Raw genomic sequence first — 121,896 nt, forward strand, 5'->3', positions numbered from 1 at the left:
GACTCAGACTTCATTCTCTCCGTCTTTTAAGACTCTGGCTTCCGAAGACACAGTGGCCTCACCTGAAGACATATTCTGCCTTCAAAATCAATTTTGCAGAAAAGAGAGGGTACATGGAAAGTCCTTCTCCAGTTATCTGGCCCGTAGAAGCCACCCTGCCCTGAAGGACATCAGCACAGCTGATGGGCAGCAGATCTCAGGCTTGTCTGGGAGCTCACTTCATTCCCGCTCTGCTGTTTGATGGGAGGTCCAAGACCATAACTCAGTGATACACATCTTGGGTTTGGATACCTCTGGCTTCCTCCCTCGAAGGCAACCAGCTCATCATTTTCTCACTCCACAATCGTATACTGAGACCCAGTGGGAGCCATTTACTACGTGAAGAGGGGAAAAAATCCCAGTTATTATTTATGGAGTGCCTCTGATGGGCACAAAGCTTTATCCACATTGTCTCAGTTCATCGCCGTGACAGCCCTGGGGAGCACAGCACTCTATTCTTTTTGTAATAACGATCTGTGCTGCTTGAGCAGCTGGACCGCTTTTCAGTGCGTTGCAATAATTCTGCTTCCATCCTCCATGCCCTTGATGTTCCTTTGCCCTCAGAAAAGGCTATTAAAGGAAACCGAATGGCTAGAGCTGGGCAGAGGGGACAGGATGCTCCTATCTGAGACAGTCCAGTCTCCAGCTCTCGGTTCCACCAACTCTGGCTCCAGAGGCAGCCATTCCCAATGACGACCGGAAGTCAGCGTCAATGACGGCTCCAGGGGAAGAAGGAAAGGGAAAACAGAGGTGGGGAGGGGTCCGCAAGGCTCCCCTGAATCCAGTGTCTCCATCAGAACTGAAGAGACCACCTGGCCCCTTAGATGTCCCCTGCAGGGGCAGGGATGCCCAGGCCAGGACACTGTTTCTGGGGACTCCTCCCATCGATGACTGTCCCGGCTACACCAGCTGTTTGGCTGTGTTTACGCTGTCACCCAGCCAAAGCAACTTGGTGACACGCCCAAACTCCAACTCAGCAAACACACCAGGTCTGTAGCCGGCGCCAAAACTTTCAAATGTAATTTGAACCAAACAGCCAGTCAGTTTAAAAGTGCTCCAAGCAGAGAACCAATGAAAACTTGAAAACAAAGAAGACTGAAAAGAAAAGGTAAATGTATGTATTTTTTTGTTCATTCATTCATTATTTAAACTTTGCCTTTTTCTGGAGAGGATCCTTAAGATCTCAAGAGACAAATTATATGTATTTTTTAAAACAGGATTACATGTGTTCTACAAATTCCAATGATATCACAAAAATTCAACTTAGGTTGATGTCCAAAATGTAACGTGTTTTTGCACATGTGGGCACAATTGCCCACCTGTGCCTATCACTGCTCAGCACAGTGTGAAATGCATGCATTTCTCTTTCTCTTTTGTTCCCGACCATATTAAGATGTCACAACCCCATTTTTGCCACCTGAATCATGCATTCATTCTTTCAAAATCACTTGCTGAAATCCAACTACGTGCTACCTGCTGAACCCATTGTTTCAGACACAGTGGCCAAAAGGCCACCTACAGTCTCTGCACACACAAGGCTTACATTTAAGACAGTTGGAGCCCAGCAGTGTGTGCTCCATGCGGAAACTGGGGTGTTCACATCCACAGACCCTCAGAGCTGGAAAGGCACTGAGAGGTCATCTCAACGAGAGTTTTCCACCGGGCAGCCTTCTACCTACCAACCTCACGGGTTTTGCCATGATGCCAATACTGCTTTGATCTATTTCTCTAAATGCTCTCGTCTACGTCAACCCTTTTATTCTAAGGGGAAAACTCCACATCACTGCCATAAATGGAAAACCCAGATTCTTTGTCGTTAACAAAAAATAAGAAAATAAGTAAAAGGTAGCCATAAAAACAAATAAGAGGAAAACAACACAGTACGATTAAACTCTCATCCAGATAGTTCTGTGCAGTCCAAGGAAGACTCTAAGCCCGAAGTCTGCTCTCAGTTTGTAAAAAAAAAAAAACAAAATCAGGAGGTGTTGAAAGGTGTTAAAAACATATGAACACTCCTGAGACATTCTCCTTTCCCTAATCAGAAAGATGAAAGGATTAGATTAGGCAGAGGTTTCTACTATGTGACTTAATGGTTTATAATGTTGTGATAATTAGTCACAGTGTTTAGGGAATCGTGATCTAATTCAGGTTTCTCATTTTCCAAAGGAAGGTGGGGCCAGAGACAGGTGGCAACTTGACCAAGGGCAAACAGCAACTGAGTGGTAGAGTGGATACCCAACCCCAAGTCCCTGTCTTCTGTCCAGACCAGCATGCTCCACCACAAGGGGCAGCAGACCACCAAACCAACATTAAACAAATCCCTCTGTTTGCAATTCGTGACCAGAGACCAGGCTTGATCCACCTTACTTTGCGACTGGAAGAAACCAGAGTTCATTCATCTAAAATTAGCAAAACTGGAAAGTTTTCTTTTTTTTCTTTTTTTCTGTTTTGTGCCTGCCCTCATTTTCCATGTGTTCTGGAGGTCCTTGTAGTAGAAATATCCACTAAGATCCCAAGTAAAACCTAGAAAGTGTGTCGAGACTTCTGAACATCCCAGTGTTCACACAGTGTCCCTAGTTAACCTGCTTTGAAAAAGAATTAAATGGGGAGAGAATAGTCAGCCCCACCCCCTATGGACTCTTTGTCTTGTACAACCCTCCACAGCCCATCCTGTCCTCAGGCCCTCACCACATGTCGACTATAACATTTTAAATCAGGCCTAGGAGATAAAGGGAGAAAAAAATCCTCTCTGCCCCACCAAGAAGGCCACCTACAATTTGCCCGCCCTCGGTCCACCTCCAAGAACAGCTTTCGGCAACAGTCCCCGGGAAATAATTGGACATCGCAGTACACAGAAGCCATCAGCCTCTCAAGGAGGGTGCATTCCAGCATCCTTGCTCATGTGGCTTCTCTGGGAAGGTGAACAGGGCTTCAAAGTTCCTCTTGCGGGGCAGGAGGGATGGAAAGGGAGAAATGACGGTTCATGAAATCTGGCCACTTTTTCCTCTTTCCTTTGAAGCAGGTGTAGAAACATGTTAAGCCTGCTTGGGTGAACTGAAATCCATGTTTTATGGTGACAGCTCTTAAGCTCAGCTTTTTCCTGCCTTCCCTGAGGGCAGGACTCCTGCTTCACCGCTCCCCCGCCCCTGCCCAGGACAGGCTGGAGCCATCTATAGTGTCAGAGTAGCATAACCCTGGGGCCTCGGGGCTGGTGCCGTGAGAGCACCCAAAAGCAAAGAGAAGTGACCCTCGTTCCTAATGTGGAAAGAGCTGGACTTCCTACGATGCAGCTGGCGTTTCCTGAAATAGAACAGGATTTGAGCAAACGGTTTTCACTAGGCGGGCAGGAAAAGCTGAGTGTGGATCCATGTTTCATTAGCGGTGACTCAGACTCTCGCTCCTGGGCACGCACTCATCCTGCTTGGGTCTGACATTTTTCCAGTTGTCGGGCTCAGCCGTTGGATTCCCTCTTTGCCAATGCTCAACGTCCTGCCAGGGCATTTGATTTCCTGGGGAGGCCACGCCTCTGTCCTTATTCTTACGTCATTTATACTCCGCACTCAGTTCCGGTCTCTCTTTCGAAATTGATTAGGTCTTGATCAGCCACTAGTGTTCATTTCCAGAACCCCTCCCGTCTGGCTCTGCCTGCCTCTGGGAGAGACAGTGATTTATGTTTATCTCAACCAGAAGCGGGACTTCTTCTGGAACCGTTTTTTCAAATTTGGGGCCTATGCCCAGTGACTACCGGAATTAATTGGAGAAAAGTGGATTGAGGGTGCCGATTCAGCAAAGATGACCTCAGGCATGCTGCACCACCTAGAATCCATACCAGACTCTCCATCCCCGTCTCTAATGACACCTCATTCAGGCAACATTTAATGAGTCCTGACTGCGAACCAGATGCTGTGCTGGGGCTCCAGGCTTGGGAGGGCTCAGTCCTCGGTGCCACAGTTGCACTCCAGCATGGAAAAGACTTCACAGAGTTCTTATCAAAGCAAGCCAGGGGTGACAGAGAGAGGCCGCAGGATCTGGCAACCCCTGCTTCTCCAGTTCAGGTCACAGGGCTCTTGTCCTCACTCAGCATTGGCATCCCTGTCCCTCCTTCTGTGCCTCTGTCCTTCTCTTGCCTTGCCTGGAATGATCTTTCCCCATCTCTTCACTTGGCCAGCTCCTTACCATCAATCAGCTTCGATTATACACCCTCCTCAAAGCCCTATCACATTACATTTTACCCCCGGGTGCGTTTTTCACCATCTGACATGACCTTGTTTATTGAACTGTACACTGCATATTGTCTGTTTTCCCCCAAATAAAATGCATTCTCCACCAGAGCATGAACTATAGCCTCAATGTCTAGAACAGACTTGGCAATGTTGGGTCACACACAAAGTAAATGTTGGGTCACTGAATGAGTAAGTGTTCCACGCAGAGAAATCTGGAAAGGCTTTGGGAGGATGTGACTTTGGGAGGTCGCCAGGCAAATAGTTATGCAGGTGAACAGTTCCCACAGAGCTGGGATTTGAACCCCGGTATCTGCCAAGCCCATGCCTGACCTTCCATGAAAGGATGGGTAAGACAGGGTGTTCCAGAGTCTTTGGTCTTCCCATTTTCAAGCATATCATCCACTCGGTTCTCTGTGGAGAATGTTGGCTTTTGCCACCCGCATTCTGAGGTCTTCCCTGAGGATGCCATGCCTGGCCATGGCCTTGAGTGAGTCACCGCACTCCAGTGTAACCCCATTGGGTCTCATGCTGCTGAAGACCTGATCTCTATCTTCAAACATGTCTCAAGGAAGCAGGAGAATAAGCCAAGTTTGAAAAAGGTGCTGTAAGGTTGGTGCTAAGGAGTTTCTATGAAAAACACATGCCTGACCTATCATGGCTGCTCAGCCCCACCAGCAGCATCACAGGACTGTGGGGGTAAAGTCCCAGGTCCTTGTCAGTATCCACCGTCTGCTCATCTTCAAGTGTCAGCTCAGCAGCCACATCAGCCTTCTGTTTTATGTCAGGTCTCCCTCTGTTAGGTGCTCACAGGGACATGTGTCTCTCCTTCACAGCTCATCACAGCTCGCTAGAATGTGAGCTCCACAAGGGCAAGGACCTGTCTGTTTTTCTCCATATCAAAGTCTCATGTTCTAGCACGATCTGCACGCCCTGACTGCTCAGCAAGTATCGGCTGAACTAATGAACTCGGCATCGGAAGGCAGATACCGCACGGGTGTGAGTGGGTGAATTATTTCTCTCTCATTTTCTTCTTACGGAATGGATTATATCAGTTCTCTGTCCTTTTCAAAGCACTGAAATAAGACGAAGTGCTTTGTAAGTCACTGAGGGCCCTATCGACCATTTTTATTAAGGCTCTACTGACAGAGCACGTCCCCAGGATTTGGAACACTTCCAGAAATGTCAAGATCGAAAGCAGGAGCCCAGCCACTTGTGAATGGAGCCATGACCTTGTCTCAGAGGTGGCCTCCTTGTTGAAACAGAGGTGGCCACGGAGACATGCTTGAAGCCAGCCAGGAATCAGGGCGTCTCTTCAAGATGCCATGTCCGGAACAAGACAGATCTCTGTGATTCAACTAAGGGCTTGGTTGTTGGAACAGACAAGCTGTGAGCATGTGGGTCAAAAGGGAGAAAAGAGAATAAAGAATATGTGGTCCGTGTATCTCCCATCTAGGCAGGGGAAGGGGAGGTCCTGATAGGCAACCGGCTCCAAGGACACAAATATCTCAAGTGGGAAGGGGAACTTGACCTACTTCCCTGGGAAAGGTACCCGACCAGCTCCAACCATCTTCAATTCTTGCTAACGTTTTTCAGCCTTAACTTCATCTTCTAGCTGAGCCAAACCCAGTCTTCTAGTAACCTGGGGGAGAGGACCCCCAGTTTTAGACTCAGATAACCCAGACTCAAATCCCAGGAAACAAAAGCACTGCCAAATATTGAAGTCTTGCTGTGTGTCAAGCCCTGAGCTAAACACATGGCTCTTTCATATACTCTTGCCAGAGACCCTCTTAAAGCAATAGTTTTACAGATCATTTTAATCAGCCTCATTTTACAGATGAGAAAAGCAAGCCTGGCTCCCTGTTCGAGGTCACGCAGCTTCATTTTAAGCTCTGCGAGGGTGTCTCCCAATCCACATCATGCGAACAAACATCTCACAATAGGACAGGGTCTTGAAAATCAAGTGGACTCACGCAAGGGTCCTGCAAGGTTCCAGGCCCCTTGGGCTTAAAGCAAACACAGCCCCTTCAAGCTGGTTGGGAATGCAGAAGTTGGGGTCCCCTTCCAGACCTATGGAGTCAGAATGTGCGTCTTAAGATTCCAGGTGATATGTCTACACTTTAGAGTTTGGGGAAGCACTAATGTATAAGGTCACTAGCCACCGCTCTGAAGTGTTGAGCTCCTAGTAGCTCCTCTCAGCGTGGTTAGTGAGAGGCTATTCCTCCATGCTGAGATGACTTCTAGGTCAGTCCTTCTCGATCCTGAGAGCTAAACACAAATCAAATGGGGATGTGGATTCTGAGTCCAACCATCTGGGGTGGACCCCAGAGTCTGTGTTTCTCGCATGCTCTCAGGTGAGACAGCAGGGCTCAGGGACCACACTCCCAAGAACACGGAACCTGACAAATCAAACATCTGAATCAGCCAAGCAGAAAGCCACACGTTGCCAGGTCCTGTCCATCCCCCCAAACCCTTCTTCCTTCTCCCCAACTCATTTCCACAACACTAGCCTTTTCTTGTTTCTCACACACACCAAGCCTTTTCCTGCCTCAGGGTCTTGGCACCTGCTCTCCCCTTTACCTGGAATGCCCTTCCTCCAGCTCTTTCCCCTGGCTGGCTGCTTCTCCTCATTCATACCTCACCTCAAATTTCACCTCCTCAGCAAGGCCATCCCTGACTGACCTGTCTAACCTGGTATACACACTCCACCCCAAAACTATCTATCATACTTTTTTTTCTTAGCCCTTATCAACAGAAAATATTTTCTTTTTTTAATTTGCTTTTTTCCCCCTGAATCTCCTATCAAAAAGGAAATTTTATGAAAGCTGGGACATTGTTGACAACCCCCAGCCAAAAATAGGTACTTGATACATGGCTCTGGAATGAATAGATGAATGATCTAACACACCCCAAGGACCGCATAATTTGCCCCTGTGGCTGCAACAGGAAAAGGAGAGATTAAGCCCTGTGTGAGGCCAGAAGAACAATCACATCCTCCTGGATGAAGAGGTACATGGAGTAATCAGGGCAGCCTTCCTGTAGGAGGTGGTATTTAACTTCACCTTGAAGCATGGGAAGAACTTTTTCGGGTGATGAGAAGTGGAGCGATCTCCCCAGGCAGAAAGAACAACTGGGCAGAGGCTGACCGAGTGGGAGGCCTTAGGGAACACAACACAGAGCTGCGGGTGGAGACTCAGTCCCTGCCCTGTCCCTGCCCAGCCCAGGGCTTCAGGCAGAGGCAGCCCTCACTGTAGGTGTGACAGAGTCTGGCAGGGCTCCCACAGCTGAATAGCTGAGGTCACCACCTCCCAAGCCGGTCTAGCCACACCCTTGGCCAAGATGACTCCGCGCAGCTCTCAAAGCAAGACAAAGTTTTAGTAGAGGGCAGGTGGGTCTGAGGGTCAGACTTCACCCCCTACTGCCCTCTCCTCCTTTCTACACCCCGTGGGTACCCAGAGGCCTGCCTGGCTCCGAGAGTCAGAGTTAGAGAGTTGTGATTATTGCACAAACCTCCGTGGTAATCTGTTTCAGGTCCAAGTTCTGGTTTATCCCTAAACTCGGTACGAGAAGGAGCCACAGTTTTATTGATCAGCCTCATCCATGGTTCTAGCCCCAGAGCCACGGGCAGGGAGCCTGGCCCATGAAAGCTCCTCAACAAGACTCGTTCTTCATTCACCACAACTGATCAAGGTCCTACAGGAAGCCAAGTGTTGCAGGGTACATCAAGGCCACAGGAGTGACAGGTGGCAGCGAAGGTCTCTACGCTCCCAGAGGCGGGATTTTATTTGAAAGTAATGTATCCTAGAGACTGGATCCAGCCAGTCTCACTATGTGATCTGGGTGAGGGCCTTAAATTTCGGGGCAGCCTACAAAGTAGAAAGGAATAGACTAGATCACCTGGTTCAGAGTTTTAAACTGAATTTCGAGGGTTCTAAGAGTCTGTGGTGATTCTTGGCTCAGTAAAACCATGATGTGTTTCTCTTAAGGAAGATTTAATTAGCCTAAGTTTTTTTTTTTTTTCCTTCCTTTTTTATTGTCTTCTGTTTGGGGTTCCATTTAAAAGTTCATGTGTGAAGGATAAAGATGGTGGGAAGACACTGCCCTTGGCCACGGTGTGGGCCAGAGTGGAAGAAGGCAGAAACTAGACCTGCCTCTGAGTTGGGGACAGAAGAAGCTGGCCAAGCTATAGGCAGTGGAAGGCCCCTCTGGGAAAGAGAAGCCATGTCTGAGGAAGGACAGTCCGGGCGCTAGCCAGAGAGAGGGGGCAGCCTAATGGAGATCCAGCAAAATGAGGCAGAGATAGGCACTCTCAGGGTCCCAGACACACAGAACTGTCTGCCTGGGAGCTGGCGGTGGCCAGCAAATTTTCCGGCATTTCTGAGAGACAAGACTTAGACCAGAACTGAAGTCCAAGGTGGAGATCTGGCTGGTTTCTGAAAAGGGAACCACGACCCACACAAAAGCTGAAGTCAAACTGCAGCTGACTTTTCAAGCTCCGTGTCCAGAAGTCTTCGAGTCTCCCGAGGAGGCTTGTCCATGGTCACGTGGGCAGCAAGGGTGGCCTCAGAAACACAGGCCTCATTACCAGATTCTCTGTGCAATGCTCTTTGCACCTCCTAATCCATATGTGGCAAAGTGAACCAGATTCCTAATCCAGATAGGATTTTCTAAACCTACAAGAAGAGACAATGCATTGTTTCTGGAGTGCTTGGTGAAAGGGAGGAAACAATTTTTTTTTCTTGTTTCTCACTCGTGATCTCTGGAATTAGCACCAGCCCACTTGGAGGGACCAGAATGGCGTTTTCTTTCGCTCACTCAGTGCCCCCGGGGCAGCCTTGATGGCAATCTGAAAGTTCTGTTTACGTAACACCAAAGCAACAGGTCAGTTCAGGCCAAAACTAATAAATAAAAAAATTACTATTATTAACAGTAGGCTTGTGAGAGCATGAGAGCACTTTGCTCACTTTACATACTGACCATTTTGCTCCTAATGATATCCGGGGAGGGGGGCACGTGGTTCTGCCCCCACCTCCACTCCCTCTACCACGTCCCGGTGTTCTTCTTCGGAGCACTTGACTTTCTCCTGGATGGCAGTCTTGTTGCTCATCCATTCTGTTATTGTCTTCACTACTAGAGTATAAGCTCCACAAGACAGGGAACGTGTCTTATTTGGGATTTTATCTCCAGGATCTAAAACCGGATAGTTGCTCCGGAAACAGCTATCAGATGACTGACAAGCAGATCTGTACATCCTGGGTAATGACAATGATGTCTTTTGAGTGGGGGGGCGGGGAAGCTGCAAACAACTGAGAGCCCTATCACCAGGGTGATAATAGAAATTTATCTCAGAAATGGGATTCGGAAGAAATGGGAAATGGGCATTCAGTGATTGCTTATATTTCTGTAGTATGAATTGAGAAGCAGTGAGGTAACATCTCACCATGATCAAATATACAAAGATAGGGGCTCCTGGATGGCTCAGTCATTAATCTGCCTCTGGCTCAGGTCATGATCCCAAGGTCCTGGGGTCTAGCCTTGTATCCGGCTCCCTGCTCAGCAGGAAGCCTGCTTCTCCCTCTCCTATTCCCACTGCTTGTGTTCCCTCTCACTGTCTCTCTCTGTAAATAAATAAATAAAATCTTTAAAAAAAAATATATATATATATATATACAAAGATACAACATTTGGTAACAAATTGTTACCTGAAGAAAGAGGCAGAACTATTATGGAGGGCAAGTTCAATCACATCCACGAAAACAGCAAATGGATGTACCCTTAGGATTTTGCTATTTTGTTTTGGGAGAAATTATCTTACAAGTGCAATCACAGACAGGTGAAATGACATGTTTATAAAGTTATTTGTAGCAGCATTGTTGAGAATAGCAAAATGTTGAATGTCATCAAAATTGCCGCCATTACAAGACCAGTTTCATAAACTATGACCCCCATCTCACGATGGAAAACTTTGCAGCTGTAAAATTGAATGAGGTTGTGCTTCAGATACTCATATGGAAAGTTTTCTAAGATAAGCACCTGAGTGGAAAAAGCAAAATACAAAGGAGAGCATATAGTGTGCTATAACATTTTTTTTTTAAATAGGGAGTAAGTATGTCATGGGATGGTTCACATATGTACAAAATATTCCTGGAAGAATACACAAGAAACAATAAAATGCATTGCCTGTGGGTAAGGGAAACGGAGGCAGGGAGGGAGAGAAGTTTATATGCCTACCATTCCCTATTAATTTTTGATTTGGGAACCATGACAATGCATTATCTGTTCATATAAGTTGCCAAAAGATATTTTTTAGATAAAAATGAGCTCTTTCCACATGTGTGGACCCTATGAAAGATCATTTCAGGAGGAAGGAGCAGCAGAAGTGTTGTGTCTGAAAAAAGAACTGTGCCAGGAAAAGATGTTGGTCCTAGGTCAACCTGACACTCACATTGATATCGACATTGATGCTGATGTGAGCTTTAGGGAAGTCACTCCTTCCCAGGACCTCAGTACCCCCATTTGTAGGATAATGAGAGTAGACTAGGGGAATTTTTTCTTTTCATATTTTTTTTAAAGAGGTTTTATTTATACATTTGAGAGAGAAAGAGTGGGTGAGAGAGAGCACAAGTTGCGGAGGGGCTAGGGATTGACAAGGGGAGAGGGAGCAACAGTCTCCCCACTGAACAGGGAGCCCATGTCCCAGGACCCTGAGATCATGACCTGAGCTGAAGGCAGATGCTTAACTGACTAAGCCTAGGTGCCACTCAGGTGACCCTGCTAGGGGACTTTTTAAAGGTCTCTGACTGTTCTGATGTTCTGACATCTAATCTATGATGACACTTAATTTGAATTAAACCACATGTTCTGTAAAATAGATCCTGTTAAGGCATTGTGAACTCTGCATTTTATTTTACTCTGCTTCATTTGTTTCCTTTTTTTTTTAAATTGCCACTCACCTATTTAGTAAGGGCTTCTTTTGAAAAACACTCACCTTGTCTCTGCTGAAGGTCACCTGGGCCATGAAGTTGACTATGGCCCAGGATTTGGTGGAGAAAACACACAGATCCCGAGTGTATGATGACCCCAAAAAGAGAGAGACAGCAAGGAGCACCAAGAAACAAATTCCCTAGGATGGGAGCAGCAACTTAAGTGCATGCTAAACACCTGGCCTCCGTTTTCCCAGGGGATGTTCCAAGAAACCAAACTCAGCTCCATTCTTCCCACTTCCGCATACCTGGGGGCTGACCTGTTCTGAGTCATCAGATCTGAGATGAGGTCAGACACATGGGTTTCATCTCTCCGAAGTGAACCTTTCCACTTCCAGTAACAACATCCTAGTTTTCTACTGGGGAGGTTTCCCGCCCACCCCCACTGTCCCCAGGCCACGTATTCCATCCTTGGATCTGGGTGTCCCAGGCTGGCTCGACTCCAGAATCCTCCTTCCCTGCCACAGTGATCGTCAGACCCGGAGCTCTTGTGCAAAGCACTGGGAACAAGATGCTCTCTTTGCTGTTGCATTCAAACCTGGGGGAGGGGAAGTGCAAAGTGGAGCTACCGATCACCACGCTCACACTGCATGAAGTCAGGGGATGGAGGGAAGCAGAGACAAGAGATGGTGACATCATGGATACCGTTAACCTGTTCCTGGAACTGACTTGGTTTTTAAGTCATGTAAATCTGTTCCGTCATTCCTTCTCCCTCCCCTCCCTTCCTTCCTTCCTTCCTTCCTTCCTTCCTTCCTTCCTTCCTTCCTTTGTAATTCTATAGGTTTCACTTTCAGTCTCTTGCAGTTAGAAGAACCTGCAGACCAATGCCATCTCCAGCAGCCTGAGAGTGATGTCATGAAGGACAATATTGAGAAGAACTTCTTGAGGCTCCCAACTCATGAGGAAGGAATGCCAGGAGACAGAAAAGAAGATGTGTAACATGGTGCATCCCTTCAATGAAGATGAAACCCCTGACTCAGTCCTCTGCCTCACTCTGGACTGGGCAGTGTTTCATATTTTTCCAAGGCGTGGTCCTTCAGGTGGGGATACGGGAAAGCACTCGTCAGTATGCACCCCAGAGTGATGTACATCCACATTTGCTTAGGGGTTTCGCGGGCGTTCTTGCCTTCACAGAACTGTGCTTGGTCCCATAAGTAAATCAGTTTCTAGGAGCTGTCCTCACAGAATTTATACTGTGAAGAGAAAATCTGCCTCAGCCGCATGCTTTGTGCGCCACTCACGTCCCTGACCTCAAAAAATTTGCCAACTATATCTGGTTAGAATGAGTGACAGTGCTCAAAACATAATGGATTATAGAAGTCACATTCTATAAGTTTACAAAACAGAGGATAAGATGTGAGTCCTAGGGACCACGGCAATAAAGATTCCTGGCTGATTATGCCTAACCTAGTATTCATGGTTCCTCCAACTTGGGCAAACTGATCTTATAATTCAGATTCTTTCTGACAGAAATTTTATTAATTCTGAGCCCATCTGACATCCTCAGGAAATAGACATGATGTAAAAATGGCATGCCTTGCTGACATTAACGATTGACTAGTAATTCAAAACTTTTTAAAATCAAAACGCACACAAGTATATGTTATTACATTTTTGCTCACACTCTCTCTCCCTAAAAGGAAAAAAAAAATAAAATTAAAAAAAAAAAAACACAAAAACCCAGTCCCATCACTTCAAACAATTCCCTGGGTTCCCTGATCATACACTCCTCCCCCAACTCCCAAAGTCTGGTACGCATCATATATCTGTCTTCCAAACTGTCACATCAATGGAATCATACAGTAGACAGCCTTATGCACCTGACTTCCTTCAATTACCATAATTAGCTGGAGGTTCATCCAAGTTATTGCCTGTGTTGGCAAGTCATCCCTTTTTATTACTGAGCAGTATCCCATTGCCATGATACACCACACTTTATCCATTCTAGTTGAAGGACATCGGGGCCTCCTGTTTGGGATAACGATGAATAAAGTCACCATAAACATTTGTGTACAGGTTTTTGTGTACAAAATTTTTCATTTCTCTCCTACAAATACTTAGGAGTGAAACTGTTGGGTCATTTGGTAACTGTATATTTATTTATAAGAAACCAGCCAAGCTGGGTGATGAGCATTAGGGAGGGCACATGCTGTGATGAGCGCTGGGTGTTATACATAACAATGAGTAGTTGAACACTACGTCAAAAACTAATGATGTATTATATGTTGGCTAATTGAATTTAAATTAAAAAAAAAAAAAGAAAGAAACTGGCAAAGCATTTTCCAAAGCAACTGTTCCATTTTACCTTCCCGGCAGCAATGTGCGCACCTTCATTTTCCAGTGGGTGAATCTCGTTTTATGTTTTGCTACATTGTCACAATGGCTTCAAGGCTTACAGAACTTCCTGGCTGCCTTAGCAGCAAAGCAGCCTATAGATATCACTCAATTACTCCATCGTATCTGTGGCATCCTAGTTCTACAATGTTGTTTTTTATTTTTTTTAGAAGACACAAAAGTAGAACTTTGGGTTTGGAAGGGTATCAAATGTCACTGGTTTAACATTTTTGGGTAGGGCTGAGTGGGGGGGAGGGGTTCCCGCTTTATTGAGGTATAATTGACCAATTAAAATTCTATATATTTAATGTGTACAAGGTGATGGTTTGACATATGTATGCATTGTGTAATGTTTACCACAATTAAGTTAATTAATATACCATCGCCTCCAACATAATTAACTTTTTTTTTTTTGGTAACCGCAATTAAAATATAGTCTCTTAGCAAATTTCAAGTATACAATGTAGTACTGACAGTACAGTAACGAAGCTGTGCATTAGATCTTCTGAACTTACAGATCCTGAAAATCTGGAACTTTCCACCCGTTTGGCCAATGTTTGCCCACTCGCCACACTTTTACGCTGCTAACCACCATTCTCTTTGCTTCTAAGAGTTCAAGTTCTTCTAGATTCCACATGGACGTGGCATCATGCAGTACTTGGGTTTTTTGTGTGTTTGGCTTATTTTACTTGACCTGATGTCCTCCAGGTTTGTCCACGTTGTTGTAAATGGCAGGTGTCTTTATGTTTGCTGCAACATTATTCACATCAGCTAAGATATGGAAACAGCGGGAATGTCTGCCAACACGGGAGTGGATAAAGAAAATGTGACATATATATAATTGGATACACACATATACTCGACCTTAAAAAAGAAGGAAATACTGTGAGCTGAGTAGGGTTATTTTGATCTGATCATAATCAACTGTCACTCAGTAAGACCCTGTCCCACAGACTCTATGTTCACTGCCCATGTGAAACCAGGCACATTGCTTTGTGCTTTAAACCTTAGGCTCTTCAGCATTCTTGTGAGGATCAAGAGAAAAATATGTAGGAAAGAGGTCTGGAATCAGAAAGTAATTAAGCATCCAATATTAGAAAAACCAGTCCTTGCTAGTGAGTCTAGCTCTCTATGGGAAAACTTACCAAGCCCAAATGTCCTTAAAACCTAAAGTACAGACTACATGATTTTTAAATATTAGAATTAAAAGAACGTTTGACATTGTCCACTAAGTCATAGCTGTTAATGACAGTCTTAGAGAGGAAGCAGAGGCTGTGCAAGGCCAAAGTCACACCAAGTCACCATTGCAAGGCTAGCTAGAGAATCTAAACTTCTGTTCCTATGACATGGTTCTCATTATTCTGCACAATCTTCTTCTAAAGGCTGGTCTGACCAGCACTCACTCAGAGGCAGTTTTTAGGCCAGTCTCCACCATGATGAAATTACCACCCAACTTAAAATAACCCCCAGCCACTCCCTATCACAGCTCCCTGTGCACCTGCATGGCCCTCATTCCCACCTTCACTTATTTGTTCTACTGTCTTCGCCTATCAGATTGGAAGTTAAGCTCTGCCAGGTTAGGCACCTCTAATAGCTGTACTGCCTGGTACATAATAGGTCCTCAATAAATATGTCTTTAGTGATGATTAGGAATATTGACTTCAATCAAGTTATTCATTTGATTAAATGAGTTTGGCTCCATAACGTATATCTTCTTTGACAACATTTTGAAGCCATTTGTTTGGGTGCCCTGTGGGTGTTACTGACCAAACCAAAGCATAGGAACTGCTCAGCCAGCCAGGTGTGAGGGACCCAAATTGCATTCCCATGCCGTAATCACCTAGTCCTGCTCCATCTTGCTCCTTTGAGGGACACGTTGTCTAAACAGCATCAAGTGTTAACTTGTTAAATCAGTTACACCCAAAAGGATTGAGATTATTTAACAATGCAATAAGATGAGGTCATATCAAGAACTCTGAGGAGAGGCAGAGTTTCCAAAGAGCCCCATTCCATGCCAGGGAACTATTGTTTAGGAAATGATTTTTGGAAAACGAAGAATTAACTCAGTCAACTAATCTCCTTCATGGGAATTCATTGTTCTTAATTCTCTAACTTGAACTTCTTTATTTTAGATCCATTCCATAACTGTTTTATGAGTCTCCTTTTTTTTTAGAGTAGGCTCCAAGTTGGGCGTGGAGGGCTCAAATTCACAACCCTGAGATCAAGATCTGGGCTGAGATCAAGAGTCAGATACTTAACCAACGGGAGCCACCTAGGTGCTCCAGTCTCAATTTTTAGGAAAAAAAAATAATATGTGAAGGAAATGCTTCTAAATTTAATTTAAGCTTTAGCCATTGTAACCCATCAGTGTGGAGAAGAAACCCCAAATCGCCAACCATCTTTGTTCTGAACAAAGGTCAGTACCATTTGCCATCACTGAGTCTATGCTCCAGGAAGTCAAGGGCTTGATAGACCTTGTTCATGGGTCTATTTCCAGAGCCTGGACAGTGCTAGGCTCATGGGAGAAATCTATAACTATTGGCTGAGTGCATAAATAAAGTTGGGGTTATTTACTCACATTGAAACCCTCCCATGGCTTCTTCAGGGAGAGAACAGACTGGGCCTCCAGCCCCCAGACCTGTCCCAGAGGAGACCTGTGCGGCCTTTACATCAATGATCTCAGGCATATTCCATGGGTGCACCAGTGTGCAGCTGGGCTTTCAGCTCAGGCTAACTTACGGTCCTTTTCTGAGAGCCTCACTACATACAAGCCCTGAAATAACTAAGTGCCAGGAACCACTACAGAAACAAAGGGAGACCTTACAGGGAGGGAGCTAGAGTGACTCAGTGAGGATCATCAGATTAAGACTCATAAGAACACAGTTCTGGTCACTCCCGCATCACTTAACTAGTGTGCGAAGCTCGCCATGTCACGTCCTGACTGGAGACTTCGTTCAAAAACTGAGGGGGTTCTTTAAACCTTAGGTTTTCTCGCCCCAAAATCTCCACTCTGTGGCCTAGAGTAAGTTGATATACCCTGCACCCAAAGCTGAGCCCATCTACATTTCTGCTACTCCTCCAGAGGCCCATGAGAAAAATCTGAGAATTCTGTTGCACCAGCCTTTGGGGAGAGAGTCATGCCTGCCCACTTGGGGACAGAGAAGATACCTGGACTACTACACTTTCTGCAGCTCTTTGGGACAAGGCTGGTTTCTTTTGGCCTCACTAGGTAATAAACACTTGTGCATGCATGCTAGGAGCTGCATGATGGAAGGTTCAAGATAACCAGCAGAACTTTAAGAAAAACAGGCAGTGAAGCATCTTTACTCCTTTTCCATGGAAACAAAAATAATTTTCAAAAATACTACCTAGATAACAGTGCTATCTGATCTCAAAAAGCCTTTTGATATCTAGTCTTCAAAGGTGACCCCAAGGAACCACCCGTCCCAGGTCTCATGCCCTCCCACATCAAATCGGGGCCGGGCCTATACAACCAGCAGAAGGCAGCAGCAGTGACACTGTAGGACTTCTGAACCTAGATCATAAGACGTCTTGCAGCTCCCATTTTAGTCTCTTGGAATGTCAGTTCTTGGAATGCTCACTCTTGGATCCCAGTCACATGCTGCAAAAAGCTCAAGCTAAATGGAGAGGCCATGTCTCAGCACTGCAGTTGACCATGGCCCCAGCTGGGCTCCCAGTAAACAGCTAGTATCGACCGCCAGCCCCCCAAGGGAGCCACCTTGGAGGTCTGGCCCTTTTTGGTCTTTGGATGACCCAGCCCCAGCCACCATCTGAGAGAGACCCAAGTGAGAACTGCCCAGATAAGTCCAGCTAACCCACCAGACAAAGCGAGATAGTAAGGTATTGTGGTGTTTTGGAGTGGCTTGCTATAAATAACTGGAACACTGCCTCAAATCCCTTCACAAGTTTCTGGGACCCTGAGCTGCCCTCACAAGTCACTCACACGCACGATCTAAGACTCTGCCCTTTCTTAGCAGAGGTTCACAAACAGCTGATTTTGTTGTAAATGCCTCAAATTAAATTTTGAAGTTAGGGTTTCTTTCCTATTAAATTTGAAAAGGTTTGCACTAGATATGGAACAATGAAGTTAAATTTTAAAAAATATAACGTAAGACCAACTTTATAAACTTGGCTACAATGCATGTCTGTGACTATGGCTCTATAGCTCTTATAATTGTGTTTTTCCAAATTATCATGATTTCAAATAATCTTGTTCATAATTCACAGGAATTTTCTGGAAGTTAGAGTTCTGCATCCAATCTGCCTCTCACACCAAAGAATCGTACAGAAATCCTAGGTCAGCTCAAGTATTTCCTTTTATAGTTCAAAGAATATAAGCCCTATAACTCTAATTTCCCAGGTTTGACACTTTGCTTTCTTCTTTGGATTTGGGGTGCTGATTTATCTGGTCTAGTTGGGCCCTAGTGGGCCCAAGGAGGAGGGAAGTAAAAAGAACCCCCAACTGCACATTACGATAAACACATTAAACAATGCGCTGGGTCATGGAAGACCTTGGAGGTCAAGGTTATTTTGTAACTTACTTTCTTCATGATTCTCTGGGTTCCCTTTGGAATTATTGAATGCCCTTTATGAGTCTTTTTTTCCCCAGATAAATATATAGGCTTAAACAGAGCCATAAGGTAATATCTCCTATATTCCAGGAACCACACTAAGTGCTTTAGATATACTTATTACCCCACTTTACAGTTGGAAGAATCATGGCTGGGGACAGGGATATAATTTAACACTTCACGGATACTAGGTACCCTGAGCTGGGATCTGAACCTAGGTCCTCCTCTTAAGCAGAACAAAACATATTTGAAATCCCACACATCCAGAAATCAATCCTGAGTTATGGAATCTCTGGGAAGGAGCCATAGCTTGGCCAACAGAACTGTGCAACCTTGGGAATCACCCCAAGGGAAGCACTTAAATCTGAGTTTGGGAGATTGCAAAGTGTTAACGTTTTCCAACTGCTTATTTATATTAGAACTACCGTTGGCACAATTCTCTATTGCCCAGGGTGTCCTAGTGGTTTCTCTGACCGATAAGTGGTTGTGCCATCTTTCAAGTACACAGATGCTGGGCATTACCGATTCAGGGGGCTTTGGACAGGGGCACGATAGTCACAGAGACCCACAAGATTCAACCCTCTGGAACTCAGAAGCAGCTGGAATGGGCTACAGCAGAAGAGCTAAGTAGCAAGCAGAATACTTAGAACTATCACTAGGAAATGACCCATGACCACTGGGGAAAGAATAGGATAAAAAACAGAAAAGAATTCGTTCTTGGAGCGGGTGTGTGGGTACACATGTGTGCATGTGTGCGTGTGTATATGTGTGTGTGTGTCTGTGTCTGTTTCTGTGTGTCTGTGTGTGTGTGCCTGTGTCTGTGTGTGTGTTGGGTGGGGTGGGGGCTGCTTTCTTCCCTGAGTCATTGCAAGCTGTCTCCCTTCAAGCCAGTTTGCTCTGCTTTCTCTCATAGACAGACCAGGTGGGGGAATCAGACAGCCTGACAGCCTTGAAGTGAGAGTTGATACAGGAACAGGGAGTGGGTGGGTTGCTCTGTTTGTTTTTTTGTTTTTTGTTTTTTGTTTTTTCTGACTTATTCCTGTGTCTAGCCACATCTGCAGTTCATCTTTCCTTCTGGAACATCGGCCATTTAAAATGTACTCACATGAAGATACTCAACAGTCCTTCTTTGGCAATGCAAGTGTGTGACTCTCAGAGCCTCAGTTTCCTTGTCTGTAAATGTTCATACACCCCCTCACAAGTGGGGTGGCCTTTGTCAACACAGACACACACACACGTCATTCTACAGGGTCGATAATCCACAGTTCCCTCAAAAGCAAAGTCAACCCCATCTTTATGGGATCATCTTGTATGTCCCAGTGCCTTGGTTGAATCCAGAAATTTCTCAAGCAGCTTTCTACCTCGGTTTTTGCCTTGAGTCAGAGAATAAGGTGATTGGGTCAGAAGGGTTTCCCCTCGAGGCTCCAGTCCTTTCAGGAGTGGCGACGTTAAGCAGCCCCCAGATATGGCAGTTGGGTGGTTTAAATGCCTATTCTGGAAGGGGCGGCCAGTTATGGAAGCCAAGGTCATCGAAGCCTTGTAATTAGAATTAGTGTGACTAATTTCCATGGAATGAGAGGCTCCTACAAATTGCTTTTGCAGAAGTCATACCCACTGGTGTTCAACTGCCCTGAATCATCCTGTGCTCACTCTCAGAAACAGCTGGTAATTGGAAAAGTCTATACATACAGCAGATAATCACATGGGACTTGGTCTGAGGCATAGGCCTCCTCTTGCACTGAGAAGTGGTATGCTGATGACGTCATGTTAGTTGCCAAATTTTTCCGGTCTCTAAGGGGAGTGTCAGAGAGCAACCTTGAACTGACATTGGCGAGTACGGTGAGGCTCCTCCCTTTTCTGATCCTTCCTAAAATGAAAGAGTTGAATTTGATGGTTTCCTAAGCCCCACAGGCTTTGGCAGTTCACCACTTGTATGACATAAAATTCTTTGAGGATTTGTTCATATAAGAGGTGATAAGAGGTGATTTAATCAAACATCTAGCTGGCTCACACAAAAGCCCCTTGAAGTTGATACTCTAATAGTCGTATTTTACAGATGCAGAAATTAAGGTCCAGAATGGTTAAGTGTCTTGCCTGATATCATGCCCAGAATGGGGATTTTAACGTGAACCTTATAATCCTAGGGTCTAAGCTCTCGACCATTTATAGAATTAATAAAAATACTAATGAACCAGCCATGCATACAAAGTATTCCAGATACTTCTTTTCTGGATTTCTCCATTTTTATCTATAAACAGTGTGTGTGTCACCTCTGAGGAATCACCTGGCTGATGCGGATATATTCCTTACCTTGGTCCTGGCATGTCAACCCTGGACAGGTCCTAGCAGATCACCTGGGCCGGGTGTTCCTAACTCATCCTCCTGAAGCATGCGCTAAAGGGTCCTGGGGCTCTCTGAAGATATGTACAAAATGTGAGTGTGTGTGTACAGTTCTGAGGCAGATCTCATAGATTTCCTTAGATTTTTCCAAAGGGTCTATGAGCTTTTAGGACCAATCCATCCTTTGGCAGTTGGTAAAACTGAGACCTCGAGAGGAAACTGGACTTGCCTGAGGACCAGAGCAAAGAGTAACAGAGCTGGGTTCAGACCCCGGAGCACCTAACCTGGAGCTCAGTATCACACTGACCTCACTCTATTCCCTCTGAACACCCAAACCCTGCCAGAGTCTAGCTGCCTTGGTAGGGATCCCGTGTGCCGCTCACAGGCTTTGGGGATCGTTGGAAAGTCACTGTGCTTCATGTATATCTTTGAGTTTAGCCTTGGGCCTCTGCATCTTACTGTTGCTCCTAAGTTCTTGTTGTTGATATTTACTCGCTGATCCACCTGTCCGCTCTGGATGAAAACGTAGGTGATGGCACGTCCCTAAGACATGATCAGTCAGACTGTGCCTGGTTGCATCCCTGCATAGAAGCTAAAGGCATCTGGGCTTTTGTGCTCCGGTGTTTTGCTTGAAGCAATCAATAAGACAGGCAACAGTTAAACCACACAAAGTAACATGTATTGAAGACTAAACACTGGTGAAAGACTCAAATCGTCCTGACACAGTTCAGACCAACTGAATGTGAACTAGGGAAATGGGACTCACCAGAGTAAAACCACAATGCAAAATTCACTTGGGCAGAAGCTAAAACGTGGTACAATTAAATCTGATACAGATACATCACACTCAGTAAGTTAAGATGTTCTTAGAAAAACTCACATGCAATAGAATTAATCTCTATAAAATGATTTTGATCAGAGAAAAGGGAAAATGGCAAGAAGTAGAAATGGTTTCACTGCACTATATTGAACATCGATTTGAAATTAAAATGGCTTAATGAGAGCTAATTAAGAACGTTCTTGACAAAAATTCAGCCCTGGGGTGCCTGGGTGGCTTAGTGGGTTAAAGCCTTTGCCTTTGGCTCAGGTTATGATTTCAGGGTCCTAGGATTGAGCCCCATATTGGGCTCTCTGCTCAGCAGGGAGCCTGCTTCCTCCTCTCTCTCTCTGCCTGTCTCTCTGCCTACTGGTGATTTCTGTCTGTAAATAAATAAATAAAATCTTAAAAAAATATATTGGGCCTTTAAATGATGGTAGTTACGAGTATGGAATCAAAGCAACCTCAGTGCCAAATCACAGAGGCCACAATGTCTGCCATGTTAGGGGCACCTGGGTGGTTCAGTCAGTTAAGCGTCCAAATCTTGATTTTGGCACAAGTCATAATGTCAGTCAGGGTTGTGAGATGGAACCCGTGTCAGTCTCTGTCTGGGGTGTGGAGTGGGCTTAAGATTCTCTCTCTCTCTCTCTCTCTCCCTCTCCCTCTGCCAACCACCTCTTGCTCTCTCTCTCTCTAAAAAAAACCAAAAAATTAAAATTAAAGTGTCTACAACATTAAACTAAGGGCTCAAATGGAAACTCCAAGGTAAGGAGGACAAAGCTTCTCATAGCTGTGTTTGGTAAGTAAGGAGGCAGTCACCTGTAGGCGAGGCTTTGAGGAGGGGCAAACTGAGCTAATCACTGCCTTTGCAGAGCTCGCTTGAAGAGCCAAGCATCTGGCATGGACTACATTCTTCTCACACATGCTTTAACCCTACAAGGTAAAGGACAAAGTGAAACACCAAAGAATATATGCTATGAGTGAGTGAGTGAAGGACGTTCCAAGCCCTTCTGGAGGGTTCCTGGAGAATTTACTTTACTTTCTGACCAAGAGGGGTCTCTTCCTTCTTTGCATTTTGGAAGGCCCCATCAGTTTACTTGTCCCGTGTCATCTCCAATACTAGGCACTGGCTCATCCACCAGACCGCTGGCCCACTCACTCTCATGACCTCATCTTCTTTGGTGGAGCTGGGGTCAGTGGTGGGCTAGAGCTGGCTTGAACCTACTCCCAAGAGCCAGTTGTTAGATTTCAGGAATTTTGTGAGCTGGTTGTTAAACATAGTCACTATTTACAGCTAAATTACACAAAGAATACAAACTTACAATTTCATGTACCACATTAAAAAGAGCTCATAAATACTCAGTATTCCTCACTTCCTAGTTAGCTTAGTAGTCTCTGCTGTTAGATGTGCTCTGGAATTTGCTCACACCCATCATCTCTGTGGTACAAATCCTATATGGCCATGTGCACATCTTCCCCAGGCTAGACTCAGCGACATCACATTAGTAGCTTGAAATCAGCCAAGGTGGGAGTATTTACACCACAGAAATTTGCAAATCCTAAAAATTGGGACTTAACTGATGGCTTCATTGATTGTCTAGATTTAAGAAAGTGATGCTAATAATGCAGATTATACTTAAAATGGTCGCTTCTGTAGCCATTCCATTTGATGAGCACACACAAAAAAATTGAGGCATTATTCTTTCAAATTCAAATACAACACTATATGTTTATTAAAAATTTTAAAAATTATAAAAAGTAATAAATTCAAATACCAAAAAGTCACTCACGCTATTGACAAGTGATTTCAGACCTCCTTTATCTTATTTCTAAAGGAAATACCAGTTAACATTCATACCACAACTATGCTTGTTATCTGATTGCAACCATAGCTGACTCTACGTACAAGAGTTCCAAGTAAATCAATGAATGCATTCATTGTCTGAGAATCGATTGGCTATATGAAAATTTACAATGAAAATACTCATATTTATTATTATTTGTAAATTGTTGTTGTACATCCTTTAGAAAAGGAAATTTTATGATAAACTTGAGTATGCATAAATACACACACATATTCTTTTTCAGAGAATCAGCTGTTAGACACTTACCTCTGATTTCCCTCAGGAGCCCCTCCAGCTCTTCCCACAAGACCACCAGAATCTGTTGTGGCCACCAGGCCTTTAAGCCAAGTGAGGTCATGGTGGGCCCAAGGAACTACCTGGAAGCTTCAGGCCAAAGAAAAGGAAGGCCAGTGTTTACAGTGAGGTCTGGCTTCAGAATGGCCTTTGTCTACCCAGGGACTTTATTTATTTTCCAACCAGCCTAATCCCTTTGACCCCAGCTTGAAGTCAAAGGACAGGAAAGAAAGGTTCTTTTCTTTGGGGTGGGGATTGGCCACATGGCTTGGCGGGGAGAGAACTTCGGGATGCTGTGAAGGTCTGGCCCAGGACCTCCCAGAGCCCTGGAATGACAGCTCATATTAGAACTGGAAAGAGAATGACCTTGCTTCTTCCCGGAGGCCCCATGTCGTACAGAGGCTCTGCAGGAAGCCCATACTTACTCACTCACATACATCTCTAATTCAAGTCTGCTGATGTCCTACCAAGGGCATATTTCTTTATTTCATCATGTTATCTAGGTATAATCTATACCACAAATAATGTCCATGGTCCATTTATTTATTCATTCAATCATTGGTCTAATCAATCAATACTGAGCACCTTCGATGGATCAGGCGCAGTTCTCATACTGTGGCTGCATCAGTGACCCAGAAGATCTCTGACCTCAGGTATATGAGGTCAAGGGGACAATATGGGCATTAAACTGGTTTGCATCCCACTGGATGCAAACTATAAGTTCCACAGTCTCCAAGTTGAATTCGTGATCTTCACCCAAACCCATACTCTTCTGAAATGTCTATCAGTAGAACAACAGCCATCATAGCCACCACATACATGACACAGGCCCAGCAATAGTCTAAGCACTTCACATACATTAACTGATTTAACCCTCACAAGAACCCCCATGGGATAAGTACTATTAGTACCCTCACTTTACCAATGAAGAGAGTGAGGCACCAAGACCTAAAAATTTGTCTGAAGCCACACATTTGATAAGCTATAGAGTTGTGCATTGGTACCACCATCATCCTGGGAAGAATGTGTAGGTGAACAAGATCAATCTAGCTGAAGTCCCAGGAAATTCAGCAAAAGTCTAACTTCAGTTTTGGCAATAACAATATGGGCAAGGCTTAGACTCCTTTCCTGACTTTGCTACTTTCTACCTATAGGACTTTGAGTAAAATTTCATATCTTACTTAACCTCTCTGAACTTGTTTTCTTTTATGTACTGTATGAACAGCTATCACATGCAATTACTTCTTGGGTGGGGAGAGACCATTAGGAGGAGTCCATGATACAGTGGGAGCACACATTTAGCGCAGTATCTGGAGTGAGTGTTCAAATCTCAGCTGTGAAGACAAGAGTGTTGGAGAAGTTCATAAGAGGACCCTGGTCACCCAGGAGCCCCCAGGTTCCAATGGGTCATGGACTGTGATTACCTTGCTTACTGGAGTATAAAGCCTACTACATGAGAGGTGTTGAACATTGGTTGGTTGGATGATTGGGTGATTGGTTAGTGGTTAGCTGGTTGGACGGAGGGAGAGAGAGTAAAGCATGGTTTGCTGTCTGTCCCACAGGAGCTATCCTATGACCCTCCCTCCTAAAGCTTTTCACATGTGTATCCAGTCTCCTCCAAGCAGACTAATAATGGATATTCCAAATCTGGGACTGGGCTTTTTGTCATTCATCTCACCATAACCCCAAATTCTGATTTCCCAAGGAAGGAGCCTGGGGGTTCTGAAACATTATTCTACGAATTTAGGCCAGAAAATACCTTAAGGATGTCACCTCTCACCTGGCACTCTTTACTCCATAAGCCTTCAGCACTGAAACACCTGTGGCCACAGGTGATGGCATAACGTTTATATAAACCAATGGTCCTGCCCCCCGGGTTTCCTGGTCACTGCTCCTCCTTAAGACAAAGAAAAACCAGCACATGCTCACAAAAGAAATACTTCTCTGGGAGATCCTAAGTTCTAAACAAGAAAATGTGAAGCCAAAATTACATAGTTATTAAAAGCACTGATGTTCAGGTCAGAATATGTCTGCAGGTATCTTAATGACTTTGAGCCTTGATTCCTTCACCTGAAAAGTGGAGACAACAACACCTTCTCTGTGAAGCCATTTGGGGGAAGAGGTCCTATACTGTAGGTGAAATGCTTAGCACAAGGCCCACCACAGAACAGGTGCTCAGTAACAGATTAAGACTATCCCCGGTCATGACTGCTACCTCCTTCAAAATTGGGAAGACACCAGCTCGTATTTTGCAACTCATCCTAAACAAATGAAAATTATGCTGACTATTCTCAATAAACACCAACTAAGCATCTGCTCTGAATGTAAGCAGCCCTATCACCCAAGTCCTGAGTCACCTGAATCTACCTGCAATAAACAGGTAGATTATTGTTTTAATAATCTCTCCCTCTCGTAAGTGATAAGAAGTGTCCCAATCTGAATCCAAATTCTCATTCATTCATTTTTCTATGAACCCATTCACCAAACCTTTACTGAGATGCTACAATGTGTCAACACTGGGCACAACTCTGAAACCACAGAGCTGAATGACCCAGACCAGGTCCCTACTCTCATGGAGCTTCCAACGAGGTGTGGTTATTTTTTTAAAGCCACATAGACACTATAATGATAAACTGTGGTAAGTTCTCTGAAGGAAAAGCACAGGGATCCTTGAATGCTTGCAAAAGAGAGTACTTAATCTAAGAATACTAGAAGAAAGAAAGAGACACAGACTTTCCCTAACTGGAAAGAAGAGTAAGGAAAGCCATATGACTTGAAAGAGTGTCAGGATTTTGGTCTACATAATCCCTTAGAACTTTAAAACAATCCAAAGTGCAAATCCTTCAGGTCATCTGTCTGTTTGGCTCTCTTTCCCTTCACCACCAGAGTGTCCAAGCTACGTGTTCTAGGACAGACAAAAGTCCATTTTGTTTGTTTCATGAATAAGTGGCTGTTTGGTCCCCAGGATTACCAAGCAGCTGTTACTTAGCCTGTCCCACGGCAGGTCCCCCGGGAGGAAAGCAGATGTAGCAGGTGTCACTGCCGTCTGGTATGATGGGCAGAGAAGTGAGGGGCATTCCTGTGAGCATCTCTATAAAGCAAATGTCTGATCTATCTCCAGATGAACAAACAGCAAAAGTCCTTAATTTACAAGAAAGTTCAGAAACAAAGATTTCACCTTTGCACACAGTAGTTGGCCCAGGCAGGAACGGTAAAGTAGTTGAGAGTCACCCGCATCGTGTTTATTAATATGATACTCAAGATCTGAAAGGTTAGAATCGAAGGCAGAAGAGATCGCCTATTTTAAAAAATTCTTTCCATAGATAAATAATTTATAATCAGTGAAATTTCATAATCCCAAATAAAATAGAAGTTTAAGAGCATAGATAAACATTTCTAAATACTTTCAGTCCGTGAAAAACTGTTTCTAGCACTCTCTATCCATAAGAATTCAAGCATCTCCACTCGAGCGTGGCTTTCCCCAGCGTGTTTGTTTCACGAGATGGGTCTGGAGGTTGATGGTATTCCCAAGAGCTCCTTCATGATATCAAAAGTAGGCGATCCTCGATGGAACTGGAGGGTATTATGTTAAGTGAAATAAGTCAGAGAAAGAGAAATGCCATATGGTTTCACTCAATCTGTGGAATTTAGAAAACAAAACAGATGAACACAGGGGAAAGGAAGGAAAAATAAAATAAGATAAAAACAGAGAGGGAGACAGACCATAAGAGTCTCTTAACTAAAGGAAACAAATTGAGGGTTCCTGGAGGGGAGGTGGGTGGGGAAAAATAGGTAACTGGGTGATGGGGACTAAGGAGTGATATCATGAGCACTGGGTGTTGTATGCAACTGACGAATCACTAAATTCTACCCCTAAAACTAGTAATACACTATATGTTAACTAAATTGAATTTAAATAAATTTTTTTTAAAAACACATGTCTATATCTCATTTCTGCCACTCAAGCTGCTGGTACCATGATGAGTGAAGCCCTCAAGGCTCCACCTGGCAGCCTCCGTTGCTCGGGTGTCCACACGCATTCAATGCTGGCTCTGAGCTATCCTGCAAATTCCTTTCACTTACCCCACGCTTCACCTGCAATCTCCAAAATCTAATTTGTAATTTGTTTTGACCGAATGCCACTATGCCATTGTAAACTTTGTGTTCCTCCTTTCATTTTCCTTTTGGGAAAGGCAGTTTATCCTCTCTTCTAAGCTGCTACTTGACTGGTCAATGACAACCTCCATGTTTTTCTTAAGACCTCCTAGAAAATCAGTTCTCTCCAGTCCTGTTCTGGAGCAATTAATTTTCTGACCCACCAGACTCACTGTGTTGATTTCAGCCCCAGATTCCAGGCCGATGAAACAACTCTTCATCTCACTTCTATGGGTGATCTCATTAGTGATGGTGTCTGTCCCAGACACGTGTCACCTGATACGGACCCATAATACAGTGTAATCAGTTAATGCTCTTGTTTCAGTATCAGGGAGACACGAGTTCAAATCCCACCTCCACCACTTACTAGCTATAGACTAAGCCACTTCCATTCTTTCGATCTCAATGGAGATGAAAAGCAATTGTATCCTCCTCCAAATGTTGTCGGATTACAGGAGAAAATAGGTCCTCCTGCATAATATTTATTCAAAAATATCAACCCTTCTTTTTATTTTGATATGTGCTCATTCCCTGGTCTCAGTAAAGTTGTCCATCAAATGATACGTAAGGAAGAACAAAAGCCAGCGCTCTCCTGTGCTCTTTGAGACGTCCCCCAGGCCAGCACTTCTCAAACTGCAAATTAGTGAGTCTGTGAGACACCAATTTAGCAGGTCATAAGCTGAATATTTTTCAATTAGAAAAGAAGAGTTTGGGGGGCGCCTGGGTGGCTAAGTGGGTTAAAGCCTCTGCCTTCAGCCGAGGTCATGCTCTCAGGATCCTGGGAGCCTGGTTCCCCTTCTCTCTCTGCCTGCCTCTCTGCCTACTTGTGATCTCTGTCAAATAAATAAATACAATCTTTAAAAAAAAAAAAAAGTTTTAAAGTGGTTAGAGTAGGTCAGTGCACCTCACGTTATAAGAACTAAACGATGTTTTGTCAAAACTTGTATTATACGTATGTTTGCGCATATGCATACTGCGGTACAAAGTAAAAATGCATTTCTCACTGTGTGTCACAGTGCAGGGGAGGAAATGTCTGAAAGCCTCTGCTGGAGGCCTATCCAGGACTATTACATGCATTCTTTGGTAATGTTGTACTCTTTAAGAAGACATTGCTGCCCCCTACTGGAACGCTTGATTTCTCACAAAAAGAAGCCTTGCTTCTCTTTGCCCTTTGTGACCTGGTCACCCTCCCTGTACCCTCTCCCAAGGCTCACCCAGAGGGAATTCTTCCCGGGAGCTCTCCAGATGCCCTGAGCACTGAGTCAAAGGCCCCCGCAGAAGTGGGAGCTGGAGTTCTCACCTCTAAAATAATTTGGAAAATGCTGTGTCCTTCCCTCCCACCCACTTTCCAGAAGCCAAGCAGCCGGATGACTGAGTCTCCCCCACCCATGTTCTTTCTCCCTGCCTCACCCCTCCCTACCTCAGACCCTCCTGGGCATCACGGAGCCTCCCCAGCCCCCGAGCGGCCAGCTGTCTCTGCTTTCTCTGGGGAGACTTCAAGGCGTACATCAAGAAACACATGATTGGATTACAAAGCGGCAAATAAGAAAGTTTAAATCTTGGCTTTACAATAAAACTGATGGATGAAGTCAGGCATTTTTTATAACATAAGCCATTTGTATTAACCCCTTTAAAAACAGTCTCGTTTGTTTTGCGTTTGAATCAAACTTGTTTCTTCCTTGGGTAAAGGCCTGCCCCCAAAGAGAGATGTGCTTCAGCCATTTCCTTGTCTACGAGTCGAAGCAGGTCAACAAACCTGTCCTGTCACTCTGTGTTATACCAGGTGCCAGCCACTGTGTGTTCGGGACTTTTCTGTGTCATCTCATCTCATTCTGGCGATGCTGGGCTCAGGGAACTTAATTAACCTGCTGAATGAAGGTCTCACTGCTCGCAAGAACCAGATTCTTCTGACTCAATGCCTCCCTCGCCGCCTTCGCGCCCTGCTGTCTGATTGATTGAGGGCCGGGCCCGCTCCCTGGGATTTCTCCTTCCTCTCTTCCCCTGGTCCACACATTTCAATGGGAGCAGTTATCAAACAGGAAGGAGGTCACAAGGGCCAACCAAGTCATGAAGAACAGGGAAAGACTGAGAAACTAACACAGACCAGAGGTGACTAGGGGTACGTGACAGTGAAATGCAGCGTGGTACCCTGGGATTCTGGATCACAAAAAAAGGACTTTGGTGGGGAAACCGGTGAAATCTATGTAAAGACTGGAGTGTGGTGTTGTCATCGCCAGGTCCTAGTGGGCTTACCAGCTGCTTCCCTCTTAGGGTCTGTTATCAAAGGAATGAGACTGAGACAGAGTGAAAGTTATGTAAAGCTTTATTTGATGCCAAGTATTAGAAGTCAGACTGATCGGCCAGGGGAATGAGACTGAGACAAGGTGCAAGTTATGCAAAGCTCTATTCTATGTCAAGCATTAGAAGTCAGACTGACTGGCCAGGCCTGTCCCCGAAGAGAGTGACCATTCCCAGTTTATAGGCTCAAGAATTGACTGACTGACTGACCAGTCAGGGCCGCCTCCGAAGAGAGCGACCCCTCCCATTCTTACAGGCTACCTTTTATTGGGTAAAACTGCAACCCATATCTTGGTATCTCAACCCACTGGGTTTGTGTGTCTCTTGCTGATTGGCTCGTTTCATCCAGTCTGGTGACGTGTTATTTAAGATTACTCCATATTAGGAACTGTTACAAACAGTATTTTCTGGGAAGGCTTTAGTCAGCTAACATATTCAGCGTGAACAGTAAGGTCGTCGTCCTTCCCAAGATGGAGTCATTTTGGTTTGGATAGACCTTCTCCCTGTTACAGTTAGTACTTCATACTGATTAGATGTCTCTATCTGGCCTGACTCGTCCTTGTATTCTGGGCTCTGTTATCAGGAACTAGCTGACTACATTTTACTGGTTTCTCGGACTTGTTTCTAAGTAAGTTTCTCTGGGGGAGAGGATCAATTTAAGTTTACTGTACAAACAACAAAAAGGCTACTTAACCAAGATGGAGTCGCTCTGATTAAATAGGTCCTTACATTCCTGCGGCCTTGTCAGCCATTCCTTACAGCTTCCAGAATCATCTTTCTAATGCACAAATCTGACCATGTCTTGCTCTCCTGCTTATAACTTTTCCATGGTTCCCACTCACTCTCGGCTCCCCCTCTAGCAGCTTCTCCCATTTTTGCTTCCCTACCTCCCTAACTCTCCTCCAGCTTTACTAAACTCAGTGCTATTTTCAGAAAACAGCAGGTCCTCTCCACCTTCTGGAATTTTGCTTGACACATGCCTGTCAACTCCATACCCCACAACTTGCAACTGGAATTAAGTAGATCTCTGTCTATCTCTCTCTCTGACTCAGTTCAGTTGTTACTTCCTCCAGGAAGTCCTCCCTGATGCCCTGGGTCCCATGGTGGATGAGGTGGCCTCACCTGAGTTCCCATAACACCCTATAATTTGCTTCCACCACAGAACTTCCCATCCTGGATCACATTTGTATTTTCCCCTTCCATCTCTCAACACTGAACCCCCACTTCCCTGAAGTGGGAAGTAGGTTTCAGGCATGGCACTGAATAACACTGTCATTGTGAGGATTTTAGTCCTTTGCGCTGCTGCCTGCATTTCTTTGATTGCTCCAAGACAAGCGTGTTAGTCGTTTGCAATGTTCCCTGCCTCTTGTTCATCTTTTTATTGTCAAATAATAATGCCAGATCAAGCCGGGGCCAGGCTCTTGCCATGGGCAACAGGAGCTAGCTTGAATGTCGTGCACTGTTTTGTTTTCACTGTATTTGTTTTCATTTATGAAATTCTATTTCTGGAAAGCACAACTTGTGTTTTCCTTCTATACAGATCAGTCATCCTTTATAAAATTAATTTATATGAGTAAAGAAAACAAATCAATTTAGAAGAAGTTTGAGAAATGGTTGCTTGGATGGCACATAATAGTGAGAACTGCTGAAGTGCTTACACAAATGTGCACACACACATGCACGCACACACACAGGCACACATGCGCACACACGCGCGCGTGCACGCACACACACATACACATGCGCATCCCTGCAGGAAGGTTGCTCTGAGCAAGAGAAGCACTATTAGTGCCGCAAAGTCCTTGGGTCATGAGATCCAGGGTACTGCTGTCTTTGCCACTAACATCCTCTGTAACAGGGAAAAAAATTACTTTTTTATTTCTCAGTTTACTCACCCACAAAAGAAGAGAATAAAATAGGGTCATAAAAAATACATACGATTTCATCTCCCAGATACAAATCTCATTTCCTGCTTTCATATGATATGGAAACAACGTTGCTGAGAAGGAACCCAGAGGTGATTATCCTTTTTTTTTTTCTAAAATTTTATTTTATTTATTTATTTGACAGAGAGAGATCATAGGTAGGCAGAGAGGCAGGCGGGAGGGTGGGAAGCAAGCTCCCTGCTGAGCAGAGAGCCCGATGCAGGGCTTGATCCCAGGACCCTGAGATAATGACCTGAGCCGAAGGCAGAGGATTAACCCACTGAGCCACCCAGGTGCCCCTGATTATCCTTTTTATATCACATATCAGAGATCTGACAGGTATAGAGTCTCAGGGACTTACCCAAGGTCACAGTGCAATTTAATGTCAAATTTAAGACCAAAATACAGGTCTCAACTAACCTGGTGACCTGTTTCTCCCCCTAATTCTGACACTTTCCACCCCTATACACTCCCTCCCCAGGTAAACTTCTGTCAGAAGAGTTACATAATACTTACAAAGCACAAGCAAACACACACATACACACACACACACACACACACGCACATGTACACAGAGAAACAATTTGAAGACATCTTAAAATAACCAAGAAGCAAATAAGAAAAGGGTGAAAGCATATCGGATTTCAGAGTGGTAACACTGTTGGGTAGGGAAAAAATGCACCTGAAAGCTGAGAAAATACATTACGGGTTTTTCCACAATGGTGCAATTCCCTTCTTAATCTTTATTCAGGTTAGGTACAGGCAGCCAGGAGCTGGGTGGCTCTCACAACTTTTAGGGGAGGATTAGGATAAAGAGCATAATGAATTCATTCCCCTTCTCTACTGTAAGAGAACCTGCTTAAATATGGACCAGGTCCAATCACCACTCCATGCTCTGTGGATTGGGGGCAGGGAGAGCATCAACATGATTTCATATTTTTTAAATGGGATTCTTAAACACTTTTAAAGACTGTTAGGCAGAGCAATTTCATACAGGATGTAGTAATGGCAATGATACCATGCAATGTTTTTCTCATTTAAAGATTAATCCTACCCTCAACTTTGGAATTATGTTGAACATTTTTTTTTAAAGATTTTATTTATTTATTTGACAGAGAGAGATCACAGTAGGCAGAGAGGCAGGCAGAGGACAGAGAGAGAGGGGGAAGCAGGTTCCCCGCTGAGCTGAGAGCTGGACTCGATCCCAGGATCCCGGGATCATGACCTGAGCGGAAGGCAGAGGCATTAACCCACTGAGCCACCCAGGCACCCCCTACGTAGAAAATTTTTATAAGTGATCTGGGTAGAGGCAAATGTACCAGGTTTACAGATGAACCAAAGTGTGTAGAACCAGAAAATTGTAGCCAAAATTCCCAATGAAATATAAAATGGGTGGATTAATGCCCTTCCCATAAAAATACATAAATAAATAAATAGAGGATATATATATATATATATATATATATATATATATATATCTCATACACAGATTTGCAGCAATTGAGAAAGATCTAGAGAAACAGAAGCTCACATGGAAGGAGGTTTCGACTGATCGTAAGCTGAATGTGAGCCAGAGGAAAGATGTGACTGCTGGAGAGAAGAAATATCTTATTGCAACCTTAGACTACAACACTAAATTGCATTAAGTACAGTAACCTCCCTCTGTACCCTCCCCACAAGCCCGTTCTGAAGACTGGTGGGTTGTGGGAAGCACACTTGCAGAGGAGCTGAAACTGGCATCCAGCCAGAGGAGAGTAATAGGTCGGGGGAAAAGGGAGAGGGACTGTAACCTGCGGCAAATGGGGAACGGTTCATGGCATGGGTTGCAGGGCCAAACAAGCTCTCTTCAAAATAAGATGTGTAACTGTTCTGGAACGCATGTGCCCCTGTCTGTCTCCCAGGAATGTTGTGGGAAGGACGCTGCGTGGGAGGTCAGACCCATCCACAACATCCCTCCCCGCTCAGGGATTTTACGGTTTGTGGTGGGAACAAAATCACATCTATTTTACATGGTCGTGGATTAGGTCACTTCATTTCCTTCTTGGAGAAGACTATTCTAGAACAGAGAGCGTTTGACAACCAACTGAGATCCAAAGGAAAATAAGACGTACTGATGCGTAGATGACCTTAATGACTAGAAGATGCCATGTGGACTCAACTCCTCACCCCAATCCCAACCCACCACACTACCAACCGTCTGGTGGGCCCAAGAAGCTAGAAATTAAGGGCAGTGATTCCAACAATAAAATCTAAGCTGCTGGGCATCTGTGGCCAGCTATGGCTAGATCGTCTAGTACGTTCCCATATTTCAGAACAGGGGTAAACCCCCTGCATCAGGATCACCTGAGTTGCTCATTTTAAAACGCATGTACCTGGAGCATCTCCCAGACCTACCAAATCAGAATTCCTGGAGTCAGAACCAAAAAGTTCATTTCCAGCAAGTTCTGTGAACAATTCTTTTGCACATTATCTGAGAGCCGTGGCTCCAAAGCAGTGTTTCTAGTGCTTTCGTGTGCATTAGAATCATCTAGAAAGAAAGGCAAAAGCTAGGGCTCCAGAGATTCTGATTCAGAGGTCCTGGGGGGGCCCAGAATCTGCATTTCAAACAATCACGCAGGTGAGGCTGTTGCCGCTGGTCTAGTCAGCGGACTGTAGTTGGAGCTCGCTGCCTTAGGGAATTCCTGATTCCGTTCTCTAAACACTCAGATACAGAGGTAGGCAGCTTCTGAAAAGGCCCCCAGTGATTCCCTGCTTCCTGGTGTTTACACCCTTGGTAAATACCTTTCCCTCCCCCTTCGGGCTAGACCTAGCAACTCCCTTATAATGAACAGAATAGGCAAAACTAATGGGATGTCACTTCTGAGATGAGGTTCTGCCAAGACTCTGTTCTCTCACTCGGCTCTGTCTCACTCACTTGCTCTCTGACCAAGCTGGCGGCCATGTTGTGAGCTGCCCTGTGGAGAGGCCCACATGGTGGGGATCAGGGGGCAGCCTCCGGCCAACAGCAAGCAAGGAACTGACTCCTGCCAACAGCCGTGGGTGTGAGTTTAGAAGCAGAGATTTCCGCTAGCTAAGCTTGAGAAGACTGCAGCTGACAAGCCTTGACTGTAGCCTTGTGAGCCGCCCTGAGCCAGAAGACCAGCAAAGCCACGCTTGGGTTCCGGCCTTCCAACAGAAACTGTGAGATAAAGGGTGTTTCAAACCACCACACATGTTATGCAGTGACAGAAAACTAATAGAGATGATTTTTTGAGGAGCAGCCCTGAAATCCATATGGCACCTTGGTACTTAACCCAACTTTCAGGCCTCCCCCTCCTCAGAAAGGACACAAATATGCATAAATGTAGATGAGCAATATTTAATAATATACACTATTTACATGTAATGTGCTAATTTTCTTAGTGTTCGCTGTTTCAGCCTTGGCCCTTGGGGAGCCTCCCGGACTTTCCAGAAGGTATGGGGGAACAGAGCCTCAGGCAGGATGGAGAGGTGAATCTGCATGAGACGCCCCAGGACCTTTGCACCAACCTGTCCATTCTAAGGCCATCTTTTGAGCTGAGAGCATGGTGAGTTCCAGCCACCAGCCCCAGGAGCAGGAGGAGGAGCACCTCCTGTGGCTGAAGAAAGAGAAGCAAGAAACTACCAGTTTCTCTGGGGCAAGGGGAAGGGGCTTTCCCTGAGAGAAGTCAGTGAGGGGAACAAAGTCTGGCTTCCAGACTCTCCAGGGTAGTGCCTGATGTCCTCACTGTGGTCAGGAGAGAGGCTCCCCACGGGGCAAGCTTTCTCCATTTCTCTAGGAGAACTGTGTGTTGACAAAGTACGTTTCAGCGGATGTACCTGCAGACTAGAGTCCACTGGAAACACTCTAGACACAAAGCTAGGACTTCCAATCCCCGCTTTATCATCCACTCCTTTTGTGGCCCTCCTGGAAGGAGCCCCTGTCCTTCTGAGCTGTGCTCATCCCCTGGAAGGACACTCCAGGTCAGGACCCCGGGAAGGGAGGCAGCTCTGGCCATGGCCCCCAGGTCAGATCTGGGCCAGCGGTCCTCAGAGGGCCAGCCCCCCGCCGCTCAGCCACCGTGCCCTCTCTGAGGAGCGCCCGGAGGGGCTGCTGTGCCACAGAGGGCTCCGGCAGATGTGGTCCAGCCTGCTCCTGATGCTGTCCTGCAGCTCCTCGTCACCCAGCAGCACTGCTGCTGCCAGGGCCAGCTGGAAGTACTCGGTGGCATCGTGGGCATCCTAAACCCCATGGCAAGGGGGCAGAGAAGAGACAGTGGTCAGCAAACATTTCCGGGAGAGGATAAGAGGCAGTGCTGGGGACTCGAACTCAAGCTTTGGTCCGCCCCACACACTTTCCACCCCCCTGCCCCTGGTTCCTGGGAGAGCTCCCACCTCACTCTACTGTGGACTGGACAGGTGACAGTGCTCCCTGCAGTGGCCCTCTGCCATGGTCACAGGGTTGGTACCTTACCCAGGCACCTTACCTCAGGCAATCATGAAGCAGCATGGTCCTGGGCCGGGGACCTCAGGGATCCCTAAATAACCCAGGCCACCTAGCCCAGTCACTTCCTGGGACCTCTCAGTGTAACCTCACAGAGCTAATGGTCCCTCCCCCTTTTAGCCACAGGCTAATAGCTGGACCCAAAGGACCCCCAGGAAACAGATAAGTAGAAACATACAGAGCAAAGAGAAACAGGAAAAGGTGAGGAAATCCAGGATGATGTTTGAGTACCAGCATCCAGAACTCCCTAAAACTCCTGAATTTATACTCAAACTTGCCAGTCACTTGAGTCAATAAATTGCCTTTTTTGTTTAAGCTAATTTGAGTTGCGTTCTTCCGCCTGGCAATCCCTAGATTCCCTGGTTGGGCGAACCTGATTAGATGCACTTTGTCCCTGAACCATTTCTCTGGAGCTATGGGACAGAAGCAAGATGGCTGCGAGTCCTTCACTACCCCGTGGTCCCTCCCCACATGGTAGGAATGAGGAACAGATGCTTCTTTGGGTGAGATTCAAAAAGGGATGTCTGGTTCCCATTAACCCTCACAAGTCAATAATTAATTCAGGCCAGAAACAACGTCTGGCAAATAAGAAAAGGACAGCAGAGTTGCCCTGAGGTTCCCCTGGGGGCCAAACACAGGCGTGACTCAGAAGGATATTAAGAGATTAAGGGCCATACTGGTGCAGACAGGGACCTCTGGTAAGGGGAAGCCAAGGCCAGAGACAAAGTTTGAGGGCCAGAATGGTAACAGAAACTTCCAGACCACCAACACAGTTCTAGAAGTGGCTAGAAAAATAAGAAGCTCTAAATTCAACTCCTGTTGAACAAACAGGAGGGTCAGGGCTGAGGCCTGGTTAGGACAGAGGCACGCCTGCTTTTATAGACCGCACCTCGCGATCTCAAACGTGGTAGCGTGTACCCAGATTTCTCCTAGAGTTTCATTTAACTTTATAAGAAGTACACGATGACTGACTAGTTACCCTGTAATATTTTGAAGACTCACCGTTAAGTATTAATTTTTTATTTTAATGTTGGAGCTTATAGTTCCTTTGTTTCGTGTGTTGTGTATTTCCAAAGGCCCCTCAGGAACTCCCAGGCACGCGGCAAGGTCCTCATGGTCCCTGCCAGATAAAGTGGCTCCAGAAGTCATAGCAGGGCAGGGAGAAAGAGGAGCTAGGATCTCTCTCCTCATCGGACGGGAGCATCTTTGAGATCTCCCATAGGGCTAAGTGAAAATAGCCATCATGTCTCCAGAGGAGTCATTCCCCACCCTATGAGCTGTGACTTCCCATCTTGGGCCACTTGACTGTACCCTGAAGGTGTCCAGGGAAGAACAGGGTGGGAATGCCTCTCTCTGAGGACCTCATCTTAAGCCTGGCTCTTACCTTCAGCTGGTAAAAGGTGAGTCGCCCCAGGCGATAATACACCTTCACATAATACAGGGCCTCCTTGGGGCTCTGCAGCCAGGGGGAACAAAGGGACAGAGTCTTCAGGTAGCAGTCCTCAGCCATCTCGTACATGTGCAGGGAGTAGTAGACTGTAGCCAGACGGTGAAAGGCCACCAGCTCCTGCTTCTGATCTCCTAGGAATGGGAAGACCAAGGGAGAGATCTTGCAGCCGACACTTGCCGACATCCAATCACTCACCCAGGCGCTGCTATTTTTTGAAGGTCTTCTAGGGATCGGGGACTTTGCTTGGGATGCACAGAACAAAGCAGAAGAGATCCCTACCCTCATGGGAGGTTCATCGTCTCCTGGGACATAGAAGTTCCTCAAATAATCTCACACTTCCTCACACACAAAGGCGAAATTTCACCTGTCGTAAGGGATGCATAAGAAAACGCCAGGCTCTGGGAGTGACTGCTCAGAGCACGTGTGCTCTTCAAGACTTAAGGACAATGCCCTGAAAAAAACTTTCTCTTCATTACAGAAATCTCTGTAACTCAAGGTTCTGGGAAATAATTATCCCCAAGTCCCTGTAATGAGACAAGACTAGCTTGATGGGGTAGCTAAGGATTCTTTGCAATGAATGACTCTGTAGTACAAACGCCTTCACCACATGGAAGTTTCCCCCTTCAGAGAGCTTCCTGGGGCTCAGGAAGCAATCACCCTCTGGCTCCTGCACCAGCCCAAGGTCTCAGATAACTACAGAGAACCCACCCCCTCTCCCTGCCACTTTTAACTTGTGTTTAGAACCCTGTTTCTAATGGGTCTACGATTTGTTACTTTGATTTTTGGCGGCTCTGTGGTTTTAATAACCAACTCCTTTAATACACAGTGGCCTTTCAGAGAGAACAAAGGCTTCCCATTGTGTTTCTGGAATATTCGCAAGGTGGCTGTTTGATGCAATTTGAAAAACATCACTTTTAAGCTTCAAAGAGACAAAAGCCAAAAATAAAAGAAAAAATCCAGGGGAGAGAAAATTTTCTGATATGGAAAAATCCAGTCACAGGGAAGTACAGAAAAGGGTGGGTATATCCTTTCAGCTTGTGTCCAGGGAGGGACAAAGAGTGTTCAGCGCGGGAGCTGCCTGGGGCTCCCACCGCCTTTCCAGAGATAGCGGACTGGCACTCAGATAAGATTTTCTGCAGTAAAGGAAAAGGTAGGAAAAACAGACAGAGAGCTCTGAAGTGCAATTAGACACAATAAAGTCCAGTGCCATCCACATCTCAAGCCCTTGAGAATGCCCAGAAGTCCCTTCTAGAATCCTCTCAGAAGACTCCATTTGCCCCTACATCAAATCAAACCTTCTCTAATCAAACCTGCTTTTCCTCAAGACCAACATTCAAGAGGACGGGGTTTTTTCATTTTTTTTTTTTTTAATTCTGCCTTTTTCCTATTCTAATGGCACACATTGTTTCCTACCAGCGTCTGTGGTCATTACAAGCTTTTTCAGCTACACAGTGAGTTAGGTTCACGGGAGTTTGATCTTCATTTACTTTTCAATTCCACGTGGAAAATGTGCTTTCGACTAACCGTCAGCCCATTAAAAATTTAGGGCAGAGGCCTCTAGTGACAGGGGCACTGCCTGTGCACAGGATAACATACCATTTACCCTGAACTGGGAATAAACCCAACAGAGGAACCATCCCCATTTGCAAATGACACACTTGCTTACAACAGAGATTGCAGTCGGACCCGGGATGCGAACCCACATGGTCTGACTCCAGAGCCTCTGTTGTTACTGCTTCGTCATTCCCCCATTGGATAAGCCTTTAGCCCTCTCATTCAATATGGCCGACCATCAGGACCAACCTACCTATGACCGTGCTGAGTCTGGCTGCCAGGGTGGCAAACTCCAAAGCCTTCTCATAGCCTTCTAGGCTGATCTGCAGCTCTGTCAGCTTGTTGAAAACCCGGAGCTCTGTTCTCATGGCCTTCATCCTCCTCGCTAAAGGAATGGCCCCAGCCTGAGAACAGAAGCACATGGAAGCTTAGTCCAGCTAAGAATCCTCGGTATAGACCATACTCTAGGAGGCTTACATTCTGCTGGTAAGGGTTGGGGGGATGGCTGTGTTTCCATGCATGGCTCTTCACAGCTCACTCTCCTGGTCCTTGCTCTTGGTTGCTCTGCCCAGATTTTAGAAGTAGGAGAATTGAAGGTCATGAGACCTCCTAAGACATTTCCTAAGATGACATTTCTTGAGGCCACGTGGGAATGTAGTCACCTCCCAACCAGGTGATCCATTAGCACCCACAGTGCCATCTGTGGGGTATGCCCATGGTGTCAGAGAGTGCCCAACAAATGGTCATTTCTATTATTTTTATTATGATAGAATTGTAGGCAGGTCACTTCATCTCTCTAGATTTAATTCTTTCATCTATAAAGTGCATATGAAAATGACTAGCTCAATAGTCAGGGACATGCTTCTTGTTCTCCCCACCCCTAGGTCAGTGCCTGGCATGTACTGGGTGCTTGATTAATGTTTGATGACTGAATAAAGATCTGAACAAGCAAATGAATGCATAAATAAAATTTTAGGGTCAAATAAGATCATGAGGTTTCCAACCTTCAGTCAGTGATGAACAATTACAATTTTGACATATCTGCTTAACATATGCACAATTATTTAATTACTATTATTTTTAAGTCGACTCTCTTTTACTACTTTACCTCATCCTTGTCAATAATATCTGTGAAGTCATGGGTTTGATGTGCTGGTGTTACATACTTTCAATTTTTAAAACATATGTAAATATGTTGATAAAAACATAATAAAACAAAAGTATTCCTCTGGGGAACCATCATCTCCCACCATGCCACCAGTGGTACACAGGAACATTCTGGTAAACACAGAACTATGCCAAAAATGGTGAAGCACAGCATACCCAAGAGGTGTAATTATTTTGGTGTGTTTTCCCAGAAAGGACAATTTATCAAATCTAGGAATGACAGAGTTTATCGGCCCCTTCTTTGAGAGCCTATTGATTGGAAAAAGGAAGAGCGCATGGGCACTGGATGAGGAAGGAAAGGAAAGGAAAAGGGATCCCAGCATGAGAAGGGACAGGGACCCCAGGCCACATGACCCTGCCCACATTTGTTCCAGGGTCCAGGTGGGTGCATGGCGCAGCCCAGGACTTACTCGGTAATACTCCACGGCACAGTGTCTGTGGCGTGTCCCATTGAAGAACACATCACCTGCTTCTTCATAGAGTTTGAGAGCCAAAGAGGGCTCCTCAGACTTCAAGGCCTTCTGGATGGCTGCCTGGATAGGACAGAGACAGGTGTCAAAGGCAGAGAGGCCTTCCAAATATGCACAGGAGTGGCCAGAGTCACATCCTAACCACCTGGTTTAATGCTCTGCTCACATCCTCCAAATGCTGAATTGTCCTCCACGCTCACAGGACCAGTAGGAAGCCTTTGCAACCTCCTAGTCCAGCATTTCCCCATCATGGTATGATGGTATTAGGAGACCTAGAGACAGTTTTGAGCAGTACATAGACAAACATCTTATGTTTTAATAGTTCAGTATTTACTTTGATGTGTTTTAGAGGAAAAGCTGAATAATACATCCACACCTGTGACTTCAGATAGTGTTACTTAGTGTAAAAAACTAAGTTGACTTGAAGTTGAGTCAAAGAAAATAGTAACAATACAGAAAATACATGAACGTGGCCAAGCCATGAACTTCGCCTACAAATGACTGCAGTTTGGAAAACAGTGATCTCATCCGACACCTGCACTTCACAGATGGAGAAACTGAGGCTCAGAAAGGTAAAGGAAACTGTGTTTACATAATAGTTAGTGGTAAAGACATCCTGGTGCCCTCCAGCCCCATACCCTTCTCTTGGCACCCAGGAGCTCTTGCTCTCTCAGGCACTTCCATATTGCATCTAAACAGAATTTGGAGACGAAGTTCAAGTGGGGGATGGACCCCAGAACATCTGTAGCACCGCTACGGGACCTCAGAGAACCTGAGGTCAAGAATGGCCCTACAGAACAGCAGGCAGCAATCTGGGGTTGTGAAGGCCTGGGACCGGGCCTGGGCAGGGAGTCAATGGGGCAAGACCCCCCTGTAAATGTTACTGCAAGGCTACACAGTGGAACAGGCGAGGAGATGGGATCCTGCCATCTGGAGATGCTGCCGCTGAGCAACGCACGACCCCATGGCTCCCTCTGGGCCTCTCCTCCTAGAGAGGGAAAGGTGAGACCTAATTATCTGCTCTCTGAAATCCCTTGCAGCTCTAACATCCCATGGCAAAAGAATGTAGAGACAGAGAGCAAAGGCATTATGTCACAATGTCAGTGTGCAGTTCTCACGACTTACCAGCCGTATCACCTTGAGTACGTTACTCAGGCTCACTGAGCCACATCCATAAAATGGGAGGTTGAGTAGAAACTCCTGCTGCATTTGGAATGAGGGTTCAACTACAGCAGGTATGTGACATGCTTGCAAAGGCCCTGTGCACAGTGAGCTCGCACTCAATGTCACACAGCCATAGTTACTACTCTGTGGACATGGGTTTGTGTGAGCTTAGTAATAAGGGCAATAATAAGGGAGTAAATAAGAAATGGGAAGGAAGAAAACTGGCGGATTTTCAATGGAACAAATAATATATAACATCATAATGTCAGCATTATGCAGATAACAGAAACAGTTATTAAAAAGAAAAAAATCCAAGGGATTTTTAACAATATATTTTTAATAATAATGTTAAAATACCATTTATTAGCAAGACAGGAAACAACGTGTGTTGGAGAGAATGTGGAGAAAGGGGAACCCTCTTACACTGTTGGTGGGAATGCAAGTTGGTGCAGCCACTTTGGAGAACAGTGTGGAGATTCCTTAAGAAACTAAAAATAGAGCTTCCCTATGACCCTGCAATTGCACTGCTGGGTATCTACCCCAAAGATACAGATATAGTGAAAAGAAGGGCCATCTGTACCCTAATATTTACAGCAGCAATGGCCACAGTTGCCAAACTGTGAAAAGAACCAAGGTGCCCTTCAACGGACAAATGGATAAGGAAGATGTGGTCCATATACACTATGGAGTATTATGCCTCCATCAGAAAGGATGAATACCCAACTTTTGTAACAACATGGATGGGACTGGAAGAGATTATGCTGAGTGAAATAAGTCAAGCAGAGAGAGTCAATTATCATATGGTTTCACTTATTTGTGGAGCATAACAAATAGCATGGAGGACAAGGGGAGACGGAGAGGAGAAAGGAGTTGGGGAAAATTGGAAGGGGAGATGAACCATGAGAGACTATAGACTCTGAAAAACAATCTGAGGGTTTTGAAGGGGTGGGGGGTGGGAGATTGGGGGAGCCAAGTGGTGGGTATTATGGAGGGCACGTATTGCATGGAGCACTGGGTGTGGTGCATAAACAATGAATTCTGTTATGCTGAAAAGAAATTAAAAAAAAAAAGAAAAAATCAAGTAATTGTGAAACATTCACAATGCATACATCTAATAAAGGGGTTTCATGAATGACATATAAAGAACTTTTAAAAATCAATAATAAAAACGCATCAATAAAAGAATGGGAAAAAATCTTGAGCAGATAAAAGAAAGTATAAAAATGGTCAATAGGACACAAAAAGGCACATAACATGATTTGTCATTGGGGAATTATTAAATAAAGCACAATGGGAAAATGAAAAAAAAAAAGAATTTACTAAGTCCCAAGCATTTAGTAAATGCTTGCTTCGCATAGGCATTTATGCAAGTGACGCACCTAAACCTTACCTTAAGAGATTGGGTTTGCTTTGCCCATGAAGACACTGAGGTCCCATGACAGCTGATGTAGCAAACCCAAGGTCACACAGTCCAGAATCAATGGCCCTGTTATTGGATTCCAGGCCTGTCCCTCCCCAAAGCCCAGAATTTTAATCACTACACTCTACTGTATCTCAGCTATTAAAGGAACACAAGAAAAAAAGACTGGAAGAGGACGATAATGTTAATGCCTTGCACACATCAACCTTGCCTCATATTGCAGCAAAACCCCAAAGTCAAGTTGTGTATTGAGCTCAGCAAAAATAGATCTACTTGACATGACAGATGACTGAGTCTCCTACCACATTCTTAGAGAGTTCATACAGGTCTCTGGGACTCAGGGACTGCCAGTCACCAGACCACCCTGGTCTCTATCTTCTGCCCATGGAACATCCCAGGGTCGACCCTCCAAGGCCTTAGCATGGATATCACCACTCTCTAGCTATATCTGGTCACTTTGGAGGGTAGATCTATCTACCCTGGCCCAGGTGGGCAGGTAAGCTCTGCAGGAGTCCTACCTGCAGGTACAACTCCACCAGCTCGTCCTCCTGCATGAGGTAGTGGAGTCGCCCAGCTCCAAGCCAGGCCTCAGCAGCTTTGTCTTTCTCCCCAAGGTCAATGAAGATACGCAGGCTCTCCTTGATGCAGGTGAGAGACTTCCTGAGAGACCTGGGGTGACAGACACAGACCCATTAGCTGTGAGTCAAGGAACCTCTCCAAGGGGCCTTGGAGTCATTCAGCACCATAGGAAACTGAAGCTCTGGGAGGGAGCGACATTGACCCTGGTCATCCAGAAAGGTTGGACCCTGATTTGAATCCTGGCTCTGCCTCAAACATCTGTGCAACCTTGAGAACATATTTAAAAACAAAACAAAACAAAACAAAAAAACAGAAAAACATCTCTGTGCCTTAGTTTCCCCATATGTAGGATGAGGGTATCATTGTACCTTACTCAGAGGATTGGTGGAAGAATTAAATGGGATGGAGAAACTGGAGTGCCAAGAACAGTGCCTCCCACAGAGTAAGTAACAGTAATGAATGCTCATGTTAGTTGTCACTTTCATTAGTAAGGCCCATGGTCCATCCATCTTTCAACCGCACTATGGGAAAAATGATGATTTTCCCATAAGCACCTATAACATATAGGGGATGCCAAATGCATATTTACTGAACAAACGCATGAACAAATGACTATGGTGGTAACTTTAAATGCTCAAAAAAATGCTGATGTTTTGTTAAAGAAGAAAAAATCAAAGAAGGGCAAGAGTTTCAAAAGGTTGATGCTTAATGGAGGACTCTAATCATCTGGAAAATTGTCTTAGAAAACTCTTCTCCCATGACAGGCATTAATGACAATATGAGGCACAGGTAATGTAGTGTGGCACATATTCGGAATTCTAGAACAAGAAGGAACATTGAACATCATCTCATAGTTCTCTGTTCCAGCAGCAATTAGAATCACCCAGATCTTTGAACATACCAACACAGGCAAAGTGACCCCAGTGTATTGACACGCCATGGTAGCTAGGAGACTTTGGGAGCATTTTGTCAAAGCTCAGTAACAACTTAACTGCAAGATCCAACCCAACCCCTTATGTTATAGGGAAACAGGCCCAAGGGTAGGAAGTAATTTGCACAAGGTTGCACAACACTTCAGGGGAAGATTCAGGGGTAGAATTCCCTTCTCTTCAGTCCCAGCCCAGACCTCATTCCACAGTGCCTACCCTTCTCTGAGACTCATGGCACTCCAGCAGCAGCATTATCTGGGAGTTTATTAAAAACACAGACCCCTGGGGTGCCTGGGTGGCTCAGTGGGTTAAAGCCTCTGACTTCAGCTCAGGTTATGATCCCAGGGTCCTGGGATCGAGCCCCGCATATGGCTCTCTGCTTGGCAGGAAGCTTGCTTCCCTCTCTCTCTCTCTTCCTACTTATGATCTCTGTCTGTCAAATAAATAAATAAAATCTTAAAAAAACAAACAAACAAAAAAACACACAGACCCCTAGAGCTATCTCAGACTCACTAAGTCCTAATAATTATAGATGCAAGCCCTGAATCTGATTTGTAATGCACTGAGGTTGTCTGTTATCGTTAAAGTCTGAGAACCACTACTCCAAACCATACAGATCCTTCTAGAAACACTGGTCCTCATCAACTGACTGTATAAACACTCGGAGTTAGGAGGTCCTCACCGAACCTCACGATGGACAGCTCAACCCCAGCCCCTTCATGCACACTGATGGAAACAAGCATCACCTTCAACTGATGCAGTCCTGATTTATCTTGATGAAGAGGCAGCTATTGGCCTTCTAGAGAAAGTGCCAGCTGTTTGGCCCTTGGGAGTCTTGAGAAGAAAGAAATCAGGTTTTCCCCACTGCCCAGCTCCCAGTATGACATCCAGGATGGACACAGGCTACCCTCTCTCAAGTGTTAGAATGTCAGACTTGCTGCTGAGACCACGCCAGGAGCTGAAAGCTGCAGGCAATGCTGGGCTATTCGCCGGCCTCCCTGGTTGAGCTAGGACAAACATGGGCCTCTTTTTATCACTGAAGCCCTGTTCTTCTCTTGCCTGCTTTGTACCGCCCCCTCCCAGACCTCAAGCACAGTTTCCAAGCACTGCTCTTCCCACTCCCACTGGAACAGTTGATGAAGACAGAACACATATATCTCATCCTCCCATTTCCTGCTCTGCTTTCCTTTATTACCATTTGCTGTCCTGGGAGACCCTTAGGCTATGGTTGTTTTCTCCAGACCCCCAGGGAGCAAGATTTGGGTTATAGCAAAGAAGCCAATTACAGAGGAAGAGAGGAACTTTGCTTCTTAGACCTTTTCTCTCCGAGCTCACTATGACTGCGGATGAGAGATCAGTATTTCCAAAAAACCCCCAATAAAGGCAGGCAGGACTTACAGAAGCCTAGCTACTCACACAGCACCATCAAGATTCCTTGTGCATGCAAGGTGCCTCAACCAGCATGTACACCTCACCCATGATGTCCAATAAATACACACATTAAGTTCTGGACATGGGAGGTGGTTTCCAGTCTCCTTGGTCTTGTCATGCCAGCCATCGCCAGCCTTTGTCACCCCATTCATTTGCATATGCCAGTAGCCCGTGGCATGTCACCCACCAGCTTGGCCTGGAATGGCTCAACATCCCAGTTCCTTCAGCCCTGCCTGCCGTAGGCTCTAGGTGTGGTTTAGTTCCCAAATCAGAAGAAGTAAGAAGCCTGCTGGGGCAGGGAAGGGGGCGGGCGGGGGGGAGGGGGTGACAGCCTTCATCCCAAATGTGCACTCCTGGGCCACCTATGCCTAGGCCCTGTCAGGGTGTCTCTCCTCTTCTCCAATCCTGAGTCCTCTGTTTCCCATTTCTCCTTTCCCTAAGTTTTGGTCTAGTATTACAGCTAGGTCCTATTCCTTCCTTCCCACCTGGCCCTCAGCCATGAACTTGTGGCCAAGTGACTCTGATGTACCTGCATTCCCAGACTTCCTCTTTCCCTCCCCTACCGGGGCTTTCCAGATCCCTGCCCCACCCGAATGAGCGCCTGGCTGACCTCTGGGCCCAACCCTCACTCACTGGTCCTGCCCCATTGCCATAATAAGAACAGCTCCTCGCCAAGGGCTGACCCTGTGCCAGGGGTTGACAAACGAATTTTCAGTATACATTCTGAAAACCTGTACACATCCTCCCATGTAAACCTCAGAAACACTAAACCATGAGGGACTTTAGCCCATTATACAAATAAGGAAACCCAGTGGGGACTTTTTATCTTGTCCAAGTTTTCACTGTTCATTTCTAAAGCTTCACGCTGAGCCCTCTGCGGTTTTGTCTCGTAATACGTGACAGTAATTGTTCCCTGATACTTACTGAGCATTCAGCATGCATTATTGCATGTAATCATCACAGCAACACAAGGCGAGCAGTAACATTATTACATCCATTCTTCTCGTGGGAAAAATAAGGCTCAGAAAGGGTAAGTGACAAGGAGTGGGTAATAAATGTTGTTTAAACCAGAGTGTGACCCTGAGACTCTCACTCCAAAACCCCACACACTCCTTCAAGCAGGGCTCCATCGTGGGCTCCGAAACCAGCCTATGGTAAGGTTTCTGCTTCTTCTTTTTTTTTTTTTTTAATTTTTAAAAAAATTTATTTGACACACAGAGAGAGAGATCACAAGTAAGCAGAGAGGCAGGCAGAGAGAGGGGGGGAAGCAGGCTCCCTACTGAGCAGAGAGCCCGATTCGGGGCTCGATCCCAGGACCCCGAGATCATGATATAAGCCACCCAGGCACCCCAGGTTTCTTCTTCTTTTACCAGTCCAACAACCTGGAAGTTTTGAAGAACATAAGCTACTTCAAACCCTGAACAAAGTTTCCTCACCTGCAGAAGTGGTGGTGAAGTGCATCCTAGCCTCGTGAGCAAAGGAGGACACATCAGTGAAAGCAGTTCTTTCCTTGCCTGGGATTACAGAAATGTCCGTGATTGGTTGCGTTCGTTACACTGAAAACCAAATGGTGAGGCATTTCCCTTTTTTGTTCCAAGGGAATAAGGAGCGTAAGAATGAGAATAAAAGCCAGGATTAATGACTTCTGGGCTACGGTTATATTCATGTGCAAAGAACTATTACTTTGTGAGGTGTTACTGCATGCCAGGCATGTCTTCTTTCTAAAGATAACATGCACGTCCTCCATGGCACCTACCGCCATCTATAGGATACCTTTGGTGAATATGGACATAAATATTGTCAATTTCTTGAACTAGTCTGTAAGCGTTGTGAGCTTAGGGACCATATCTCTCTGTCAGGTGTCTGGGCTATAGTAAATGCTCAGTAAATTCTTATTGCATTTATTCAATAGCGCTTCAGAATTCCCATGGATCCCACCTGGTTCAGCTCTAGAACAAGGTACAGTCTGCATTATGTCACCTGAACACAAAAAGCAAGATCCCCAAGGTCTGTGTTTTGAGAGATCAAAAACACCAGCTCCTACAGTTGTCACCCTGGAGGCAGAGAGAGCCAGACTCTAAAGGTACTGGACAAAGGGACAGCAAAGTGTTCCAAGGCAAAACCCCAAAGGCTGGGCCACATCATCTTCTTTCATTCTGTTCCTACAGTTCCCTGTGCCCCACACCGTTATCCTGAGAGTACACATTGCTTGGCAAACGCCACGTGCTCATTGAACGCATCAGTCACCATTACGACCGCCATTTTCACGATGGTTGCTCGCTATCCCAGCCCGGAGGCCCACTGCTTCCCACCCCAGCCCACCCCCATAGTCCCTCCTCAGGCATGGGCTGGAGGCCTCTCTCTCCTCCACTACTCACATCCACTTGAACACCCTCCTTCCTCAAACCTACAGAATGCCTTCCAAATGTGTCCCCACCTTCCCACAGCTATTGCTGGTCCCTCCACCCAAAATGCTTCTTCTCTTACCCTCCTCCACTTTCCAAAATATTACTCGTCCCTCATGGCTCTCCTCAAACGTCACCGCCTTCAGGAAGCCTTCTGTGACCGATCCCCAACCCTCAGCTGAAAGTGTCCTCTTCTTTCCCTCCACATCGGCCCCCGCAGATGCCTGCCACCTCGCCCAGGAGTGTTTGCTGCTTTTGAGATTCATGAGGATGGAAACCTCACTGGGAGAATTTAGTTGAAGAAATCTGTCTGTATATCAAGACCCACTTTATGCATATCCCCTAGAAATCAGGGCCAGAAAAACATTTGCTCCAACAAATACATTTGTTTCTGTTGGGGTTTTGTTTGTTTGTTTGTTTGTTTGTTTTTGTTTTTTTTAATCAGATGGCGAGAACCTCTTGTGGCTTTCCCCTTTCTGCCTCAGCTACCAGGAAACTTACAGTGAAATTACAGTAACCCCTCCAGGTGTGTGCAAATACTGTTTACCTGTGTCTGCCGGGCACCCTGTAGGAGGAGATGATTTATACATGCTAAGTAAGTGTAGACTCATAGCACGTTCTCCCTGATGGACCGAGCTTCTCGTAAAGGAATAAGGACCTTTTGTTTGCAGGGTTTCCTCTGACACCCGAGGCACTTCTCCATCTACTTCTTCGGGTCACTCACATAGGGGTAAAGCAGGAGCAGGGGAGATTTACGTCCTCCCAACTACACAAGCAAAACCTCAGAGATTAGACTTCTAGAAGATTAGGGTTAAAGATCCCCATTTGAATCAACTTCCAGAACAATGGAATGAGGATAGCCAAAAACCCATTCCCCATAAAAGGACATTCAAAAGGTGTCCTAGAATGAAAGCAGTGTCACACTGGGGCCACACATCCTGTCCCCTCCCATGCTGTAAGGATCTGCAACTCCCTTCCCGGAGCAGAAGGCAGAGACACTTGGAGATCTGGAGGACACCTGATTCTTGCAAGAGAGGGAAAGGGTGAGGGAGACAGAGTGAGGGGAACAGAGAGAGAGAGAGAGAATTTGTTATCTGATTATTAGCGGTCTGGTTGTCCGGGGGCCCAAGGTTGCCACATTGCCTAGAAAAGCAACACTTGTCATTCAATTAGCTTCTTCTCAACCACCTCTCTGGTAGCAATGATCCCGGCTCTGTTTTAGATGTCCTTCATAATTATGAATACAATGCCACGATACTAATCTGTTGCCAAATGAAGTCGGACATCTTATAAACCATGCAGAGTGTAATGGAATCAATTAAAGACCTGTTGGGAAGCAGAACTGAACGAGGGGTAAGCAGATCCCAGCCAGCAGGAGATGAGAGAAGAGAAAGGCAGCAGGACATGGCGGGATACTTCACATGGGAATAATTTAAAGATCAAGAGGTTGAAAGAAGCTGCCCAGTGGAACAGATACGTTTTGGTATATTTTGCACAAAGGAGCCTTTTGAAGAGAGGGCTGAAAAGTCCATCACAAAGGATCGTTCACGGAGCTGTTAGGCAATTCTGCCCAACCCAAGCTAAAAGTCAGTGCTCCTTTGGGAGTTGAATCTGTGACTTAACCACAGGGCTGCCATTCTCACCTAAGTCTCTTCACGAAACGGTAGAAATAAACTCAGTTCTGTCATTTCTGGCTTCACTTTAGAGGGAGGGTTCCAAATCAAACTTCGTTACAATGAAGTTGTCCCCACCTGCCCATGCATCGATTTACTTTGGGCTGTTCCTCTAATACCCACCTGTCCTCAGGTAACCAAGGCCTCCTGAGGGTGCCAGCCTAGGTGTAACTGGCACCTCTCCGAGTTAGGGACCCTCAGCCAGAGTCACATGATACTGGTTACGGACACACCCAAGCAGCTGTAACCCAGCCAATGTCACCAAGCCACCTCTACGGATCGGGCCCTGTCCCAAGTGTTCCATGGGAGTTGACTCATTTATTCCCCACGTGACTACTAGAGTGTAGACGCCACCATTATTGTCTTTGATGAGGAAGCTGAGGTAGGGTGAAACAAAGTAGCTTGCTCAGAGGCACACAGCTAATCAGTGAGAGAGGACACCGTGCAGTGGCCGCAGGGCCCGTGCTCTTTTCCCTGATGCCATAAACACACCATGAGCCTGAGAACTTCACTTCCAGAGGAAGAGAATGCTATTTCTCTTGAAGGAAGATGAGCTGTGTCTAGGCCCATCCCCAAGCCCCGACTCACCTGGCTGTGTTCAAGTTCCGATAGAGCTGCCCGAGGGACTCCAGCAGCCTTCCCTCCATCTCTCGGTCCCTGAGTTGCTGAGCCAGGGTCAGCCAGTGCTCGTGGTAGGTGATGCAGGCCTTGGGGTTTGGACATACAGAGCTGTAGAAATGGCAGAGGGATTTGGTGACCTGAAGCTGACCTGAACATAAAGCGGGGACATGAATGAGATCGCTTGAGATAGGATGAGGGCAAAGCGTGCTCTCACACTTTTCTCTAAAGCTCCCAGTAGCACAGGACATACTCACTCTTTAGGTGTCGATGCCTTAAGCCAAACAGCAATGCCATTTCATAACAAAGGCGGCCACTGGCCAGCTGGCGTCCATGCACCAGAACTTGGGCCAACCAGAGAAGGACCTGTACTAATTCCATGTCTGTCTCCATGCTGGTCTGGAGTTCAGAATAGAGTCGGATGGCCTGCAGGAAATAGTCCTTGGCTGGCTGCTCAGCCCAGGACTTAAGGGTCAGGTGGCCAAGATTGGCCAAAGTCACCGCCTCGTTACGCACATTCCCCATTTCCTGAGCTCTGTTCAAGGCCCGGAGATAGCTCTTGGCTGCCCTGTTCACCCGGCCTTCACCTTGAAGGGCAAGTCCCAGGAGGTTATGGACCACCCCCTTTTGGGTGATACTGTCTGTCTCCTTCTGGGAGTATAGGAGTGGCTCAAGGATGTCCAAAGCCTTTTTTGCCTGGCTGGCTAAGAGATATGCCCATGCCAGGCAGAGGGAAGACTCGAAGGCTTCCTGCTCACTCAGCAGCTGCCCTAGCACCAAGGCCTGCCTCAGGTAGTGGATGGCCCCATCGGGAGACCTATGTTGGAGGTACACTTTGGACAGGATGAGACACAGGGCCCTCTGGGTGCTCCAACTGGCTTGCCCCTCACAGGCAGCCAGTGCCTGCCTGAGTGCTGGGCAGGCCAGGGCAGAAATTTCACCCCAGCTTGAAGAGGGAACTCCAAGGAGCTTGGTGGTGTTCTGGAGAACCAGGTAGACCTGCCAAATTGGAAGGGACATCCCTTGGCCGCTCTGGGTGCCACGTTCCTGGACAGAGGCCACTGTGAGGTGCGGGAGATACTTCTTATCGTACAGAAAACTCAAGACGGTTGCTGTAGCCTCCAAGTCAGGAGGGTGTCCAGAAAGGAGCTGCAGGCGCTCAGCGAAGGGCAGGACCTCCTCATGGCGGCCCAGGCTCAGGAGCAATCGGATGGCCAGGAAGCAGGCCCTGGCCTCCAAGGGACAGCTGCCTGTCACAATACCCTGGCGTAGTACGTAGGCCACCACATCGAGCTCATTTTTGGTACTAGACTCCCGGTCAGGCAGACAGGCCAAAAGGGCCCCTGCTTTTTCCATCAGAGCCGAGCCTCTATGCCTCAGCCTCTGCCTCAGATAGATGGCAGCCAGATTGGTGTACAAAGCAGCCACCAGGGATAGGTCTTCAAACGTCCCATCGAGGATGTACATAGCCTCCTCAAAGTACACCCGGGCCTGAGAGAGCTTGACCTTCCTGACACTCAGCCGGCCGAGGAGGAAGCAGAGCCGGGCGTGGGCCCAGGTCCTGCGGCCCCGCTTGGCCCACTTCCTTGAGGCCTCCAGGTAGGCCACAAGTTCGTCCTCCTCAGAGAAGCTGTAGAAGGAAGACGTGAGGAAAGAGAAGGAGAAATCATAGAGGCTCTTGAAGTGGTCAGCATAACCCTCGTGATCCAGAAAAGCCAACATGGGGGCGAAGTTCTCTGCCTCCTCCTCTTCCTGACCAGTGTTTAGGTCTACGAGCAGTTCCGGGTCATCGAGGTCATCGGGCTCGGGCAAGTGATAGCTGTCCGAGGCAGCTGAGAGGAGCTCCTCCTCCAGGCTGGAGTCCTCAGAGCTGCTGGACTGTCTGGAGCCCACGGCCTGATGCTCCTCCCAGGCTCTGCCAGGCCTGGCCTCCTTGAAGCCTTCCGGTTGAGATGCTGTAAGGGACAGGCAGAGTTGAGCAACATGAGCACGTGCAACTGTGGCGGCCAGCTCCTGGCAAGAGGACAGGATGCTGTTCTGAAGGACGGGAGGTCAGGTTCAGCATGATCTCTACTCACCACTTAGATCATTTGGAAGATTCTGGATGGATTCAAACCCACCTGGATAGAGATGCAAGACAGAGCTGGTGTTAGGTCAGAATGGGCCACCATGCCCATGCCTGCCGATGCACCCCAGACCCGTGGTTCCTGGGGACACTTTGTGTTTAAATTTCTCTGAGAAACTGAGCAGAATTCTCTCCATCATCAATTTAACAGCTCTAGGGACCTGCGGAGCTTCTTGGTTAAGCCGCTCATTTTACAGTTGGGAACTGAGGGAGAACTAAGACTCAGAGCCAGAAAAGAAAAACAGAGAGGCTAGAAACACGAACTCTTTTCCAGGAGGTGGGGGTATGAGGAGGATGACGGACTCCGAAGGCCCAAATCTCCCAGCTAGCGGACAGCAGAGCCATGAAAAAAACCTGTGGCATCACCTCCCATCGCCATGTGTACCTGCCTCCTTCCTCCCGCCCCCATGCACGCCTCATCCATCCTCTCAGCTGCCAGGGACTGCAATACGACACAATACGACACAGGACTAGGTGAGCAAAAGTGACTAATGAACAAAAGAGAGTGAAGGGGCATCTAAGGGTCCCAGTTCCATCCCCTGAAGTGACTTCGTGGAATGAGGTGGAAGAAGGGACAGTCTGGAACAGAGTTTCAGACATTCTGCGTCTGAGGGACTCACAGGAGCTCTAGGCCGAGAAGGAAGTCGATCTGTAGCCAGAGGGAAAAGGCTGAGACTTGCGAACACAGATTTAGGAACCCCAGCGTGTCCTGAGGAATGGGTCCCAGTCGTAGGAGAAGCATTTGGGCAAGAAGGCAAAGCAGCTGGGGGAGGGGAGTTTGTGAAGGAGTCGGAGAATCGCCAGCATTTCCCAGCAGCTGCGAGGCAGCAAAGGCACACTCTGAGAGGAAAGAAAAGACACAGAGATCAAGGTGGCTCTGCGACAGCCACCCAACGTTACAGAAGCAGAAGGCTAGGTGAGAATCAAGAAGACACCTTGGGTTTGGCAGCAAAGAACAGAACCCTCTTGAGTGTAACTGTGGAGGTGAAGCCTAACCGTGGAGGGGAAGGCCAGATTCACGCCCCCCAATTCTTCCCTCCCCCGCCCCCGCCCCGCGCCGGCTCCCAGGACAGGGTCTGCTGGAAATGAGATTCTACCTCTCCCTGACCAAGAAGCGACAGCCGCCTATGCCCTCACTCTGGGCTCTCTGGTGGGCTTTGCGGACACCAGGTCAAGCCTCGGCACCAGGTCAAGCCTCAGCCTACTGCTCTAAGAGTCGTTGTAGCTACTTGAGATCTGTAACCTGCAAAGGTAGAAGGGCTCGCCGCCAAACATGGCAGAACTAGGGAGCTGGCTTTGTGCCCTGGCCCTCGTTGACATTGAGAACACGTGCCAATCTCACTCCAAGCCAGGGCCACCAAGGACGCAATGGGCATGAGTTACAAAAGATGCTCCCTCTGGGAGGAAGAATTATAAAGGGCACGCCTTCCCCGGGGCAGAGCGAAGCTGGAGTTTACCAATAGGACGCCCCTCTGCTGGTTGCCATGGTGCCGGGAGACCCCTGCGTCGTCATCGTTAAGTCTCGGCCCTGCATCCATCAGAGCGGTGCTCCGGGTCTTTACATAGGAAGCAATGGGCTGCCTGGAACCTGCCCCTACCATTGGATCAGCAGTTGGTGGACCCCTTAGATCCAAGCCTGTGGCCTGCCCATGCCCGAGGCACACCCAAATTCCTCCGGGATTTTCAGACCCAACTCTCCCTCCCAGGAGGTGCCCGTAGCTTCAGCTTCCTGTTTCAGCCTGTGGCTGGTGTGGTCTATTTGTGGCAAGAAAGTTCGCATCTAGGTGCTCCTCGCAAATGCCCCGTGTGCATGGTGACCCTGACGCCCACCTCTGCCCCAGGGAGCGGACCTGACGCTGCTTCTGCCGATTCTTTCTTCTGTGCCCATGGACTGTGCCCCATCTAATCTGCCCCCACGGTGTGGGGACACAGTACCGCCATTGCTGAAGAGATGGAGAAACACGAGTCCTTCCTCCAGCCACTGTCACAAGGTGAATGCACTTCCTGACAGTGCATTCAGTGCAGTGGGCCCTCCCAAAGTAAGGGAAGGGAGTGGCATTCATCCGCTCAATCAATCATTCAGACCCTGATGAGAAGTGGTGGCACTGAGGTCCCAGCCCTCACAAAGTCAACACACCCCGACAGTCCAGCGTCAGTCTATGTTGGGCGCAGTGTGGTAGACTAGGGATTATCTTGACTAGAAAATGAGCAAGGCACTAATTCACCAGGGCCTCAGTTTCTCAATCTGTAAAATGGGAGGAGAAATCACCTCTTAGAAGCTGTAACATTCTATGGTCCTGCTTTTGTCATTGGGGACCGAGGCCTCCCTCAGCCCTAGAAGAGGTGACCTCAGCCTCAACTCAGGAGGTTTTCTTCTCCAAGGTTAAAACAGAAGGCTCAGTAGGGCTGGCCTCTTATGCTAGCACTGGACTGAGCTTTCAGAGGGGTCCAAGGAGCAAACACTCACTAAGCCGATAGACGGACGCTATATCAGTATGAGCAAGCTTGTGGAGGAAGCTGGCACACTCAGCTTTCCTGTCACTTCCCAGGACCCACAGAGAACATCTTTCCTCGTCACTGAAAAAGGCAGAGCTCTTGTTCCTGTGTTGAGACAAAAGACATGGATACAGATCAGTGCAAGGCTCCAGACACACCCATTCTCTCTCCAGCCCAGGACACAGTAAAGGACAGAGAAGCCATGGACCTGCTTGCCAAAGTGACAGCCAAACTCCTCATCTCTCTGTTGTATAATGTATTTATCTCTGCTGCCCGGGAAGAAGAGCTCTGAGCACCCCATCAAGAAGAAACAAGCTATTTGGCTGCTGAACAGATCAAAAAGGGGATGAAAACACCCCTCCTTGTTAAAACTCTATCTTTTGAGAAAAACAAAGTTCCTTCTCTTGATCCATACCCTTTCTTTGAGACCACCTGGTGCCCGTTTCTAATAGAGAAATACGAATTCGCTACCCCAAGGTAAGGATTGAAAAGAGGCCATTAAAAGATGTTTCTTTGTCGGGTTATTTCAAGAAAACACTAGGACAGGTGACACAGTCTAGAGAAGCAATGGAGAGAGTTTGACTCTGGTCCGAAGAACCTTTCACAACTGTTGACCTCTGATTCCATGGCACAAAACAAAAGCATTATGTGACATTCAGAGGGGAGATGGGAAGTGGGTAGAAGGAAGGTCAAGGGGTAGGAGAAATGACTACGAATAATAGAGATCTTTATACTCACTGTATTGAATAAACTTGTTGTTAAAACTAATTTGCTTACTTGTCATTTGTCATTGAATCAAAAAATCCGAAAACTAGAAGTGCCTCAGAAAACGTTCAATCCAGAATGTCCACCTGAACAAGTTCTAAGATCTCGTTCAGGCCTAAATAAAGTTGGAGGGGTGGAGGATTAACCTCAGAAACCATTTTTTTAACAAAAATAACTTGGAAGCCCAAGAGGTAACAACAGCTAGTCCTTAGAAGGGTGAGGGGAGCCTATTACGAATCAGACACCCTTATCTCATTTAATCTACACAATTGCCTGATGAGGCTGGTACTATTCTTACTCCTTTTTACAGAGGACAAAACGGAGGCACAGAAAAATAAAGTTGGTAGCTAGGAAGTGGTTAAAAAAAAAAAAAGCCCAAAACAACAAACAAACAAACTTCTCTAGTTCAAGCAGAATTAAGGGAGTGGCAGGGATGGGAGTGCCATGTTCTGCCACCTACGTTTGTCCTCAGATCTCCAGACTCTCCCAGTACCGTGAGAGCAGCCATCCCCAGAAGAACATCTGGTTGAAATCTACAGCTAAGCTCATCTGAGATCGAAAGAAATCATTAGAGGATTTCAAATCATCATTATATAATTATATAAAATCATTATATGATTTTGAATTTCTGTAGAACATTTAAAATTTGCAAAGCATTCCTGAATTTGCTATTTCATTTAGTAGCGTGCTAAGAATGACACAACAAGCAAGCAGTCAAGCTGAGACAGAAACTGTGATCTTCAGCCTCTGTGGCCCATTGCCTCACAGCTGATCTGCTCATGTCCTGAGTCCCAGGTATTTAGAAAGAGTCCAAGAAGCCTGACAAATTACATTAGGGTGTTCCGAATATAATGAGGTTAGAAGAATAAGACTAGAAATATACAGGTTTTCCACAGGGGGCTATTCTCACCCACAAACACAGACAAATAGTAGATAAAATGTGACAAGGATAAATATTTTCATACGTTCTTTAACTTGAAAGAAAAGAAAAGGAAATGCCTGAAAGCCAGAAACAAAAGATGAAACCAAAGTAAAGTTTGTAAACACCAGCAGATGGCCCAGAGGCTCCCAGGAGTTCTCAGCTGGGACACTGGCCCTCAGAGCTGGGGCTCACCCTGTAATGCTACCCAGGGACAGGACATGGGACTTTGGGTCCAGGCAAAGCAGGGAAGCTGAACTGAGCTCCTTACATAGCTATGAGCTCGCTATTGCCTGACCGCGGCAAGAACTACAGCTTCTATGAAGAGGAGATGGGAAAACTCACTGGCCAATGACACACTTACCGTTTGTCTGAGACCCCAGGAAAAAAATCAAACACCTGGACTTACACCATTAGAAAGTATGGGCTCTGGGGCGCCTGGGTGGCTCAGTGGGCTAAAGCCTCTGCCTTCAGCTCAGGTCATGACCCCAGGGTCCTGGGATAAAGCCCCACATCAGACTCTCCACTCAGTGGGGAGCCTGCTTCCCTTCCTCTCTCTCTGCCTGCCTCTCTGCCTACTTGTGATCTCTGTTTGTCAAATAAATAAATAAAATCTTAAAAAAGAAGAAGGAGGAGGAGGAGGAGAAGGAGAAGAAGAAGAAGAAGGTGTAGGCTCTGAATTATATTGGACAGTGTAAGTACAATCAAAGAACTTGACATTAAAAATCCAGCCCTGGATCACTGAGTTCCTAAATTTCCAGGGAAAGCAAATGCCAAAACTGCTCTACCGGGGTATTTTCTTCAGTCCGGTCTTCCTGCAAAGACCATCTTTTAAAAAGTTGAAAATTCAGGGTGCCTGGGTGGCTCAGTCGGTTAAGTGTCCAACTTGTGATTTCGGGTCAGGTCATGATCTCATCACGGATCATGGAATGGAGCCCTGCATCCGGCTCACGCCCAGGGGGAATCTGCTTGAGTTTCTCTCCCCTGTCCCTCCCCCCATGTGCATGCACACTTGAACGTGAGCGCTCTCTCTCTCTCTCTCTCTCAATAGATAAATAAATCTTTTTAAAAAATTAAAATAAAAGTAAAATGTTGAAAATTCGTTCACATAACCAAAACTACAAACACACAAAAAGGGAACTACTGACAGTGAAGGCCAGTGGGTGCACAAATAGGTAAATCAACATTATGAAAACTAGAAATAACAATTTAAAGATTAATTTATAATATGCGTGGTTAAAATTATGAAATGAAAGACTGGCTAGAAGCTACAGGGAAAATACAGAACCTGGTGAGCAGAAATAAGTATACATGGAAAATAGCAAAATACAAATTCTAGAAATGAAGATAAAGGCATGGACACTTAGAACCACATGAGTGAGGTCAGCAGCGCGTTTAGTCCAAGTAGAGGAAAGAATTAGTGAAACTAAAGACTGTTTGGAGGAAATCCCCCAGAATGCACCTAGAGGGACAAAAAGATGAACAATACAAAAGAACTGATAAAGCAAGACTGAGGCTAGAATGGCAAGTCCAACATACCTCTGTTAGGAATTCCAGAAGAGAGACTAAAAAGAATGAGAGAGAGGCAAATATTCAAAGGGAGAATGACTGAGAATTTTCCAGAATTGAAGAAAGACATGAGTCTTCAAACTGAAGAAGTACACCACATCCTAAGCAAAATAAATGAAAATAATATCATTTCAACATGACTCCATTCCTTTAGATTTAACCTTTCTTTTCATGTTTTCTATTTCTCCTGGTCCTTCTTTCAGGATTCAGTGATCTACCACTTGACAGTTCAATTTACACGGTGAAAGAGTTAAACAGAAAGGATAAAGGCATAAATCAAAGAAATAAAAACAAAGCAGAAGAAAATAATAAAGATAAATAAGAAATTAGTGAGACAGACAACAAAGGAACAATAGACAGTCAACGCAAGAAAAATTGTTTTTCTCTAAGGATTAATGAAAAGGACAAAACCCTGGCAAAACAGATTTGAAATTTTATACTAATGGTTATTTTCCTCTTCACTTAAAAGGTCATTCGACACTTAGCTGAATGATCATTCACAAGTATATTTTAAGTATATTTAAGACAAACAAGCACGGAAGACCAAGAGTAGTGGCAACTCACAGATCTCCACCAAAATAACTACTAAACGATACACAGGAGACACCTTACAATAAATATGTAACAGAATATATCACATCTAGATGTATCATAGTACAAAACATCAGTAAGAAACCCCCCACCCCCAAAAAAAGAGAGAGACAGAGAGAGAGAGAAAAGCTGCCTACCTGCCAAGAAATGGCTATGAGACTAACAGCAAACTTCTCATCAGCAAAAATAGATGCCACAAGAAATGGAATCATTAAGAAGACAGAGATAAACAACAGGAAGAATTAAAGAGGGGATATAAGAAACATAGAATTTTTCAAACTTTTAATACTATAAATTACAGGCTAATCTCCTGTGTTCTTTTTTCTGGTATTGAGTGCATTAATTTTTCAAATCTTCTTTATTTTTTAATTTACAAGTTTAAGTACATATATTTCCTTTAAATAACACTTTATTTAAAGGGACCATATCTACTACAATGTGAGTAAGTCTTAAATTTACTGTAACTGAAAAAAAGATGCCAGTTACAGGAAAAAAAAAGACATGTATATATATTTTTAAATACACAATACTCGTGTGTGTGTGTGTTGTTTTGGTTTGTTTTTTTTTGTTTGTTTTGGTTTTTTTACAAATGTCCATTTCTAAAATGTCTCAGAATGATGACTAGGAAGTTACTTATCAGCTTCAACCAGTCTTCCCTGGAGTAAGAAGCAGGGTCACAGGATGAAAATAGGAACGAGTAACAGGGGGTCTTCAGTTATATCTAAAGACATTTTCCCCTCAACACACACACACATCAAATACTTTTTAAAAGCCTAAAACCAAAGGAAAGGAAAGGTGTGGCCTACTGTCACCATCAGTAACTCTTAAATCTCTAAAGTCACTCTGGCCAAAACAAATACCCTGTCTAGTCAGACAGAATGCCTGCCCCCTTTTAGCAACTGGTTTTCCAGCTGCTGCTCCTGTGAAACCAGGTAGCTGGTGTTGAAATACGGGCTGTAAGTAAAAGGAAACCCACAACTTCGCTGCCACGGAAAAACAGGATCCCGTTCCCATGTGTCAGAGGCACAGACTAAATCTGACTCACAAAACAGCTTCTGAGAAATTTTACTCTATTTGGTTAAATAAATACAGATGGATGGATGGATGGACGGACGGGCGGACAGATGGACGGATGAGTGAGTGAGGGAGTGAGTGAGTGCGTGAATGAATGGGTACACTTTAAGGAATAATATACTAACTAGCACAGGGAGGGAGCCGTGGGAAGAGGATGGAGACCAGCAAATGCTGGACCTTCTTCAGAAACCCTGTACCCAATGAACACAGACTAAGAGCGACACCCAGTGGCCAGACCACCTGCATAGCACACAGGATGATTCCCAGGACTCCACACCCTGGCCACTGCCAGCAACCAGGTTGTTCGTAGGCTTTTTCTCTTACTGCTGTGTTTTGGGGAGGTGTGTGATCTAAAGAGTACTGGGAGGACGGGGTGGGGGTGGCGATGAGCCAGCTTCCCTCTCCTCTCCTTCCACCTCTCCCCATCTCCCGGCTCACCCTCCCCTTTCCTAGGAAATGTGTGGTCTCTGGTGACCGGGTGCCACAGGTGACCAGGTAGAGAAGCCAACAGAAGACACTGTCGAAATAAGAAGTTTTCATACCACAGCTACAGTACAGGGCACAATGTTCTTCATGGCGAGAGTAGATCCCCTCTTAAAATACGATAATCAAATTAATTTAGTGGTATAAATTATTGCAAGTTGGGACAAGGTAGGAGGTCTGAATATAGTTTATGAAATCTGACGCTTATTAAAACTGCCTCTCAAAGAAGACCCCCCCCCAAGGCAGGAACGGCCATAGGAAGAGTTAGAACATATTGGTCGCATACACACACACTGTGCCAGACACCATTCTAAGTGTTTCACATGTGTTAGCTCATGTCAACTCTTGACAATCCTATGGGCAAATACTAATATCATAAGCATTTTACAGATGAGAACCCTGAGGTATAAAGAGACCAATTAACATGTCCGAAGTCTCCAAGCTGGTAAGCCAATGGAGACACACAATGTGCTTTTATGGCCATGAATGTCTTTCAGGCAGTCTGGCTCTGGAAGTCTGATTATTAAGCTGTTCTGCCCCCTGATGACCAGGTTCCCTCCAATGGCCACTGACCTCTCAATGACCAGTGACCTTCCAGGGGCCAGTCCCCAAGGCCTTCCAGCAGGCAGCCCTGTTCTACCTCTTGCAGTCTGCAACAGTGTTAACGGCCCTCCCAACCCCCATCCTTCCACTTGTGAGGCTCCTTTGTTCTTTTGTCTCCTTGGCTACATTCTTTCTTCCTCTGCTCTGTAAATTGTTCTTCCTCACCAAATCTCTGTGTTTATTCTTTCTCTCTCTTACCAGGACCTCAGCTGCAGAACTGGCCAAAAAGAAACCTAGATTTCACATCAGGATTCTGGAGTTCCAGACCCAAGGCCTTGGGTTCAGCCCTTTCCATCCTGGGGTCCTCCCTTGCCCCTGTGGTAAATGAGGGGGTACTTTGAGCAGAGGTTCCCACCTTGGCTGCCCATTAGCCCCACCTGGGGAGCTCCTATAACCCTGGCTGCCAGGCCCCACCCACAGCAATGAGATAGAACTTGTGGGGACAGAACACCAGCATCCATATTTGTGAACCTCTTGGAATCTCTAGATTCCTATGGATTGGCCCTTAGCCATGCCCTCTCCTTCCCGTTCCCCCGCCCCTTCCCAAGTGCCAGCCTTCATCTTCTCCTTGGTCTCCTACCTCCAGGTTCTCCCCTGCTCTTGCACGCCTTACTCAAAGCCAAGGTTCCACTCAGTGGCTCCTCATTCTCTGCCAGGCCCTGAACAGGAATTCTCTGTCTGCCACGTCTCGTCTCGGCCCCACCGACCTTTGTCACACCAATGGCCTCCTGGTAACCTGCTTCTCAACCAACACCAGTCATTCGTCACACAGCCCCTCGCTTTCCCACCTGTAACCACTTTTCCCCATTTCCATCTGTTGAAATGCATCCTACAAAGTTGAACTCAAATATTGTCTATTTCATGAAAGTTCTCCTGACACCCTTTTCCTGCTTATAATCTCCCATTCATTCCATAATCCTCTAGAGGCTCAGTGAGCGCTCTTCCTTGCTTAAGGTCACTTGAGTTCCCACATTTCTGTGTAGGGAAAATGACCTGTCTCCTCCCTCTACAAAGGACAAGGCTTCGAGGGAGCTTCTGCCCTTGGCCCACTCTCTTCGGTGGCTCTTTTGTACAAGGGAAGACATTCTAATCTGGGTGTGCAAGGCCTTAGACAATTCTGGGGCCATATTTTCCCAGCGTCTCCATGCTAGCAGCCAAGCCTGTGTTCTGTCTGGTACTTACACGGCACAGGTTTCTTCTTAATTTCCTATCCTCATGCAGGAAGCCCACCCCAGAGACACCGTCAATATTCCTGAGCTCTGCTCCTCCATGAGGGGTGGGCGGCCCAAGCTGGCCATCTGCTCCTCACTGGTCCCATGGATGGGTCTGCTCCTCAGAACTAGCCCTTCCAGACCCCAGGCAGAAAAGAGGAAAAGATGCCCTCTATCATCCTGGCCCACACTGTCGCCATACATTAAGCTTTCCTCAGACCTCCATGGGTGGGTGTCTCCTCTCACTAAGCTGTAATCTATAGGCCGCTGTGTGTGCCCTTCCCTTAATGGAGCCCCTTGATTGGCTGTGGTGAGAGGGAGAATACAAGTACTGATACCACGCCTGCAGGGATAACAGCAGGCCCTGTGGCTTAGGATTGTGCCTCTCTCCTCACATACAAGAAGGCCTCAGGGACCATCTGCTGGTTAGAACTGAACTGACTCATTCCCGGATCACTCATCCTCTCCTTCCCAGCACCCCTTGCGGCAGCCTTGGCAGTCAGGACGTGCTCCTCTGACTCCCATCTTGCTGGGAAACCCTGAAGCACATCTGCAGCCCCGCTCAGCATGGGGCGGGGCCCCTGGGGAAGGCGCCCCACCCCAGGGCATCCCAGAGGACCCCTCCGCCATACTCACATCGGGGAATACGACTCAGGATCTATGTTCCTGGTGGGAACAAAGCCCACTTCTCCTGAGCGTGTCGACTTCCCAATGAACCATTGAAGCCCGGGTATGACAAAGCCGATGATCTCGATGCTTTCTCCCCGGCGAAAATTCAGCTCATCCTTTTCTTCCCTCTCGTATTCCTTCCAGGCCTTACATTTTCCTCTGCCTGTGGAGAAATAACATCGTCAACCAAATAAGGCAGAAACTGCTCCTGGTGTAATAGGAAATGGAGTCCCAGAATTCAGAATTTTGAGGATCAGTATCATCACTCCCTCCCACAAAAAAGAAGAAATCGGCATAGGGTAACTGGCTTTTAATTTTGCCAAACTGGGACATTCAAAGAAAGGAACCACCATCCACGTTCACCAACACTTTACAAAAGAAAAGATGTGTTAACCAATGGAGGAAAGCTCACCTCAGAATACCTAAAACTGAATAAAGTTCACTCCTGGAGACCTGGAAAGCTTACTATATTGCCTTACTGTGTCTGATTTGCCATTATTATGTAAATACTTCATCATGGTTAGCACAAATCCACAGACCAGAGGGAGAAACAGTGTGAGATTTCTCCATTTCCTTCCAGTCCTTTGGCAACTATGACCCTCAGTCTCCCCAACTGTAAAACGGGAACAGTAAGAATACTCGTCTCATAGATATTAGGAAAAGTCAAAGTGATTAAGTGCACCATGCCTGGTACCTAACCAAACTTCAGTAAATGTTAGCCTCCTATTACTGGTAAACGGAAAACTTCTCAGGTCCCAGAAGGATTTGGAAGACTCGCCCTCTGACTATGGTCATGACTCAACTTGGTGAGCTGGCCAGCTAAGATCTAGTAATGACATATTTACAAGCTCTGTGCTGTCCAGCCTACAAAGTACTTGTAAGCCCATTTTTTAAAATCTTTCCAAGGTCCTAAAGAGTAGGTAGAGCTGTCATCACACTCTCCTTCTTATAGGTTAAAAGTGGAAGAACAGAGAATATCTGTGATTTGTCCAAGGAGCTGGGTTAACCAACTGCCGGTTAACCCTTCTTTCCACTTATGTTGCTTTCCTGGAGATAATGGCTCTTATGTGTCTTGGTTTCCATGTTTCCTTTAACTTCTCTGCTGTAGCTACTGGCTTTGTTTCCCCCCCCCCCTGACATTTTTGACCAAGCTTCTATGGATCGTGTCCTCAAGAGCAGAAACTTCTACACTTTGTGGGCAAATAGCATTGAACCCTTGCAGTGTGAGAAAACTGTACTGAGTGATTTTCAGATGTCACTCAATTGATTTTTCACAGCATTCAAAGCCAGTTTTATGGTAATGTTTTACTCATGAGAAACTTGTAGCATAGTGAGAGCTCACGTGGCCGAGGTCACACTGGTTTTCAGGTGTGGAGCCAGAATTCGAACCGAGAACAAATTTCACAGCCCTGTATTCATAATTCCAAGGAATGCTATCTTACCGCAGATAGCCAAAAATCTTGTTTACGGTGAGTTAACTTATTAGCCCTATCTGGGTTCCATTAATCCCTCCATTTCTTTTTTTTTTTTTTTTTAAGATTTATTTATTTATTTTAGAGAGACAGAGAGAGAGAGACAGACAGAGAGTGCATGAGCAGGGGGAGGGCCTGAGGGAGAGGGAGAGAAGGAATCTGAAGCAACTCCTGGCTGAACATGCAGCCCAACACAGGCCTCGATCTTGGGACCTGAGATCATGACCTGAGCCGAAATCCAAGAGTCAGATACCCAACAGACTGAGCCACCCAAGTGCCCCTCCCTCTATTTCTTTTTTTAAAAAGTGTTATTTGGGCTCACAGCTTACAAAATCGCACTTGAGCTAGGCTGGTTGGTGGTGGGAGGGGCTCTAAGGATGAAGATGAAAGGAATATATGTTCCAGATACTAGAGAACATTGAAGTTCATCTCCGTAGATACGTATGTCCTTACAGAAGCACATGCATATGTATGTATGTGCCTCTGTACACATAAACATATACATTGCCATGGAGATTACCCAAAATACATGCATGTTTATATAATGCATACCTTTATATATCTCTTTCACTTATTTATTCAACAAATATTAACTGAGTCTATCCATCATGGGCCAGGCATTCGTACTCTTCCAAAATTCAAGACCAATTTCACAAAATTTTAAGGAAATTGAAAACATTTTGACCCGAGATCGAAAATAGGCAGTCTGCAGCCACGTTTGGCTCACACTGGGCTTTTTATTCACCTGACCTATCATTAAATCCCCATGGTCCCCACCACTCGCTAACATCTCCCACCCAGGCTCTCACGCATGTGTGTGTTCTGTCTGCCACGCATGTCTGTCTGTCTGTGAACCTTTGTACCAGCAGCCCTGGATTGAGACCTCTCACGTCACAGGCAAGGAAACCTGTGTTAGAAGCAGCAACTGGCTTCTCCACGTCCAGCCAGCAGCACAAGCTAGGCAGGAATTCACACCAAATGACTCCAAACTTGCAGATAAAATTAGGAGGCCAGACGGTATTATCTTCCTGAAGATACTGTCTTCAACTCAGTCATACCGATCTGATAGGAGCCTGTCCAATCCCTCTTCCTGGAAAGGCCACAGCTTCCCGGATAATTTTTTAGAAACCATCTGCCAATGGAAACACGGGGTTTGCAAAGATGGATTTCAAAAAATGATACCAGCGAGCAGAATAGTTCATTAGCATAACAACAATGGCCATGATCATAAGTATCATGGTTAGTACTCTTATTAAAACTATGACAAACATTTATTGAGAGCTTCCTTTGTATCAGGTGCTGTGAAAAGGAGAGTCCAGCAGGCCTACGATGTTTTCTGGCTCTAAATTAGTTTGCCAGTTAAATGACTGACAGAGGATCTCTTTCCATTCTCACTGTCAGATTCTGCCATGGCCAACCACAGGGTCCACATCCTGGGATCATGTGTATGGCCCCTCTGGAAGTTTGAGGTTACAAAGCCTTCAGGTCCAGATTCTCAAACTTAAGTGTGGAATACATCCCCTTAGATTCAAGGGGAGCTTATAGAAAAGGCAAATTCCTGAATCTGATCCCAAAAGAGCCTGATGATGGCCAGGCAGGCTGAACTTGTAGTCAATCCCCAAGTGATTCTGATACAAATGGTCCCCAGTCCCCATACTGAGAAACAATGCATTTGAAGACCAGGCAGTAGGTACAATGTCCACCTGAAATTTTGAGTTGTCTCATATTTCACCAAATTGTACAAATTTTGACTGTTAAAAAAATAAAGGAATGACAAAAGGAAAAAAAAAAACCCACCCAGATTTTGTTCCTTCCGTAGGACCATAGATGCCCGTGTCTATAAACCTATCTCCCATGCACTATGCAGATCTCAGTCTACTCTGGGACCCACTCCCAAGATGTAGTTGGTTACTCACTGGTGGAAAGGCAGGGGCAGAGGTTCCAGAGCTGACAGGGGCACCAGACCACGCTGACCAGTCACCAAAGATACGCCCTCCCACTCGGATTCGTTGTCAGTGATCTTCACGGAGATTAACTCCTTCTTGCACAGCGTCAAATACTCTCCTTCCTTCTCAGCTGGCGGAGCCACGGAGCACATGGCTCTGCAGAAGAAGTGGCCTGTACATAATGAGAAAAGCCCCTCCAAGGAGTAGCACTAGGTAAAAAGGGATTATCACACAACGTAACATTTCTAACCAGAAGCCCGGCTACTTTTCTTCCTAGGAGTAAAGGACATGGCCAAGGGAGAAGCACCACAGGAAATCTTCGTGATCCCAGAAAAACTGGACCAGGGGTGTGGGGGGACAAAAAAGCCACTGGAAGGGAATTCTCTTAAATTAGACACCATAAGCTCAGAGTGGTTTGTGAGAGTAAGGTTGAATTGGAACTTTACCTTGAACCAAAAAAGAAATAAAGGTGGGGGGAGAAACAAAAATTAACAGAAACTTAGTTACAACTATAACCTTCTGCTTAGTCTTAGGGCCAAAAAAAAAAAAAAAAAAGAATAAATTTGGTTGATGTTTCTCTAACCAGGTTTTATAGTAGCACAGTATGACATTCTTTCCTTCGATTGTGATCTGTTCAACATGATCACAAACAGAATCTAGGATGCAAATCTAGATTGCACTGCAAATCTAGAATCTAGAATGCAAAACATTCTAAGCAAATCTGACTCTTTCATTGTGCCTGCGATGTCATGGGTCCTTAGCTGGTTGGTTGTAGCCCCAGTCGGATCCTTCCTTGTAAAGAGATTGGCCTATGCTCCAAGAAGTTCTCCAACACTGTTTTCCTCCATCTCAGGAAATCTTGCAGGTTTTGCAAGATTTGCAATTTTATTTCACAAACATATTCTATTATAAAAAGAGATTCTTACTCGTGGATCCACGTTAGAATTATCTGGGCAACTTTTAGAAAATACGAGAGCCTAGGTCCCCATCTCTGGAGATCTAATTGGCCCCGGGTGGAAACTTGGCATGGAGCATCTTCTCCAAACTCCACAAGGGGGTCTCACATCAGACAATCAGAGAGCCTCACCCACACCTGTTCATGTAATATCAGTGTCCAACAGACAGAGATGTTTGGGGTAATATTGTAACAGGTGGGTCCATTTATGAATATTCTCACCTTGGAAACATTTTTTTGCCTCCTTTTGTATCCTAATTATTTCAGGGGCTCTGATAATAAATACCCAGATAAAACCCCACCCCACCCGTCCCCCATGCTCACCTTCCTGTATCAGGAGGCCCAGGTATATTGTTTCCAGATGTTTCTCATCCACTGACACTTGGATCTCTGTATCTTCCACCAATCTGCAGCTGAGCCAGTACTTATGGTCAAAGAGGAGATGTTCCAGACATGCAGACACATAGCCTAAGAGGTCAAGTCAACATGATTCCTGAACAGTATGATTTCTGCCACAAACTGAGCACAGAAAAGGGTGAGGAAGCTCCTTTCTGAAGGTCCCTCCCAGACCTTCGTCCCCAACCTGATCCCATTTAACTGAAATTAGAAGAGCATAGAGAGGTAGCTAGAAAATTTCTAGAGTAAATTGATTCTTCTCAGCATCTGTTGGGAAACACAAGTCATTTTTAAATGACATTTACTCCTTTCAACACATTATGGGTCTCCATAATGGATAATAAGATGACCAAACCTAATTACCTTCTTCTAATACATCCATAGAGGAATTTTGAGATTCTAGTTTGAGCTCTGGGGGGTCCTGGTTCCCTCTCCTTAACGTTTTCCTGACTGAGGTTCAAATTCCTGTACCTTTCCTCCTACACCGTTGGTGGGAATGCAAGCTCGTGCAGCCACTCTGGAAAACAGGATGGAGGTTCCTCAAACAGTTGAAAATAGAGCTACCCTATGACCCAGGAATTGCACTACTGGGTATTTATCCTGAAGATACAAATGTAGTAGTGATCCAAAGGGACACATGCACCCCAATGTTTATAGCAGCAATGTCCACAATAGCCAAACTATGGAAAGAGCCCAAATGTCCATCAGCAGATGAAAGGATAAAGAAGATTTGGTGTGTATATATATACAATGGAATACCATGCAGCCATCAAAAGAAATGAAATTTTGCCATTTGCAACCATGTGGATAGAACTAGACTGTATTATTCTAAGTTAAATAAGGGAGTCAGAGAAAGGCAATTATCATATGATCTCACTGATATGAGGAATTTGAGAAACAAGACAGAGGATCATAGGGAAAGGGAGGGAAAAATGAAACAAGATGAAACCAGAAAGGGAGACAAACCATAAGAGATTCTTAATCTCAGGAAACAAATCGAGGATTGCTGGAGGGGAAGAAGGTGGGAGAGATGGGGTGCTTGGATGATGGACATTGGGGAGGGTATGTGCTTTGGTAAGTGCTGTGAATTGTTTAAGACTGATGAGTCACAGATCTGTATCCCTGAAACAAATAATACATTATATGTTGATTAAAAAAAAAAATTCCTGAACCCCTAACGATGCAGTGGCTAGAGGGTTGTCCATGACCCACAAAGGAGTCAGGATTGGCTTTATCATCCCTTCTGTGATTCTTTCCATCATTAATGCCCAGCGTGTGCTCCCTTGTTAAAACCAAACTAGATACTAAGCAAATTGCAATTACGGATAGTATTTTAAGCATTCTTACGAATGCGAGTTATTTGTGTTAACATTTTGCTTCCTTTGAGACATCCTCTTTCTTAAGATGCAAAAACCTGTTTCTTTCCATTCTGACTGTTGTGTTAGGCCTTGTGTGTTTTCTATCATTGTGCACACAAATCTCCTGGGGATCTTATTAAAATACAGATGCTGGTTCAGTAGGTCTGAGGTGGGGCCTGGGATTCTACTTTTCTAACAAACTCCATGCAATGCCAAAAGTGCTGGTCCATGGAGCACACTTTGAATTAAAGACAGGTCTCTAAATGATCACGGAAGGAGACACACAGTGTGGTGGGCAGGAAATCAATATGACTATGAGAGAAGTTCTACCTTATAGCGAAGAGCCATCTTGACCCTCCACCCCATGTCGTCATTTTCTAGAAAATCCTGCAATCTGAGTCCCCTTTAGCAGATAACTCGCCCATCCCTTTCTTTAACTCTTGTCCAAAAACATAGTCTAAAGTATCCACAACTTTACTATTTTGAGCAGCTACTTTGATCTGACTCAAGACTGGTTCCTTTTTTTTTTTTTTAACCATCAATCTGCCTTTCAGTTCATCCATCAAATTTAGTGATCACCAAGAACAGTTTACCAATGGATTGACTGTTGAAGAAAGTAGTCTGTCCCTGAAAACAAAGTAATTTGAGAGTAATTTGAGAGTAGCTAGTATTACTCTCAAATGCTAGCAAATCTAACAGAATCTAGATTTGCTAGCATTTGAGAGTAATAGTTAATATTTGCTTTAGATTTAGTTCCAGGCAGTTTGTGATATTTCAGAATTTAACCATCTGTGTCAGGGCTTTACCTCTTTTAATTATCAGATCCAGACCTAATGTCAATCCCTAATGTCAATCCCTCCTGATGGGTGGAACCAAGATGTAGGTTCTCTTCCACCTGCCTACTCCGTGTCATACCTAAGTTCAAGTAGGTGGAAAACTTCCAGATTTCCTCCATGGTCTTGAAAGTGATGAGGAATTGAGCCCTCTGGGACTGGATGCCCACCAGCCTGGCTGAGAGGTCCTGGGTAAAGAGAAGAGTGAATCAGCCTGGGATGACCGTCTCCTGTTAACAAACTCAAATAAGTGCAAAATGCTTCATATAAATTTCTTGATTGTAGCGCTGGAGTTTTCTTACACTACACACACACACACACACACACACACACACACACACAAAATAGAAAAAGAAAAAAATGGAAATAACCTAAAAGTCCATCAATAGGAGACTGGATAAAATGAATTCTGATTCACCCATGCAATAGAATATTATGATACTATGCAGCCGTAAAAGAGAGTGAGGAAATTCTTTGTGCTCTGAAGCAGCCTCCAAAAATACCCAGCTACACAGAACAATAGCAGCAACAGAAGGAACCAGGATTCAGAACTATGTGCAAAGAATTCTACCTTTCATGTTTAAAAAAAAAAAAAAAGGAGGATGGGGGAAGGTGAAGAAGAAATAAGAGAAGGCACATTGGAAGCAAGTTTGACCGTGAATCTATGTCTAATGATTATTTTTATAAAGTTGACAAACGGAAAAAGAGAATTACACAAAAAAACAAAAATCATCCACAGTCCCTCCTCCGGGAGCTCATCTTGGTTAACACTTCAGTGTATTAACTTTGAATCCTTTTTCCTATGCATGATTCTATTTATATAAATAGAATCACGTTCTATAAATTGTTTTGTAATCTTTGGAAATGAACCATCTCCCACATCATTAATCAATTTACAGTATTTGTAACAGTTACTCGTGCCATTATTACATTAACAAAGTTATTAGCATTTCCTTAGGGTGAGACAATTGAGATGTTTTCATTTTTTTACCATCCTGAACAGTACGGTGAGAAACATCCTATAGCTAAATGTTTGTACACATCTTTGAGGTTTTGACACAAGTAATTCTGAGATGTGCAGTTGGGAATGTGGATATTCATGTTTTCCATCCTAAAATGCCCTCTAGAAAGGCTGTACTGTGTCAATTTGCATGCTCCCCCTCCCTTTTTTTTTTTTAAGTACCTGAGAAAATAGACCTGACCTACTGTACAGACTTGGTTTTCCCCTAAAATCTTTCTCTGTTGCTTATCCAAGCTTCTAGAGTTGACTATCATGAGTGATGGTCAGAACATCCTTCCTCCAGGTCCTGCCATCAAAGATCAACCCCTGGAACACTGTTGTGGGGGAACCCTTTGAAAAGAAGAAGAAGATGGAAAGAGAGGAAGGAAGAGAACCCATACCAGGCCCCAGGAGTCCCCAGATCCTGTTGATAAGGGAAGGGATTCTGGATAAATACTCATTTCCCGGAGATTCATCCATTGTTATGCACTTCACTCCTCTACCAACAATGCCTCATTTAACTCACAATAACCCTACTGCAGCAAAGAGTACAATTACACTACTTAATCCATTCAAGATGCACTTTTACCACACTTAATCATTTCTGAAATTAAAGATAAAGAAGTGTGACATCATACTTAATTAACAGTATTTATTTCCCCTTCTTCAAGTTATAGAAAATATTGCTGCATTTTATAATCAAGCAGCATCTCAGATTTAATAAAAAATGGCATTATCCGTGTGTTATAGCCAAGGAAGCCCAGGCACGGACAGGTTAAGCAGTTGCCCCAGGTCACCTGTACTTAGGTGGCCCCTGACAGGAGCCTAGATCCAGCTGGCTCCAGGTCTCTGCTCCTTTGCACAAGCTGGCCCAGATCAACCTTCAGCCCAACAGATCACCTGACTCAATCAAACCCAGCCCTGGCCCACACCAAAAGTGACTCAAATTTTTAAAAGAACTATGGTGCCAGTTAGCAGCTCATGCCTCCAACTTTCTGAATTCTGGAAATTAAAAAAAAAAAACCCTACTATTTATAATTTCTCTGCTGTTTAGGGAGAACATGCCACCACCCAAGCAAAGTGCCAAGCTCTCTCCAGATACTGACTCACTGGCTCCTCCCAACAAACCAGTCTTTTTTTTTTTTTTTTAACATGACAGATTAATAGAACATGTTTTCCTTTTTAATTTGTATCAAATTAATTCAGAGACTATAAAAATAACTAGAACATACTAGTTTATTACATGAAGTAATGTTCTTTTTCTCCCATCTCTAGTTGCAACAACTTTTAACCATTTCTGAGTTTGGTTTTCTTTGTAAGTCCCTCCTAGGGGACACCTGGGTGGCTCAGTCAGTTAAGTGTCTGCTTTCAGCTTAGGTCTTGATCCCAGGGTCCTGGGATCCAGCCCCGTGTTGGGCTCCTTACTCAGCAGAAAGTCTGATTCTCTCTCTCCCTCTTTCTGCTGCTCTTCCTGCTTGTGCTCTCCCTGTCAAATAAATGAATAAGTTCTTAAATTAAAAAAAAAAAAAAAGTTCCTCCTAAACTGTAAATAATTTGGTCATATCCTTCTTCCTTGGTTAAACAACTGAAGGTACTAGCTACCCACTATGAAAGAGGAAGGACTGGTTTATTTACTTTATTGCCTTTTTCTCCTCTCATTCTAAAATACATAGTTATTAATTTTTGATTGGCAATTTTGGTACCTCAGGGGGAAAAAAGTATACTTAGAGGTTACCCGTGGTGAGGAAAGGGGATGGAAGGGGTTACTATTTAGTAGATAGAGAGTTTCAGTTTGGGACGATGAAAAAGTTCTGGAATGAATAGTGGTGACGGGTACTTAGCAATGTGAGTACATTGATGCCATTGAAATGTACACAGAAAATAATTAACACTGAAAATTTACATTACGTCTGTTTTATCACAATGAAAAAAACAACAAAATTCAAATTTATCACATTTTTTAAGAGTTATACTTCATGAGGTAAATATCCTAACAATTCTCGTCCTAGACATGTGAGTCACTTATAGAAGGTCAAAGAGCCATGAGTGGCAGATTTTAAACCGTTTTTTCTCTGACTCTGCAACCCCAGAGATTGCCCCCTTCGGGAGTAGTGCCTATTCTTGCCGAGCAGCAAATGTGTAGATTTCATTCATTCTTTCCTTCCTTTAGCTGTTTTCTTGAGAGCCTACTCTGTTCCCGGCGCTGTCCTAGGTGCTGGAGAGCCTTGCCGCAGACGGACACAAGGCAGGGTCAGCGCCTCATGGGGCCACCCCAGCTCACCTGAAACAGGGCACGCACCTCCTGGTCCTCATTCTCCAGCGCCCAGAGCCGCCTCCTGGCCGCTTCCTGCAGGAGGCCATTTACACACCGCTGGGAGCGGCTCTTCACACTGAAGGAGAGCGTCAGATCTTAAAGAGAAAAGACAGGAATGCCAATCAGGGCAGGCTGGAAATGCAACAAAAGGGAAAAAAGAATTAGATGAACCCCAATGTTTCCCACACCTAAATCTTAAATTGGTGCCCTCATTATTTAGAGATTATAAGTAATCTTCACGATCTCCTGAGCACCTCCTTTAAAATGACCTCCAAGGGCAAAAAAAGAAAGAAAGAAGAGGCTGAAGCCTGAGAATGTTCTGGAATCCCAGGAGTTGCTGTTGTTATTTCTGCTTTGAACAAGGTATATTTCTAGGCTGCCTGGCACCAAGGTGACAGTGCCAACAAAAAGAGCTAGACATATACACCTTCCTGTGGATGATTTGTGAAAGTTTTGAACAAATACTAATTTATTTATAAATACTAATACTAATAAATACTATAAATACTAATTTATTTATATATGTGGAAATCATTTATATGTCAAATCTATGATATGTAATAGATGGTCTATACTTTGTGCATTATGTATACACCATACATTTTCTCTAAACTGTTTCTAATGATGAGTCCATTAATGTTTTCCAGGATAGTTGCTTAATGTACTAAAGTCTATGTTTAATTTCTTTGAAATGCACATTTATTCAACCAATACTATGAGCAAAAGCTGTCTCAGGTTCTGGGATACAGCAGGAAACAAAATTGACATGGTCCCTGTTCTCATGGAGCTCGTATTCTTTGCAAGTAACTGATTCTATGAACACAATACATTCAGATAGAAAAAAGTGCTAGGAAAGCAATGTAATCAGGTAAACAGCATGATGCAGTAGTTGCAAGGGGCAGGGGTGCGCCTCGGACGGTGCTGTTGGAAAAGGCCACCCTGAGGAGGTTCATCTTATAACTGCACTTTGCCACATCTTCTTGGACAATAAGTAGCAATCTTGTTAATAATCAAACACAATGAACCAAAAAGTCATTGGACTGGATAATGGAGGTCTCTCTTCAAGCCTTAACTTGCCAGGGACTTTGCCGATCCCTGAGATTAAAGACAGTCCTTTTCATGCTGCCCTGGGTAACACAAAGCAGCCTGGACTCCTATGTTTAAAAAGCCCATTTTTAACCTAGAAGTCCTAAAAATGCTGTGGCTGCCATCCAACTCCAATAGGCCTGGCATGGGTGCAAACTGCGGGCAGAAGTCTTCCACTCTGCTTCTCCCTGGCCTGTGTTCTAACCTCAGCCAAGCCGTCCATCTTCAGCCGTCCCACCCAGCCCTCTCTCTGGTAGCCTCACGGATCAGCACACCGACCTCTACAGAGGAGGCGAAGCCAGGGAGGTGGAGTCACACAGACCTGGGCTCAAGGCTTGGCTCTGCCCTCGCTCACTGTGCCCGTGCTAAACAGTTAATTATCTCTCTACACTTGACTTTTCCCATTAGCAAAATGACTTGCCAAGTATCTATTTCACAGGGCTTTTAAGAGGCTTACAAAGGAGATTATGCGTATAAAGCTTTTTGTTCAGTGCCTCCTACATAATAAATATTCAATTAACACATTAAGAGTTAGCCATTGACTCTCACAAACTCCCCCACCCCAGCTCTGCAGGGATTACTGTCCCTCTGCCCTCATCTTGTCATACCTGTAATGAACCCTGACTCTGACTGTGACTTCTTTTCACCAAATCCATCTTTCCTGTCCTTCTGAAGCCTGATCCAAACTCCCTTCTAGAATCTCTCACAATAGTCCCCAGTGAATGACAGCCTTCAGAGTGGATCTCCTTGCCCTGAATATGAATCCACGGATATGTCACTCAAAAGACCTGAATTTAAATAAGCAAACTGCCTTTGAGATCTCGACATGTAAGAGTTGCCACTCAGAGCCTGCCGTCTGGGCCCACTATGGAATCCAGTGGTCCCCTCAGCATGACCAGACAGGGAAATAAATCAAGCTCACTCCAGCGTTAGTATGAAATACACTTTGCCATTTTTTTTTAAGTCCTTCTGAATACCGGTGGTTTAATCATGCTAATGTATCTGATTGATTTTGTCCGTGACTCTTCCGCATGAAGGAGAGGTTGGAGGCTGGGGTAGAATGTCCCCGTCTCACTCAGTGACTTTCCGGGAAACAGCATCACAGTGGAAAATGCTAAAAGACAGACAAGTTCAGCCTCTCATTTGTTCATTGGGCTTCATGCACTGATAAGGCAAAATGCTGACTGTACTGCTTTCTGGAAACAAAAGGTGGCACGTCACCTTTTGTCAAGGACAGCCCAAGCTAACAGGCAAAGAAGCAGATTGATACAAGAACAAGAAAGGGCAAGGTTTTTCTCATGGCCAGCCCAGCAGTTTGACTGAATTTGCAACTGGGGAAGGAAGGAACCTGGTAGGACATGTACACACCATCTATTTACCTGGTTTCTGTCCTTTGAACGGTTCTTAATGTAAATCTTTTTCACAAATCAATTGTTTGTCTGCCCAAGAGAAGTACGTGTTTGGAGGGATAATGAAGCATGGTGGCTATGAACAAGGACGGGGGCTTGAACCCGTGTCTCATCACAGACCTGCCCAGTTTGTGGCAATGGGAAGGTTGCCTTTCTCTCTAAGACTCTGGCACCTTAGACATGGGGTATTTGGGGGCACCTCTTAGACGTGTGCACGTGAGAATGAGAGGCGGTCATTTAGCACCTACTTGGCACACGACTTGCCCCCCAAAATGGCCCCTGTTACTGTAGGACAGATGCTGGGTTTTCCACAGGTTGATCCCCAGAGCTTCCGGCACAAAGTTCAACCCGGGCATAGAGCCTTCTGCTGCCAACTTCCCGCCAGTTCTGCTGAGGTCTCTAACCCGGAACCTTGTGAAAGACATGTCTTGAGAATAAGATTTCCTTCACGTTAATTTCAAAATCTTGTACTGCTTCTGAAAGATTCATACAGGGGCTCTTCTGCTGGTCGCCTCTCACCCCGTATATTCAACCCTTTATTCACTTACGCATTTATTCAACAAGCGATTATCGAGAACCTGCTATGTATAAGGTACTGTATAGACTACAAACATGACCTGCAAATATTTACTCAACCCTTTGTGTATTTATTTACCAAACATGTTCTGAAAAAACAGCCATGTATAAATAACTCCTTAGGATACCATGTAAAATAAATATAGAAGTATCCCCCAAAATTAACACTGTCCTCTGGCACCTTAAAATTTAATTGCTGATTTCTTTTTTTGTAGAGCAAATCTGTCTGGAGCTCCTAATATGGCCCAGATTGTGAAGGTCTTTGAGTGTTCACCCGAAAAGCTTTCATCTTGCAGACAATGGAGAGCATTGGAAAGTTTGAAAGCAAGTGGATACCATGGTCAAGGTCGTGCCTACAAAGATGCATTTGGTGATGGTGCCTAGAAAGGATAAAAGGAAGGGAGCCTGCAAATGAGAGATAAGGAGGGTACTGTGGTATTCTACATGGAAAATACTAAAAAAAAAAAAAAAATTAAAAAAATTTTTTTAAAAATGGGACTTCTCTTCAGGAGCTTAGATACCTGGATTCATATTCTGTGGCAGGCAGCATCTTTCCTTGTCTTCAGATGAGGCTATAAACTCACTTGATACGGTTGGATCTTTGGAAGGAGTTTCTTTACCTGGAGGAAAGCAAATGAAAAAGCATTCGTGTGAGTGTAAGCAAGTTATAAGCATGGACTGCAAATCATTGTCAAGTGACCATCTTTTCTCCAGGGCAGGTGACCTGGAAGAATTCTCTTTGCTAACACCCTTTCCTAATAATTACTCAGTACTCAACAGTCATGCCCCTCATCTCAATTCTTCAGTAGCCTGAGTATCCCTGTTTTATTTAAGGTAAATAAATAAAACAGATCCCTACCCACAGGTCAGACTGAGTATCACGGCTGAGGACTGAGGACACTGAAATGCTCAATATATGCTGGAGCTACAAGGTCATTAAAGATTTGACTGCAACAAGGTTTAAGGTAATGGGTGGATAATGGAAGTGCTGGAGCAGAGCCAGGGAAGGTGGCATCATGCAGGAGATGGCGGGACATGCTTGTAATGGACTTGAAATGTATTGATGGCCCCCAGAGTGTTTGCCCACTGGAGTCCTGTATGGGGCCTCTCCTCAGATCTCCAAAATGTTCCTGTCTTTGCTGCTGTCGAATTGGAGCAGAAAGGGGAAGGAAGAAGAGGCTTAGGAAGGAGGCACTTTTGACAGCAGAGAGTTGAAAAGAGAAGTGAGTATAGCTGTAAAGCATGAGGCAGTGGATATAAACGAATAAAGGGAAATTTCATAAGCACCACTATGAAATGTGGGCCTCCCTCGTGGTATCCCCAAGATACAAGAGAACTCAAGTCTGTAACACATTACTTTTATTTACTCTTTTCCTTTGACCATGAGACTGTTCAAGGACTATACCAGGGTTGGGGGAGTGGTCAGAATACTACAAGCACTGCCTGGACCTCGAAAGAGGGATTAGGAATCTTGGCTCTACCACTGTTTGCAAGCCCCTCACTTCTCTCAGTTTCTTTGATCGTAAAATTGTGCTGGATCGGAGTCCAGCAGACCTACCCGTGTTGCACTGTGGACCTGTTCTTCTACTGATGCAGCCCAAGACGGATAAGGGACCAGCCATCCCACTCCATCCACTCACTGCTGATGAATGCTGACCCCAGATCCTCACACGGCCGCCAGGAGTCTGGGCCTCTGCTCCCTGCTCCAGGCCTACGCCGCGAGATTTTTGACACCAAGTGTCACCCGTTTTGACACCCAAGTGGAGGACCTTCCATTTCTTCACAGTCAGAGCGGTTAGCACTTTTGGGGTGATGTACAGGGAGAATGAAATGGACTTGGGCTTGAACAGGCAGAAGGAAGGACCTGTCAGCTCACAGCTTCTCGTCTTGTTAGGGGTTCAGTGTTGAAAGCAGCTTAGCGGGAAAGCTGAGAGTAATGAGCTATCATTGAACTAGATCATTTTGTACTTCTGCCCCCCAGGAACCAAAGGTAACTGTAGCAAAAAGGCACTGGCTTGGGAATCATGAGATAAGAGGTTGAGCACAAATCAGATTCTTCCATACGTTAGTTAATGACCTTGGGCAAGACATTTCATCTATCCGTTTTCTGAGGGGTTTTTCCCACTCGCAAATGACAGATGGATCTGAGTTAGTGGTTCTCAACTCTGACTGCCTGTTTGAATCACTCAGATTGCTTTTTAAAAATAGCAGCGCCTGAGCCACATCTCCAGGAAGGCTGATTGACGTGGTCCATAGTGCAGCCCAGCCATAGAAATTCTTCTAAGTTCCCCAAACGATTCTAATTTGAGCCAGTGTTTGGAATGATACATCTAGACTGGTGCTTCTCGAACTTTCATGTGTGTGTGAAAGGCCTGAGAGTATTGGTAAAATTTAGATTCTGCCTCAATAGGTTGAAAGCCTAAGGTTCTGCATGTCTAATGTGCTCCTGGAGTCGGGGGGGTGATGGGGTTGTCTACTGCTGGTCCCAGGATCGCACTTGGAGTGGCTGCCTGCTTCTCTACTCTATGACAACTTGAAAAGTTAGATAGACAAGGGGCCAGAGGCCATCACAAACAACATTTTTCTTTTCTTTTCTTTTCTTTTCTTTTCTTTTCTTTTGTTCTTTTTTGTTATTCTTTCTTTCTTTTCCCCACCCAGTGAATTTTCAAAGCTTGAATTTGAATTGCTCAACATCACTCAGAAATTGGGATATTTTACATAACCCAGATGCTTGGCTTGGCTTTGAAAGCAGGAAGATCTGTAGTTTGGGACCCTCGGTCTCATGTGGCCCCAGTCGGCTGGAGCCAAGCATTTGCTGTCCCTCTGCAGTCATTCATTCTTCTCTGACCACCACAGTCTGCACACCATCAAATTTACCCATTCCCATCTGGCCCCTTTAGCTTTGAGAAAGAGTCCCTATCGCAAGACTGCGTGGAAAGAAACAATGGCTTAAGGATGGTGAATGCCCACCCTGTATGCCCACCTTGAAGAAGGACGTTCATGGCACCCTGCTTTGAGGGAGAGGGCAGGGCAGAAAGCTCTGAAAAGATGTGTGAGGTTTAGAGCAGAAAATGGAAGGTTTCACAAGCCATAATTTATAGACTGCATCAGAATTACCTAGGTGCTGGTTTTTAAAGAGTTGTCTGTCCAAGCCAACTGGTAGAAGAATAGAGAAGAGGGATGCCTGGATGGCTCAGTCAGTGAAGCATCTGCTTTGGGCTAAAGTGATCATGATCTCAAGGTCCTGGGATGGAGCCCCACATCGGGTTCCCTGCTCAGCAGGGAGCCTGCTTCTTCCTCTCCCTCTGCCCTTCCTCCTGCTCATGCGCACGCTCTCTAGCTAACAAATAAATAAATACAATCTTAAAAAGAAAAAAGAAAAAGAAAGAAGAATATCTGCATGACTTGAAGTAACCAGCTCTTTCCTAAACTGGATGGGAAAGCTTTACCCACCCCCTCCACACACACACATACAAATAATAAATAAATAATACATACAAATACACATAATAAAAAAAATACATACAAATACAAGCAAAACATACAAATAATAAATAAAATGAAGAACTTCTGTTAATAAAAAGATGCAAATAATAGGGTGAAAGGTAAGTGAGGGGAGTCGAAGAAAGTATAATAGAATGTATAGAATGTAAAGAACTCAAATCCAGAATATATGAAGAATTCTAAGCAGCTTTCAGAAACAGATGGGCAACCCGCTAGAAAAATGGACTAAAGGTGGGGCGCCTGGGTGGTTCAGTGGGTTAAGCCTCTGCCTTCGGCTCAGGTCATGATCTCATTGTCCTGGGATCAAGCCCTGCATCGAGCCCCACATGAAGCCACGCATCAGGCTCTCTGCTCAGCGGGGAGCCTGCTTCCGCCACCTCCACCTGCCTCTCTGCCTACTTGTGATCTCTCTCTCTGTCAAATAAATAAATAAGACCTTTGAAAAAAATGGACTAAAGGCACAAATAAACTTACCAAAGGCAATATCCAAATGGCCAATAAATTTATGAAAATTTTCTCAAACTCATGAGGGACATGAAAATTAAAACTATGATGGAACACCTCCACACAGACCGGCTAAAATAAAAAAGACAGATAAAACTCCCATCCCATATACAGCAAGTGTGAGAGTAAGGCTTGAAGATTTTTTGCTTGGGAGAAACTGACTTATCAGTTCAAGTTGGATATATGCAAGCGGTAAGATCCAGAAATTCCATTCCCAGGCATATACTCAAAAGAATACGTATATGTGTTCACCAAAACACATCTACTAAAATATTCACAGCAGCAATATGGATAATACGCAGAACCTGGCAACAGCCCAAATGTCCCTCTACACGAGAATGGGTAAGTAAGTGCCAGTCTATACCATTAAGTACAATAAATGAACGGCAACCCCAGGAAGCAGCAGAGATGGATATATTCACCTTGTGAAAATTCACTGAGCGGTACACATGTGATTTTTGAGGATAGTTCTGTATAAACGGTAAATTTTAATAGAAGAAACTTTTAGAAATATTCCTTGAGCTCTTCTCTACCTACTTCACCTCCGAATTTCTAGGGGTAGATCTGGAGATGCGCATTTTCAATGAGCATTTTGAGGATTTCTCTTGTCCTTTAAAGTGTGAGAATCTCTAGAGTAGAGAGAGCCTGTGTGCCAGCTGCCTGGGGACCCATGAGCCAGAGGGCGGCCATTTGAGAGACAAGAAGGAATCTGGAAAATTTGGGTGAGCCACATAATAGGAAGAACAGCTAATGGCTGCACAGGGATTCACAGTTTATGGAGCTTTTTGGCACATGGACTGTATTTCAACATGAAAGAATATGAAGACTTAGCTGGGTCTTAAAAAGGGACTAGAGACAAATCAAGGCAAAAAGCTATCATATAGAATACAGTATGTTTAAAAAGATGTATGATTTTTTTAATGACTGAAAGGAAAGAGACCAAAAGGTCCATAGAGGCTAGTGCTGGGTCATTTTTCATTATCTGTCTACTTTTGTCTACTTTCCAAATATTCTGTAATAAACGCACATTTGTTTTCTAACACTGGAGGCAGGTGGAGAAGTGACTAAGAGCTAAGATGGCCATGACACAGTCCCAGACTCAACCTTGAGCTTCCTCATTAGCCAGATGAGCCCCGTAAACCCAGTCCATGGAGTTCAAGCGGGGCTGACTCCATTCTCATCTCCAAAAGTGGGCACCGGACTCAAGCATAAGCCGATCACATTATGTTATCCCATGGCCACATAACCAAAGTGGAGCCGATGAGAACTAGTCCTCAGACCCACATCAGGATCACTCTGCAGGAAGAGATTTCTTTCCATTGCACCTGGAGCTGTGGCTATGCCAGCTCTGTGGGGCCTACCCCCCAGGGAAGGTGCGCCTGAGGTTGAGGCCAAACCCAGTTAAACTTTAGGAGTTTAGGAAAGCTAACTTTCTAATAATATAATTTGGCTATCTTGATCTGACCATACCTAAAGCCAACAACCCCTGGACTTTTCATTTATGAATCAACAAATTACTTTTGGTATAGGCTAGTTTCATTTTTGTTCTTATTATTATTATGGGTGAGAAAAAGGTACAAATTGTTTTAAAAATTGACATTTAGTTAAAAACTGCCAAACTCCTTTCCAAAACAGACATACTGTTTTGCATTCCCATCAGCAATGTAAGAGAGTTCTGGTTTCTGGTTACTCCGTATCCCCCACCAACCTCTGAAAGTATCAGGCCTTTTAATTTCAGCCATTCTGTGGGTGTGTAGCTTTATCTCACTGTTTCAGTTGACATTTCCTTAATAACTAATGATATTGAGCCTTTCTTTCATGTGCTTATTTACCATACATACATTTTTCTGAATGAAAGTGTCTTTACAAACATTTTGCTCCATTGCATTAGGTTATTTACCTTCTCATTATTGAGTTATAAGGGTGGGTTTTTTAGATCTTATTTATTTGCCAGAGAGAGGGAGAGAGAGAGAGAGAGCAGAAGGCCGAGCAGGCAGAGGGAGAAGGAGACTCCCCACTGAGCGAGGAGCCCTATGTGGGACTCAATCCAAGGACCCTGGGATCATGAGCCGAGCCGAAGGCAGCTGCTTAACTGACTAAAACACCCAGGTATCCCAGGGTGGTTTTTGTTTGTTTGTTTATTTTTAGTGTTCTGGATACAAGTGTCAGATGTGTGGTTTTCATGTATTATACCTGAGTCTGTGGCTTCCTTTTCATTTTCTTGGTAGATGTATATGGGGAAGGGAGCAAAATTACTGGCACAGAGATCAGCAAGATAAGGGGGAATGAACTTTGCATACACAGAGACAGCAGAAGCCAGTCTGTACATACCAGAGAGGTCAGGGATCATAGGGCTAAAATTGGTAAATAAGGCAAAGTCAGGATAGGGACGGCATTTCAAAGCAAGCAGAGGAATTTAGAACAGATACAGCCAGCAATAGGGAGGCATGAAGCATTCTTGAGCATGGGAATACCATAATAACAGTGGAAATTCTACCTGGGGTGGCACGAGAAGCACAGGGGAGAAGGAAAGACGAGAGGGAGGAAGGCCAGCTAAAATCTGTACGGCAATCCAGGAGTGTATGTGTGAGACTGTGTGCTGCGATTTTGGCAAATGAGAGGTGAGGGGATATCGTGAACGACGTGGTATTTTAAAGATAGAAAAGAGAAAGCATCTTGACATATCGAGGGTGAGGGATAAAAATAAGGAAGAGGCAATACTTAGAGAAAATGAAGAGATAAAAGGGATTTAAGAGATCATTTCATTCTACTCCTCATTTTACTGCAAAGAAACAAAGGAGTAGTGATTCTACCAAGGTCACACAGCAAGTTTGTGTCAGAGTCAGAGGCCCTCCAGATCCCCGGGGGTCAAACCGTGCTGCCATCACAACGTTAACCGGACCTCCGATCTCTGAAGTCCGAAGTCGCTAATCTGGAAACATCTCACTCTCTCAGCAACTTGCTGGATGTGAGCCCCCACCTTCCACCCCAACTTTAAGAAGAAAACTTGAAGAAGGTTTCCCTGCATGCATATTTTTTTTTTCCTTCTTCGTCCTGATGGTCACACCATCGGCAGGTTTTAATATGTAAACCTACACTGTCCTTGTTAGGACAGATGCTAATCACAGCCATGGCTCCATCTCCCTACATGGATGTCTCTCCGATCACCATGTGGAGGGAGGGGGGGAAAAGCAAGATGCGTAACTGTATCATTTTGTTTCACTATCAAAATCTTCAGAAAAAAATTATTTGCAGTGATTCTGGGCACATGGACATGTACTAGAAGAACAAAATCACTGAATTCATAAAAGTGATTAACACTAGGAAGGGAGGGAGGGAACTGAGACTGGGGAGAACTACCAGAAGACCCTCCTTGCCCCTGCAAAGATTTTTTTTTTAAGATTTATTTATTTATTTGACAGAGAGAGAGAGAGAGAGAGAGAGAGAGCACAAGTAGACAGAGAGGCAGGCAGAGAGAAAGGGAAGAAGCAGGCTCCTCGCTGAGCAGAGAGCCCAATACGGAGCTCGATCCCAGGACCCTGAGACCATGATCTGAGCAGAAGGCAGAGGCTTAACCCACTGAGCCACCCAGGCACCCCTGATTTTTTTTTTTTTTTAAGTAAGAGAATGAAATAAAAATATTCTGAAGTGGATATGGTGTAATGTAGAAAGGTGTTAGAGTTAGATGGTGGGTTTATTGTTCTGAAATTCTCTATTATCAGTAAGTTCAAAATGCCTCACAAGCTTTCTAAAGTTCAAATATGAGGCATCATTCACTATTACCAGCATTTTCCCTCAATTCCCTATTATTATACTCATGATTCACATTTACCAAAAGTGTTGAAAGTTAAAAACACCAGCGATCAATATAGGCAAATGTTCTCTCTCACATCCCCTGTTTAGGAGTGTAGGTCTGCCAAATTTCTTTAAGAAAGTGTTGACGATTATGGGGCAGTGCTAGAAGCTTTTAGGTCAATGAACTTTGACATGACTTACTTTGCAATCCTCTATGAGCAACTATACTTTATTAAACAGCAGCCAGACTCTCCAAGGTTCCAGAAAGACAGACATGACGGCAATTGACGAGAACCAGCACCTCTCACCATGTGCACTGGGGAGATTTATGTGAGCCAATGAGAAGCATTACCGGGAACAGATGCCACAGGCAGAGCCCACGTGTGGGAATGCAGGTCACCTGGGGTGGCCAGAGCCAACATTCATCATCGTGTGACACCGCAGCAAACCAGCTAGGCATCTGTCCAGGGCTCAGTGTTACCAAGGACCTCCTCCTTTCCTTCCCCCCTTCCTCTGAGGACTGCTGGTTCTCAGGACTGCTGGTTCAGGACTGCTGTTGACTCCCCCTTAAATGTAATGTAATGTAATGGCAGAAGCAGCCGGAAACAGGAGCACAGTGGAGCCAGAATAGGGAGAAGGGTTGTAGGAATAGTCTTTACTAGGGAACAATAAAACAGCCCACAAGTACTGAGGGGTAATCAGAAGCCAAACTGTTCACCAAATCCATGAGATGAATTATCTGATGTAATCCTCACCCAAAACTCCATGTGACAGATAGTACCATTCAATCCAGTTTACAGACAGGAAAACTGAGGTTTGAAGAATGTAAGAGATTTGCCCAAAGTCACAGAACTATGGAGTCACTCCAGGATATCTCATACTTTGTTCCATTTCTCTAGGATAAATAGGGGAGCGTAACAGGGGGTGTTTATATCAACAGTCCTCAGACCTACAACACCCCTATCATCCTCCCTAGGGAAAGGCCCCAACAAGTGCAGAAAACAGTTTGGGGACATGGCATGAGAAGCCTCGATAAAGGAAATGGCAAGTTGACTCAGAGAAATAGTGGATTCGAGATGCCAACCATCTATTGATGCCCCAAACCAGGTGAAACCATGAAGTCACTGGATCATAATGTCATAAGAACTCTGAGGATGCTTTCTTTGATGTTGGTTGGTTGGCTGGTTGGTTTTGAGCCACAGAATTCTTGTACATGAAATCTTGGGCTGAGGACAGGATGTCAGACAGAAGCAGATCTGCACCTGGGGCTCAGAGAGCAGGAGCAGAGCTCCCGAGGGCACCTCTGCAGGCCATGCCTACAATCCCTCCTCTTATAGATGAGCAAACAAAGGCTTAAGAGAGAGCTTGATGTGCTAGGGTCATAGAAGTATAAATACGCTTGACATTTCTTGTGCTTAATTCACTGTGTGTCAGGTCATTTTAAGTGTTTCACACATAGACTTAATCCCTACCACAACTCTATGAAGAATGCATAATGATATCTCAAATCCACAGATAGGGGAACTAAAACAGAGAGGGTAAGTAAATTGCTCAAGTCAAGTCTAAGAAGCACGATCAAGCCAGACACTGTGGCCTCAAAGACCCGGTGATTCACCATGATGATGCCTGCCCAAATGTGGGTAGACTGAGACAGATCTAGAACTCAAGTCCCTGGCTGGCAGACCAGGGATCCCTCATGTTCCCCCACACTCCATTAGGCATCTGCTCCTGTGAGGTACAATGGCAACAGGATTTAGCGAAAGGATCTTAAAAGTTTCTAAATCTTAGAAATCTGGAGAAGCAAAACATTTTCATAGGTAGAGGTTGTGCCTTTTGTGCCAAGGGCATCATTTGCAAATCCGTTTGCCTTGGCTAGGGGTTCTCCTGGGTTCCCTGACCAAGGAACCACATGGTACTCTAGGAAGACATAGAATCCTAACAAGGGTTAGCAATGATTCCTTGGCGTGATGCTCTCCTATCTTCCAAGAAGTCCTCCCTGACTGCCACCTTCCCGCAAAGCTGCCACACATCCTGATAAATTCCCTACTCAAGATGGCAGGACCCCACCTTGGTCCTGCTCCTAAAAGAAGCAAGGAGCTTCCATTAGGGTGACTAACCACCTCGGTTGCTGGGGACTCTTCTGGTTTTAGCAGTAACTACACCCTGAGAAAGTCTTTGGGTCCAGGCAAACTGGAATGGCGGATCACCTGATGTCAAGTCCCAGATGACTTGACAATTTCTTAAGGCGACAGGTCTCCATGGCTTCAAGTTGACGTACAAAAAAAAAAAAATTACACTATAATAGGTAGGAGGTAGGAAATTGCCCGTTTCTCTCTAGTGACAGCAACCCTGATGAAAATAGGTTTGAGTGACAGAGGCCAAATTTATGACCACCTATGGGCCCCAGAGGCCCTCCCTGCCCGAGGTTCCTTCCTGACCTAGGGAATCCTGGGAAGAAAAGACGGAAGGGTTAGTCACACCCTGCGAGCGGCAGCCAAGAGCAGCACCAGCTCCTCACAGAGTGAGCTCAAAGTGTCTCTTCAGGAAAAGTAGAAGTTTCCCAGGGTCTACTCCGTTTTTACAAAGCCAGAATGACAAATACTGAATGAGGGAAGGAGGAGAGGGAGTCAGAAAGCAGAGGCATCTTTAGAAAAGTCACTTTCCTTACCCAGCAGATCCCTGAGTCTTCACTGGACCAACCACCACAAGCGAAGCCACAGGCCAAACCCAACCCACCCCTCCCCCTCAGGAAACTCACCTGGGCCCCAGGACAGACTCGGCTCCCCGGGAATGCAGAAGCAGCCACCCATGTGTGTATCATTCTCCCCAGGCCAAAGCCCCTGGGAACACCAGCCAGAAGAGCACTGGGAGGGGACAGCCTCCTGACAGTGTCCCTCCTCCCACCTCCTTCCTGGCACACTAGGGACCAAAATCCAGCTCAATGCACAATGGAGCCTTTGAGATCCGGCTGCTGCAGGAGGCCCAAGGAGGAGGGGAGGGGCAGCCCAGCCCTCAGGACCCAGAGTCCTTACACTCTCGGGCCTCTGACTGAGGAGCAGCGCTCCTCCCTGACTCTCTGCAGATCGCTTCAGGCCTATCAGGCTCTGGCACATTCCTCACATTCTAGGACTGAGATACACAGTTAGGTTGCTGCGGGGGAGGCCAGGGTCAGGGAGGAGGGCAGAGACCATCCCAGACATCCAGGCTGCTGTTCTCATTCTCCCAGGACTGACTGGGCCCACACTGACTCGCCTGCCAATGAGAAAGCCAACCCCACCCAGCGTCTCTCTGGGCACACCTCCCTGGGCTCTCTGGGTGAAGGTGGGGCTGTGAACCCCAGCAGCACTGGGAGCAACTCCTCACTGGTAAGTGTGTGGGGCCCCACCCTTCCTCTCAAAGCTTTGGTCAGAAGGGATCTGGGAAATGGCCCCGATGGAGCCCAGCACCTTTCCAGATGAGAAGATGGAGGACCACGTCTGGTAAGGCTCTGAGTATGCACAAAAACCTGGCCACCCCAGACCAGCCTCTTTCCCATTGTGGCCAAGGAGCTGAGCCAGAGAATACAGCGGACACAGTACAGAAAACCTCCCGTGACATCTTTCAAAGGAGGTAGAGAAAATATGGCTGAATGTCCACAAGACTGAGAGCAGAGACATGACTGATTTAGTGACCAAGCTCACGGGTCACTAATTACTTATTTTCTTAATGCCTAGAGCAAAGATCGGTGGTGAGTGAACCAAGGAGGGAGGAGGGGCAGCCAAAAGATGCAGGATCTTAAGGGCTGGCGTGCAGGCTCCGTGCAGGCTGGACTGGAGGTCAGTGTCACACACATTTTAAGGAGGGGGGTGGCCTGGCCATGTTTATATTCTGGGAGGAGCACTGGGGTGATGGTGTGAAGGATGGCCCAGGGGTCAGTCTCCCTGGAGCAGTCACGAGTGTCCACCGCACACAGCAGCTCAGCCTCAGGTGACAGAGTCCGTCTTCAGTTTCAGTGCTGACTCATCTTGACTCCCGGGCACTGAATGCTTGCCACGGGCCAGGCACTCACTATACACGACTGCATTTAAATCCCGTAACAGCCCCATAATGAAGGCCCTAGCAGCTCTATCCTAAGTGAGGAAACTTACAAAGAGAGGCATATAACTTGTCCAGAGCCCCACTATCTAGGATGTCACATTTGGGGCTGGAGCCCCGTTTCATTGATTCCACAGATCAGGAGCTTTACTCTTCCGACATACAAGCTTTTCTGTGACCATGATGAAAACAAGTAGATGATCTGAAGTGAACCCTCAGAGCTGACCGCAACGGAAGACCCAGGAGAGGTGGGCTGGGGCGGGGGGTTGGGGGAAGGACGGACAGGTTCTCTCCGATCACATGGGGATCATGTGGAGGATGTTTGTTCTGCGCACATCTGCCTAAAACATCTACTTCCCATAATGCCTCATGCCTTTTCCCTCACAAAGCAGTGTTTTAGGATGTTTTCTCAGACTTAAGATAAAAGAGCAAGAGTTTCTTGAGAAAATAGTCACTCAAAATTTTGGGAGGTTCATGAGAATCAGACAATGAAGAGAAAGCATGGTTTAATGTGCACATGATGACCAATACTCACATCATTTCTCCTTGAGTAGCCTACACACCGTTCTTACACAGGTGCAGCAACATAGGCCAAAATTGCATGTGACCAAGACCAATGAAAAGAAGCCCATCTGTCCCTGATGACGCCCTGAGGCAGTTGGCTGAGACACACATTTGTGGCAAGTTCATTCTGGATAAAGTCATTGCTTCTCTTGAGATGCAAGAAAACTAGTGCTGTCTTACATATGAGTAACTCAGATGGATTAGCCTGCACAAAGGGCTTTCCTTGCAGAGAGAGCAGCAGGTTCCAAGACCCTGAGGCTGGACCATGGGTGGAAAGTGAAAGGAAAAGCATGTGTGGTTGGAGGCTATGCAGCAGGGCAGGGTATAGAGATGTGGTTGGAGAAAGCAACCGTAGGCCAGATTGCATAAGACCTTGAAGGCCATCTAAGGACTTCAGCTTCTCCTGTGAGTGGGATGGAAGACAATGGAGGTTACTAAGTAAAGTTTTATCATAAATAGACTTATGGCTTTAAAGGGTCACCCTTGCTGCTACTTGGAAAATAGGTTGGAGGTGCCTGGGAGGCTAGGTCAGTTGAGAGATAATGATGGCCTGCACCAGAGTGACAGCAGTGGATGTCGTAAAAGGGGCTTAGATATTAGACATATTTCTGAGTGAAGAGTGTGTAAACTGAGACTCTTCTGCAGAGAAGCAGAATCAGTCGGGTTTAAATATATCTGTGGTACAAGAAGGTCACTGCCCCAACTAAGAAGCCCCTGCTAGGCTTCAGGCACTGAAGACTATGGTGCCATGTTGCTCTGATAAGTAGCCAGACATTCTGGTTTGTCACGGAAACCTAACATCAAGATTTGCATGTGAAGCTCCCAAACTTTTTAATAGTCATAGACTAGTCTCTCTTCAGCAGCACATACACTAAAATTGGAACAATACAGAGACCAACATGGCTTCTATGCAAGGAAGACATGCACATTCATGAAGCATCCGCCATTTTGAGCATTGTATAGAACTGTGGAATCAGTATGTTTTTCACTGGAAACTAATATTTTACTGTATGTTAATTATACTTCAGTAAGAACAATAAGAATTAAAAAATGAATCCTTACAGACTAATTCAGAAAATCTCCCACAGCACTGTGTAGGTCAATATTTCAGAGCAGACAAACATGCCTATAGTCCAGATCCAGCCCAAGAGCAGCCAGCTGGACTCTTTGGATATAAAATTGAATTTTCTTCCCTGGGAAGTTCACAATCTAGTTGTGATAATAAAATATGCACTGTAGAACTATAACTCAAGGGGAAAGCTGGAAGACAATGTCATGGGTGGAATTCTGTCCCCTCCAAAAATGATATGTGGAGGACTTAACCCCCAGAATGTGACTTTATTTGAAAATAGGATTGTTGAGGATATAATTATTTAAGTTGGGGTCATACTGGAGTGGGGAGGGCCCCTAATCCAAAATAACTGGTGTCCTTATAAAAAGAAATCTCTCTAAGGACACAGACACAGAAGCAGAAGCCCTAGAAACAATGAGGGGAGTAGAGTTACACATCCACAAGCCAAGGAGTGCTGGGATTGCCAGCAAACCACCGGAAGTCAGGAAGAAGCAAGGGAGGCTTCTCCCTGATGCTTTCAAAGGGAGCAGAGTCATGCAGACACCTTGAGTTGGGATCCAGCCCCCAATAGACATGAGACAATATATTTCTGTTGTTTGAAGCCCCCCCCCCCCAATTTCAGGCAGTTTCTTAGGATAGCCCCAGGAAACTCCACACTCCTGTGCTGTTACCACTCAGAGGTCAGTTTGGGCATTAAATTTGTGGCCAGAAGACTGAAGTTCAAATCCTGGCTCTGCCATTTCCAAGTTGTATGCTGTTTTGTATGGAGTCTCCTTTGCAAATAACAATGACGATAGTCAGGGCGAGATCACAAAAAAAGTTCTGTCTCACAAAACAATTGTAAGGATTTAAAAGGTGTTTATAGGTGTTGGTTTTTCACTTGTGCAAATCTTGTGTGTGTGTGTGTGTGTGTGTGTGATGACTGTTATATCAGTCTTTGGAATGTTGTCCATGCGTCTGGACTCTGAGGAAGAAGGGACATCATTGGTGAGTAGAATGTACCTATCAGCCACAACAGAGACAAAATCTCAGTTCCTATCAGAAAGCCTACAAGGAAATGCATCCAAGTAAAACCAGGTCTTCCTGTCCTCAGATAATCAGGAAGATTCCTTTCACTACCTCAGGCAAAGGCAACCAGCCTAGCCACCCTAGCTGCATTTCTTTCCTTACTTCTTGACTGGCCATTGTTTTTGACAGACACAAGTTCTGCAAGCCGTTTAGTTAGGAAAGAAAAATGAATCCACATACCCAACTGTTTTCATCACTATGGTATTGGGTTTTTGTGATTTAGTAAATCAATTTCAAGCAAAAGGAAATATATGTCTCTTTTGCAGGTGTTTTCATTGATAAATTTCACTGGGTGACCTTGGGAAAGTGAACCATTTGCCCTCCTGGGCTTTCCTTACGTAAAGTCATTTTGTGTCCCCACCCATTCAGGTCTTGTTCCAGTGATGACTTTGTTCAAGTTCCTCTGGCAGTGGGGTCCCCAGATCTCCATCCTACTGTGCAGCAAAACTGTGTGTTCTGTACACAGCTCTGAGGCACTATCCCCTCCTTTGTTTCATGTATTGTTCTTCTGCTAATGGATCCCAAGCTTACATTAGCCTACGGGAGTCAGGAGATAGAGATCACATTCTATCCACTTGGAGAGATTTATCAAGATTCAGGTTCCTAGATCTTACCGAGGCCCAGTGAAACAGAAACACCGATTAGATCCATTCCATGTAATTCTAATGTGCATCCAGATTTCAGCAAATAATGCCCCAGGGGTTTCTTTTACACAGATGAAGGACAGGCCCAGGTGTAGACTTCAGGGGGTCTTAATGTCCATCTAGCTCTCCTTTTCTTAATCTTCTGATCTAAGCCAAACTTTTTTTTTTCCTTTAAAAATTTTTATTTATTTATTTATCAGAGAGAGAGAGAGCAAGGATGCACAAGGAGGGGGAGTGGCAGGCAGAGGGAGAAGCAGGCTCCCCATTGAGCAAGGAACCCCATGTGGGACTTGATGCCAGGACCCTAGAATCATGACCTGAGCTGAAGGCAGACACTTAGCCAACTGAGCCACCCAGGAACCCCCGATCTACGGCAAAGTTAGTTAAAAGCCTTAACCATAAGGGGGGACCACATGCAGGGACTCTGGCTCTCTCAAAGAAAAAAATGTGAGGGGGCAACTGGGTGGCCCAGTCACTTGGGCCATGGACTCTTGGTTTCAACTCAGGTCATGATCTCAGGGTCATGGGACTGAGCCCCAAGTTGGATTCCATGCTCAACATAGAGTCTGCTTGAGATTCTCTCTCTCCCTCCCCCTCTTTCCCTCCCCACTATGTTCTCTCTCTCCCTCAGATGAATAAGTAGATCTTTAAAAAACAGATTAAAAAAAAGAAAGAAAGAAAGAAAGGAAAGAATGTGAGGTGAGAGAGTCCCTCTCATTGTCAAGGTTCAGCATCCACAAACAACCAAAAGAAAAAAAAAATGACATAATCATTCAAGAGTTCCTTGTTGATGCAATCTTCCATCTTACTATATCCTCACACTTGTATCAGTAACATGAGTTACTAATGTTAATGACCCGCCATTTTGTAAGTGATGAAAGAGTTGTGTGAGGGCAGTCATGTGACTTCTCCAAGGTCTTACTGCTAGTAATTGACAGAAATAGCTTTCTCAAACATTTCAGCCAGCATCAGTATACACAGTAGGCTTCACCACTTAAGACAGCCAGGAGTAAATAACCAGACACATATACACAGCATCCCAGCCCCCATCCCCTCCCTCCAGCAACATCTGTCTAGCAATAAAGATCAGAATTGTCTTAACCTCCACAGAACCACATATGTACAGAGGTCAAGCAAATGAGAAAAACAGGTTTATCATGCATGCTCTTAATTTAAAAAGGTTTCAACAATATGTGAACATGTAGGGAAAGTAGGAAAGGAAAACCATTCAAATACAATGGACCAGTGCTTCTCAAACTTTAATATGGATATTAATTATCTGGCATGACAGGCAGAATAATGCTCCCCAAAGATGTCTATACCCCCAGACCCTGTGAATATGTTACCTTACCCAGCTCAAGGGACTTTGATGATAGGATTAAGTGAAGGAACTTGAGAAAGGAACATTGTTTGGATCATCTAGATGTGACCGCAAGGACAGTGGGAAGGTCAGAGTCAGAAGAAGACAGGACAAGAAAACTAGAAGCTGGAGGTCAGAATCAGAGAAAGCAATCTGAAGATGTTGCTACAATGTTGGTTTTAGACTGAATGTGGGGCCACAAGGCAAGGAGTGTGGGAAGCCTCTAAAAGCCAGAAAAGGTGCAGAATGGATTCTCCTCTAGAACTTCCAAGAGAAACACAGCCCTGCCTACACATTGATTTTAGCCCAGTGAGACCCACTTCAGACTTCTGACATTTGGAACTACGAGATTAATTAAGCTCCTTGGATCAGTGTAAACTTTTGGATTGGTAGCTTAAAAAAAAAAAAAAACTCAGTTGTACAAATACAAGTTGTGAGAGATATGGCCAGGCATCTACTTGAAAAAAGAACTAATAGTTCTAAGTCCGGGTGTTCATTTATCATCTCCCCCTCACATTTCTGCTGCCCTATTTCCACCATGCTGCGACACAGTGCCTGACATAGAATAGGCCCTCTTATATGAAGGAAGGAAGAACGAATGAATGAACAAACTAAAAAAAATTAAGAGAGCTCTTAGTTCTTTTTTCTTAATTTTCTGAGCCTGACCTCTATGTTCCAAGCAGATGAAATCAATCTGAATACTGATCTTTCCCACCCCTGTTCAAGATTACTCCCCCAATCCTGAAAAGCCTTGTGGTCCATTCCCAAGAAGCAGACCCTGAGGGGAAGACTGGCAGGTAGGAAGCTTCTGGAATTGTGCTCACAGGACCCCTAGGGGTGGCGGTATGGATAACAGAAGACTCAAGAGAGTCCCCAGCTGGTTCCCACAGGGAGCTCAGGGGTCGGTGGGTCCTGCAGAGTCATCCTGGGCCAAGGTCTCCTGATTAACAACCAGTCACTGAACTGGCTACACCCTCGTAATGGCCAGTCATTGAGGGCAGCTGCCCCCCGGGGGAACATGGACTGGAGATGGTGCTCTTCTCTTCGAGGTGAGCCCCAGAGAGGGATCGGCTGAGAGCTGTCGACCTTGAAAGCTTCCAGCAACAGGGGAAGGAGTGGGCCAGTCATGATAGGTGGCGCTCCAGACTCCACAAACTTCACCACGCATGCCTTCTGTTTCCTCAGGCATTGGGGGAAAGAGACTATTAAATCAAGCAAAGCCCGGAATAGAGCTCTGTGTCACACCAGTATGAACTAGAGAGGAATAGAGATGCAGAGAGAAGAACACTGATGTGGAAGAGTCCAGAAGGAGGGAAATTGGGATGGCCTTGAGGGTGGGCGCAGAGCCTGTCTTGGAGGTAGGGTTCCTCTGAAGTGGGACATGTGGTGAGGCGTCAAGAGTATGGAGGAGTGAGGTGTGTGTTTGGAGCAGGTCATGGGCGAAGGCCACAATGTAACCAGGGAGAAGGAGAACAAGGGGGTCCACAGGGGGGTAAGCATAATAAGAAACTTACCAGAAAAGAATGGGTGGGTCGCTGGCATCCAGTCATGGGGTTTTATGTCTCTCTTCCAGGAGCCTCAAAATGGAGCAGGGACAGCACACAATAGTTCAGAGCTGGCAAAGCAAGGGTGTAAGGGGGCACTAGCATGCGAGAATCCGGGGCACTGGTGAGATGGTGACTGAAACAGGCCACCTTGGAGTCAAGCTCAATGAGGAGACCCAGGGGGACGGACAAAGATAGGAGATCAGACAGACCAAGTCACAAAGTCCTAAGGGACCGTCCAGCAGCTTGGACGATTTGGGGGAGCGGGTGAACCAAAAGGTGGGAGCTGCCAAGGGGAAATTCAGAGATCATGTCTGTAGCGGTGGAGGAGGAAGAGGAGCCCATGCAGGGCGTGGCAAGGAGTGATGTCCTGCAGGAAGGTCAGGTACTCAGTTTAAAACAGTGTCATCACAGGCACAGTCATGTATGTGTGCAAAAGTTCAGACTGCGTATTGAATAAAAAGGTGAGTCCACTTTCAAACCACTTGGCTCCTAACCAAAGCCCGGTCCTCTCCCCAAAGGCAACCACAGGCAATTTGCAGTATCCTTCCGAAGTCTGGTTCTGCATTCTAGACAACACATGTCTGATCCCATCTCTGCAGGTAAAATTATATATACGTGGATTCAATACACATGGTTTATATATATAATAAGTTTATTCCCCTAGAGGATCATCTTATATATATTATCATATATCTTAATGGGCTCCTGCTTGACTCTTGGCCTGAACTTAGCCCCCATTGTGAAAATGACAATTCTGACCTGGCCTGTTTCGCTTGACTCATGGCTGGAGCCACAAGTTAGAAAGATGGGAACTCCTGTGGGAAAGAGAGGCTTCAGGAGGGCAGCCCCAGCAACAGGCATGGACAAAGCTGTCCCAGAAAGGGCTCCTCTTTCCCCTGCACAAAGTCAGAACAAGTGAGCCCCAATGGATTAGCCATGTGGATGGTTAACATTTTCCTATTTCTGGATGAGAGCTGTTAGCCTTGCTTCCTGGAATCTAAACAAGGTTCAAAACAAAATTCCAAACAAAGGGATCCTCTGCTTCCCCAGATCTCAAGTCCATTCCCTGAGAAGAGAGAGCCAAGATACTCCTCCTCTGATGATTTTCCCAGCAGAGCCCCAGGCCTTCCTCCTGCACCTTCCTGGTCCAATTGTTGTGAACATCCTCATGGGGTTAGATTTTTATTCCTCTTAACCCCTTTCTTCACATCCTCATAATGATGCAAGGAAAAGATTGTTTTCTTAATAGCAATTATTCGGGGCTTTTAGATGGCCCACAGTTCAATGGTCTCCCCTAAAAGCCTGATCTATCAGCATCCAGCTGAGCAAGGTGAAAAAGAGTGTAGACCAAGGTGAGGGGCCCCACATCCAAGCCTGATGCTGTGCCTGCCTCAGCGGGAGACTGAGAGGCTTTGTGGTGGATTGAGGGTGGGGTTCATCAGCTGTCAAATGGGAAAGGAACTCCTGACATAAGGGTTTTCCATAGTGGCTGTGAAGAGAAAACTAGAAAGATCCCTGAAACCATTTTGTTAATTTGAAACACTGGGAAGCATGGCGTGTGTTTCATTAAACTGAGTCCACACAACTGGGGGAAACATTTGGTCAAAGAGAGGGAAATTCATCTCATCCTGGAATAAAGGGAAAGAATTCAAGACCAGGTTGCCTTCCTCTATGAAGTTAGGCTGCTTTGAAATCCCTTTCATTCAGATCCTCATAAGCCTGTGAAAGGAAGAGGCAGGATGAAATGCTTATTGCATTTGCAAGAGAAGGGTTGGAGACTGAGAAGGAGGCCTGGCCTGCTCTCCTCAGCCAGGTCCCTACATGAGTGCTTCTCTGCAAGGAGAGGGAAACTGGGGACAAAGACCAGCTTCATTTAGCATCCTTGTAATTGGCCGAGAAGGACCACGCCCTGCAATCCACAGGACAACAGAGCTCTCGGAATATTCCCAGGCAGGGAAAGGCTGACAGAAACAAACTGTAGGAAGGTCCAGCAGACCTGCATGAAAAGAGAGATGACGGGCTTGTCACATGGGTAGGTATATGTGAATAATGATAATGCAAGTTAACATACATGGACAACTTCATACAGTTGCACCACATGAGTATTTTAAAGGATTTACTCATTTAACACACACAACCACCCAGAGGGGCAGGTCCTGTCATTGTCTCCATCTAAAGATGAAGAACTTGAGGGTCTAGGAAGCCAAGTAGATTTCCAAAAGTTGCATAGTTGGCAAGTGGTAGAGTCAGGATTCAGAACTCAGTGGACTGAATCCAGAGCTGGGTTCTTGACTGGGACACCACTGAGTATTCCTAATCTTTCATCTGGCAAACAATAATACAATCTACATTTGTAGAGACCCGGAGTAGGAAGAGTGGAAGAAATCCTGAAGATGACCTGAGGATTTCATTCAAAAGAGTTTGATTAAGCACAAGCTATGGGCAGGCACTAGGTTGGGATCTAGGTTGGGTGGGGAGAGTAGCCCAGTGGTAGAGTCAACAGACAGGGTAACTTCTTTCATGGAGCTAACATTTCATTGGAGGAGAAAGATAACAAATAAGCAACAAATTAATTAGCAACAGAAGTGGAAGGGGGACAGGTAAAGTGCAGAAAATGCCAGGATATAACATCACAGGCTTGGGAAACCCCTGATTTCTCCATCCACTTGTCCAGCCACCACCTTTTACATTTGAAGAAAACTCAAGTACAAAACTTATACTCTGGAAGCTACAAAACATCATTGAAAGAAATTAAAGATCTCAGTGAAGGAAAAACATCTATGTTCATGAATCTGGAAGACTAAATTTTGTTAAGATGGCAGGACTCCCCAAATTAATCTATAGATTCAACATAATCTCTATCAAAATCCCAGCAGCTTCTTCACTGGAAATTGACAAGCTGACACTAAAATTCATATAGAGACTTAGGAACTCAGAATGGCAAAAACAGTCTTGAAGACAAAAGGCAAAGTTCTCAATTTTGTGCTTCTTGATCTCAAAAGTTACTGTAGAGCAATGGTAATCAAGACAGTAAAGTACTAATATAAGGATAGATCATTTTAATAGAATTGAGCCCACATCAACTGATTTTCCACAAGGGTACCAAATCAATGGAGGAAAAAAATAGTCTTTCAACAAATGGTGCTGGGAGAATTGCAAAAGAATGAAGCTGGATCCCTACCTCACACTGTATATATAAATTAACTCACAGTAATGGAAACAGAGCATTGCCTTTAACTAATGAAATTGGTTCATTTTGATAATGAGGCAGTTTTTGGCCTTCTGAAGAAAGTGTCAAATTTTGGCCCTCAAAAGGCCTGGGATAAAAGAGCCCACATTTTCCTTGTGACCCTCCAGGGTAAGCTAAGGTGGTCACCAACCCCTCTAACCGAGCTAAAGTAATTCAAGTCTTCCATTTCTGAGGGATCCCTCAGCCACATTATATCCTCAAACCTCAGTAGAGTTAAGAGGTTGGTCAGGCCTGGCTTTCTATTCACCCGGCTTCCACTAAGTATAAAACAACATGCTCTATGTAACCCTGGTTTTTTTTGTAACAATTATACCAAACAACTATTATCCACGTTATCGACTAAATTGTGACCATCTCTCCAAATTCATGGATAGGACTAGAACAACCCTACTTACAGTTAAAAAGATCCTGTTGATCTTGAAGAGCTTGGCCTTCAGAAGATACTAGAAACATACAATCAGCTGGTAGCAGATGTTATATCAATATGGGCAACCTACAGAGAAGCAGGCCCACTCTCCAATTTTCTGTCATTTTCTAAAATCTGAAGAGAACATCTCACATCATCACTGAAAATGCTAGCATTTCTTGCACCTGAATTAAGGCTCAAGGAAGGTGGGGAGAAAAGGGGGAGTCACTGCAAGGCCTCAGACCTGTGACTTCTCACCCTTCACAATGGGAGGTGGTAGAAGACCATCAACCCTCACTCTTCATGGCTGAATCCTGACTCATCATCTCATTGATTCATAATATAATTATGCTCACAAGTAAGTAGCACTGTCACTAGCTCATCGGAACATTTGCCAAGTAGGTTGAAGTCAGAATGAAAATGTCCCTCCCGCTAGCACTTTCTCTTAGAAAACAGAACAAAACCCTTTCCCTAACCCTATCTTTTTGAGACTACATGGCCCCCACTTTCATAAGAAATAGAGAAAAGGTTACCATATATGCAAAGGTTAGAAAAGGTCCATTAGATGCAATTTCTTTATACTTCGGCAATTTCAGCAAAAAATCAAGGGACGGGTGACACAACATTGACAAACCATAAAGCAAGGCTGACTCAAGTCAGAAGGAAGCTTGTACAGCTGTTACAACAAGTTCATTGTGCAACATTAAGGAAAGAAAGAATTACTATGGGATGGGAAGTGGGGTTGAAGGAATGTCAGGGGGCTGGAAGAAAATTATCATAAACAATAGAGATCTTTATGCCGCCCTGCTAGGCACAAGCCAAGCTTGGCTAAAAGTAACTTTGCTAGCCAAGCTGGGCTCAAATTAGCTTTCCTGCTGGTAGAGTTAGCATAGAAATAAAGAAATTTTGAACTAGAAGTTCTTTTAGGAAAGACCCAGTCTAGAACATATCTATCTAGCTTTTAAAGCCCCATCTATCTGAAAAGACTTTTCTTTTAGATTTGAATCATTTTTTTTTTTTTAGAAGAGATATAACTTGGAGCTCAATAAGTAACAACAAAGTTCACTTACTGCATGCTTATTTTGAACCAGGCATGGAGTGCTTTGTGTATATCTCATTTGTTCCCACAACTGTCCAGCAAGTCAGCACTGTAATTGTTCCTTTTTTACAGATGAAGAAACAGAGGTACACAAGGATGAAATACTTGCCAGGGTCACACAGCTTGGTTGCTATAGAGTACGTCACAAGAAGAGCTTCCCTGTTGGAAGCAGGGTAGAGGGCAGGGTTCAGAGTGAGGAAATCCCCGCAGCTCATCCTGCTCGCCCCACAGCTCACATGACCCTGTTTGAAGACCTCTGATAAGAAAACTGGGAGATGGAAGTAGAAAATTGCAGCGGCAGCTGGGTCCCAACTTTCTGGGCTGCTAGGTCAGTCCAGGGCACAGCTAGGGCTCCTGTGTCTCAGGTAGTCACGGCGAGGAGGAGTCAGCTCACAGGAGAAGGCCCTCACCTACACTGTGACACTCTCCAGCATGGGGGTGAGCGTGCTGAACGTCTTCCTGAAGTCACATCACGGAGAGCAGGAAAGACCCCAGTGCGTCACTTACCCTGTCTCCATAGGAGAGCCAAGCTCTTTCCCTGGGGAGATGGTAATCAGACTCTATTCTTAACCCTCATGAGAATCCACTTCTGACTGGCTATGAGGAGATGAATAAGGAGAACCCAGACTACTACCCAGTGGGGACCACAGCACTGGTTTGGACCATTACTCTGCCCACGGACCAGTAAAGTATACGGGACCTTAAGCTCACTTCCTCACTTGTATCAAGTTATGACCCATACACTGAGCTTCCATCCCATTGCTTATGGCAGGAGATGGCTTAAATAAATAACCTAGATTGTTCTACTGGGGAAGAAAAAAATAAAAGAAGAAGGAAAGAAAACCAGAAGATAATCTGAGTTACTAAAGGTCAAGGAAGGATAAAAATGTGACAAAGATAAATATTTTAATACATACTTTTAAGGAAAGTCAGTACTTTTTTTTTAAAATACATACTTACTTTTAAGGAAAGAAAGGGAAATCCTTAGGATCCAGAAACAAGCATAGAAATTGAAGGCCTATGAATAAATGGGAGCAGATTCCATGGGAACCCTGGGGGTTCTCAGTCAGATGAGTCGGAGCTAGGGCTGGAATTCTAATTCCCCTTCCTCCTTCCTAGAGATGACTTTGGGATTAGGTCAAGCAGCATAGCTGGAAGATTGCTACTTGCATACAGCCTGAAGTCTGGAAGTGTTGCTATTCCATCAAAAAGGGATTTGAAAACTTCCTTCCACCTTCCAAGGACCCCCCCAGAGGAGCTATGCATCTGCCTGAGGACTTGTGTGGAAAAATCAAAACCCAGTCCAGCTCCTTGAGAAGGTATGAGATCTGAATTTACCCTAAAGGCTCTAGGTATGCCAGTCAAGGGCAAAAACTAGCCCCTGGATGTTAATTCTCTAGAGAGACAACAGACAAAATCACAAAACCTACTCTTCCACAGTGTAGGATTCATGAGAAACCCAATTTTTTTTAATGTTAAAGATTGCTCAGAGTATGGTTGACCCTTGAATAACACAAGTTTGAACTGCATGGGTACACTTAAGTGTATTTTTGATAAATAGAGTACTGTAAATGTATTTTCTCTTCCTTATGATTTTCTCTTTTTTAAAGATTATTTATTTATTTATTCATGAGAGACAGAGACAGAGAGGCAGAGGGAGAAGCAGACTCCCCACTGAGCAAGGAGTCCAATGTGGGACTCAATCCCAAGATGCCGGGATCATGACCTAAGCCACAGGCAGATGCTTAACCATCTGAGCCCCCCAGGCACCCTTCTCTTTTTTTTTTTTTTCTTTTTAAAGATTTTATTTATTTATTTGACAGAGATCACAAGTAGTCAGAGAGGCAGGTGGGGGGGCAGGGGAAAGGGAGCAGACTCCCTGCCGAGCAGAGAGCCCGATGCGGGGCTCGATCCCAGGACCCTGAGATCATGACCTGAGCCAAAGGCAGAGAGGCTTAACCCACTGAGCCACCCAGGTGCCCCCTTCTCTCTCTCTCTTTTTTTTTTAACTCAAAACATTTAATTGGTTGATTTTCACAAGCTGTACATGACATTTCTAACCATCACAATTCAGTGAAGTACAAAATGGTACATTTTAGGCTGCAGGAAGGGAAGGCAAGCAATCGTGGTGGCTGGTCCAAGGGTAGGAGTGGGGGAAAGTTATTTTTTTAAACCGAACTCCTCATTTCAGTGTGCAAAGAACTTACTTTGATCTCTATTAAATTGTATTGAAAACAAGTGGACTAATTAAAAAGCAAAGACTACTCTATGTTGGGGTGGAAATAGGAAGAAAGCACGAGTCCTTCAAAGCAGGAGGGAGACAGTTGGGGGAAGGTTCTGTGGTTCACGCTGCTTCATTTCTACTTTCGGTGGTCTTAGGAAGGGTCAGTTCTTCTCTTTCTACGCCTTTGGATATGCGTGGAAGGTTCACCAGCTGCCCACACGATCATCTCGACTTTCCCCCCAAAGTTTTTCTGCCACTCCCTTTCTCATTTGGCTTCTTCTCCAGCTTCTATCTCTTTTTCCCTTTGTTGCTTCCTTTCATGCATCTCTTTGACTTCTCTTTCCTTTTAGTTTCCAGGTCAGCAAAGAGTTTTATGGTCTGTTCTTTTTTTTTTCTTTTTAAGATTTTATTCATTTATTTGAGACAGAGAGAGCACCCATGTGCGTGCACGCACGGAGGGGAGGGGCAGAGGGAGAGGGAGAAGCAGACTCCCCACTGAGCAGGAAGCCTGTCAGAGGTTCAATCCCAGGTCCTTGGAATTGTGACCTGAGCCAAAAGGCAGGCGCGCCCCTGATCTGTTCTTATCTACTGCTTGTTTGAACAACTCAGAATAATCCTACCCCACCTTCGTGGGGTTTCCTTCGTCCTTCATTGCTTCTTTCACTCTCACTGTGTGATTTGTGTATTCTTTTACTGCTTGAATGAGATTCACAGCCCTTTTCTTTGGTTCCTGACCCGGGAGCAACTTGTAAGCTTTGTCCACAGCCTCAAAAGACTTTTGTGCTCTCAACATCATCTTGATTCCAGTCAAGATACACTAATATGAAACTCTGTCGAAACTTCTTTTTTATTCCTTCATCTGTCACTTCAGGATCCATCTGAAGAACCTCAAATGGGTTCAAAGTGAAGTTAGAGGAGCCAGAACAGGTCAGTCTTTCAAGCTGATTTTTGGATGTTAGAACTAAGTCTCTCTTCTCTATTCGTTTTACTTCATTGTAGAAGGTCATAAATGCTTCCTCAGGGCTCCTTCTCCTAGCAGGAGACCCGCTCTTTCCTAGGGTTACCATTTCTCCTTCCTGATGATTGTCTTAACTACGTTTTTTTTTTTCTCAAGCTTACTTTATTGTAAGAATACAGTATATAATACATAAAACATACAAAATATGGGTTAATCAACTGTTTATGTTATCAGTAAGGGTTCTGGTCAATAGTAGGAATTAATAGTTAAGTTTGGGGAATATAAAAGTTACACACAGATTTTCAACTGTGCAATGGGTCAGCATTCTTAACCCCTGCATTGTTCAAGGGTCAACCATAGATCACAGAGAGATACAAATCACACAAGGAAATTAACTGCTGAGACAGAAAACCAGCAAATGCATCCAGCCCATATATCAGCATTGCAAGAATGGGAAATAATAGAGTTGGAAATGAAAGAATAAGCAGGTCAAAGCAATTTAAAAGATTTTTAAACTGGGGCACACAGATGGCTCAGTGGTTAAATGTCTGACTCTTGATCTTGGCTCAGATCTCAATCTCAGGGTTATGAGTTCAAGCCCTATGTTTGACTCCACACTGGGCATGGCCTACTTAAATATTATATATAATTATATATATATATATATACATATATATATGTTTAAACTTAGGAACCATAATGAAAGAATAGACTATTATGAAAGGGAAAGAGACAGATTTGATAAATAGCAAAATTCAACTCCTGGAAACAAAAAACAAAGGCCCTTCAATTAAGGACTCACTGGATAAGTCAAACAAAAGATTCAGCATAGCAGAGGAAAAAATTCATGAACCCGAGCACAGATCTGCAGAAACCACTCAGAATGTAGCATGGGGAAACAAGTAAATGGAAGAATTAACCAAGAAAGATGGAAGATAGAATGAGATGTCCAGCATAATCTACTAAAACTTCCACAGGAGGGACTCATGAGTCAGTATTCACAAGGAAAATGATGGAGAATATTCCAGAATTGAAGACATGAATCTTCAGATTGAAAATGCACACCAAGTTCTAAAGAGGGTAAGTAAAAATAACACGTCTTGTTAAATATGATTTCTATTTCTTTAAAGGCTTTATGTGTTCAGGTCTTTCCTCCTAATCCTTCTTTCTGGGTTTAATTTCTACTTCATCTAAATGTTCAATTTTATTGAATGAAAGAACTAAAGAAAAGTATAAGAACTATAGATTAATAAGATAAAAACAAATACTATATAAAGGAGGAAAGAATAGCGATAAATGATAAAATCAATGAGATAGTTCTGTGTTTTTAGAGTTCACTTCCTTATTGTAAAACTAGATACTGCTTGCTTCTGTGACAGACTAGTTTCCCATGTGCAGATCAGAAATCCACTTCTGGGTCATTTCACTCTCAGTGAACTGTCTATGCAGTCAGTAAAGTTGCTCAGGGAGATAGACCAGCACAGGGAGGGAGCCTGTGGGAAGTGGAAGGAGACCAGCAAATGCCAGAAACCAGATACCAAATCAAAGGAATGCAGACTAACAGTGACACCCAGTGGTCAGACCACCTGCATAGCCCACAGGATGATTCCCAGAACCTTTACACCCTGGCTGCGGCTTTGTGGTCATGTGGTTTGTGGGCTTTTTCTCTTATTGCTGTGTTTTGGGGAGGTCTGTGATCTAGAGCATGTTTGGGTGGGGGAATGAGCCAGTTTCCCTGTCCCCTCCTTCTTCCACCTCTCCCCATCTCCTGGCTCACCCTCCCTTTCCCTAGGCAATGTGCAGTCTCTGGGGATGGGATGCCGCAGGTGACCAGGTGGAGAAGGCAACAGAAGACACTGTAAAAATAAGGAGAAGTTCTCACGCCACCACTGCAGTACAGGAGGCAATGTTCATGGCGAGAGTGGAGCCTCTACAACTAAGCCGGCTAAAATGTAATAAATTAATTGAGTGGCACTAACTTACTGAAGTTCAGGGAGGGGTATAAGATATTGGAGGGCCAGTATAGACAATCTATTTTATCACAAAAAAGACTTGATGAAATTAGACCTGGTTAGATCCAACTCATTTCTGCAAAGAGAGCTGTGGGTATGTTTCTAAACTCTTGAGCAACAGCCAGCTTGGAGATTATGCTAAGGAAATGCTGTCCGAGATGCAAAAGCTCATAAGAAAATTATAAAATCTGACACCTGTCCCACCATCCAATTAGGATGGTCTCTCAAGTTACCACCAATAATAACCACAAAATAAGAACTAGCACGTATTGATCATACACATACACACTGGGCCAGGAACCACACTAAGGGTCTCACACATTAGCTCATATAGATTCATGACAATCCTATTAGGCAAGTATTAATATTATACACATTTTACAGATGAGAAAACTGAGGCATAGGCAGAGAAATCAATGTGTCCTAAGTCATACAGCTGGCGAACTGATGGAAACACATGACGTTCTCACATGGCCCCCAAATACCTTTGAGGCAGTCTGAACCTTGGGAGATGTAGATGATCCCAGGTGAAAACATGACAAAGGGTATCAAAAGTAGTGGGAAAGAAATGGATGAAGACTTGGCAGTCAAATACGCAATGTACGCTTAGCAGATAGTACAGAGTCCATATGAGCTACGGCCAAAAAAAAATTATATGGGAGTATCATGAGTCATGATGGTAGGGGGTGGAACATGGCAGGCAGATTGGGCTGCATTTCTCATGTCAGCCTGAAGAGATTTAAATTAACCTTGTAGGCAATGGTAAGTGATGGAAGATTTATAAACAAGTAAATGTCATAGCCAAAATTAATTACAATGATGTATTTGGTTGTGGTGTCTAGACTGTATGCAGATGAAGTATGAGTTTGAGTATGGGTCATATTCTTCCACACATTTTGTCTTTCTCTATAAAGTACCAAGTGCAGGAGGAAAAAAAAATCTATGGTGATAAGATATAGTGTTCTCTAAACATTGATTATGTCAAGATGATTGTTTTTCGGATGACCTTTCCTTTTACTGATATTTTTGTGTTCTTTCAATTGTGTGAGATTTTTGTTGTTGTTGTTCTTTTCATTACTAAGGGTGTTAAGACCACCAACTGCGAATGTAGAATTTCTATTCCTCCCTTGAATTCTCCCAATTGCTTCTTTGGACTTCAAGGATCTATTACTGTGCCCACACAGTAATGATGACATATCTTTTCATTACCACGGCCACTCCAGCCTTGTTGCTGCTTACGGTTTACATATCTTTTCCAATCCATTTGCTTTTAATCTGTTTTTATGTTTAAAGTGTATATCTCATGAAGAGTATTCGTTAGGTCTCAACTTTTTCTTTAGTTCTGACAATCACTCCCTATGATTCAGAGTGTTGTTTTACAGGGTTCTGGCCCCCATGTTTTGTGATGAGAAGTCAGATGTCTTTGGAATTATTTTGTAATGAAAAAGTATTCATGACACTTGTTAAACATGATAAGAAATGGTCTATTCAAGAAGGGACTATTATAATGGGGTTTTGCAGTAGGGAAGAGAGGTCAGCCTCAATCCCAAATACAACAAAGAAAAGTGAAAACTTACAGCCAAGTGGTAGGATGGGGGAAGTAAGTGGAAAATTACTGAGACAAAACATCAGGAATAGGATTCTCGCTAAGCTTGCTCAACAGAGTTCTTGCTGAAGGCAAGCCAGAGTGATAAGATATTGAGGGTAGATAAGGAATTTGATCAGACGATCAGATACTAAGTAAAAAATTTTTGCTAAACTGACACAGCAGGATTCTTCTTTTTATTATTATTATTATGATTATGTTATGTTAGTTACCAAACAGTACATGATTAGTTTTTTATATAGTGTTCCAGGAATTGTTTATGTATAACACCCAGTGCTCCATGCATTATGTGCCTTCCTTAAGACCCATCACTGGGCTCGCCCATCCCCCTCCACCCTCTCCTATAAAACCCTGTTTGTTTCTTGGAATCCGCAGCCTTTCATGGTTCATCTCCCCCTCCGATTCCCCTCCCTTCACTTTTCCCTTCCTTTTCCTAACATCTTCATATTATTCCTTACGTACCACAAGTAAGGGCAACCATATGATAATTGACTTTCTCTGCTTGACTTATTTCACTCAGCATAATCTCCTCCAGTTCCATCCATGTTGATACAAAAGCTAGGTATTCATCCTTTCTGATGGAGGCATATTATTCCATTGTATATATGGACCATATCTTCTTTATCTATTTGTCCGTTGAAGGGCATCTTGGCTCTTTCGACACAGTTTGGCGACTGTGTCCATTGCTGCTATGAACATTGGAGTACAGATGGCGCTTCTTTTCACTACATCTGTATCTTTGGGGTAAATACCAAGTAGTGCAATTGCAGGGTCATAAGGTAGCTCTATTTTTAATTTTTTGAGGGATCTTCACACTGTCTTCCAAACTGGCTGCACCAACTTGCATTCCCACCAACAGTGTAAAAGGGTTCCCCTTTCTCCACAGTCTCACCAACATTTGTTGCTTCTTGCCTTGTTAATTTTTGCCATTCTATCTGGTGTAGGATGGTATCTCAGTGTGGTTTTGATTTTAATTTCCCTGATGGCTAGTGATGAGGAACATTTTCTCATGTGTCTGTTAGCCAATCAGCAGGATTCTTCTTAACCCTAGACTAGGTAGGTGGACCAAGGACAGAGCCTAAGGTTGGAACCTAATCAGAAAAAAGACTCAGAGGAGCTTGACTCAAGTTTGGTCAAAGTAGAGTTTGTCATATTCCCCCGTATGTCCTGTGCCTTTTCCCCTAGCTCTTTCAATATTTTCATTTTACCTTAGGTTTGTAATGCTTTTACTATAATATGACTAGATATAGTTTTATTCTAATTTATCTTGTGGAGCTTCTTGAATTTATACCTTTGAGAAGATTTCTGCCCCATTCTCTCTCTCCTCTTATTTGAGGAGTCCAGTTATGCAGGGAGTCTATAGTGTTACACCTTTCGATATCGTCTTCCATGTCCGTGAGGCTCTGTTGATTTTTTAAAAATTTTTTGGAAGAGTTTCAGGTTTACAACAAAGTTGAGAAGATGACACAGAGATTTCCAATATACCCACTACCCACCCCCACATGCATGGCCTCTGTTGTTAACATGACTCAACCAGAATGGTACAATTCTTACCAAGGATGAACCCACACTGACACAGCATAATCACCCTAAGTCATAGTTTTAGGATTCATTCTCTTTTTTAAAATATCTTATTATTTATTTGACAAAGAAAGTGAGATCACAAGTAAGGAGAGAGGCAGGCAGAAGCAGGCTCCCTACTTAGCAGAAAGCCCGATGCGGGGCTCAATGCCAGGACCCTGAGATCATGACCCAAGCCAAAGGCAGAAGCTTAACCCACTGAGCCATCCAGGTGCCCCAGAACTCATTCTTGGTGTTGGATATGTTATGGCTTTCAACAATGTATAATGACACAGAGCCATCAATATAACATCATATAAAATATTTTCACTGTTTTAAAAATCCTCTGTGTTCTGCTTATTCATCACAACCCTCCTCCTCCATAACCACAGATCATTTCACTGTCTCCATAGTTTCGCCTGTTCCAGAGTGTCATATAGTTGGAATCATACAGTACATAGACTTCAGAGTGACTTCTTTCACTTAGTGATACGCACTTAAGTTTCCTCAATCTTTCTATGGCTTGATAACTTATTTCTTTTTAGCATTGAACAATATTCTCTTGTCTGGATGAGCCACCGTTTATTTATCCTTTTACCTACTGAGGAACATCTTGGTTGCTTCCAACTTTTGGCAATTATAAACCTATTATAAACAGCTATGTGCAATTTTTTACTGGAACACAAAATTTCAACTACCTAGACCAACTACCTTTACACCAAGAGGTATAATTACTGGATCTTATGATAAGAGTATATTTAGTTTTCTAAGAAGCCACTAAACTGTATTCCAAATTGTTGGTACCATTTGCATTTCCACTAACAATGAATGAGATTTCCTGTTCCTCCACACCAGCATTTGGTGGTGTTAGTGTTCTAGATGTTAGTCATTCTACTACATATGTAGTGGTATTAATTTGCATTTCCCTAATGACAAATGATGAAGAACATCTTTTCATATGCCTGTTTCCTTCTGCATGCCTTATTTGGTGAGGTGTCTGTTAAGGTCTTTGGCCTATTCTTTAATTGGGCTGTTTTCTTATTGTTGAGTTTTAATAGTTCTTTGCGTATTTTGGACACCAGACCTTTATCAGATACATTCTTTGCAAATGTGTTCTCCCAGTCTGTGGCTTGTCTTCTCATTCTCTTGACATTGTCTTTCCCAAAATCAGTTGTTTCATTTTGTTTTTAACTTTAATATAGTCCAGTTTATCAATTATTTCTTCCATGGATCATGTCTTTGGTGTAGTATCTAAGAAGGCATCACTATACCCAAGGTCATCTAGGCTTTCTCCTATGTTATCATCTAGGAGTTTTATAGTTTCATGTTTTACACTTAGGGTTGTCATCCATTTTGATTAATTATTAGGAAGGGTGTAAGGTCTGTGTCTACACCAGACACAGGTCTAGGTGTCTAGTTATTCCAGCACCATTTGTTGAGAAGACTATCTTTGTTCCATTCTTTTGCCTTTGCCCCTTTATCAAAGAACAGTTGACTATATTTATACAAGTCTATTTCCTGGGCTTTCTATTCTGCTCCATTAATCTATTTGTCTTTTGCCAATTCCACACTGTCTTGATTACTGAAGCTTTATAGTAAGTCTTGAAATCAGGTAACATCAGTCCTCCAATTTTGTTCTTCTCTTTCTATATTTTGTCAGCTATTCTGAGTCATTTGACTCTTCAAAAAGTTTTAGAATCAGTTTATCAATATCCATAAAATAACTTGCTGGGATTTTAATTGAGATCGCATTGAATCTATAGATCAAACTAGGAAGAACAGCTGAACAGCTTAACAATATTGAGTCTTCCTATTCATGAACACGGAATATATCTCCATTTATGTAGTTCTTCTTTGATTTCATTTATCAGAGTCAGATAAATGATTTCATTTATCACATTTCCTCATAAAGAACTTGTACATATTTTGTTAAATTTAAACTCAAGTATTTCCTTCTGGTGGGTGCTAATGTAAATGGTATTGTGTTTTTAATTCGAATTCCATTTGTTTACTGTTAGTATTTAGAAAAGCAATTGACTTTATATGTTAACCTTGTATCTTACAACCTTGATATAATCACTTATTATATATTGGTGATGAATGACAGTTTTAAGTATTCCTTCCCAACCTGTATACTTTTGGTTTCCTTTTCTTGCCTTACTCATTAGCAAAGACTTCCAGTATAATGTTGAAACAGAATTGTGAGTAAGTGGTATGCTTACCTTGTACCTGATCTTAGAAGGAAAGTCTTGAGTTTCTCACAGTTAAGTATGATGTTAGCTGTAGGTTTCGTGTAGTTTTTATCAAGCTGAGGCAGTTTCCCTCTATTCTTAGCTTACTAAGAGTTTTTCTCATGCATGAGTGTTAGATTTTATTAAATGTGTTTTCTGCATCTATTCACATGATCATGTGATTTTTCTGTAGGATAGATTACATTAATTGATTTTGAATATTAAATCTGTTTGCATATCTGGGAAAAATCGCAGTTGGTCATGATAAAAATATCTTTCTATACTATTTTGATTCAATTTGTTAATATTTTGTTGAGAACTTCTGCATCTATGCCCATGTAAGATATTGGCCTGTTTTTGTACGGTTTGGGTATTGAGGTAATGCTGGCATCATAGATTGAATTAGGAGGTATTTCCTCTGCTTCTATCTTCTAAAAGATTTTAGAGCTTTGGTATAATTTCTAACCTAAACATCTGGTACAATTCACCCATGAACTCATCTGGGTCTGGTTCTTGCTGTTTTGGAAGGTTCTTAATTATTGCTTCAATTTCTTTAATAGATATGGTCCTATTTGAATCATCTATTTCTTCTTGTGTGACTTTGGACAGATTGTTCATTTCAAAGAATTGGTCCATTTTGTCTGCATTATCAGATTTGTGGGCATAGTGTTATTCATGGTATTCCTTTATTATCCTTTAATTTCCATGGGATCTGTAAAAATGACCCCTTTTCATTTCTAACATTAGTGATTTGTGTCCTCCTTCTTTTTTTCATCTATTTTACTTTTTATTTGTTTAATGATCTTTTCAAAGGCCAGTGTTTGGTTTCATTGTTTTTTCTCTATTGACCTCCTGTTTTCCATTTCACTGATCTCAGCTCTAATTATTATTATTCCTTTTCCTCTACTTACTTTGGATTTTATTTGCTCTTCTTTTTCTAGTTTCCTAAAGTGGAAACTTAGATATCAATTTTAGTCTTTCCTTTTTTTTTTTTTAAACATTCAGTGTTATAAATTTCTCTCTAATCCTGCATTCACTGCATCCCACAAATTTTGATAAGTTATGATTTCAATTTCATTGAGTTCAAAATATTTTTTAAATTTCTCTTGAATTTTTCTTGAGATTTCTTCTATAATCCATGTATTATTTAAAATTGTGTTGTTTAATCTCCACATATGCTGGGATTTTTCAGTTATCTTTCTATTATTAATTTTTAGATTAATTTGATGGTAGTGTGACAGCAGAAATTGTATGATTCTCTTAAATTTGCTAAGGTGTGTTTTAAAATTTTTAGAAGTATTCCTAATGTTAAATATAATCATTAAAAAATAGTCAAACCAAAAGAAGGTGGGAAAAAAGGAAAAAGGAACAAAGAACAAATGGAACCAAAGAAATAATAATTGGGGCATCTGGGTGACTCATTCAGTTAAGCATCAACTCTTGATTTCCACTTAGGTCATGATCTCAGGGTCTTGAGATCAAATCCTGATTTGGGCTCTGTGCTGAGTGTGGAGCCTGTTTAAGATTCTCTCTCCCTGGGGCACCTGGGTGGCTCAGTGGGTTAAAGCCTCTGCCTTCAGCTCGGGTCATGATCCCAGGGTCCTGGGATTGAGCCCCACATCGGGCTCTGTGCTCAGCAGGGAGCCTTCTTCCCTTCCTTTCTCTCTGCCTGCCTCTCTGCCTACTTGGGATCTCTGTCAAATAAACAAATAAAATCTTTAAAAAAAAAAAAAAAGATTCTCTTTCTGCCCCTCCCCCAAATGCTTATGGGTGTGTACATGTGCTTTCTCTCTCTCTCTCTCTAAATATCAACAACAACAATAACAAGTAGACCCAAACAAATAATAATTACATTAAATGAAAATGGCCTAAACGCTCCATTTAAAATTCAGAGATTGCCAGAGTGGATAAAGGGAATCAAATATATAAATATAAAGACAAACTAGGTTAAAAATAAGAGGATAAAAATATAAATGCCATTCAAACAGCAATTAAAAAAATACTAAAACACATCAAAAAAAAAAGACAATCAAAGGAAATGCCTCATATCAATTAAAGTGAATTTCAAAACAAGGAACATGACCAGGGAACATGAATAAAGGGGTTAATTTATTTTAAAAACATATCAGTCTTCAAAGTTGGGACATTCGGTTGCTCAGTCATTTAAGCATCTGACTCTTGATCTCAGCTCAGGTCTTGATCTCAGGGACATTAGTTAGGCCCTGCATTAGACTCCATGCTGGGTATGAGGCCTGCTTAAAAAGAAAAAAAAAGTATATGTACTGGGGCACTTGAGTGGGTCAGTCAGTAGGGTGTGTGACTCTTGATCTCCAGGTTGTGAGTTTGAGCCCCACGTTAAGTACAGAGATTACATAAAAATGAAATCTTAAAAAAAAAAAAAAAAAAAACTACCACCACCACCAAAAATCAGTAAGCATACAGAAGACTTGAACAACACTTTTGATCAACTTGGTCCAATTGACACTTATATAACAATGCCCCCCCCCAAAGTTGGAAAAGACAGTCTTTTCAAGCTCAGACAGAACATTCACCAAGAAGAACATATTCTGAGACAAAAAAACAAATGCCAAGAAATTTTAAAAATTGAAATCATTCAAGAATGTTCTCTGAACACAAAGGAATTGAATTGGAAACCAATAAAAGAGAAATATCAGCAAAATCCCCAGATATGTGCAAATTAAACAAAACACTCCTAAATAACTCAAGGGATGAGGGAGAAATCACAAGGGAAATTAAAAAATAGTTTGCAATGAAGTCAACCTATGAAAATTTGGGGGATACAGCAAAAACAGTACTTAAAGGGAACTTCAGAACATTACATGCTTATATGAGAATAGAAGACAGTTTCAAATCAGTTATTTAAGCAACACAACAAAACAAGGAAGGCGAAGGAGGAAAGAAAATAGTAAAGATAAGGAAGGGCAGGAATCACAGAAACTGAACAAACACATGGACATTTAATTTAAATTTATTGTGATTTGATAATAAGTCAAATCCTTGTGTTATATATCTTCATATTCTACAATGCTGTATGTCAATTATATCTCAGTAAAACTGGGAAAAAATCGAGAAGACCAATAAAACTACACAGCTGCTTATTTGAAAACAAACAAACAAACAAACAAACAGGGGTGCTCGGGTGGCTCAGTGGGTTGAAGCTTCTGGCTTCGGCTCATGTCATAATCCCTTGGTCCTGAGATGGAGCCCAGCATCGGCCTCTCTGCTCAGGGGGGAGCCTGCCTCCCCCTCTCTCTCTCTGCCTGCCTCTCTGCCTACTTGTGATCTGTCTGTCAAATAAATAAAATCTTTAAGAAAAAAAGAAAAAAAATAGTAAAAGCCAAAGGACAGAGGACAGACTGCTTCCTGGGAGGCAGAAACAACTGTCTGTGTCTACACCATCCTTCAGGGGTGAGAGACCAAGGGACATGAGCTTGAACAGGCTGGTGGGGGCACTTTTCTAACAGTGCCTCTTCTCCAACCGCCTAGCAGACACGGGAGGGACCCAAAGCCAGCTCAGTGCACAATGGAGCCTTTGAGATCCGGCTGCTGCAAGAGGCCCAAGGAGGAGGAGAGGGGCAGCCCAGCCCTCAGGACCCAGAGTCCTTACCATCTCAGGCCTCTGACTGAGGAGCAGCGCTCCTCCCTGCCTCTCTGCAGATCGCTTCAGGCCTATCAGGCTCTGGCACATTCCTCACATTCTAGGACTGAGATACACAGGTTCATGCGGGGGAGGCCAGGGTCAGGGAGGAGGGCAGAGACCATCCCAGACATCCAGGCTGCTGTTCTCGTTCCCCTCGGACTGACTGGGCCCACACTGACTCGCCTGCCAATGAGAAAGCCATTCCCACCCAGCGTCTCTCTGGGCACACCTCTCTGGGCTCTCTGAGTGAAGGTGGGGCTGTGAACCCCAGCAGCACCCGGGAGCGACTCCTCACTGGTGAGTGTGGGGGGCCCCACCTCTCCTCCCAAAGCTTTGGTCCGAAGGGATCTGGGAAATGGCCCGGATGGAGCCCAGCGCCTTAGAGATGGAGCATCCCCGTCTGGGAAGAGCATGTGCAAATCTACTTGCACAAAACGAGCCTCATTTGCCTTGTGGATAAGTCAGAAGAGCAGAAGAATGCAGCTGACGTAGGAGCTGAACTTCAGAAGCCTCCCGTGAGATCTCACAAAGGAAGCGGAAAAAGTACGCGCTGAATCCAAACAAGGTTAGACAGGTGGATGACTAATTTAAAGACCACTAATAAATTACTTAATGCTTCCTTGGGCGCGGCTTTCTTTCTTTCTTTTTTTTTTTTTAATTGATGTGTAGTTGACATACAATGTTATGTTTGTTTCAAGGATACAACGTAAAGACTCAACCATTTTATACATTTTGCAGTGCTCACCAGGGTAAGCGTAGATACCGTCTGTCACCGTATAACGTTATTAAATATTATTGACATATTTCTTATGCTGTACTTTTCATCCCTCTGACTTCTTCTGGAAGTTTATACCTCTTAATCCCCTTCATCTATTTTGCTATCCCCTACGCCCCCTGGCCACCACCAGTTCATTCTCTGTATTTAAGAGCTGTTTCTATGGTGTATGTTTATATGTGTGTTCATTTGTTCTACCTTTTAGATTCCACGGATCAGTGAAATCATATGGTATTTGTCTTTCTCTGTCTGACTTATTTCACTTAGCATCATACAATCCAAGTTCATATTGTCAGAAATGAGAAGATTTCATCCTTTCTATGGATGAATAATATTCCGTTGTATGTAAATACCACTTCTGTACCCATTTATCGATCGATGGGCACAAGCTGATTCCATATCCTGGCCATTGTAAATAATGCTGCAAGCAACATAGGGGTGCATATCTTTTTAAATCGGTGTTTTGTGTTCCTTTTCTTTGGGGAAGTACCCAGCAGTGGAATTTCTAGACCACATAGTATTTCTAGTTTTAATATTTTGAGGAAACTCCACAGTTTCCCACGGTGACTGCACCAGTGTACATTCCCACCACCATGAATCAGGATTCCCCTTTCTCCACATCTTGGATGCTATTTCCTGAGTACATTCTTAGACCAGTTCTTATCCCATTCCAGGCCAAAGTTGAATAAAAAGTTGAATGAAGTTTTGGCACAAGTTCAGGCTTTTAAACAATATTGAATGAGCACCTACTCTGTACTGGGCGCTAGTAAGTGAAAACAGAGCCCCTGCCTTCACAGAACCCGTAATCCATCGGAAACCTAGAGGTCAGAGTGTCTCATAAATAATTATATAATAAGGGCTATAATGAGGGGGAAGGAAGGCACAGTAAGAGTATATAAAAGAGGAGGCATCTAGGCTAGGGTATCAGGGAGGACTTCCCCACAGAAGTGACTCCAACTAACATCTGAACAATAAGTAAGAGTTACACAGACAAAGATGGGAGGGAGGGGCGCCTGGGTCGTTCAGTCTGTTAAGCATCAGCCTTTGGATCAGGTCATGATCCCAAGGTCCTGGGATCGAGCCCCACGTCCATCAGGCTCCCTGCTCAGTGGAGAGCCTGCAAATCTCTCCCTCTGCCCTTTCCCCTTGCTTGTGCCCCACCCCTTAAAATAAGTAAGTAAAATCTTTAAAAAAAAAAAAGGAGGGAAGGAAAAGAATTCCAGAGGGACCAGCATGTTCCTTAGAGGTCTTGTGCCTGGAGGGAAACGACAAGTGTGAGGGAATGAAAGGCCACTGAGCACTGGGCGAGGAGCCAGGAAGAGCCGCATTAACCTGCTAGAATGTAAGCTCCGTGAAGGTAGAGAATTTTTATTATTTTGCCCACTGCTGTGTCCCCCAGCGACTCCCACACAGTAGATACTGAGAGATCTTGAATGAATGAGTGAATGCTGGTGTAGGAAGCTGGCAAAGTACTTGAGTTATAGGGGACAGGAACAATAGAAATGGTATAGGGTTTTCAGCAAAGGGATGTTGTGAACAGATTTCTGTTTCATAGCTTCTTGTTTCTTTAGAGATTTTATGATGAATGGGTGTTGAATTTTGCTAAAATACTTCATCTGCATCATTGAAATAGTTGTTTTTCTTTTCTCATCTGCTGATATGGTAAATTACATTGATTGATTTTCAGATGTTGAACCAACCTTGCATCCCCCACTTGTTCATTAAGTGTTAGCCTTTCAATACGTTGCTGGATTTGATTTGCTAACATGTTGCCGAGGACTTTTGCATCTCTGTCCATGAGGTATATTTGGGATTTAGATTTCTTTTCATGTAATGTCTTTGTCTGATTTTGGTGTCAGGTTAATATTGGCTTCATAAATAAATTGGAAAATATTCTACCCTCTTCCATTTTTTTTTTTGAAAAATTTCTCTAGAATGGTATTATTTCTTCCTTTAGTATTTGCCAAAATTCACCACCAAACTTACATGGCCTAGGAGTTTTCTCCTTTGGAAATCTTATAGCTACAAATTTAATTTTTTAAATACATATAGCACTACTCAGCCTATATTTCTTTGGGGTTTTTTTGTTGGTTTTTTTTTTGTTTTGTTTTTGTTTTTTTTTAAGATTGATTGATTCGAGAGAGAAAAAGAGAGGATGTGCATGCAAGAGCACAAGTTGGGGAGGGGCAGAGAGAGAAAGAGATTCCTCAAGCAGACTCCCCGCTGAACACAGAGCCCGAAGCAGGGCTGGATCCCAGGACCCTGAGCCCATAAGCTGAGCTGAAATCAAAAGTCGGCTGCTTAACTGACTGCACCACCCATGCATCCCTATTTGTTTCCTCTTGAGTGAGCTTTGGAAATTTCGGTCTTTCAGGCAATTTTTCCACTTCATGTAAGTTCTCAAGTTCATCAACATGAAGTTGGTCATAATATTCTGTCACTAACCTTTTAATTTCTGTAGGATCTATAATAAAGTCCTTTCTTTCATTTATGATGTTGCTAACTGGCATATTCTCTCTTCTTTTTCCTTGATTAGACTGCTAGAAATTTATAAATTATGGTTCCATTGATTTTTCTCTATTGTTTTTCTATTTTTTACTTCATTGATTTCCGTTGTTTCCTTCCTTTGGCTTCCTTTGTGTTTAACCTGCTTTCCTTTTATAATTTCTTAAGGTAGTAGTGAAGATCATTGTTGTGAGACTTTCCTTCTTCATAAGTAATTAATTCTATACATCTTCCCCTGAGCATTTCTTTAGCTACATCACATTTTTTTTAATATGTTGTGTTTCCATTTGTTTAACTTAAAATACATTAGAATTTCCTTCATGGTTCCTTCTTTGATCCATGGGTTATTTAGAAGTGTATTTTTTTAATTTCTAATTATTTAGAGCTTTTTGCTATATCTTTCTTTTACTCACTTATAGTTTAATCTTATTATTATCAAAGAACATGTTTTGTATTATTTAACTTCTTATAAATTTGTAGAGATTAGTTTTCTGGCCCAGAATATAAATTACCTTAGTAAATGTTCCCATGTATATCTGATAAGAATGCTTATTTTGCTTTTTTTTTTTTTTTAACTTTGCCATCAGGTTCTATATATGTTAATTAAGTCAGGTTGACAGATAGCACCTTTCAGCTCATCAACCACAAGTTGGTTGATCATGTCCTCAGTGTCCTTCAGTTCCTCTGATACATTTCAGGCCTTGACCTTTAGGAGTGACACAATCAAAAATATGTATGCACTTAATAATAGAATTTGAGAATACATAAAGTGAAGTGATGTAACTAAAAAAAAAAAAGAAAGAAAGAAAAAGACATATCCATAATTATATTTGGAGGCATCAACACTAATTGATAGAACAAGTAAATGAAGAGAAGTTGTCAAAGAAAAGAGTAGATGAAATGGAAATTTTACTCCTTTCTACATCATCATTAGTACATCATCATTATCAAACATTTATTGTCTCCCTGGTATATACTTGACCACAAGAGACTGCAGACTTCTTTGTTTACAAGAGCTTAGTGGAGCTGCTGAATGACACCAGCTTTAGAAGAGGTCAAGGAAACACTAGGAAGAGGTATAGCCCTGAAGGTATAGGAGAGGACATTCCCAGTCTAAGGGGAAAGGCCCTGTTCAGCTGTTAAAGAATGAGAAACATGATGTATAATATGACCAGAACTTCTGTTTTTGCATAGAAACCAGGAATCCGCATCTTCAAGTGAAATATCCCCCATATCTTAATTTGGAAAGATAAATCAAAATAGTACTTGAAACATGGTGTGCGCCAATACTTTAAGTAAACTTGCCTGTAGGCTAAATCCAGCCTAAGGGTTTCTGCCTTGCAATCTCAGGTATAAATGCTAATTATTCCTCTTGGAGAATGCACTATTTGGTTGGAGTAATGAGATAAGCACTTGGGTTATATAGTTCATGGAGGGACCCACTGAAAACAAAGGGGAATATATTCAAACATTTACTCATTCAAATAACACTTATCATCTACCATATGCCAGACATTATTCTAATAGTGGATATTTATCAGTGAAAACAGATGAAACCTTTGCCCTCAAGGATTTTATAATCTAGTGAGAGGATAAAGATAGTGGAAATCACAATAAATAAGTGAAAAATAAATAAATAACATCATGAGTTATATGATAAGCATTATTTTTTAAAAGGACTAAATGCCAGGGTAGAAGGGCTACAGTTTTATTAGAACAAAGAAACATGATCCCTGAGAAGGTGACAACTGAGCAAAGAGTTGAAGACAAGAGGGAGGGATCCATGGACATCCAGAAGAATATACCAAGAAAAGGGAAGAACCAATGCAAAGACCCTAGGGCAAGAGTGTGCCTAGCGTGCTAGAGGAAGACCAAGATGGAAAGTAAAATTCGTTTTCATACCAATTCCAACATGGGAGGAGTGGCGCTTCCCACACCCCCAATGAGCAATTCTCAGACACCATCAGGGTGCCCAAGAATTCAACTCAATTCAGATACTGTTTACTCAGAAACAGCATCAGATTCTATAGGTTAAGGTTTCAGTTCTGCAAGACTGCACCCCACACACACCAACTTCAGATGCCAGTTGCAAACCCAGGTTATTACCTTTGCTCTGACCACCAGGCTATAAATCAGAAGTTCCCCAAATTTCCTCCTTGAATTTGACTAATTTGCTAGAATGGCTCATAGAATGCAGAAAAACATTTTCCTTACTAGACTGCTAGTTTATTATAAAAGGATATAACTTAGGGACATCCAGATGGAAGAGATGCATAGGAAAAGGTATGGGGAAGGCACAGAACTTCCATGACCTCTCCAGGTACATCATTCTTACAAATCTCCAGGCGTCCACCAAACCGGAAGCTCTCCCAGCCCTGTTCTCTTGCATTTTTATGGAAGTTTCATTACATAGTCATGACTGATTAAATCATTGGCCTTTGGCAATTGATTCAACCTCCAGGCCTTCTCCCCTCCCCAGAAGTCAGAGGTGGGACTGAAAGTTCAGTCATCTAGGGGCACTTGGATGGCTCGTTCAGATAAGTGTCTGCCTTTGGCTCAGGTCATGATTCCAGAGTCCTGGGATCGAGTGCTGTATTGGGCTCCCTACTCCTTGTTTTCCCCTCTGCCACTCCCCGTGCCTGTGCGTGCTCTCTCTCTTTCTCTCTCTCTCTCTCTCTCTCTCTGTATGTGTCAAATAAATAAATAAAATATTTTTTTAAAAGTTCCAATTGTCTAATTACATGTTTGGTTCTCCTGGCAACCCATCCTTAGGTTAGTTTCAAAAGCCACCTTATTAACATAAAAGAGACATCTTTATCACTTTCAGCACCAAGGAAGTTCCAAGAGTTTGGAGAGTTGTGAACGCCACACGAAGACCAAATATATATGAGAAATATATTTTGATCATCTTAATAACAAATATATGTTTTTCTTATAAATCACAATATCCCAAAAGTGTTGCTTAAACGTTAGGCGGGGTAAGAGATCATTCAATATTAGGCAGGAAGCAAAGAGCACCTTAATAGGAGTAACTGAAGAGTGTTAAGTATAAAAACTAAGAAGCTGTGGACAGAGGTAAGGTAAACCTGCAAGGTCAGGTCCTTGAGAGTTAGTAATAGCACTCCTCAGCCAGAAGGGGCCAGCAGAGAGCAGGATTCCTGGAGCCTGGAGAAGGCAGGCTGTAGGAGAGGGCTAATAGATGGGGTCTTTGATAAACAACAGAGTCATGGCCACGACCAGGCTTAGGAGGGAGGGAAACAGAGGGATAAATAACAACCTCTCTCAGCTCCCATCTCCCCATGGCAAACCAGCACCTGCCATCAACTGACCAGACTACAAGCCAAAGACCATTGAGAAAGTTCGGAGATTCCTGGAACCAGTCTCCTGGAGAAGAGAGTAGGATAGAAAAGGCTGAAGAATGAATCTGGGAGGGACAAGAGGAGAATGTCCAGGACCGAAAGAGCAGTGGGAGAGGATGTCAGAGAGATGTGTGGTTTTGTAAAGCCTGATAGGCTGTTTCAAGAATGTTGGCTTTTGCTTTAAGTGAAACGTGGAGCTCCTGTGGGATCTTTAGCAGGAGACTGATGGTTTGGCCTATATTTTACTAAGACTCACTCTGGCTGCTCTGTAAAAATGGATTGTGCGTGTGGGGAGGGCAGGGGTGGAGTCCACTGGCCCCAATTGGGACCGTGGTGGTAACAGTGGAGGTGGTGAGAAGTGTTCCAATTTTGGATATTTCCGAGAAGATCTAAAAAGATTTCCAGATGGACTAAGAGTAGGATGTAAGAGAAAGGCACGCATCAAGATGACTAATGTTTTGTCCTGGGCACCTAGAAAGATCGGGTTGCCTTTAACTGAGATGGGAGAGCCTGCATAGCTGCATGGGTGGGGGGCTGAGGGGTGGACAGATTACATTTGAGTCTATTAGACATCCAGATGAAGATACTGAGTAGACACTTGAAGACACTAATTTAGAGCTCATAAGGAAGATTTGGACCAAAAATATAAATTTGGGAATCATCAACTATGAAATATGTTGCAAATATGAGAAGGAAGAAACACTACAAAATAGAGAAACAGAGAAAGCTTCACAGAGGAGGTGGCATGTCGTTTGCCTCTTGAAGGATGGAATTTTGACAGCAGAAGTAAATGAAAAGAGCTTTCCAGATGGAGAAAAAGCTCCACGGAAAAAATGCTAGGATAGGAAATTAGAGGCAGGTTTGGGGAAGGCCGATAGTCAGGAGGAGCTGTGAGCTTGGTGGTAGATGAAGTCAAAGGTAGAAATAGAGCTAAAATGTGGCTCCTCATTTCCAGCTCATTCATGCAACTGTCATATACTCATCAAACATTTCTGGACCACCTCTTTGGTCTAGGTGTTATGCTCTGTTCTGAACATTAATAATAAAAACACGTATTGAGCAGTAA

The 121,896-nt window shown here is 44.3% G+C and overlaps 1 protein-coding gene, 1 non-coding gene and 1 pseudogene across 3 annotated transcripts; 1 reads left to right on the forward strand and 2 right to left on the reverse strand.

Moving 5' to 3' along the window:
- Positions 1 to 35,185: 35,185 nt before the first annotated feature.
- On the reverse strand, positions 35,186 to 87,922 carry SH3TC2 (SH3 domain and tetratricopeptide repeats 2). Of its 2 annotated transcripts, none has more exons than XM_004737876.3 (17): positions 87,614 to 87,922; positions 77,574 to 77,672; positions 73,967 to 74,076; positions 70,750 to 70,855; positions 68,405 to 68,548; positions 67,096 to 67,297; positions 66,238 to 66,311; positions 63,675 to 63,870; positions 55,795 to 55,928; positions 53,281 to 53,322; positions 51,460 to 53,157; positions 51,173 to 51,353; positions 44,086 to 44,236; positions 40,924 to 41,046; positions 39,600 to 39,750; positions 37,727 to 37,923; positions 35,186 to 36,080 (listed from the first exon to the last, which is right to left on the reverse strand). In XM_004737876.3, the coding sequence occupies exons 1-17, from the start codon at positions 87,663 to 87,665 to the stop codon at positions 35,889 to 35,891; spliced, it is 3,852 nt and encodes a 1,283-aa protein (XP_004737933.3). In that variant the 5' UTR covers positions 87,666 to 87,922; the 3' UTR covers positions 35,186 to 35,888. The 2 variants fall into 2 exon arrangements, with proteins under 2 accessions (XP_004737933.3, XP_004737932.3); XM_004737875.3 differs by having other exon boundaries at positions 73,949 to 74,076; positions 87,614 to 87,921.
- A 2,419-nt stretch (positions 87,923 to 90,341) lies between these two features.
- LOC123391974 lies at positions 90,342 to 90,444 on the forward strand. Its single transcript, XR_006606648.1, has one exon. It is a non-coding gene; the product is annotated as a U6 spliceosomal RNA (small nuclear RNA).
- An 11,799-nt stretch (positions 90,445 to 102,243) lies between these two features.
- LOC101688686 lies at positions 102,244 to 103,230 on the reverse strand (annotated as a pseudogene).
- Positions 103,231 to 121,896: the final 18,666 nt, after the last annotated feature.

The sequence above is a fragment of the Mustela putorius genome, unplaced genomic scaffold (assembly GCF_011764305.1).
Source record: "Mustela putorius furo isolate JIRA1106 unplaced genomic scaffold, ASM1176430v1.1 tig00000407_pilon_pilon_pilon, whole genome shotgun sequence".
Classification (NCBI taxonomy): domain Eukaryota; kingdom Metazoa; phylum Chordata; class Mammalia; order Carnivora; family Mustelidae; genus Mustela; species Mustela putorius.

Bases quoted from the DNA above. Each gene is read 5' to 3' on its own strand.
- SH3TC2 (XM_004737875.3), bottom strand. From the start codon at position 87,665: ATGGGTGGCTGCTTCTGCATTCCCGGGGAGCCGAGTCTGTCCTGGGGC. The intron at 77,673-87,613 runs GTGAGTTTCCTG...GCTTTCCTCCAG, and splicing joins GAGTCTGTCCTGGGGCCCAG to GTAAAGAAACTCCTTCCAAA. The intron at 53,323-55,794 runs GTGAGTGTTTGC...ATCTCTATCCAG, and splicing joins AGCGTCCGTCTATCGGCTTA to GTGGGTTTGAATCCATCCAG.